The sequence below is a fragment of the Corylus avellana genome, chromosome 2 (assembly GCF_965113065.1).
Source record: "Corylus avellana chromosome 2, dhCorAvel1.hap1.2, whole genome shotgun sequence".
In the NCBI taxonomy this organism is placed as follows: Eukaryota; Viridiplantae; Streptophyta; class Magnoliopsida; order Fagales; family Betulaceae; genus Corylus; species Corylus avellana.
The window spans coordinates 18,061,097-18,165,206 of record NC_142491.1 but is presented as its reverse complement, the minus strand read 5'-3'; the positions used below and the strand labels follow the sequence as shown (position 1 = coordinate 18,165,206).

Below are 104,110 nucleotides of genomic sequence, written 5' to 3'. Positions count from 1 at the left end.
CATGTATGATAGCGAATGGGCTCTGCTTGATCGTAAAGCCCTAGCAGTTATCAGGTTATCACTGTCAAAATCAGTTGCACACAACTTTATAAAGTAGAAGACCACAGTAGGTCTAATGGCGGTTTTGTCAAGCATGTATGAGAAGCTGTCGGCTAACAAAAAGGTGCATCTGATGAAGAAATTGTTCAACCTAAAAATGACGGAAGGGGCTTCGGTGGCACATCATCTCAATGAGTTCAACACCATCACAAATCAATTGTCTTCGGTGGAACTTGATTTTGATGATGAGGTTCGCGCGTTGATCGTCTTGGCATCTTTACCAAATAGCTGGGAAGCAGTGAGGATGGCTGTGAGTAACTCTGTAGGAAAGAGTAAACTAAGCTATGAAGACATCAGAGATTTGATTCTCAGTGAAGAGGTTCGCAGAAGAGATGCAGGTGAAGCCTCTTGTTTTGGTGCTGCTTTAAACCTCGAAACTCGGGGTAGAGGACAAGACAGAAATTCCAGTCAAGGTAGATCAAATTCCAGAAAAGGGAGAAGCAAATCCAGATTTGGACAACAACCTGAGTGTTGGAATTGTGGCAAGACTGGCCACTACAAGAAGAATTGCAGGGAACTGCAAAAGGAGACTACGAATGATTATGCAACCGTAGTGACAGAAGAAATATATGATGCCCTACTTCTCTCTGTTGATAGTCCCCTTGATTCTTGGGTCTTAGACTCAGGAGTATCTTTTCATACGACAGCGATCCATAAAATTCTCGAGAACTATGTTGGTGGAGATTTTGGGAAAGTGTATTTGGCTGATGGATTGGCACTAGATATTGTGGGCATAGGCAATGTTCGCATTAGAGTTCACAGTGACTCAGTATGAAAGCTACAAAAGGTCAGGCATGTTCCGGAGCTGAAGAATAGTCTAATTTCAGTGGGACAGCTTGATGAGGAAGGGCATTCAATTCATTTCCACGATGGAAAGTGGAAGGTCAGCAAGGGAGCTAGGATTTTGGCTCGTGGTCATAAGACGGGTACTCTCTATATGACCATGAACAGCAAGGATACAATTGTTGTTGCACATACGGGTGCTGAATCAAAACTATGGCACCTAAGGCTTGGGCACATGAGCGAGAAAGAGATGAAGGTACTTATGTCAAAGGGGAAACTACCAGAGTTGAAGTCAGTTGAGTCTGATTTGTGTGAAGGTTGCATCCTAGGGAAGCAGAAGAAGGTGAGTTTCGCCGAAGTTGGCAAAGCACCTAAGCTTGGAAAGCTGGAGCTAGTACACACGGATTTGTGGGGTCCCGCACCAGTGGCATCTCTTGGAGGCTCGCAGTATTACATCACATTTATTGATGACTCAAGCAGGAAGGTATGGGTTTATTTCTTAAAAAGTAAATCTGATGTATTTGAGACTTTTAAGAAATGGAAGGCCATGGTTGAGACTGAAACTGGCTTGAAGCTCAAGCGTTTGAGATCAGACAATAGAGGAGAATACGAAGACAGTGGGTTTAAACAGTTTTGCGCAGTGAATGGGATTATGATAAGTGCTAAAATATTCATATTTTCAGCTCTTAACTTGCATGTTTTAATCCTTTGGTTTTGGTTAATTAGGCCATTTTACTTCCTTTTTGTATTTTCTTTGCTTTTGTAGGCTTTTGGAAGAAAATGAAGTAAATCTGGAAGATTTGGGCTCAAAGAGAGATTTTTGAAAAAATTGGAGTTTCTGGTAGTGTGATTGATCGCACTGTGATCGATCGCACCTGTGCGCTGGAGAATTCTAGAAGCTGCGGACAGACTCCCTTTCCTTCCATATTAGGGTTTTCCAACTCCCAATTGTAATAGGATTAAAATCCTACGAAATCCCTAGGGTTTACTACTTTTTCAAGGACTTCTAAAGTCTATAAATAGACCTCTTAGCCTCTAGGAATAGTGTGGAGAAAAGAGGCACAAGCTCTGGAAAGGAACTGAAGGCTGAATCAAGAGGAGTTTGGGTTTTTCTTCTCTTCCACCATTTTTATCTTTATTATGTAGTTTATACTTTATTTAGGGCTAGATTGAAGCCCTAGTTATGTTAAATTAATATCTCAATATTGGCGCCTTGTGATGATCATGTTGTGCTATTTAACTTGACTAATACCTGCTTGCATGAATTCCTCATATGTGTATGCCTGATCAACATGTGCATGTGGTATGGACTTGTTAGTTAGATCAATTTGGATGGCCGAGTCCTGGGTTTAACTTAAGTAACAAAAGAATCCACACCGCGATTCTTGGGTTAATCAACATAGGGAACTAGGAGTATGTATCCATGCCCTAGGCCTTGTGTGTTTGTCGATTTCTATAGAACATATGCTTTTCTAAAGAACAACTTAGTATAGACATGCTAAATCCTTTAGGAAAGAAAAGAATTTGAACATGGACCAAGTGGCCAATTCGTTGCTTAGGAAAATCAATAGCTTAAGGCATTAGAGTTTAACCCTTAGGTTGGCAAACATTAAATATGCATAACTTGATCAAAGTATTGGCATATTGATATACTAGTTTAACATAATTAGTGGTGGATATCATAGCCCTGCCTTTACCTTTACCTTTTCATTTATCTTTTTATTTCATTTTTCTCAATATCAAATCTGTGACAATTTGATATTTTTAATTAATTCTAAATAAAATCACAATCCTCGTGGGATCGATCTTGTACTTGCACCATATACTACTCTGTTGACCTTGTGCACTTGCAGGTAAAACGTACAATTATTTACCTATTAATTTATGTATATTTTTGCACAACAGATTAGAATGGAGAAAACTATCCCAAGAACACCGCAGCAGAATGGCGTGGCTGAGTGCATGAACAAGACTCTCAATGAGCGTGCCAGGAGTTTGAGATTGCATGCTGGGTTACCAAAGACTTTTTGGGCTGATACAGTGAGCACTGCTGCATACCTGATAAACAGGGGGCCTTCCGTTCTCCTGAGCCATATACTACCGGAAGAAGTCTGAAGTGGAAAAGAGGTAAATCTTTCACATCTGAAAGTTTTTGGTTGTACTTTGTATGTCCATGTTGAGTCTGATGCTATGAGTAAACTAGATGGTAAATTTAGTAAGTGTTTATTCATTGGATATGGAGATGAGGCCTTCGGTTATCGATTTTGGGATGATCAAAATTGGAAGAGTATTAGAAGTTAGAATGTGACTTTTAATGAGTGTGCTATGTACAAGGATAGGTCAAGGTGCAGAACCTGAAGTTATAGAGCATGAACCGAAGAAGTTTGAGTTTGTTAACTTAGAAAACCTTTCTGAAAGTACAGTGCAGAAAGAGAAACAATTCGTGGAGGTGGAGCTTGATAAAAAGTGTTCACTCACGGATGAATGTGATGACGGGAAATCTTCAAGAGACTCATAGCACCAGAAAGAATCTTATTCTTTAGCAAGAGGCAAAGAGAAACATGATCGAAAAGCAACAAAGAGGTATGGCTTTGAGGATGTGGTTTCTTTTGCTCTGACAGCTAGTAGTGGAGATCCATCATCTGTTCAGGATGGTATGCCGAAAGAGGTGGAGTCACTACGAAGAGATAAAGTTTGGGAATCGGCAGAATTACCCAAGGGAAAGAACGCTAAAGAGTGCAGATGGGTCTACAGGAAGAAAGAGTCATCAGAGAAAGCTGTATGGTCTATAGGATTGGTAGGAAAGCATGGTGTTATGTTTAAACCAGGTCCTATGCTTAAGTTCAAGAGGCGCTTGGACTTGAGAAACACTTGTGGAGTGTGATTGCCCTTAAGGGCTGAGGCGGAGACAACCGGAGAAGACACGTTTTGCGACTTGATGGGATTCAAGTCAAGGTGGAGATTGTTAGACATGTGACTTGAAATCAAGTTTGGAGTGGGCCCCATTGTCTATTATTCCTCTCAGGTGCTGGAGACTCCTTTTATGAGTGGTATTTGGAAATCCTTTTGGAAGTTGGACTCTTGTGTTGACCGACTTGGTTATTGAAGTCCCATGTGGACTTGGTTTCCGTGATATACTTTGAAGAGGAGAAAATCTACTTGTACTAGGATTTTTTAACCAAATTAGTGCTCTTATATAAAGGAGCAGCCTTTGAGTTTTTTGAAGTGTGCCAAAAATGTGAAGCACCAAAAGAGGGGAGAAAAATGTAAGTGCAATTGACACAACGTGGGAGAGAATTTGAGAGGAATCAAAGTGTGTGCAAGGGCAGCAAGGGTGTTTTTCTTCTTGGTGGTTTTTGGGGGAGCCAAAAACAAGTGATTAGAAGAAAAGGTGCTGCAAAGTGAGAGAAGAAAATAGAGATCAGTCGACATCTGTTCCAGCAAAAGAAGAGTTTGTACATCTATCTTTTATATTCTATTTTAGGAATAATCTCTCTTGTGTGATAGTGAGATTTGAGTGTTTTGGGGCATTGGAATCAAAGTGATTTTCTCTCTACTATTTTTGTACATCATTTTTTGATAGTGGATTTCCTCCAGGTCGTCTTCGCCAGTGGATGTAAGCTAGTTAAGCCGAACCACTTAAATCTTTGTGTCGTGTGTGATTGCTTATCTTTGTTATTCCGCATTCTTCTAATTTTTCGCATCTCAAGGGTCTTGGGAAATAGGATTAATTTCCTAACAGTTATAGCACTAACTTGTATGGATGGTGCCACGACAAGAATTTTTTTTTTTTTGTTTTTTATGTACTTGTTTCAAGATTCGGATTTCCTATCAATTTGTTGCTATTTGGATTGCTTAGAAAATCCTTATGGGGCTTACTTGTTCAAACAAGTGGGTGGACAACTCAAGATTTGTTTGGGTAGATGGGCACCATATTAGCTCTTTCACATTTGCTGGGGATGCCCATTTTTTAGCATGGTTTCATATGGGTATGAGAATAAGTAGAACTAATAATGCATGCTTAAAAGAAAAATCTCTGTGTCTCATTGCCACATTGCATTGCGAGGCGATATCACAGATTTAATGGTAGATTTTTTAAAAAAACAAATGGACAAGAGATGTGTAAGAGAATGACACCAAACAATAGGAAATGATAAATTTAATAATTTAATTAATACTTTAACATTGTTCAACATCGAACAACCTCAAGAACTTATTCCTTCTCTCTCTCTTCTTCAAAGCGACTGAAAACTCATCCAAACGCAGCAGCTGCCGGCTTAGGGGGATGAACAAGAAAAATATCAAGAAGTTGATCGACGGTTGTGTATTCGTAATCCGGATATAGCCTTGAAGCCTCCATGTCATCCTCCCTCAATTCAAATACCGTCTGGCCTTTGATAAATACACTGTGAAGGATAGACACCGGTATGTCGTTTGGAGGTGGTATGGCTGCAACAAAGTTCACAAATTAAGTAAGTTTTGATTGATGATCAATAAAGAAAAACAATAATAATTAAGTAAACAAATACAAAGAAAGACATTTTGAAATTGTGAATTTTTTCACGTTTTCAAGTTGTACGTAAGGGGTGCTTTCTAAAAAAGAAAAATACGATTTTAGACATTGAACCACGATTTTACCAAAAGCATTAAATCAAAACTTGATATCACTTTTTTTTTTTTTTCTTTTTTTCACAAACAGCGTGTTTTAAAATCGCTAAACCAAGCAAACACTTAGTAAAAATATATGTTGGATATGCACAATAAACTTCTTTGATAAGAAACTCTTCTAAGTGTAGATTCTTACTCTCAGAAAGCTTTACTATTTCTTCCTCCAAGACATGAATCCTATTGAAACATCGACCAGTCTTCCTCTCCCAAAGTGATATCAGCTCCAGTTGTGACAAGATGTTTTCTGGGGGCCGATAAATAACAATACGGTTGCATGTTCTAGGGTCAGTAGCCACTTTGATTGTGTACGTAGCAATATCCACTTCATAATTTAGCACCGCTAAATATAACAACAAACATTGCAAAAAATAAATAAATAAATTAGTGCATATAAATAAGAACAAAGTTTTCCTCCTAATTAATTGGAATAAATTTCTCCAATCTAGTCAATATTAACCTAACAATTATATTCTTAGAACATGGGATTATCACATGAAATTTTAATAGGATTAACAAATTACATGCATTTTCACAAGCATTTTAAAAATGCATGGCAGAATCACATGTTTAAAAACAAATATACATTTAATAAATTGCATTGAAACAAGTTTGAAAGAAAACTTTGTTCCACGTAACAATGGATTCATGTACATTTTAAAAATGTTTGGAGAAAGTGAAAGATAGCCATTGACATACCCTTTGCTTCACCACTTCCATATACGACAATGTTGTCGTCTGCTTTCTCATGTGGATGGAGCAAGTAATTAACAAAGTATGAAGCACAGCAATTTGCAGAAACAAATGTGTAAGGAATCCCAGCTGCTTCAACGACCCTCCTAATCTTTCTCTTTTTCTCTAGGAATGCTTCGAAAGGGGGTAAAGGGGTTATCCTGTCTTCTTCAGACCCAAATTCTGATGGAAGGAACCTCTTGGGAAGCCATTAAACAAAAATGTTCAAGATTGTGTGTTTATAGAATTAAATTAATTTCCATCTTAATTTAGTCGATTATTTAATATAAATGGTCAATGATAAATTGTGTTAAAAGCTAAGCTCTAAACATGAGAAAAGAAATGCTCGAATACCGTCGTTTTTTTTTTAGAAAAAATATTTAAAATTTTTGCAATGATTGAGGCATAGATATTTTTGCAAATACCGTTAAATTCACGGACAAACGCCTTAATATTTGCATTTTTTTTGTCCTAAAACAAATGTGGGTATTTTGGAAATTTTAACAACCCCTAGTTAAGAGTTAACAAAAATCCTAACGGAATGGTGACATTGAAATCAATTGAAATATGGATACACTTGTTGTAATATTTGTTACAAACATTCATTTTTTAGTCACTTGAAAATATTTTATCATTTGATATTATCTTCATGAGTTTTTATGATAAATAAAAATCATCTTAAACCATTTTGGTTTATAACCGTTTGTATTTATTACTTGGTTATGAGATATAACTTTTATGACCGTTTGTATTTATTACTTGGTTATGAGTTAAATAAAAATTAGTTTTAATTGATTTTTATAGTTTTGAATGTTAGTCTTTAACAACTTTTATTATAGTTTGACCATTTGATTATTAACAAATGTTTTACCGTTTTTTGGTGTTATTTCATTAACCCATTGATTTCCTTACGTTTTATAACCGTTTGGAGTTAATATGTTTTATTGCATTTTATAACAAGTTTTATGCTTGGGAGGTTTTTTAACGTTTTGACCGTTTGTTCATTAGATTTCCTTTATGACATACTTTCCAACACTTGTATATATAGATATACTAATACATTGAAGGTAAGAACATATATGAGAGATAGAAGAAAAAAAAAACACTTCTTTTCTATCTAAGGCTAAGGTCATATAGTGTGTTGCAAAACACTTGTTTTATGGCATAAAGCCATATGCTATATTATTGGTTTTTTTTTCTACAAATAATATTCTGAAGTCCATCACCAACTTTGATAATTGGGTTGTTCTATTACTCTTCGTTATTTGGAAGTGTGTCCTTAACGAAGGTAGACGCTATAGTCTAATCCTGGGAGGTTGCGTGTCAAAGGATCCGATCGCACCGAGTTATACACTCCGGGAAGCACGAATCAACATTTAAGGACAACGTTTTTGCGTGATTCTATAGCACATTGTGAGATCTTTCCATACTCTACTTTTCATCTCTTGTATTTTATTTATTTTATTGTTAATTTTTAGATTGCAATGATTTTATATCAATGAGAATTTGTGCACTATCCAAAATTATTTTCAACAACACTAAATTAAGAGAAACTAAATTTTAGAGGGAACATTGCAAAAGTGGAGATAATTTAGAAGGTTAAGTGCAGTTTTCCCTAAGTTTAATTGTTTAAAGTTAAATACAAAAACAAATAGTAGAATGAGAATTCACACTCATGATCATTACTATTATTTTGATGATAATGATAAATTGTCACTTATTTCAATTAAGCTTAAGTACAAAACTTAGCCTATCAAAACTAGGGTTAGAAGGAAAGTACTTGTGATCACATGTTCTCTCCTGAAACAACTCATCAAACGCTTAGAGAACTGAAATGTAAAGTGCTGAGCAGATAAACAGATATTGCACAATATACAAACATCAATAATCATTAAGAAGCAACCAATATTGGAATATGAAACATAATTCAAAACATAGATATGTTAAATAAAATTGTCTCAAAAATAGCCACAAAATACATCCATGTATAAGAAAAAATTATGTTTCGTAATTAGGGCCGTAAATGAACAAATCCGTTTGACAACCCGTTCATATAAGCTTGACTTGGTTCGTTTAATGAATGAGCCGACCTTAACCACAAAGGTAGGCTCGATTATTAGATAAGCTATATATACTCATATAAACTCAACTCAGTTCGTATAACTTCAGGAAAAAGACTGAAGGCATAATTTGTTGTCTTAAGTCAATTCGAGCTGCACTTGAAACGACAGAAAAAGAATAGAGACAAAATCGGCAGTCCCAAGTGGCAGTTCGAACTACACTTGAAATAGAGTCTTATTCTTACCAGTTTGTTGGTTACAACCAAATTATGTAAGGTGCATATTTTCTATTTCTACTAAATTTAGAAGTTTGTTGCCTTTAAATACATGTTATAGGTAACCTAAGAATGTAGCTTTGTTATATTTTATTAGTTTTTAATAAGGATTACTCAAAGTTTGAGTTTTTCTCCTATTTTCCTCAATTCCTGGATAGAATCCATTTTTTTTAGAAGAGTTGTACTTTGTGTTTTGCTTATCTTTGCAATCCCATCAAGGCCATTACCTTTGTTGATGCAGCTCGTTCGAACGAGCTGGGAACGAGCACTTAGAAGTTAGAACGAGTGTCTCGGTTCTTTAACAAAAATTATACGCTTAAAACTTGTCCAAGTACAATCAATTTCTGCGGTACACCAAATTGTTTTGAGCCACAAATTAGCCAACATAAAATTTAACACAACCAACAACCAACAACCAAAGACATTACAAAAAACAAAATAAACTAATAGATATCAGAGTGGTTACCTTTATATTACCAGCAACTTTGATGGCATCTATGATTTTGAGTTGGTCAAGAACTTGAGGGTATGCCAATGCAGAGATAACTATGTTCACTTCCCGAAGTGCTGATACAATCTTCTCATGCTCCTCTAGTTCTCCCTGCAGTCTCAAATGAACATACAACATATATCTATAGTTTCACTACAACATTTATATATATATATATATAGAGAGAGAGAGAGAGAGAGAGAACCAGGACAAAGGTAGCTCCCATGGACTGCAACTCCTTGTGAAGCTCAACTTTGGAAGAAGTGGTTCGTGGGGTGATGGGACGAGCATACACAAAAGTTGGATGGCCCAACAACAAGCTGGCCTTGGCCAAGTGGTTCCCAATGTAGCCAGTTCCCCCAAATATAATTATCTTGCTCTTCTCATTCTCCATTTCTTCTCCCCTCTTCTCTTCTTTAGATCTTTTTCTATTAATGCTTATTGCCACTCTCCTCTCCCTCTAGATTGTGCTGTATTTATACTATTAATACATGTATCACCACCTATACTCTTTTTTGTTTTTTGTTTTTTTTAATGATATCTTCAGTCATCACAATTATTTGGTTTGAGACTTGAGTGCTATTGGGGTATTATTATGCAACTGCCACGTGAAAAATGAAAAAAATGTTACTACTATTTTCGAAATAAAAGATTTGAAAATTATAATACATGCATTTATAATACATGCATCACCTACTTTTTTTTTTAAAATATCATCACAAACATTTGGTTTGAGTGCTGCTAGGGTACCTTATACTTTATGAGAAATATTTGGGATACCAAATTTTTTACCAATTAAGAGAAATGTAACTGATACTAATAAACGAATTACACATCAGTTTAGTAAGATTTTCTTGGTAAAAAAATTGGTACCCTTAATATTTCTCATAATTTCATTTACAAATTAACTAGCATAACGGTAATAGTCATGTAATAGTTATATTTCATAAAAGATCAATTATTACATAAATTTCTAAAAAATAAAAATAAATAATACTGTAAAAACTGTAATATTTAAGTTCCAATCGAGTAATTGGTTAGTTCAATCCGATTTCATTGACGAACGAATAAGAGTTGAATTGCGGTTCCTCCCGTCTAGGTCCCTTTTGTTCAGCTTCAAATGAGTAGGTGTTATTGTGGTCACGCCCAAATAAAACAGTCACAATTGATTTCCTTGGCCTACCATTTTTGCTCAAATAATAATAATAATAATAATAATAATAATAAGAAGAAGAAGAAGAAGAGTAGAATAGAAAATATCCGGTTCAAGGTTTAACCAATTGAACCGAACAGTTTGGTGCAAATTTCAAAACAATGAATATACGACCTCATAGTACGTTTGTCTTTTGGGACAAAGGATAACCATAGTTTTAACTTTTACCCTTTAGCCTCTTTAATAACTACTTTCAACATGGCCTCATTTTTACATTAATTATTGTACGGACCCTTTGAATTATTGTCCGGTAGGGATTTTTCTTTAACATATTTCTTGCAATTTTCTTTTTTTTTTTTTTAAGCTGGGAAAGGGTAGAAAATCTTTGACTGGCATTTTTTTTTTTTTTTTTATATGACATGGGAAAAAAAAATGAATTTGAACTAATGACCTTTATTTCATAAGGGCATTTTTTTTTTTTTTTTTTTTTTTTCAAATGAGGAAAAGGATTACAAATAAGGGTCTTTCTCATTTTTGATCGGAATGAAAGTAAGAATGAGAGACCAATTAAGAATGCTTCCAAACACGAGGTAGGAAGCAGCCCATCTAACTAAATAATGTGTACAAAAATTGACACACTTCGAAATTTTTACAGCTTTCTAAACAGGAAAAGGAAGCAAATTAAGTATAATATCAGCTACTACATAAGCAAAAATTTCAATCTCTAAACATACTTGGATTCTGGATAGCCAGATAGTGTTAATAGCCCTTTAAGGATAAGATTATCAACCCCCTATAAACTGGCTGCATGAGTTGCCAAAAGCCTCACCTACAACAGCATCATGTGTGAAAATCCTTTTTGTAGCAGCATGGATAATATCACCAGCATGATCACTAATCACCTTAATCTTTAGTTGTTCATCAACGTCCTCTTTAATTGAGATTCCATCCTATTCTCGCTACTCTTTGTTATTGGACAAGGCCACAAAGGGATGTGGTCCTTGCTGCCTTGTTTTTCTGCTTGGGCAGATGAGCTTCTCTCACATTTTTTTGTAATTTTCCGTTCTCTTTGAATATGAGAATGACAGGAAATTTCCATCCGTTTAATTTTGGTGCTTTCCATGTGGCCAAATAGAGGTCACGTGGAAGTTGCCAACACACACCATTAAGAAACCAACTAAATTATTCAACCGGCCTAAATAAGGATGGTCCAATTTGCATAAGGTCAAATTGGATCAAGTATATTCCGCCAAGTATATGTAGTATTGTAAGGAGGGAAGAGATTCTTCCCACTTCTTGATCCTTTGGTTGCTTCGGTTTAAATGAGAACTAGCTTAGAGCCCGTGCTACGCGCCGGGTTTTTTATTTATTTTGTAATTTACTCAAAAATTCTTTAAAAGATTATCAACAACAATTTTTATTTTCTTCTCTTAATTAACTAATTAGCTACTAAAAATGACAAATGTTCATAAGATCCTTTTAAACCATAGTTTTACTCAATACACATCTAATAAATTTAAAAATTCATAAATTTTAGTTCTTATAAACTGAAACATATTAAATATGTGTTCCCATATATGTAGTTTAAAATGAAATATAAAGGAAAAAAAATTCAAAATAAAAACATAGATTAATCAATTATACAAAATGATTGATTAATCATTATATTCCAACAATGAAACCACTTCTCCTCCACTACACAATCCATTATGGTAAACTTTTGTCTTTCAGGAGTTGACCTTTCTCCTCATAAACAATTTTTTTGAGAAACTTTTCTATTACACTAACAAAAATAAAGAAGTGTTCTAAAATATATGAGCATATTGATATTTGATTACAGTTATGTTTACTAATTTTGTAAACAAAAGAATGTTGGTGGTTTAATTTTTCTTTTTAAAAATGAAAGAGATAAAAAACATTGGCAGGAATATTGACATAATCTAATTATACATCGTACCAAAAATAATGATAGGAAATTTTTTCACTATCATTTCCCTTAATTCAACGTGAAATTTACAAAAGAAAACTAATCAATTTGAAAAAATAATATATCAATTAGTATAAAATTTAAGGGAAAAAAATGGAAGAACATAACCAATTTTTTTTTTTTTTAACAGCCATCCTTCACATATATAAAGTAAATGAAACTAATTTTAAGACATACAGGAAAACAAAGACGAAAAAATCTACACAATGAACATTGACATAATCTAAAAAAGCATCCTACACCGTACCAAAAATAATGATAAGAAACTCTTTCACTATCATTTCCTAATTCAATGTGAAATTTACAAAAGAAAAATATTCAATTTGAATAAATAATATATAAATTAGTAGAAAATTTAAGGGATAACAATGGAAGAACATAAATACATTAAATAAAGATAAAATAAAAAACTAAAAACAAAATTTTAATATAATTGAAAGAATTGTCTTTTTCTACTGTATACGTTTCTCGATTCCAATGAAACCTTAAAAACCAATGTCATCCATTAATTAAGCATGTAAACAGATAAAAAAAATTAAATCACTCAATGAACGACAACATATACAAACTAAAAAATTATCAACCAAAAATAACGATAAGAAACTCTCTCTCATTATTGTTTCTTGAGTTCAATGTAAAATTTACCAAAGAAAAGTAATTTTTTGAATAAAAATAATATATAAATTAGGAAAAAAAAATAAGGGACAAAGAAAAATGGAAGAACATAAACACCATAAATAAAGATAAAAAAAAAAAAAAAAAAAAAAAAAAAAAAAAAAAAAGAGGAAAAAAAATGAAAATACTAATTGAAAATAACTATTCTAGATAAAAAATTAAAAAATAAAATAAAATAAAATAAAAATAAAAACTGTTTTATAATTTTTCATTAAGAAACAACGATTGAAAAATTGAAAAGAACTGTTCTAGAAATATATATATATATATATAACCTGTAGTATAATTTTTCATTGAGAAACAACAATGCAAATCTCTCTCTCTCTCTTGTCTTTTTCTGAATTGATTGTGAAATTTACAAAGGAACATTGAGATATAAATTGAAAGTAAGAGAAGAAAAAAAATTAGAAAAAAATATAAGGGACAAAAACAAAACTGGAAGAACATAAGCACCGAAAATAAAGATAAAAAAAAAACGAATAAAATGAAAATACTAATATAATTGAAAATAACTATTCTACTATTCATTGAGAATAGTATAATTTTTCATTGAGAAACAACGATTGAAAAATTGAAAAGAACTATTCTTGCAATAAAATAAAATAAAGAAAAGAAATCATTGAGAAACAACGATTAGAAACTCTCTCTACCTCTCTCTTGTAGTCTTGTCTTTTTCCTGATTTGAGTGTAAAATTGACAGGGGAATATTGAAATATAAATAGAAAGCAAGAGAAGAGAAAAAGAAAAATAAACAGAGAGAGAAAGAGAGAATTTGGAAACCTTTTGTTTTCTTCATTAAGACAATTAAATATATTACAAATAAAACTCATACATTTTAATTGTCTCATATTGAGATATAAACATAAAGCAAGAGAAGATAAAAAGAAAATTAAATAAAGAGAGAAAAATAGAGAATTTGAAAACATTTTGTTTTCTTCATTAAGACAATTCAATGCATTACAAATAAAAAATCAAAAAATCGGTTCAAACATAAATTATGGGAGAGAGAAAGATTTAAGACATTTAAGTGGAGATAGAGGGAGAGAGAGAGACCTACAAATTTATGGGGGAGAGAGTTAAGAGAAAAAAATTAAAAAAAAAGTTCAGGACACGTGTCACAATTCTACGCTCTCTTTGAGCCAAAACTCGGCTTTTATATATGATGATGATGAATATATATAATAATATATCTCACATTGAGATATATAACATAAAGGAAGAGAAGATAAAAAGAAAATTAAATAAAGAGAGAGAAATAGAGAATTTGAAAACCTTTTGTTTTCTTCATTAAGACAATTCAATGCATTACAAATAAAAAATTAAAAAATCGGTTCAAACATAAATTATGGGAGAGGGAGAGAGAGAGAGAGATTTAAGACATTTAAATTGAGACAGAGGGAGAGAGAGAGAGAGAGAGAGAGAGAGAGACCTACGGATTTATGGGAGAGAGAGTTAGAACAAAAAAAAAATGAAGTTAGAAGGACACATGTTGCAATTCTAAGCACTCCCTACGTCAAAACTCGGCTTTTATGGGAGAGTGAGAGTTAGCACAATTAATTAAAAATAAATAAATTTAGATATAAAATTATGGGAGAAAGATTTAAGACATTTAAGTGGAAATAGAGGAAGAGAGAGAGAGAGACAAAATTATGGGAGAGAGAAATAGTTAAGACACTTAAACCATATAATTAGTTTAGAGAGAGAAAAGAAAAGGTTCAAACATAAAATTATATTTTAAAAAAAAACAGCTAAAACATAAATTATGGGAGAGTGAGAGTTAGCATAATTAATTAAAAAAAAAAAAAAGGAATTCAGATATAAAATTATGGGAGAGAGATTTAAGACAATTAAGTGGTGATAGAGGGAGAGAGAGAGAGAGAGAGAGAGAGAGAGAGAGAGAGACAAAAAAACGGTTGAAATACAAATTATGGGAGAGAGTTAGCACAATTAATTAAAAAAACGATTGAAACACAAATTATGGGAGAGTGAGAGTTGGCACAATTAATTGTCTTAAACCATAGAATTAGTTTAAGACATTTAAGTGGAGATAAAGGGAGAGAGAGAGAGACAAAAAACCGTTGAAACACAAATTATGGGAGAGTGAGAGTTAGCACAATTAATTAAATGTCTTAAACCATAGAATTAGTTTAAGACATTTAAGTTGAGATAGAGGGAGAGAGAGAGACGTGGGAGATGGAGTTAGGAGGACACGTGTCGCAATTCTAAGCATTCCCTACGTTAAAACTCGGCTTTTATATATATATATATATGATGACAACAATTCATGTAAGTGAGAAGTGAGATCAATGAAGAGGTCTTTGCTGCAGGGAATTGTGAGACCACCCAATGGATGATCAAATCCAAATTCTTCCTCAGCCTTGCCTGGCAACTGTTGGAATGAAGGATGGTTTAGAAGTGATACTGGAACTATGAATCACTTCATTTCGCTCTCTCCAACATATATAGCAAGGTGGCCTTTTGGAACATCTGTAAATGTGGAAGCTGCTCTCTTTGCAAATGAGTTTGATAGGCAGAGAATGTGCTTAGCATGTCTAATACCAGGCAAGCGAATAGCCATTGCTATCTGCCAAGAAAGATGATGAAGATCATAAATGAAAAGGGAGAAGAAAGTAAGGATTTGATAGCAGTGGATGTGAGGACTTGGTTTGGCAAAGGAATGATATGTGTATATATAGATGATTGATGTGTGAAAGTCTCTAAAATGTGCAAGTTATTAAGAGAGAGTGCAGAATAACTGCGCTCGATCGTAGATCGGTCGCAGTTCCAGGAAGTTATCTACATCCTAGTGCGCTCGAACGCCGATCGAGCGCACATCGAGCGCAGTTCCAGAAAAGAGCCTTTTATACACGTGAACAGTATTTCTTTGTTGTAAATGTGTTGGTGATTTGTTATAACCAGTTGGAGTTAGTTGTTAGTAGTTAGAAGACTTGTTAAACTTATAATCAAATGTATAAATACTGCTTCATGTATCTTGAAACAAATTGAGTTGAATATATCAGAGAATTGATTCACTCTCTGTTTTCCACTTGTTCTTGAGTTTTCTTCCTTTTTCTTGCATTCTTTTTGTTACGAATTGCAGAGTTTGACAAAACAAATTCCAAACCTCAGTAAAACTCCTATCAGTACACAAACTGGAACTCAACAGGCCAACAAAGACTTTCACTGCAGCAAAGCACCCAACAGAAAAGGCTCCTGTCAAACCCTCAACTAACAGTATCTCTGCACAATACACGCTTGTGCCACCCCATAGCTTTGCACTACAAAACAACATGAAAATTCTAAATACGACTCCAAACGACACCTATTTAAATGTCTAGGTGATTCACAAATATTAAGCGGAATAAGATCTGACCTAACAATCAATAATCAACCAAATACAGATATGTAATGAAAATCAAGAACACAGATACTTGGTTACGAAGAGGAAACCATTTAGAGAACTCTCTAAATGTAAAACCTCTCCGGGGCAGCCAAACCCAGGAAATCAATCCACTATAAGAAGAATAGGGAATACAAGAAGAATTACAAAACCTTTGCAATCTACTCTTCCTTGTACACGACAAGCGACCCACTTGACTTCTACCGCAGTAGCCCTTTCCAGAACATCTGGCACAATTCTTCTATAAGATTTCCTTTCCTCGGAACTCCAATTGGCTTCACGTATTTAATCCCTTCTCAAATAAGCTAGAACAATATCTCTCTCTAAGCTCTCTGATTTTGCTCTCCAAAAATACGTACGTATAAATGTAGCAAAATCGTGTTTAAATAGAAAATAACCCTAATAAGTCAGCCAGGTCCGGACCCTGCAAATCTGAGGTCCGGACAGGCCTCATAAAATGAACTTTCGGGAAATGGGGTCCGGACCCTGCTTCTGGTGGTCCGGACCCCTCCTTCAAAAGACAGTTTCTGGAAATGGGGTCCGGACCCTGCTTCTGGCGGTCCGAACCTCTTCATAAAATTGTTTCTGGAAATCAGGTCCGGACCTGGCTTCTGGCTGTCCGACCGGCCCTTCTAAAATCAATTTTTCTGGACACTTTGAGATGCTTCATTTTCACCAACTTTACATGCAAACTGAATGAGCCAAAACATAACCCAACAAACTCCCCCTTTTGGCCATTCGGGGACAAAAACAATTTTTACATGAAAATGACACATCAAATCAACTCCCCCTTTTTTGTCTCAGAAGGACAAAAGGTCTTCATATTTCCTGAAACACTTCACAAAATACATCAAGGCATATGTGGAACAGGAGTATAGAAATAAAACTCATGATAAAAAAAATGACGTAGAATGCAAGATCATGAACACACATCATTAAAAACTCCCCCTCAACATATGATTCAATAAGCAACAAGAAGCAAAAAAAAAACAAAAAAACAAAACATGTTTCTCCCCCTCAAAAGTCAAATGAACACACATGATACACACATCAATGACTCATGTGTTGCACAACGAATATCCCAAACATGCTCCAAATATGCAAAATATATATGAGACTAGAGATGGCAAGAAACTCATATTGCTTAACCCAAGCAAAGAAAAATGTTCCATTCAACCCATGCTTGTGTAGTGTGTGTGTGTGTGTAAGCTATCCAAAGAGAAAAATTTTCAACTTACAAAATGAGGAGAAAGTTTCACCACCATGAGGTTTTGACAAGTATATCGAATCAAAAGTCAAACCTTATCATACTAGGGCCTAGCCACTCTCATCATTTACATTTCTCTTTGTAATACATTTTGCACAAGTTCGACACAGTGAAATAAATTCCTTTTGGAATATGATCTTTTGATTTTATTTGTTTCACTATCTTGTTTATTTTTCTCTTTGAGAAAGTGTCCTTAAACTTTTGGTGCTTATCACAAAAGAGAAAGCAGGAATTTTTAAGCCCTAGGTTCAACTGGCATATGGTCAATTTGAAAAATATGACTAGTCAAAAACCTCATATGGTTACCTAACAGACCTCACAAATAAAGTGAAACAAAACCTCAATTTAAGCTTAAATGTGCACAAAAGATAAAGCATAGGCAAAATGTACCACATAAGCTCAAGCTTTAGGTAACCACAAACACAAGTCCATTAACACAAATTTTCATCTCATGCATATTAAGAACATTCCAAGGCGCAAGGAATTAAATCCATAAAAAGCAACATGAGAAATTAATGGACTATCTAGGTGCATAAGACAAAAGAAATAAAAGAAAAACAATCAAAGTAACATATTTTTGTTTTTTTGAAATTTTTCACAAAAGAAATGTACATGAACGAAAACAAATGCAAAACAAACAAAAATACAATGCATAAAGAAAAAAAAACAACATGCTTGAGTTGAGATTACAACAGGCAATACATGAATGTCCTTTAGCATTAAACTTTCATCACATCTTATAGGTCCTACTACAAAATAATGATTAAGTTTAATAACTACTTCTAGGTCTTCACAAGACATTACACATTCATGAACACTTGATTAGCAAGTAGACAAAAATCTTGGTGGTCCGCACACAACATCTTATCTATAAGCCTTTCAAAGATCATAACAAATGAATTTCTTGAAAAGTCCTTTATGAATATGCCTTATAACAAGAATCTCCACACAAACATGTATACACTCTTCACACAAAAAGTGTAACAAAAAAAAATTGCAATGCATAAACTAGAAAGCGAAAAACAAAAAAAAATGCAAAGTAAAGAAAAACAACATGCTCTAGGATTTTAAAAAATAAGCAAAACAACAATTCCTAGATATGTTATTTACTCACCTAAATTTAGGTGAGATCACTACCATTCCCCCTCAATGGGTGAATGGTATCGACCTTCCTAACCCAAACCTTCTTAACCCTAGGTACAGATTTGTGACTCTTGTTAAACTCATCTAACCTAGATAACACTCATTTCATCATTATGCATAGCCCCTCAAAACCTTTCCTAGAATATGAATTCTCACTCTTATGCTCACGAGGTCTCAACTTAAAACAGTTAGGTCGAATATGACCAACTTTGCCACTATGATGGCAGGTATGGACAAATTTCGGAGAAGCTTGTCTCATATGAGGAGGGATATACATATACTTAGATCTAGACAAACATGACTCTACACCACCTTTTTCTTTCTTAGGAGCAACCTTTTTATTCCAAGGTCTTTGCGATTTCAACTTAGAACAATTTGGTCTAATATGACCAATAATCCCACAATGGTGGCATGTAGGAATGAACCTTTGAGAAGGTTGGTTCCTTGCAAGGTAAACAAAGTTGGAGTTGCTTCTAGGTAAAAAGTGCTCAACACGAGAGTACTTACCTTTCTTACCCTTCTTACCTCTTGAGGTCGCAGTAGTTGTTTTCTTCTTTTTCTTTAAGACTTCTTTTCCTCTTCTTCTTGAAGAGTGAACAGCAACTAGCTTATCTTTATCCAATGGCTCTTCCAAGTTTTCTGTTTCAACAAAAGCTTTCTTGGAAGAAGAAGCAAGGTTAGAAGAATGAGCAATAATCTTGTCAAAATCAATCCCAGGTTTATCACAAGTAGATTTTTGGGTATGCAAAATTTTGTCAAGATTATCTTTAGAGAATTTTTCCAATAGAGTTTTGGACTCCTTTAATTCATTCTCTAATGACTCAACTTTATTAGCAAGATCATGATTTTCAGATTTCAATGTTTTACACAAATCAAGAGAATCACTCAATTCACCAATTAGCTCATCTTTATCATGTTCAGCCTCTCTGAGTTTCTTTAGATTCTTGGAATTAATAACTTGTAACTCAGAGAATTTCACAAACAACAAATTATAAGTCTCCTGAAGATCAATTTCATTATCAGAATCATAATCAGAATAATACTGTTTATCAGAAGACATAATAGTTTCAAAACAATCAAGAGTTTGGGACATCTAGAAAGTATATAGGATCACACTCAGGAATTTAATCCTTTGACAGAGTGAACCCGCTCTGATACCAATTGAAAATTCTAAATACAACTCCAAACGACACCTATTTAAATGTCTAGGTGATTCACAAATATTAAGCGGAATAAGATCTGACATAACAATCAATAATCAACCAAATACAGATATGTAATGAAAATCAAGAACACAGATATTTGGTTACGAAGAGGAAACCATTTAGAGAACTCTCTAAATGTAAAACCTCTCCGGGGCAGCCAAACCCAGGAAATCAATCCACTATATGAAGAATAGGGAATACAAGAAGAATTACAAAACCTTTGCAATCTACTCTTCCTTGTACACGACAAGCGACCCACTTGACTTCTACCGCAGTAGCCCTTTCCAGAACATCTGGCACAATTCTTCTATAAGATTTCCTTTCCTCGGAACTCCAATTGGCTTCACGTATTTAATCCCTTCTCAAATAAGCTAGAACAATATCTCTCTCTAAGCTCTCTGATTTTGCTCTCCAAAAATACGTACGTATAAATGTAGCAAAATCGTGTTTAAATAGAAAATAACCCTAATAAGTCAGCCAGGTCCGGACCCTGCAAATCTGAGGTCCGGACAGGCCTCATAAAATGAACTTTCGGGAAATGGAGTCCGGACCCTGCTTCTGGTGGTCCGGACCCCTCCTTCAAAAGACAGTTTCTGGAAATGGGGTCCGGACCCTGCTTCTGGTGGTCCGGACCCCTCCTTCAAAAGACAGTTTCTAGAAATGGGGTCCGGACCCTGCTTCTGGCGGTCCGAACCTCTTCATAAAATTGTTTCTGGAAATTTGGTCCGGACCTGGCTTCTGGCTGTCCGACCGGCCCTTCTAAAATCAATTTTTCTGGACACTTTGAGATGCTTCATTTTCACCAACTTTACATGCAAACCGAATGAGCCAAAACATAACCCAACACAACAGAACCAGCAATACTTCTTTATTCTGAAGCTCACAACCTTCATCTGCTGCAGAAACATAGCAGAGGAAGAGAAACCAAACCAGAAAAATTCCAACTACTCGAGAAAAGCAAAAAATTCATCTGCCTCCAAACAAACTATCCTACTGGCCCTAGCTGCAACATAATTCTTCATTTTCTCTGCTTCTCAGAAATCTACCATTAGACATGATCCGCATTCTAACATCCCAACTAATTTTCTGAATAAGTTTCTCCTCAGCTTGTATATGATTCCCATGCCTAATGTTATTTCTCTCCTTCCCTAAATTGTAAACAGAAGCACTCAAGCATTATCTGAACAAAACAGCTTTCAACCCTTCACCTTTCCATTCTTTGACTCCTCTCTCTATAATAACTTCCCATTCATTTGAAGGATCATCAATCAAACACTTCCTTCAATTTTCCAACCAAACTCTTTTGCAGAAACTACACTCAAAAAATAAATGACTTCTGTCTTCAATACACCTTCTGCAAGAGCACACTTGAAGAATAAGGAATTTCATTGAAAGGAAGGCTACCTCATTGTGCAACCCAAATAAATTTATTTTCACAACCCTATGCAAAATCTCTTGCACGTACATGTTTCTTGCTCATACCATAGATTCTGAATTAACATATTAACAGATGTTATAATTGGATGTGGTATCAAAGAGATTTAATCTTCATAACTTTAGACAGTACTGTTTTTCAATCAATTAATTAATAAATATTTTGAGATCTACAAGTACTGCGTACAAAAAACAAGGATCCAAAAGAAAATTTATGGAAAGATATAAGTGAACAAGTTAAAATTTTGAAAAGGTCTTAACTTTGTGTTTGGTTTTCCATTAAAAACTATACTTTTTCTAGTTGATTTCATTCAAATTTTCGAGAAGGTTGCTCATTCTTTTCAAGAAGACAAGATTGGAGCAGATAGTAGACAAACCACAAAAATCAATGGCTACATTAGATAGACTATCATCCATAGAAAAACATGTCAAATCAAACAAAATCAAAGGGGTTTGAAATATCACTGAATCTAAAGATCAACAATTTAAACCGAGGAGAATGTGAGAAGAGTGAAAGAGCAATCATTCGATTAGAAAAACTTAGGGTAGGTAGTCAATCCCCATCTCTTCTTCTGCTAAAAAAAATGAAGAATATACATGGATTTACAAAATTGTCACTGCTTGTTTATGTATTACAACAATTCGTGTAAGTGAGAAGTGAGATCAATGAAGAGGTCTTCACTGCAGGGAATTGTGAGACCACCCAATGGATGATCAAATCCAAATTCTTCCTCAGCCTTGCAACTGTTGGAATGAAGGATGGTTTAGAAGTGATACTGGAACTATGAATCGCTTCTTTTCGCTCTCTCCAACATATATAGCAAGGTGACCTTTTGGAACATCCATAAATGTGGAAGCTGCTCTCTTTGCAAATGAGTTTGATCGGCGGAGAATGTGCTTAGCATGTATAATACCGGGCAAGCGAATAGCCATTGCTATGTGCCAAGAGAGATGGTGAAGATCACAAATGAAATATATGGGAGAAAAAAAAAAAAAAAAAAGGATTTGATAGCAGAGGATGTGAGGACTTGGTCTGACTAAGGAAAGATATGTGTATATATAGATGATTGGTGTATGAAGCATAACGATGAGATTTTTTTTGAACGATATTAGCATTTGAAGGATCACATGGACCTGCCTTCCATCTCAACAACATGGTAGTCATAAAGGCTTTATATTTGTTGGAACAAGTTTGGACAAGCCTTTCTTGGAGAACAACCTACAAGGGCGCCAGCATATATGCACTTCTAGTGTAAGAGGTGAGCCAGTCGTACAGATTTTCTCCAATCCTCTTATCTTTGAGTTCAACTGGGGCCCTTTGTAGGTAGTTCTCCCAGAAAAGCATGCCCAAAATGGCTTCCAACTTTTAATGTCTGGATCACTAACAAGTCCTTGATGATGAGTTGGAAGACAGCTCCATGTGAACCTTCAAATGCTTATGTTTCACTGACCAAATAGGCTTCTATGATTGATCATTGTGGGTTAACTGGTACTGGTCCACCAATAGAAACTGCTGCACTGACCAAATAGAATGAAAAAACTTTCTTCAGCAGATACATAGCTCACTGAATTCTCTTCTTCGGTTAAGTTGCATGAGATGTTGGAGTCATCTACAGCATAAAAGGCTAGGGTGGTTAGGTTTTCCTATTCAGTCATCCTTTCAGATTTAGGGCCTACATATTTCCAGTCCAATTCTTCTGCTGTTTGTATTAAGCAACATCTTCACATGAAGTGATAAATTGTTTGTGTAATTTGAGATATACCTGATCTACATATATGTCCCTGCTAGTTTATATTTGCTCCAACATCTCTGTAGTTTGTTCTGTTATGTGACAGGCTGTGATTGATGAATACCAACATATAGATTAGAGCATGAAAATTAATGAAACTTAGAGAGAGGCAAAAGCATATGATCCATCTTGAAAAATGTCCTTTGATGGTACCCAATGTTAGATATATCTCTCTTTAAAACTTACTCCAATTGAGAATGCTGGCCACATAACATTAGAACTTCACAGGAGGATGCTCCTAGCCACATCTCTTAACTTCAAGTGGGGTCCCATGTTGGTTACCCTCCCAGACATAGTTGGACATAAGGTCTTCCTTGAAGTTCTATTCCAACCAGCACCAAGTTCTTGATGATGAGTTGGAAGACAAAAGCATGTGATCCTTCAAATGCCTGTCTTTCACCAATACCCCACAATACTCATACTCACATTTCAGAGATTTTCCCATCCCTCCTTTCATCTATATATAGACAAACATGTTATTCCAACAACCAAATCAAATCCACTTATCTCCACAAGTAAACATTTATCCACCTATTTCTCCAAATCCCTTTTTGAAGGTCAAGCTTTTACAGAAATGGCTATTCGAGTTCCTGCAACTATGCATGTTAAGCAGCTTCTCCGCTGGTCTTTTCTACGCGGCAAAGAAGCAGCTCTCTCAAATAAAATTGTTCCGAAAGGTTGCTTTGCAGTCTATGTTGGTGAGGACCAGAAGAAGCGATTCATTCTACCTATATCATACCTAAATGAGCCTTCATTTCAGAAATTGTTAAATGAGGCCACGGAAGAATTTGGGTTTGATCATCCAATGGGTGGTCTAACAATTCCTTGCATAGAAGACGTCCTTATTGATGTCATGTCTCGCTTAAACAGATTGTGATACATGGCACCGAGATCAATCTGCAAAACAGATTTGTAAACTCAAGCACTTCATCTCTTTCTGGAGAAGGATAGAGTGGGAAAATGTGCACTCGGTTCAGAAAGTTGCTATGCAGAAGGTAGAGCAGTATCTGAAGAACATATCCATTTGCCTTGGACTGTTCAAGCCAAGCAGATTTTCCAGCAGATGTGGAGGGCTCAAGAGGCCACATATGTAAAGGCAATGTGGAGAAGCTCAGCGGAGGTGCTTCATGGTTCCAAGAAAGATGATAGAAAAATTCTTCCTACGTGTGGTTCTCACAAAATTGCCTTTAAGCCTTCAGTGATCTACTTGTAATCTGGGTAGCTCAATAGAAAAAAGAAAGACATGATGATTAGTGTTGAGAACACCATTGACCCAAAAATCCATCTTTTCAATTTTGAATTAAGAGCATTGAGTTCTTTCACAAATCATTGTAAAATTATTTTTCTTTTATAACAAAATTTGGGAATCAAAGCTTTCCATGCAAGTATTTTGCATAGAAGTTCTTTTTTATGTATTGGTTAATCCCTTTGCTCCTTTGTCTCACATTGTGACCACGATAGTTGTTAGAATATTAATTAAATAATTAAATTAATTATTTTTATATTAACGTAAACGTTTGGAATAACTATAATTTAAAAATTAATATTAGGATTGAGAATGTAATTTCCAATATAAAACGCTAACAATTCGATCTAGGCTTACTTTTTTCAAAAACCACATGGTTATATATAATTGAATATAACAGCTTTGTGTCTATTAATGTGTTTTGATTGTGTCATTTGTTTTTTTTCTTTTTGAAAAAGTTTTATGACGCAACATAAAGGTGAAAATTGTTTTTTTTTTTTTATCAATACTTTGTGTTTCAGTTCTTCGTTAATATTTTTGTTTTGAGAAGAGAAAAAAAGATAGAAGTAAAATTTTTTAACAAATGGAGCCATTAATTCTTATCGTCGTCTTCTTCTTTTACTAATTGAATTCTAATTTTGCCTATTCACAAATACTAATTAACTAAGAGGAACCAACATTAATTTTCTAAAGTATTTGATCCCTTAATTAATGTGTTTTCACTTTCTAATGTTTCAATCTAGTTAAAAGAAGGATCACATGGAGCTGGCTTCCAACTCCATAACATAAGCATTTAATATGTTCGCTGGAAAAAGTTTTGGGCAAGCTTTTCTGGTGAGCAATCAACCTTCAAGGACCCCATTTGAATCAAAGATATGTGGATTTGTTAAAGCACAAGTCATATTGAAGTCAGACACCACATGTGATAATATTGAAGATCAAGATAAAGATGAAACTCTCGAGAGAAGATAAGAGTTAGAATCAAAGACTTAGTTATTGTGATAAGATTGTATTTATCTTGTAGATAACTCATCTGTAGAGAATAATTTAAATCTCTTTAATTCTGTACATGAGTTTGTATATAACTCAACTTCCTTTGATTCTATAAATATGAATGCAGATATCTCAACCAATTACGGTGAGAAAATAATCATCAGAGATATTCTTTAATCTTGTTAGGATTGCAGAGAACTCTCAACGACTGGCTGACCGCTTGCAATGGAGGACAGGTTTAGACATGTAGGCATATCAGCCTATTATTAATTTCTTGGTCAGAATTTACTACTGGGGTCCATATTATTCTACTACATGATAAACCTTTTGGATAAATCAATGATTATATTTATGGATGCTAGAATTAATTGGAACATCTTACCGTTTTGTGATCATTTTCCATTCACAGCAGGAATGAGAAATTTTAAGGAAGGAAAAGCCGTCTCATGTCCCTTGGAGTCGCCTCAACTTGTAGTTTGATGATAAGGTACAGCTCAAGTATTTGGGGTTTATCCGAACATTAGTGTAATATTTGGAATAAATAAAAGATAGAAGAAAATATAAATAATAGGCAAGAAAAATGAAAAATTGAGAAAACTTATTAAAAATTTAGGAAAATTTAGCATTCTCATTTGAAAGAGGAAGATCTCATGTGAACAAGGTGGAGTTCGTTCAAACGAGACAATATCTCATTCGAACGAGCTTGCCACATCAACAAAGTTGAGTGGCAGCACTACTACGTACATTAGCATACTACTTTGAGAAATGTTAAAATTCATTCTCCTAACTATCTATCCCCTATCTCTATATATTTTTTTAAAAAAATTTACTATTGAATATGTAGAACCCACATCTAGCATTTCTCTACTGCTATTAGTGTCATGTCACGCCATGTGTCAATCCAATTGCCACATCAACCACGTCAGTAGATAAAGTCAACATGCCACTTCATTTGTCATGCTAGCATCAAATGGTGTCCAACGCCACATGTCATATCAGAATGGGCCTGCCCAACGTAGGTGGCTCGTGCGGCCACCCCTCACCTCTAGAGTATAGCCCACAAGCAAACCCTAGCAATGATGGGTGGCTTACACCACTTTCACCCAAGGTTTTTTTTTTTTTTTTTTTAGTATTTAATAATATAGAGAATTATTATTTCAATATGATGCGGCCAAAAAATGCTGACGTGATTTAATATGCATCACTTACTTGGACGGAAAACACAGGGAAGGACCAATTTGAAATCCACAATGAATTTAAACAATCAAATTCAAATTTTTAAACACTCAGAGAGTGATCGCAAAATGTACGTTTACTCATTAATTTATTGTACATTTACCATTAAAATTTTGTTTTGAACCTCCCCCCAAAAAGTTTTTGTTTTAGTTTTGCCCCCGCTGATGTTTTGGTTCACCCTCTGAGAATAAGGATGAATGTAGGATCATACACACCTAGTACAACTTAGCTTAACTTCATAGGCTGAGATGTGTAATTAACAATGTATACTTACTTTAGATGCACTTAGCTTGTGTAAATTATGGTTTAATTTCATAATAAATATGACTTAAAGTCCAACTATTGTCTTGCATACTTAAAGAAAGTAAAAGGAATTTTCCAATTCTTCAAGATCATTCAATAAAGGCAACGGCAACCTAATGAAGATAGGTTCAATAGAAAACCACATATTTATCTTACTATTCTGACTTGACAATAGCATTCCACCTTTCGATCAAATCTTTGTTAGTGGTGAAATAGAAGTGTAGTTTCTAACATTTCCTTTTTCCACGTTGTGAACGCAAAGTGAGGTGGTCCCCTTTCTCACATTATGGGCGAAAAAATAAAAATAAACACCATCTCTTAATAGGTAACAATCCCCATCTCTTTAATGTTTTATATGAACATAATGCCTCTTAATGTTTTAAAGATAGAAACAAATTGTGAAACTACAATAAATCTGGTTGTAAAATTTTTAATGGGTCACAATTCCCATCTCTTCTGCCAAAAAGAAAGAGAGAATATACATGGATTTACAAAAATTGGCACTGCTTGTTTATGTATTACAACAACTCTTGTAGTCGAGAAGTGAGATCAGTGAAGATGTCTTCGCTGCAGGGGATTGTGAGGCCCCCCATTGGATGATCAAATCCAAATTTTTCCTCAGCCTTGCCTAGCAATTGTTGGAATGAAGAGTGGTTCAGAAATGATACTGGAACAACGAACCGCTTCTTTTGGCCCTCTCCAACATATATAGCAAGGTGGCCTTTTGGAACATCAATAAATGCTGAAGCTGCTTTCTTTGCAAATGAGTTTGATCGGCGGAGAATGTTCTTAGCATTTGTAATACCAGGCAAACGAATGGCCATTGCTATCTATGTATGTTGTTTCTGGGAAAGATAGTGAAGATAAGAAAATAAAAGGGAGGAGAGAAAGTAAGGATTTGAAGACTTGTGTTTGGGTATGGAATGATGTGTTATGTGCATGTATATATAGATATGACTAGCTTGTGAAAGTCTCTGCAATGCGGAGTAGGACATAAGCATTTGAGGATCACATGGACTTGTCTTCCATCTCAACAACATGGTAGTGATTGAGGCTTTATATTTCTTGCAGAACAACCTACAAGGGACCCAGTTGAAATCAAAGACATATGGATTGGATAAATCTCTGTACGATTGGCTGACAATACACTAGAAGATGATTACTGAAGATATATGTAGAAAGTGTTTTACAATCCCGATATGTCTTTCATTTCAACTGGGGCCCTTGTGGGTTGTTCACCCAGAAAAGATTGAGCAAAATGTGCTCCAACAGATATATCTCAACCACTGCCAAGTTCTTGGCAATGAGTTGGAGGACAGCTCCATGTGATCCTTCAAATATCCTGCCACCCGCATGCCTCAGCACCACTCACTCCACATTTTACAGACTTCAAATGCTTATCTCCACATGCCAGACGTTGAGAAGTTGCTCCAATCCACTTACATATATCTTTGATTTCAACTGGGGCCCTTTATTGGCTTTTCTCCTGGAAAAGAATACCTAAAATGTCATCCAGCAAGACAAGTCCATGTGATCCTTCAAATGCTTATACATATATATATATATACATACACATATCATTGCATAGCCAAACCAAGTCCTCTGCTCTCAAATCCTTTACTTTCTTCACCTTTTCATCTGTGATCTTCACCATCTTTCTGGGCAGATAGCAATGGCCATTCGCTTGCCTGGTGTTAAAGATGCTAAGAACATTCTCTGCCGATCAAACTCATTTGCAAAGAAAGCAGCTTCAGCTTTTATTGATGTTCCAAAAGGCCACGTTGCTATATATGTTGGAGAGAGCCAAAAGAAGCGGTTCGTAGTTCCAGTATCATTTCTGAACCACTCTTCATTTCAAGAACTACTAGGCAAAGCTGAGGAAGAATTTGGATTTGATCATCCAATGGGTGGTCTCACAATCCCCTGCAGTGAAAACATCTTCATTCATCTCACTTCTAGCTTACATGGGTTGTTGTAATATGCAGCACTAAAACAAACAAACGATCTAGCAGTGCCAATTTTTGTAAATTCATGTATATTCTTTCTTTCTTTTTGCCACAAGAGATGGGGATTGTTACCCATTAAAAATTTTACATCCAGATTTATTGCAGTTTCACCATTTGTTTCTATCTTTAAAACAACAAGAGCCATTATTTTCTTATATTGTCATTAGACAGATGGGGAATGTTACCCAGAGAGAGATGGGATTTATTTTTATTTTTTCACGGACAAATTTGCACCCACAATGTGGAAGAGGGGAAGGCTAGAAACCACACTTTTATTTTATGATTATTTTATTATGTTGACGTGACAGTGCCAGTTTGCCAAATTTTTTTTTCTTTTTTTTGGTAATAAGGATTGATAGAAAGGTGGAATGATACCGTTGAATCGGCATAGTAGGATAAATATGTGGTTTCTAACATAATTTGTGAAAAATGGGCACATGTGATAGGTTTAAAAATTTTGGGGAAACATGGGGGCTTGGGGGAAGCCCCCAAAAGCCCCCATGTAGTTCCACCCCTGTGCGTGATCTCTTTTGGGATGGATTCTCATCTCTTTTGTTCTTATGTGCAATCAATAACTTGAACTTCATCCAGTATCGATTATCCAAGCTTTTGCCATTATGCCCTAACTCCCTTCAAAGTAGGGTAGATCACCCACAAAATTGGGAAAATCCCTTACTTTCTTTTAGTATGCAAGACAATAGTTGGGCTTTAAGTCATATTTATTATGAAATTTAACCATAATTTACACAAGCTAAGTACATTTAAAGTGTACATAGTTAATTGTATATCTCAGCCTATGAAGTTAAGCAAAGTTGTACTAGGTGTGCATGATCCTACATTCATCCTTATTCTCAGAGGCTGAACCAGGGGCAAAACTAAGGCAACAACTAAAAAAAAACTTTTTGGGGGAGGTTCAAAACAAAATTTTAATGGTAAATGTAAAATAAATTCATGAGTAAACGTACTTTTGTGATTACTCCCTGAGTGTTTAAAAATTGAATTTAATTGTTTAAATTCGTTGTGGATTTCAAATGGGTCATTCCGTGTGTTATCCGTTCAATTAAGTGATGCATGCTAAATCACGTCAGCATTTTTTTGTCGCATCATATTGAAATAATAATTCTCTATATTATTAAATACTAAAAAAAAAAGAAAAAAACTAAAAAAAATACCTTGGGTGGGAGTGGGGTAAGCCACCCATCACTACTAGGGTTTGCTAGTGGGCCATCATCTAGAGGTGGGGGTGGCCACACGAGCCACCAACATTGGACAGGCCAATCCTGACATGACATGTGGCATCAGACACGCTTTGATGCTAGCATGACAAATGAAGTGATAGGTTGACTTTACGGCTTTCCCTATTGACGTGGTTGATATGGCAATTGGATTGACACATGGCATGACGTGACACTTAAAGCAGTATGCTAATGTGGTAGTGCTGCCACTCAATTTTGTTGATGTGGCAAGCTCGTTCAAACGGGATATTGTCTCGTTTGAACGAACTCCACCATGCTAAATTTTCCTAAATTTTTAATAAGTTTTCTCAAATTTTCATTTTTCTTGCCTATTATTTCTATTTTCTTCTATCTTTTATTTATTCCAAATATTACACTAATGTTCGGATAAACCCCAAATACATGAGCTGTGTCCCTTATCAAACTACAAGTTAAGGCAACTCCATGGGACATGAGACAGCTTTTCCTTCCTTAAATTTCCTCATTCCTGCTGTGAATGGAAAATGAACACAAGACGGTAAGATGTTCCAATTCTAGCATCCATAAATATAATCATTTATTTATCCAAAAGGTTTATCATGTAGTAGAATAATATGGACCCCAGTAATTAATTCTGACCAATAAATAATCGGCTGCTATTCCTACATGTCTAAACCTGTCCTCCATTGCAAGCGGTCAGCCAGTGGTTCAGAGTTCTCTGCAATCCACATATCTTTGATTCAAATGGGGCCCTTGTAGGTTGATTGCTCACCCAGAAAAGCTTGCCCAAAACTTTTTCCAGCTAACATATTAAATGCTTATGTTATGTCCTTGACAATGGAGTTGGAAGATAGCTTCATGTGATCCTTCAAATGCTTATGTTATGTCTCCAACATATGATCCCCACCCAAATGGCTCTCCACCACACACTCCTCATTTCAGAGACTTCAAATGCTTATATATATACATATACATATCATTGCATGGCCAAACAAAGTCGATCTTCACATCCTCTGCTCTCAAATCCTTTACTTTCTTCACCCTTTTTATCTGTGATCTTCACCATCTTTCTGGGCATATAGCAATGGCTATTCGCTTGCCTGGTGTTATAAATGCTAAGTACATTCTCCGCCGATCAAACTCATTTGCTAAGAGAGCAGCTTCAGCATTTATGGATGTTCCAAAAGGCCACCTTGCTATATATGTTGGAGAGAGCCAAAAGAAGAGATTTGTAGTTCCAGTATCATTTCTGAACCACTCTTCATTTCAAGAATTGTTAGGCAAAGCTGAGGAAGAATTTGGATTTGATCATCCAATGGGTGGTCTTACAATCCCCTGCAGTGAAGACATCTTCATTCATCTCACTTCTCGCTTACATGAGTTGTTGTAATACATAGACAATCAGTGCCAATTTTGTAAATCCATGTATCTTCTTCATTTTTTTAGCAGAAGAAGAGACCCTGAGTTTTTCTAATCCAATGATTGCAGTTTCTCTTACACTCTTCTCACATTCTCCTCAGTTTAATTTTAAGCAAAAAATTAAAATAAAAAAGAAATAAAAGAATAACAAAAAGGTAATGAACCTACTTTTACTTATTCACCGTTAGGGTCCCCATGGGCCATAACGGTGTTGGTCAGGGTCAAATGCCTGATGATGATCATGCCAACTATCACGAGAGTGAGCCACTAACTTTAAACAATAATCAGCTGTACGATCCGCATGATGACATCCAATATGTCCGACCCGACTTCGCACCAATCGAGGCGTATGTCATTCCATATATGAATTAAATATTTTACATTTATTGGTTTGTTGTTATTTATTAGTGCATTGATTGTTAATTTTTCGTCATATACATGGTGAATATTTCTTACACTATACACATAAATAATTGTTTGTGTGTTGTATTTCGCAGGTTGATATGAGTACTCGGGGGAAGTCAAAATGACGGTGGGGAGCTTCTTTTGGGTCGAGATCGCACCATGGCCTCACCGACAGTGAGTCGCAGGAAGCTGCTATGCTACTCCAGCAGCAATCAGGGAATTAGAGGGCACAATCTTCTGAGTCGAGATTGCGTCATGGCCTAATGGACAGTGAGTCGCAGGAAGCTGCTATGCTTCTCCAGTAGCAATTAGGGTATCAACCGATACTTCCGGAGCATGTGAAAGGGCAGATACCTGTGAGAGACGATTATGTCTTCGACATTCCCGGCACTTCGGCTGAGATAGCCCATATACTCGCGGAGCAATCCCGTCCAACAGGCCTTACCCAGTTTGGGTATCGATATGAGCCTAGTCCTCGCGACTATGAGGACTCCATGCGTTTGCCATCACTGCCACCCTCATTGACCCAGAGGGGTATATTGCCGCATGGCTTTTTTGATCAGCAGCCATACAGCGGGGCACCTGTGGATGATAGTGAGACACAGGCCACCGAAGACATAGATGATGGGACAGGTGACGCGCACAATGAGCAACACGATGACCCTGCTTGGCCAGTATTGTCTATTGACCAGGTTCACATGATAGGTATGTATATATGCTATTCCGAACTATAAATATGTACATATTTACGCATGATGGTACATGTAGTTAATTAGTACATAAATTCAAATAATATATGTTTAACTATTTGTGTGTTAATATATACTTCATCATTGCTGATAGAGCAAGTAACTTTGAAGTTTTGACCGTAAATGACTCGCAAAAGTTGTGGGACATTCCTGATGGAAAAAGGGTTGTCATGGAGTATAATAGCGCGTGGCAGCCCGTAGGACAAAGCAGCAAAAAATTTAGACGGATTATGAGCAAGACTTGCAAGATCGGGTCTTTTATCAGGTTATCCAACAACTGGAAGGATGTACCAGAATAAAGTAAGGAGGATTTATTTGAGTCATTGATGGTAAGTGTAGATCAGATGTTCGTAATTTATGATTTGTAGCAGTTGTATATTAAATTTTATAAAACAACAAGCGCTTTAATACCCTAGTTTTTAATTGATGCAGCATTACTTCTACATCATGCCTGGGACGGATATGACGGAAATTAAAAAAGACGCTTTTAGAGACATGGGCGAGAAGCAGAAGCTTTTGAGGCACAAGTTAAGGAAAAAGCTCATGATTCAGAGCGACGACACTCCTGCGACAGTGGTGGCAAGGGTGGGCCAGACCATTTCAAAGTACAACCCCGCAGATGTAGAAATATTGTTGGTGAAATGGTGTGATCCCGCTTATCAAGTAGGTCATGACTTCAAACTATTTATGTTTCGTTAATTGTAACTGTTCGATGGCTTAGCGATTAATAATGTCTACATGTTGTGTTCGTAGGCTTATTGTGCGCACATGAAAGACATACGAGCACAGAATCAAACACCACACTACACTGGCTCGAAGAGCTTTGCAAGGGTCGCACATGAGGACGTACTACTCTAACTTACCATAACTATATATATTTGTCATGTATTGTGCAGTATATATACGAACGTTTAATTGATGGTTTGAATTTATTGCAGGTAATTAGTTCGGGCAAGGCTCCTACGCGAGTGAAGGCATATATCAAGACCCATACAAAGAAAGATGGTAGCTGCCCAAAATCCGGTGGCTACAGCGAGAATTGTAAGTGGCAGACACCTTGTCATGAATTTTTATTTATGTATTAACTTATTGAGTCTTAACAATTATATATATAACAATGCTCATGTATAGGCACGGATGGAGAAGTTATTGGAAAATGACCCTGCGGAACAGGTAGAAGGGCCCTAGGGGACGATTAGGTGGACACCGAATGACACTTATGCTCTGGCGCATGACAATAAGCCTAAGTATGCGGGCCGTGTTCGAGGGGTCAGTAAGAATATTCTACCTGCAAGCGACACCATCTACTCATACTATACACTGTCCCAAGCACAGTCGCAGAACCGTAGTGGGACAATGGTCTCGCATGAAGAACTTGAAAGAGCCATTGAAGCTGAGAGGGAGAAGCACAAGGAGCAAATGGATGCGAGGCTGGCGCAGCAGAGTGAGGAGATTACTGCGGCGGTGACCGCGCGGGTGACTCAGCAGATGGTTGCTCAGATGGCGGCGTATGAGGCCCGGATTCGCAGCCTTGAGGGGTCGAGACGTATGGGGTCCGAGCCGGAGGTGACAACTATCAGGAATCTATAAGATGCAAAGTCCCCAGCCCGAGTGATTGTGAGATCCTCAGTTGATAGCCGATCAGGTAACAATATATTTTTTTATTGTTTCTATTTGATTAACATGGTTATCTTACAAGATGAATATCATTTTAAGGGCTAATAATTTTGTTTGGTAAATAAACTTTGTTTGTATCTAACACAATTGCAATGTAATATGTGTAGATGACGTAAGAGTAGAAGCTGAGAACGATGATCACAATGAAACCCAACACTAGACACCGGCTAGACAGAAGTTTCGTTTGTCAAGACATTATACTCGTCGTTCAGGCACCTCGTGCGTGTATATATATATATATATATATATATATATATATATATATATATATATATAAACTCAAGATAATCTACTTTGTTATTCCTAGTTGGTTTGGTTGTGATTTGAGCTTTGCATAGTTAATCTTACCATATTTGTTGAAGCCGTCTCATTGAATAAATGTATATGTAGATTATATGTGTTTGTATATAGGTCATGCAAATATGTATGTCGAGGTTGTATATGTGACAATTATTCGATTGTTACATCACTTACTTTGACATTGCTCATCTATTAGGAGTTTAAAATATTATATCACAAATGTCAATTAGTTGATTGATTGTTTGTTTTATATTTTGCAGTTAGTGCGGAGAAGTCGAGAAGACGTATGGGGTCACGATGATGCTCACTCAGCTTTGGTCGGAGTAGTGTTTGTTTAAGGCATATGTTTTTTGTATTTGTATATAACGTTAGTTGTATTGTATTTTACTATTTCCTACGTTGATGTGTATATATACACATTTAGAGTTGGATTATTTGTGGTAATTGGATTGTGGTTATATATAGTTGAATTGATAGATTATTGTTATTATATATCTATTTGATGTTGGATTAGATTATTAGATTGTCATTATATGTAACTCGTATATCAGGTGTTGAGCGAAGAAAATTTTAGTATAATGACCAGAGAAAATTTTTTTTTTTAAAAAAAAAAAAAAAAAAAAAAAAAAAAAAAAAAAAAAAAAAAATCTCTTTCAACTTTAGTAATGTGTCAGATTTTGACACATTACCATTTGGTAACGTGTCAGAATCTGACACGTTACAATTCCTTTGTAACGTGTGATATTCTGACACGTTACCATGTCAGAATCTAACACGTGACAAAAGTTGAAATAGTTATGTCCAATTTCACAACCCGTCAGACACGTTATCATAGATAAGTTGCTAAACTTTAGTAACGTGTTAACACCATTTACACGTTACTAATGGTCCATGACCAAAAAAAAATGATTCTTGTAGTGAGGTGGGGTTGGTGGGAGACATTAGCATTTGAAGGATCACATGGACCTGTTTTTCTACTCATCATGAAGAACTTGATAGTAATTGAGACTTTGGAAGACGCTGAGCACAAACATTTGCTGGGAGAACAACCTACAAGGGACCCAGTTTAAAGCAAAGACGTGGATTGGAGAACAATTTGAGCCTAATTCGTATCTTTACATCCAGTTTAACCTCAATAAAAACTGGATTCTGGAAAAAGAAAAGTAATCTGTATCAGCAAATACTCTGATTCTATGATATTCTCTTAATTCCCCTTGGTACATTGAGTTTCAGGACAAACCCCCGTGAAGAACACATGAAGTATGTCCTACAAGTACTCATAGCTGGAGCAACCCTACATATCTCAAACAAGTATTGCATTGTAAGTGAAGAAATTATTGCAAACTTTTGGTGCTGACTCCTGCCACAAAAGCTTCTTCTCTTTTTTCCCCATTTTCGTTCATTTTTGTTATGATCTCATAATCTGTTAGGATTGTTGAGAATTTGCTATTTAGTGAAAAGTAAGGAGAAAACTGAGAGAAAACACAGGGAATTCAATTATTAAAAGATGAAGACGGCGATAAGAATTAACGGCTCCATTTGTTAAAATGTTCTACCTCTATCTTTTATTTTCTCTTTTCAAAACAAAAATATTAACAAACAACCAAAATACAAAATACTCATAAGAACACCAAGAAAAAAAAAATCACCTTTATCTTGCATCATAACACTTTTTCAAATAAAAAACAACAGACACCACCAAAACATATCGACAAACAAAGCTGTTATACTCGATTGTTTATATCCGTGTTGTTTTTGAAAAAAGTAAGCCTTGATTGAATTGTTAGTGTTTCATAATGAAAATTACATTCACAATCCAAATGGTTATTGTTAAATCACCAATTATTCCAAAAATTTAAGCTAATAGAAAATAATTAATTTAATTATTTAGATAATATTCTAACAACCATGATAGTTCACGGTTACAATGTGAAACAAAGGAGCTAAGGCATTAACCAGTACATAAAAAAGAACTTCTATGCAAAATATTTGCATGGAAAGCATTGATTCCCAACTTTTGTTGTAAAAGAAAAAGAATTTTACAATGATTCGTGATAGAATACAATGCTCTTAATTCAAAATTGAAAACATTTACTTTTGGGTCAATGGTGTTCTTAACACTACTCATTATCATGTCTTTCATTTCTCTATTGAGCTACCCAGATTACAAGTAAATCACTGAAGGCTTCTCTGCTTGGGATTTTGTGAGATATTTCGGGTATAAAGTTGGAACCATGAAGCATCTCCTCTGAGTTTCTCCACATTGCTATCAAATCTGGGGCCTCTTTCGCTCTCCATATCTGCTGGAAAATCTTCTTGGCCTGAGTAGTCCAAGCAAGGCAAAGGGATATGTTCTTCAGATGCTGCAGTACCTTCTTCCTAGCAACTTTCTCCATCGAGTGTACATTTGCCACCTTATCCTTATCAAGAAAGAGGTAACGTGCATGAGTTTACTAGTCTGTTTTGCTGACACGTATCACAATCTCTTTAAGCGAGAAGTGAGATCAATAAGAACCTCTTCTCTGCAAGGAATTGTTAGACCACCCATTGGATGATCAAACCCAAATTCTTCCGTGGCCTCATTTAACAAGTTCTGAAATGAAGGCTCATTTAGGTATGATATAGGTAGAATGAATCGCTTCTTCTGGTCCTCACCAACATAGACTGCAAAGCAACCCTTTGGAACAATTTTATTTGAGAAAGCTGCTTCTTTGCCGCTTAGAAAAGACTAGCGCAGAAGCTGCTTAACATGCATAATTGCAGGAACTCGAATAGCCATTTCTGTAAAAGCTTGACCTTCAAAAAGGGCTTTGGAGAAATAGGTGGATAAATGTTTACTTGTGGAGATAAGTGGACTTGATTTGGGTGTTGGAATAACATGCATGTGTGTATACATATAGATGAAAGGAGGGATGGGAAAATCTCTGAAATGTGAGTATGAGTATTGTGGGGGCATTGGTGAAAGACAGGCATTGGAAGGATCACATGGCTCTGTCTTCCAACTCATCATAAAGAACTTGGTGCTGGTTGGAATAGTACTTCAAGGAAGACCTTATGTCTAACAAATTCTGGGGTGATAACCAACATGGGACCCCACTTGAAGTTAAGAGATGTGGCTAGGAGAAACCTCCTGTGGAGTTCTAATGTTATGTGGCCAGCATTCTCAATTGGAGTAACTCTTAAAGAGAGAGCTATCTAACATTGGGGACCATCAACGGACTTTTTTTAAGAGGGATCATATGGTTTTGCCTCTCTCTATGTGAAAGGATGATTGAATAGGAAAACCAAACCACTCTAGCATGTTATGTTGTACATGATTCTAACATCTCAATCCAACTTAACCGAATAACAAAATTCAGTGAATTATGTATCTGCAGAAGAAAGTTATGTCATTTTATTTGGTCAGTGCTGTAGTTTCTATTGGTGGACCACTACTAGATAACCCACAATGATCAATTATAGCAGCCTATTTGGTCAGTGAAACATAAGCATTTGAAGGATCACATGGAGATGTCTTCCAACTCATCTTCAAGGACATGTTAGTGATCATGACATTAAAAGTTGGAAGACATTTTGGGCATGCTTTTCTGGGAGAGCAACCTACAAAGGGCCCCAGTTGAAATCAAAGATGAATGGATTTGAGAAAATCTGTACGACTGGCTCACCTCTTACACTAGAAGTGCATATATGCTGGGGCCCTTGTAGGTTGTTCTCCAAGAAAGGATTTGCGCAAACTTGTTCCAAAAATACAAAGCCTCAATCACTACCATGTTGTTGAAATGGAAGACAGGTCCATCTGATCCTTCAAATGCTTATCTCTTGCAACAAAAATCTCACTATTATGCTTCTGCGCCACACTTCACATTTTAGAGACTTTCACATTTCAATCATCTATATATACACATATCATTCCTTAGTCAAATCAAGTCCTCACATCCTCTGCTATCAAATCCTTACTTTCTTCTCTCCTTTCATTTGTGATCTTCACCATCTTTCTTGGCAGATAGGAATGGCTATTCGCTTGCCTGGTATTATACATGCTAAGCACATTCTCTGCCAATCAAACTCATTTGCAAAGAGAGGAGCTTCCACATTTTCGGATGTTCCAAAAGGCCACCTTGCTATATATGTTGGGGAGAGCGAAATGAAGCGATTCATAGTTCCAGTATCACTTCTAAACCATCCTTCATTCCAACTGTTGCTAGGCAAGGCTGAGGAAGAATTTGGATTTGATCATCCATTGGGTGGTCACACAATTCCCTGCAGCGAAGACCTCTTCATTGATCTCACTTCTCACTTACATGAATTGTTGTAATACATAAACAAGCAGTGACAATTTTGTAAATCCATGTATATTCTTCATTTTTTTTAGCAGAAGAAGAGATGGGAATTGAATACCTACTCTTAAGTTTTTCTAAGCGAATGATTGCGGTCTCTCTTACACTCTCTCACATTCTCCTCAGCTTAAATTGATCTTTTTAGATTCTGTTATATTTCAACCCCCTTAGATTTTGTTTGATTTGACTTGTTTTTCTATGGATGATAGTCAATCTATTGTAGGCATTGGAGCTAATCTCAGAAATTGAGGTGCAATCTGTTCTGAAACACAAGTTCGATCTCCTTGAGTTATCAATGAACTCTATAGCATTTAACAGTTACTAATCATAGCTGAGTAATCCATAAGCCTATAGTTTAGCCTTTGGATAAGCCAATAAATAGAATTTGTAAACAACTTCCTAGCACAAAAATTGATAGACACTAATTTCAAATTTGTTATGATTTGGTGTGGTGCAAACCAAAACCTGGCTCAGCTTTGATGATTTCGCCATTTCGTCATAAGAAAGCTGCATAACTTATCCTCCATAGAAAAAAATGCAAAATTAATCTTCTCTGCTGCAATGGTGAAATCTGCTCAAGCAATCAAGGATGTTTTGGCTTATTTTGCTGATATTTTGGGTTTGAAGGCTAACCCAAGTAAGAGTTATGTTCTTTTCTGGTCTGTCTGCTACCGAGAAGGAACTTCTGCTTGATTGTCTTCAAATGAAGGAGGCAAATCTTCCTGTGCCCTACTTGGCGGGGTCCCTCTAATATCCAAAAAATTGTCAGCAGCGGATTGTGGTGTTTTCCTTGAGGAAGTTTCAGCAAACATCAACTCTTGGTTGTTCAAGAAATTAACTTTTGATGGCAGGTTATCTTGTGTACTGATCATCTATTTTTATCCTCCCTAAACAGATTATTAGACTTTTGGAGCAAAAGTTCAACAGATTCCTTTGGTCGGGGACTGATGATGTCAACTCTAGAGAAAGGAAGGTTGGAGCTTGATATGTGTACCTTAGGAGGGAGGTTTGGGAATTAAAAGATCGGAGGATTGGAACAAGGCTTCCACGTAGAGGCACTTTTGGAATCTTTTTGCAAGGGCTAGCTCTTTGTGGGTTGCATCGATGAAAGAGTACTTGCTAAAAGGTAAGAGCTTTTGGCAAGTGAAAATTCCTCAAGTGTGCTATTGGAGTTGGAGGAAACTCTTGAAGTTGCCTAACATTGCTAGACAATTCATTTTGTTTAAGGTTGGGAATGATAGGAGTTTTACTGAGATTTGGAATTTGTTTCCTTTCCTGTGTGGTGTAATGCGGTATAGAAAAGCTGAGAAACTCTGGTTGTCTTGCATACTTATGGAGGTAAGGAATTTTCTCAATTCCTCAAGATCATTCCATAAAGGCTACTGTAACATAACCAAGATAGGTTCAATAGAAAATCTTAAGGGTTTTATAGAAAATGTCGCCAATACAGAGGCTCAAAGGTATAAGAGACGGCAATAACAATGGTGGAGAGCATAATCCTTGTGCTGATGAACATACTCTGAACCACCAGGAATGCTTAGATACCGCTCGGATGTTGGCAACAGCTTTGCTCAATGTTGTGTGCCAAGCATAGAATATGGGAAATCAAAATGAAAAGAGTAGATGCTCATTCCAAGACTTTTGTGGGCATCACTACCCCACTTTGATTCAAGTTAGGGCCCCATAATGGTAGAAACTTGGAAAACCGATATTGGATGATTGTTCAGAGTTATTGGTTGCACAGAAGAACAAAAGAGACAAGGCCTCATGAGTAATGCTAGAAACCACTACTTTATCATACTATGTTATGCGGACTGGCACTGTCACGTTAACATAATAAAATAGTGGTGAAATAGAAGTGTAGTTTCTAACATTCCCTATTTCCACATTGTGAGCACAAAGTGAGGTGGTCTGCTTTCTCACATTATGGGCAAAAAAATAAAAATAAACATCATCTCTTCATAGATAACAATCCCCATCTCTTTGATGTTTTTTATGAACAGAATGGCTCTTAATGTTTTAAAGATAGAAACAAATTGTGAAACTGCAATAAATCTGGTTGTCACATTTATAATGGGTAACAATCCCCATCTCTTCTGCCAAAACGAAAGAGAGAATATACATGGATTTACAAAAATTGGCACTGCTTGTTTATGTACTACAACAACTCTTGTAAGCGAGAAGTGAGATCAGTGAAGATGTCTTCGCTGCAGGGGTTTGTGAGGCCCCCCATTGGATGATCAAATCCAAACTCTTCCTCAGCCTTGCCTAGCAATTGTTGGAATGAAGAGTGGTTCAGAAATGATACCGGAACAACGAACCGCTTCTTATGGCCCTCTCCAACATATATAGCAAGGTGGCCTTTTGGAACATCAATAAATGCTGAAGCTGCTTTCTTTGCAAATGAGTTTGATCGGCGGAGAATGTTCTTAGCATTTGTAATACCAGGCAAGCGAATAGCCATTGCTATCTGCTCAGAAAGATGGTGAAGATTACAGATGAAAGGGAGAAAAAAGTAAAGGATTTGAAAACAGAGGATGTGAGGACTTGGTTTGGCTATGCAATGATATGCGTATGTATATATAAGCATTTGAGGTCTCTGAACTGAGGAGTGAGTGGTGCAGAGGCATTCGGGTGGGGATCATTTGTTCGAAACATAAGCATTTGAAGGATCACATGGACTTGTCTTCAAACTCATCGTCAAGGACATTAAAAGTTGGAAGACATTTTAGGCATGCTTTTCTAGGTGAACAACCTACAAGGGCCCTAGTTGAAATCAAAGATATATAAGTGGATTGGAGCAACTTCTCAACGTCTGGCATGTGGAGATAAGCATTTGAAGTCTGTGAAATGTGGAGTGAGTGGTGCTGAGGCATGCGGGTGGCAGGATGTTTGAAGGATCACATGGAGCTGTCCTCCAACTCATTGCCAAGAACTTGGCAGTGGTTGAGCTATATCTGTTGGAGCACATTTTGCGCAATCTTTTCTAGGAGAACAACCCACAAGGGCCCCAGTTGAAATCATAGATATATTGGGATTGTAAAACACTTTCAACATATTTGTCAAGTATCCTCTTCTAGTGTATTGTCAGCCAGTCGTACAGAGATTTATCCAATCCATATGTCTTTAATTTCAACTGGGTCCCTTGTACGTTGTTCTGCAAGAAATATAAAACCTCAATCACTACCATGTTGTTGAGATGGAAGACAAGTCCATGTGATCCTTCAAATACTTATGTCCTACTCCACATTGCAGAGACAAGCTAGTCATATCTATATATAAATGCACATAACACATCATTGCATACCCAAACACAAGTCTTCAAATCCTCTGCCCCCTTTTAGTTTCTGATCTTCACTATCTTTCCCAGAAACAACATACATATAAAGCAATGGCTATTCGCTTGCCCGGTATTACAAATGCTAAGAACATTCTCCGCGGATCAAACTCATTTGCAAAGAAAGCAACTTCAGCATTTATGGATGTTCCAAAAGGCCACCTTGCTATATATGTTGGAGAGAGCCAAAAGAAGCGGTTTGTCGTTCCAGTATCATTTCTAAACCACTCTTCATTCCAAGAATTGCTAGGCAAGGCTGAGGAAGAATTTGGATTTGATCATCCAATGGGTGGCCTCACAATCCCCTGCAGTGAAGACATCTTCATTCATCTCACTTCTCGCTTACATGAGTTGTTGTAATACATAAACAAGCAGTGCCAATTTTGTAAATCCGTGTATATTCTTCATTTTTTTTAACAGAAGAAGAGATGGGGTTTGACTACCTACCCTGATTTTTTCTAATCGAATGATTGCACTTTCTCTTACACTCTCCTCACATTCTCAGTTTAATTGATTCTGTAATATTTCAAGCCCCTTTGGTTTTGTTTGATTTGGCATGTTTTTCCATGGATATTTGTAAATTCCAGTCAATTTAAATTGGTAAAATATTTTCAGTTAATTGATAAAAAAATTTATGGTCTTAGTGATTGAGAAAAAAATCGTGTCTACATCAGAAGAAACAAAGAATTATGGAAAAAAATGAATTTGTTAAAATTTTTGTTTTTTCTTCTCAAAACAAAAACATTATCAAATAACGCAGAACATGTTTGTGAGTATACCATGACAGCTTGATAAGTGGTATGCTCATTTCGTTTTTCTTGGTTTTTCTAGGATTCAGATATCATACTGATTTAGAGTCATTTCATCAATATTTGTCTTGTGACTTGAATCTTCCAAATTAGCAGTTATACAAAAAATTTAACTAGGTCAAAAGATTATCTGCATATCTTCTGTGTGGCTCTCGTTTATTTTTTCTTTGATACCACATTCAATTATAACATCTGTTCAGAATCAATTGTATGAACAAGAAACATGTGCAAGAGATTTGCATAGGAGGAGTGCAAATAATATTATGCTATGAACAATGACCAAAGTTAAACTTTGAATGATCCTACATGTAGGTAAATTTCTTTGGGTTGCAAAAATGTGGTAGCCTTCATTTGCCTTAAATTCCTTATACCTCATGTGAACAGGAATAAATCATAAATCTCTAGCATAACATAAAAACATTTTACCAATCACGGTAACTACAGACATCTTTAGAGTCTAATTCGGTCCAAGCAACATATTTCTTGTGACTAATCTCAGAAATTGAGTTATCAATTAACTTTATAGCATTTACTAATCAAAGTGGAGTAATCCATAAGCCTACCAACTCATGGGATGGTGACACATCATTTGGAAACCAACTTTTGGAACAATAATATGGGATGTTTATCATTTCTCATAGTTTAGAGCCTTTGAATAAGCCAATAAATAGAATTTTGAAACACCTTCCTAACAAAAAATTGATCGACATTAATTTCAAATTTGTTTATGATTGAGTGTGGTGCAGACACACCTTGCTCAGTTTGATGATTTCTTCATTTGGTTTTAATTGAACTCTGTGTACAATGGAAAAACTTTCTCAATACTTAAAAAAAATGTTCTGATATACCACTGTAGTTTGAAGATGACCTTGACATAAGAAAGCTGCATAGACTATCATCCATAGAAAAACGTGCAAAATTAAATTAAATAAAAGGGCCTAGAAATATCACAGAATCTTAAGAGGATCAATTCAATCTTAAAGGTAATCTCAGTATTACATTTGTTAGGAGAATGTGAAAGAAACTGCAAGAATTGTATTTGTAACATGTTTGGGTAATCAACCCCCCATCACTTCATCTGACTATAATAAATAAAGAATATGCATGGATTTACAAAACTGTCTCTGCTATTTTCTTTTAGTGTCGCGTATCAGAATTCATCTAAGCGAGAAGTGAGATCAATGAAGATGTCTTCACTGCAGGGAATTGTGAGGCCACTCATTGGATGATGGAATCCAAATTCTTCCTCAGCCTTGTTTAACAAATCTTGAAATGAAGGCTGGTTCAAGAATGATATGGGAACTACAAATCGCTTCTTTTCACTCTCTCCAACATATACTGCTAGGTAGCCTTTTGGAACATGTGCAAATGTTGAAGCTGCTTGCTTTGTAAATGAGTTTGATCGGCAGAAATGTGCTTAGCATGCATAATAGCAGGTAAACGAATTGCCATTGCTATCTATCTGTATTATTGCTCAGAAAGATGGTGAAGATCACAAATGAGAACTGAAAAGGGAGAAGAAAGTAAGGATTTGATATCAGAGGATCTGAAGACTTGATCTTGCTGTGAAAGGATTTCTTCAGACTTCATATATATAATTATAGATGAGTGGTGCAGAGGGATCCAGGTGGGGTTGGTGGGAGACATTAGCATTTGAAGGATCACATGGACCTGTTTTTCTACTCATCATGAAGAACTTGATAGTAATTGTGACTTTGGAAGACGCTGAGCACAAACATTTGCTGGGAGAACAACCTACAAGGGACCCAGTTTAAAGCAAAGACGTGGATTGGGGAACAATTTGAGCCTAATTCGTATCTTTACATCCAGTTTAACCTCAATAAAAACATGATACTGGGAAAAGAAAAGTAATCTGTATCAGCAAATACTCTGAGTCTATGATATTCTCTTAATTTGCCTTGGTACATTGAGTTTCAGGACAAACCCCCGTGAAGAGCACATGAAGTATGTCCTACAAGTACTCATAGCTGGAGCAACCCTACATATCTCAAACAAGTATTGCATTGGAAGTGAAGAAATTATTGCAAACTTTTGGTGCTGACTCCTACCACAAAAGCTTCTTCTCTTTTTCCCCCATTTTCGTTCACTTTTGTTATGATCTCATAATCTGTTAGGATTTTTGAGAATTTGCTATTTAGTGAAAAGTAAGGAGAAAATTGAGAGAAAACACAGGGAATTCAATTTAAAAGAAGAAGACGGTGATAAGAATTACCGGCTCCATTTGTTAAAATGTTCTACATCTATCTTTTACTTTCTCTTTTCAAAACAAAAATATTAACAAACAACCAAAACACAAAATACTCATAAGAACACCAAGAAGAAAAAAAATCACCTTTATCTTGCATCATAACACTTTTTCAAATAAAAAACAACAGACACCACCAAAACACATTGACAAACAAAGCTGTTATACTCAATTGTTTATAACCATGTCGTTTTTGAAAAAAGTAAGCCTTGATTGAATTGTTAGTGTTTCATAATGAAAATTACATTCACAATCCGAATGGTTATTGTTAAATCACAAATTATCCCAAAAATTTAAGCTAATAAAAAATGATTAATTTAATTATTTAGATAATATTCTAACAACCATGATAGTTCACGGTTACAATGTGAAACAAAGGAGCTAAGGCATTAACCAGTACATAAAAAAGAACTTCTATGCAAAATATTTGCATGGAAAGCTTTGATTCCCAACTTTTGATATAAAAGAAAAAGAATTTTACAATGATGTGTGATAGAAGCCAATGCTCTTAATTCAAAATTGAAAACATGGATTTTTGGGTCAATGTTGTTCTCAACACTACTCATTCTCATGTCTTTCATTTCTCTATTGAGCCACCCAGATTACAAGTAGATCACTGAAGGCTTCTCTACATGGGATTTTGTGAGATACTCCGGGTATAAAGTTGGAACCATGAAGCACCTCCTCTGGTTTCTACACATTGCCTTCAAATCTGGCGCCTCTTGCACTCTCCATATCAGCTGGAAAATCTGCTTGGCCTGAGTAGTCCAAGCAAGGCGAAGGGATATGTTCTTCAGATGCTGCAGGACCTTCTTCTTAACAACTTTCTCAATCGAGTGTACATTTGCCACCTTATCCTTCTCCAGAAAGAGATAAAGTGCATGAGTTTAGAAATCTGTTTTGCTGATTGATCTTGCTGCCATGCATCACAATCTGTTTAAGCGAGAAGTGAGATCAATAAGGACATCTTCTCTGCAAGGAATTGTTAGACCACCCATTGGATGATCAAACCCAAATTCTTCCGAGGCCTCGTTTAACAAGTTCTGAAATGAAGGCTCATTTAGCAATGATATAGGTAGAATGAATCGCTTCTTCTGGTCCTCACCAACATAGACTGAAAAGAACCCTTTCGGAACAATTTTATTTGAGAACGCTGCTTCTTTGCCACTTAGAAAAGACCAGCGGAGAAGCTGCTTAACATGCATAATTGCTGGAACTCGAATAGCCATTTCTTTAAAAGCTTGAACTTCAAAAAGGGCTTTGGAGAAAAAGGTGGATAAATGTTTACTTGTGGAGATAAGTGAACTTGATTTGGGTGTTAGAATAACATGTATGTGTGTATATATAGATGAAAGGAGGGATGGGAAAATCTGTGAAATGTGAGTATGAGTATTGTGGGGTATTGATGAAAGACATTGGCATTTGAAGCATCACATGCTTTTGTCTTCCAACTCATCATCAAGAACTTGGTGCTGGTTGAAATAGTCCAACAATTTATGGGAGGGTAGCCTACATGGGACCCCATTGAAGATAAGAGATGTGGCTAGGAGAAACCTCCTGTGGAGTTCTAATGTTATGTGGCCAGCATCTCAATTGGAGTAAGTCTTAAAGAGAGATTTATCTAACATTGGGGACCATCAAAGGACTTTCTTTAAGAGGGATCATATGGTTTTGCCTCTCTCTATGTGAAAGGATGATTGAATAGGAAAACCAAACCACCCTAGCATGTTATGTTGTAGATGATTCTAACATCTCAATCCAACTTAACCGAATAACAAAACTCAGTGAATTATGTATCTGCTGAAGAAAGTTATGTCATTTTATTTGGTCAGTGCTGTAGTTTCTATTGGTGGACCACCACTAGATAACCCACAATGATCAGTTATAGCAGCCTATTTGGTCAGTGAAACATAAGCATTTGAAGGATCACATGGAAATGTCTTCCAACTCATCGTCAAGGACATGTTAGTGATTGAGACATGAAAAGTTGGAAGACATTTTGGGCATGCTTTTCTGGGAGAGCAACCTACAAAGGGCCCCAGTTGAAATCAAAGATGAATGGATTTGAGAAAATCTGTACGACTGGCTCACCTCTTACACTAGAAGTGCATATATGCTGGGGCCCTTGTAGGTTGTTCTCAAAGAAAGGATTGTGCAAACTTGTTCCAAAAAATACAAAGCCTCAACCACTACCATGTTGTTGAGATGGAAGACGGGTCCATGTGATCCTTCAAATGCTTATCTCTTGCAACAAAAATCTCACTGTTATGCTTCTGCGCCACACTTCACATTTTAGAGACTTTCACATTTCAATCATCTATATATACACATATCATTCCTTAGTCAAATCAAGTCCTCACATCCTCTGCTATCAAATCGTTACTTTCTTCTCTCTTTTCATTTGTGATCTTCACCATCTTTCTTGGCAGATAGCAATGGCTATTCACTTGCCTGGTATTATACATGCTAAGCACATTCTCCGCTGATCAAACTCATTTGCAAAGAGAGCAGCTTCCACATTTTCGGATGTTCCAAAAGGCCACCTTGCTATATATGTTGGAGAGAGCGAAATGAAGCGATTCATAGTTCCAGTATCACTTCTAAACCATCCTTCATTCCAACAGTTGCTAGGCAAGGCTGAGGAAGAATTTGGTTTTGATCATCCATTGGGTGGTCTCACAATTCCCTGCAGCAAAGACCTCTTCATTGATCTCACTTCTCACTTACATGAATTGTTGTAATACATAAACAAGCAGTGACAATTTTGTAAATCCATGTATATTCTTCATTTTTTTTAGCAGAAGAAGAGATGGGGATTGAATACCTACTCTTAAGTTTTTCTAAACGAATGATTGCGGTCTCTCTTACACTCTCTCACATTCTCTCACATTCTCCTCAGCTTTAATTGATCTTTAGATTCTGTGATATTTCAAGCCCCTTTGATTTTGTTTGATTTGACTTGTTTTTCTTTGAATGATAGTCAATCTATTGTAGGCATTGGTTTTCGAGAGTCTAATTTGGTCCACAGTAACATAGTTCTTGTGAATAATTTCCTCACAAGAATATATAGCTAGGGTCCAAGCTAATCTCAGAAATTGAGGTGCATTCTGTTCTGAAATGCAAGTTCGATCTCCTTGAGTTATCAATGAACTATATAGCATTCAACAGTTACTAATCATAGTTGAGTAATGCATAAGCCTATAGTTTAGCCTTTGGATAAGCCATTAAATAGAACTTGGAAACAACTTCCTAGCACAAAAATTGATAGACACTAATTTCAAATTTGTTATGATTTGGTGTGGTGCAAACCAAAACCTGGCTCAGTTTTGATGATTTCGTCATTTCGTCATAAGAAAGCTGCATAACTTATACTCCATAGAAAAAAATTGCAAAATTAATCTTCTCTGCTGCAATGGTGAAATCTGCTCAAGCAATCAAGGATGTTTTGGCTTATTTTGCTGATATTTTGGGTTGGAAGGCTAACCCAAGTAAGAGTTGTGTTCTTTTCTGGCCTGTCTGCTACCGAGAAGGAACTTCTGCTTGATTGTCTTCAAATGAAGGAAGCAAATCTTCCTGTACGCTACTTGGGGGTCCCTCTAATATCCAAAAAATTGTCAGCAGCGGATTGTGGTGTTTTCCTTGAGGAGGTTTCAGCAAACATCAACTCTTGGTTGTCCAAGAAATTAACTTTTGATGGCAGGTTATCTTGTGTACTGATCATCTATTTTTATCCTCCCTAAACAGATTATTAGACTTTTGGGGCAAAAGTTCAACAGATTCCTTTGGTTAGGGACTGATGATGTCAACTCTAGAGAAAGGAAGGTTGGAGCTTGATATGTGTACCCAAGGAGGAGGGAGGTTTGGGAATTAAAAGATTGGAGGATTGGAACAAGGCTTCCATGTTGAGGCACTTTTGGAATCTTTTTGCAAGGGCTAGCTCTTTGTGGGTTGCATGGGTGAAACAGTACTTGCTAAAAGGTAAGAGCTTTTGGCAAGTGAAAATCCCTCAAGTGTGCTTTTGGAGTTGGAGGAAACTCTTGAAGTTGCCTAACAGTGCTAGACAATTCATTTTGTTTAAGGTTGGGAATGATAGGAGTTTTACTGAGATTTGGAATTTGTTTCCTTTCCTGTGTGGTGTAATGCAGTATAGAAAAGCTGAGAAACTCTGGTTGTCTTGCATACTTATGGAGGTAAGGGATTTTCTCAATTCCTCAAGATCATTCCATAAAGGCTACTGTAACAGAACCAAGATAGGTTCAATAGAAAATCTTAAGGGTTCAAGATGACTGCTTTTTATAGAAAATGTCGCCAATAGAGAGGCTCGAAGGTATAAGAGACGGCAATAACAATGGAGGAGAGAAATGTGCTGATGAACATACTCCAAACCACCAGGAATGCTTAGATACCGCTCGGATGTTGGCAACAGCTTTGCTCAATGTTGTGTGCCAAGCATAGAATATGGGAAATCAAAATGAAAAGAGTAGATGCTCATTCTGAGATTTTTGTGGAATTCACTATCCCACTTTGTTGGAAGTTAGGGCCCCATAATGGTAGAAACTTGGAAAACCAATATTGGATGATTGTTCAGAGTTATTGGTTGCACAATAGAACAAAAGAGACGATGCCTCAAAAAAGAGAGCACGAGTGCCCATTTTTTCATGAGTAATGCTAGAAATCGCTGCTTTATCATACTGTGTTATGCAGACTGGCATTGTCACGTCAACATAATAAAGTAGTGGTGAAATAGAAGTGTAGTTTCTAACATTCCCTATTTCCACATTGTGAGCGTAAAGTGAGGTGGTCCGCTTTCTCACATTATGGGCGAAAAAATAAAAATAAACACAATCTCGTAATAGGTAACAATCCCCATCTCTTTAATGTTTTATATGAACATAATGGCTCTTAATGTTTTAAAGATAGAAACAAATTGTGAAACTGCAATAAATCTGGTTGTCAAATTTATAATGGGTAACAATCCCCATCTATTCTGCCAAAACGAAAGAGACAATATACATGGATTTACAAAAATTTGCACTGCTTGTTTATGTACTACAACAACTCTTGTAAGCGAGAAGTGAGATCAGTGAAGATGTCTTCGCTGCAGGGGATTGTGAGGCCCCCCATTGGATGATCAAATCCAAATTCTTCCTCAGCCTTGCCTAGCAATTGTTGGAATGAAGAGTGGTTCAGAAATGATACCGGAACAACGAACCGCTTCTTTTGGCCCTCTCCAACATATATAGCAAGGTGGCCCTTTGGAACATCCATAAATGCTGAAGCTGCTTTCTTTGCAAATGAGTTTGATCGGCGGAGAATGTTCTTAGCATTTGTAATACCAGGCAAGCGAATAGCCATTGCTATCTGCTCAGAAAGATGGTGAAGATTACAGATGAAAAGGGAGAAAAAAGTAAAGGATTTGAAAGCAGAGGATGTGAGGACTTGGTTTGGCTATGCAATGATATGCGTATGTATTTATAAGCATTTGAGGTCTCTGAAATGAGGAGTGAATGGTGCAGAGGCATTCGGGTGGGGATCATTTGTTCGAAACATAAGCATTTGAAGGATCACATGGACTTGTCTTCAAACTCATCGTCTAGGACATTAAAAGTTGGGAGACATTTTAGGCATGCTTTTCTGGGTGAACAACCAACAAGGGCCCCAGTTGAAATCAAAGATATATAAGTGGATTGGAACAACTTCCCAACGTCTGGCATGTGGAGATAAGCATTTGAAGTCTGTGAAATGTGGAGTGAGTGGTGCTGAGGCATGCGGGTAGCAGGATGTTTGAAGGATCACATGGAGCTGTCCTCCAACTCATTGCAAAGAACTTGGCAGTGGTTGAGATATATCTGTTGGAGCACATTTTGCGCAATCTTTTCTGGGAGAACAACCCACAAGGGCCCCAGTTGAAATCAAAGACATATTGGGATTGTAAAACACTTTCAACATATATGTCAAGTATCCTCTTCTAGTGTATTGTCAACCAGTCGTACAGAGATTTATCCAATCCATATGTCTTTGATTTCAACTGGGTCCCTTGTAGGTTGTTCTGCAAGAAATATAAAGCCTCAATCACTACCATGTTGTTGAGATGGAAGACAAGTTCATGTGATCCTTCAAATGCTTATGTCCTATTCCACAATGCAGAGACTTTCACAAGCTAGTCATATCTATATATACATGCACATAACACATCATTCCCTACCCAAACACAAGTCTTCAAATCCTCTGCCCCCTTTTAGTTTCTGATCTTCACTATCTTTCCCAGAAACAACATACATATAAAGCAATGGCTATTCGCTTGCCCGGTATTACAAACGCTAAGAACATTCTCCGCCGGTCAAACTCATTTGCAAAGAAAGCAGCTTCAGCATTTATGGATGTTCCAAAGGGCCACCTTGCTATATATGTTGGAGAGAGCCAAAAGAAGCGGTTCGTCGTTCCAGTATCATTTCTGAACCACTCTTCATTCCAAGAATTGCTAGGCAAGGCTGAGGAAGAATTTGGATTTGATCATCCAATGGGTGGCCTCACAATCCCCTGCAGTGAAGACATCTTCATTCATCTCACTTCTCGCTTACATGAGTTGTTGTAATACATAAACAAGCAGTGCCTATTTTGTAAATCCATGTATATTCTTCATTTTTTTAACAGAAGAAGAGATGGGGTTTGACTACCTACCCTGAGTTTTTCTAATCGAATGATTGCACTTTCTCTTACACTCTCCTCATATTCTCAGTTTAATTGATTCTGTAATATTTCAAGCCCCTTTGGTTTCGTTTGATTTGGCATGTTTTTCCATGGATATTTGTAAATTCCAGTCAATTTAAATTGGTAAAATCTTTTCAGTTAATTGATAAAAAAAAATTTCAAAAATCGTGACTACATCAGAAGAAAGAAAGAATTATGGAAAAAGATGAATTTGTTAAAATTTTTGTTTTTTACTCTCAAAACAAAAACATTATCAAATAACGCAGAACATGTTTGTGAGTATACCATGACGGCTTGATTTGATATCACAAATGAAAACTGAAAAGGGAGAAGAAAGTAAGGATTTGATATCAGAGGATCTGAAGACTTGATCTTGCTGTGAAAGGATTTCTTCAGACTTCATATATATAATTATAGATGAGTGGTGTAGAGGGATCCAGGTGGGGTTGGTGGGAGACATTAGCATTTGAAGGATCACATGGACCTGTTTTTCTACTCATCATGAAGAACTTGATAGCAATTGAGACTTTGGAACACGCTGAGCACAAGCATTTGCCTGGAGAACAACCTACAAGGGACCCAGTTTAAAGGAAAGACATGTGGATTGGAGAAAAATTTGAACTAACTGGCTGACCTCTTGCTATGGAGGACAAGATTAGACATATATGTCGATCATGCAAACTTAACTCGTATCTTTACAACAAGTTTAACCTCAATGAAATCTAGATGCTAGAAACAGAAAAGTTATCTGTATCAGCAAAATACTCTGATTCTATGACATTCTCTTAATTTGCCTTAGTATCAGAAAAGTTATCTGTATCAGAAAAGTTACAATGAGTTTGAGGACAAACCCCCGTGGAGAGCACATGAAGTATGTCCTACAAGTAGTCATAGCTGGAGCAACCCTACATATCTCAAACAAGTACTGCATTGTAAGTGATGAAATTATTGGAAGCCACTGTAAGAATCATCAGTAGAAGCATCAAAATTTAGGTGCTGACTAATGGAACAACAAGTTTCTTTTCTTTTCTTCCCATTTTTGTTCACTTTTGTTATGATCTCATAATTTGTTAGGATTGTCGAGACTATGTGATTTAGTGAAAAAGTACAGATCAAAATGGAGAGAAAACAAGCAGGAATTCATGTGGTTCGACAAGAACGAGTTTCTAATTTCACTTCTCGACTCAGCCTATGTGGCCTTTACACTAAGAGTCTTGCTATTTGGCCGCTAAGAGTCAGACAAGTGTCTACCAAAGTCTGACATGACTTTATTAAAAAAAAAAAAAAAATTGTAAAAATCTCTCTCTCTTCCCCCATTTCGTTTTTTTTTTTTTTTTTGTTAGTTAAATTTTTATGAATTAATATTTAATTTCTAATGCCTCAAAACTTGTTTTTGAATTCAAAACTAAAACTTAGAGGCGAAAACTTAACCCCTTAAAGATGATATCACCCAAAAGGAATTCAATCATCCTAAATTTGGTACTAATGTCTCAAATTTGGTGCTAATATCTCAAATTTGAATTCCCCTTTAATGTTTATCTTCTTTAATTAAAAAAATAAAAATAAATAAAATTTGTAAATGTCTGAAGCTTGAGGCAGCCGTAAATCTCTACTCTTACACTAAAGCTCAGTGTTATTTTAGAATATTAGCCATCATTTCTAATATAATCAATGTAAGAGATAGTAACAACCTTGGCCTTATAAGATTAAGTTCCTCTAGTCATTTACAAGTAGGGCTTCCAAGGGTATTTAATGCGCATCTAAAATTAAACAAAAATATTAGCAAACAACCAAAACACCAAAAACTCATAAAAATACAAAAACAGTTTTCACCTTTAAATCAAAAACAAAAAACAATGCCGAAACACATTAACAAACAAAGCCATTATATTCAATGGTAAATAACCATGTGGTTTTTGAAAAAAGTAAGTTTTGATCGAATTGTTAGTTTCATAATGGCAATTACATTCACAATTCCAATGGTTATTGTCAAATCACAACTTATCTCAAACTTTTGAGCTTTTAATAAACTGGTTGATTTAATTAATTTTCTTACTGTTATCATAGTTGGTGGTTACAATGTGAAACAAAGGAGCTAAGGCATTACCCAATACATAAAGAAGGACTTATATGAAATAGATTTGCATGGAATGTTTTGATTCCCAAATTTTCATATAAAAGACAAAGAATTTTACAATGATTTGTGAAATAACCCAATGCTCTTAATTCAAAATTGAAAAGATGGATTTTTGGGTCAATGGTGTTCTCAACACTACTCATTATCATGTCTTTCATTTCTCTATTGAGCCACCCAGATTACAAGTAGATCACAGAAGGCTTCTCTGCGTGGAATTTTGTGAGATATTTCGGGTATAAAGTTGGAACCATGAAGCACCTCCTCTGAGTTTCTCCACATTGCCTTCAAATCTGTGGCCTCTTGAACTCCCCACATCTTCTGGAAAATCTGCTTGCCCTGAGCAGTCCAAGGCAAAGGGATATGTTCTTCAGATACTGCAGTACCTTCCGCTTAGCAACATTCACAACCTTATCCTTCTCCAGAAAGAGATAAAGTGCATGAGTTTACAAATCTGTTTTGCTGATTAATCTTGCTGCCATGTATCACAATCTGTTTAAGCGAGAAGTGAGATCAATAAGGACATCTTCTCTGCAAGGAATTGTTAGACCACCCATTGGATGATCAAACCCAAATTCTTCTGCAGCCTCATTTAACAAGTTCTGAAATGAAGGCTCATTTAGGTATGATATAGGTAGAATGAACCGCCTCTTCTGGCCCTCACCAACATAGACTGCAAAGTAACCTTTCGGAACAATTTTAGTTGTGAAAGCTGCTTCTTTGCCGCTTAGAAAAGACCCACGGAGAAACTGCTTAACATGCATAATTGCAGGAACTCGAATAGCCATTTCTGTAAAAGCTTGACCTTCAGAAACAACTTCGGAGAAAAAGGTGGATAAATGTTTACTTGTGGAGATAAGTGGACTTGGTTTGGCTGTTGGAATAGCATGTATGTGTATATATAGATGAAAGGAGGGATAGAAGAATTTCTGAAATGTGAGTATAAGTATTGTGGGGTATTGGTGAAAGACATAGGCATTTGAAGGATCACATGCTTTTGTCTTCCAACTCATCATCAATAACTTGGTGTTGGTTGAAACAGTACTTCAAGGAAGACCTTATGTCCAACAATTTCTGGGGTGGTAACGAACATGGGACCCCACTTGAAGTTAAGAGATGTGGCTAGGAGAAACCTCCTGTGGAGTTCTAATGTTATGTGGCCAGCATTCTCAATTGGAGTAGGTCTTAAAGAGAGATATATCTAACATTGGGGACCATCAAAGGACATTTTTCAAGAGGGATCATATGCTTTTGTCTCTCTGTATTTTCATTACTTTTAATGCTCTAATCTATATGTTATTCATCAATCATAGCCAGTCACATAACAGAGCAAACTACAGAGCCCACATTCTCTATTTACACTCCATACAAATTAAACGAACCGACCTGTTGGACCAAATATTAACTAGTAGGGACAAATATGTGGACCAGGTACATTACAAATTACACACAAACAAGTTATCACTTCATGTGAACATGTTGCTTAATACAAAATGCAGAAGAATTGGAGAGGAAATGAGTGGACCCTGAACCTGAAAGGTTGATCAAATAGGAAAACCAAACCACTCTAGAATCTAAAAGGATGAAGAAAGTTTTTAATTTTATTTGGTCAATGCAGGAGTCTCTATTGGTGGACCATAACCAGATAATCCACAATGATCAACTATAGCAGCCTTCACCTTCAAGATATATATTGCATGCCTGGGATGTATGATTTTAATGATTGGATTGAGTGCTAAGTGATGACCAATGGCTAGTTTATATGAAAAAGTTCCTAGACCATCACATATTGTCCATTGGCTAAGTGATGACCAATGGACATTATCAGTTGTGAGTCATTCATGTTTTTTCCTTCAAAACACAATGCTAATTGTAAACCGCTTGGTCCAACTAAGGGGGAAATTCAAAATTGCACAGGAAATTGGAAAGAAACTTAGAAAAGACTATGTAAAGGGGAAAAAGAAAGAAAGAAAGAAATATGCGGTAATCATGCACTAAATTTAGTCCAGAGCATCATTTCAATGTTTATAACTATCATGATTCCACCTTCCTATACTTGTTGACAATGAAGATGACCATCATTTTGTTCTGTATTTAACAACACATGAAAATGCGGATTGAGATATCAGCCTCTTTAAGGCCTCAGCACCAACTAGTTTCTGATAAATATCTTAAAGATCGATAAAAGTTTTTGGCTCATCATGTTTTTGACCACCTTAAATACAGATGAAAGGTATTCTGAATCCTCTAGCTTCATTCTTGTTCCAGTTATGTACTTCATGAACATGAACAGTTCTAAGCTCATTCTTCGAACACCATGCTACCAAATGAGTTGTAAGAGTCAAATGTCAGTGAATAGAGACTATTTATCCTTTCCCTTCCTTAGCAACTAATAACAACAGGCCATAGCATCACTTGTGCCTCAAAATTTGAAATTAAGGCCATCAGGGTTATCTTTAAATTGCATACAGAGTCATCTCTCTTAACTGTTTCCTTTTCACTGTTAATTTTCATCCAATTTAACTTGTGGTTTCCATCCAACTAAATAAAAAATATTTCTCTCACCCTCCTTTCTACAACTCGCTCAGCTGTCCAATCACATCCCACAAGCTAAGCCTAGCTTTTGAATTTGATAACATAATACATACACCAACATTCTTAGGATCCAGCTCAAGTGCTCCAAGCAGCCAATTTCTGCAACCCAAAATTCCCATAACCTGCCCATCTCCCTTTTATAGCGTCTCATTCATTAGCTTTCATGCCTTACCAATGTCCATTTTCTTCACATGCTGCTATATATAATAGAAAGACATCATTTTCGACTGATTGACAGATGATATAATAGAAAAACATATGATGTTCTGACTAGGCAAGCTTGGAGCTTTGTTTAATTGAAATCAAATTGTTAGGACCTCTGCTTTATACTATGTTTAATTACCACTTATCCCAAAGCTTAAACTAATAGGAAATTGTATTTTAATTATTTATGTAATACTTTAACAAAAAATAAAAAATAGACACTGATTATGTAAAAGAAAAAAAGCAATGATTCTATTTAACAGTTTCTTCAAATGGAGAGATCGTTTTTTTTCTGCCAAATAGCAGAAAACCAGAAAGAAAAAGAAAAAGAAAAAATTGATTTACAATGTATTGGCAAGATTTTAATTATGAACTACTCAAGCGAGAAGTGACATCAATGAAAGTATCTACTCTGCATGGAATTGTCAAACCACCAGTGGGATGATTAAACCCGAATTCATCTTCAGCCTTTCTTAGCAAATCTTGAAATGAAGGCTGGTTTAAGTAGGACACGGGAACCACAAATCTTTGCTTCTGCTTCTCTCCAACATAAACTGCAAAGAAGCCTCTTGGTACATCTGATGATGTTGAAGCTGCTCTAGATGCAGTCAAAGCAGACCTGCGTACAATTTGCTTAGCAAGAGCAACAACCGGCAAACGAACTCCCATGCTTTTGTTTTTATATGTATTTTCAGAAAAGAGTGAAGAAAGAGATCCAAGAGGATTTGTTCTTTCAAGAAAGCTATCAATAGAGAATGTGAAGGCTTGAGTTTGTTGAGACCATAGATATGTGTGTATTTATAGATGGAAATGGTATGTGAAAAATCCTGCAAGTGGTCAAGAGGAATTTCCTGGGATATATCTCATGAGGGTATCACATGGTTTGGTCTTCCAACTAATCAGCAAGGGTTGGCGTGCAAAATTTTTTGTGTTTATATGTTGATAAACACTATGCCCTACAACTTTCAAGATAAGCCAATGAAGGACCAGCAAGAGATTGGAAGAGAAGCAGGATACTTATGTTGATATGAGAGAAAAACTAAGCGACTGTTGGACAGAAGACAAGCTTAAGACAAGTGGTCATTTTTTAAGGAGAAATAAAGCTTTGAAGAGGAGTTTAAGGGGGGAAGTTCAAGAAAGCCATGGGTGTTGTTGAACCACCTATACCCATTTGTAAGCTTTCCCTCACAAGATTCACTTCACCCAATTTCAGATGATGATCTCTGTCCAAATGATCCGACTTCAACATCTCTTCCTGCTGCTTCTCATCCCACAAACCAAAGCTAGGATGTAAACTAAGAAAGAAGAATGCATTCTACTCAAGGCCTATTTCAGTCATATAAACCAGTGACAATGTCAGTTCACAATATCTCCTATCCTTGTTCAACCACAAAATTCTATGTTAGAATATTAGTTAAATGATAAAATTTATCATTTCTTATCCGCTTAAGCTGTTGGAATAAGTGGTAATCATATATATATATAAAAGCCGAGTTTTGACGTAGGGAATGCTTAGAATTGCGACACGTGTCCTCCTAACTCTATTTCCCACGTCTCTCTCTCTCTCTCTCCCTCTATCTCAACTTAAATGTCTTAAACTTTTTTGAGAAAAATGTCTTCAACTAATTCAATGGTTTAAGACATTTAATTAATTGTGCTAGCTCTCACTCTCCCATAATTTGTGTTTCAATCGTTTTTTATTTTTATTTTTAAATTAATTGTGCTAACTCTCTCCCATAATTTGTGTTTCAACCGTTTTCTCTCTCTCTCTCTCTCTCCCTCTATCTCCATTTAATTGTCTTAAATCTCTTTCCCATAATTTGTGTTTCAACCATATATATATATAAAAGCCGAGTTTTGACGTAGGGAATGCTTAGAATTGCGACACGTGTCCTCCTAACTCTATTTCCCACGTCTCTCTCTCTCTCTCTCCCTCTATCTCAACTTAAATGTCTTAAACTTTTTTGAGAAAAATGTCTTCAACTAATTCAATGGTTTAAGACATTTAATTAATTGTGCTAACTCTCACTCTCCCATAATTTGTGTTTCAATCGTTTTTTATTTTTATTTTTAAATTAATTGTGCTAACTCTCTCCCATAATTTGTATTTCAACCGTTTTCTCTCTCTCTCTCTCTCTCCCTCTATCTCCATTTAATTGTCTTAAATCTCTTTCCCATAATTTGTGTTTCAATCGTTTTTTTTTTAAAATTAATTCTGCTAACTCTCTCCCATAATTTGTGTTTCAACCATTTTTTGTCTCTCTCTCTTTCTCTCTCTCTCTCTCTCCCTCTATCTCCACTTAATTGTCTTAAATCTCTCTCTTTCTCCCTCTATCTCAATTTAAATGTCTTAAACTAATTCTATGGTTTAAGACAATTAATTGTGCTAACTTTCATTCTCCCATAATTTGTGTTTCAATCGTTTTTTTTTTAAAAAAAAAATTAATTGTGCTAACTCTCTCCCATAATTTGTGTTTCAACCGTTTTTTTTTTCTCTCTCTCTCTCTCCCTCTATCTCCACTTAATTGTCTTAAATCTCTCTCCCATAATTTGTGTTTCAATAGTTTTTTTTTTTTAATTAATTGTGCTAACTCTCTCCCATAATTTGTCTTTCAATCGTTTTTTGTCTCTCTCTCTCTATCCCCACTTAATTGTCTTAAATCTCTCTCCCATAATTTTATATCTGAATTCCTTTTTTTTTTTTTTAATTAATTGTGATAATTCTCACTCTCCCATAATCTCTCTCTCTCTCTCTCTCATAATTTATGTTTCAACCGTTTTTTTTTTAATATAATTTTATATTTGAACCTTTTCTTCTCTCTCTAAACTAATTATATGGTTTAAGTGTCTTAACTATTTCTCTCTCCCATAATTTTGTCTCTCTCTCTCTCCCATAATTTTCTCCACTTAAATGTCTTAAATCTCTCTCTCTCTCTCTCTCCCATAATTTATGTTTGAACCAATTTTTTGATTTTTTATTTGTAATGCATTGAGTTGTCTTAATAAAGAATACAAAAGGTTTTCAAATTCTCTATTTCTCTCTCTTTATTTAATTTTCTTTTTATCTTCTCTTGCTTTATGTTTATATCTTAATGTGAGATATATTATATATATATATATATATATATATATATATATATTCATCATCATCATAATGCATTAAATTGTCTTAATGAAGAAAACAAAAGGTTTGCAAATTCTCTATTTCTCTCTCTTTATTTAATTTTCTTTTTATCTTCTCTTCCTTTATGTTTATATTTCAATATGAGACAATTAAAATATATGAGTTTTATTTGTAATATATTTAATTGTCTTAATGAAGAAAACAAAAGGTTCCCAAATTCTTTCTTTCTCTCTCTGTTTATTTTTCTTTTTCTCTTCTCTTGCTTTCTATTTATATCTCAATGTTCCTCTGTCAATTTCACACTCAAATCAGGAAAAAGACAAGACTACAAGAGAGAGGTAGAGAGAGTTTCTAATCGTTGTTTCTCAATGATTTCTTTTCTTTATTTTATTTTTTTGCAAGAATAGTTCTTTTAAATTTTCCAATCGTTGTTTCTCAATGAAAAATTATACTATTCTCAATGAAGAGTAGAATAGTTATTTTCAATTATATTAGTATTTTCATTTTATTCATTTTTTTTTCTCTTTATTTTTGGTGCTTATATTCTTCCTTTTTTTTTTTTCTCCCGTATATTTTTTTCTAATTTTTTTTTTCTTCTCTTACTTTCTATTTATATCTCAATGTTCCTTTGTAAATTTTACAATCAATTTAGAAAAAGAAGAGAGAGAGAGAGAGAAAGAGATTTGCATTGCTGCTTCTCAATGAAAAATTATACTATAGTTATTTTTTTTATATATTTTTTTTTTCTAGAACAGTTCTTTTCAATTTTTCAATCGTTGTTTCTTAATGAAAAATTATACTACAGTTTTTTTTTTTTTTTTAATCTAGAATAGTTATTTTCAATTAGTTTTTTTTTTTCCTTTTTTTTATCTTTATTTCCGGTGCTTATGTTCTTCCTTTTTTTTTTTGTCCCTTATTTTTTTCTTCTAATTTATATATTATTTTTGATTCAAATGATTACTTTTCTTTGGTAAATTTTACATTGAACTCAAAAAATAATAATGAGAGAGAGTTTCTTATCGTTATTTTTTGTTGATAATTTTTTAGTTTGTACATGTTGTTGTTCATTGAGTGATTTAATTTTTTTTATCTGTTTACATGCTTAATTAATGGATGACATTGGTTTTTAAGGTTTTATTGGAATCGAGAAACGTATTCAGTAGAAAAAAACAATTCTTTCAATTATATTAAAATTTTATTTTTAGTTTTTTATTTTATCTTTATTTAATGTATTTATGTTCTTCCATTGTTATCCCTTAAATTTTCTACTAATTTATATATTATTTATTCAAATTGAATATTTTTCTTTTGTAAATTTCACATTGAATTAGGAAATGATAGTGAAAGAGTTTCCTATCATTATTTTTGGTACGGTGTAGGATGCTTTTTTAGATTATGTCAATGTTCATTATGTAGATTTTTTCGTCTTTGTTTTCCTGTATGTCTTAAAATTAGTTTCATTTACTTTATATATGTGAAGGATGGCTGTTAAAAAAAAAAAAAAAAATTAGTTGTGTTCTTCCTTTTTTTTCCCTTAAATTTTATACTAATTTATATATTATTTTTTCAAATTGATTAGTTTTCTTTTGTAAATTTCACGTTGAATTAAGGGAAATGATAGTGAAAAAATTTCCTATCATTATTTTTGGTACGATGTATAATTAGATTATGTCAGTATTCCTGCCAATGTTTTTTATCTCTTTCATTTTTAAAAAGAAAAATTAAACTACCAACATTCTTTTGTTTACAAAATTAGTAAACATAACTGTAATCAAATATCAATATGCTCATATATTTTAGAACACTTCTTTATTTTTGTTAGTGTAATAGAAAAATTTCTCAAAAAAATTGTTAATGAGGAGAAAGTTCAACTCCTGAAAGACAAAAGTTTACCATAATGGATTGTGTAGTAGAGGAGAAGTGGTGTCATTGTTGGAATATAATGATTAATCAATCATTTTGTGTAATTGATTAATCTATGTTTTTATTTTGAATTTTTTTTCCTTTATATTTCATTTTAAACTACATATATGGGAACAAATATTTAATATGTTTCAGTTTATAAGAACTAAAATTTATGAATTTTTAAATTTATTATATATGTATTGAGTAAAACTATGGTTTAAAAGGATCTTATGAACATTTGTCATTTTTAGTAGCTAATTAGTTAATTAAGAGAAGAAAATAAAAATTGTTGTTGATAATCTTTTAAAGAATTTTTGAGTAAATTACAAAATAAAAAAAAAAACCCGGCGCGTAGCACGGGCTCTAAGCTAGTATAATATAATATCAGAGTAAAGGTTCTAACTTAACACTCTAAGATGTGTAATCTTCCATTCTGAACCACACTCTTCGTCCAATGTCCAAATATTAATGCATTAGCTCCTCTGCATTATACAATTGAAGCCATTGTGAAAGGTTGTATGACATTTTTCGTTGAAGAGAACAAATTATATATAAGAAAGAAAGATATTCAATTTTATATATTTGCATGGTAAGTTTACTACTGAATTTCATTGCTGACAAATGCAAAATTTTACAATGCATAATGAAATAACTCAAATCTCTTCATTCAAAACTGAAGAGACAGCTTTGGGTCAATGGTGTCAAACAGTTCATGTTTAACAGACCAGCCATTTTCATGTCCATCTCGCTTGTGAGCCATTACCAGTAAGGTTAATCAATGTCTGAAAATAAAAGATGCTTATAAAATTGGAATTCCTCCTGGTGGGCTTCTCCAATGTGAACAGCATTGGCCTTATGATAGATCATGACCTTGTGTCATCTGCACTCATTGGAGATATGCTTAACTTGAATGATCCTCGGCGAATGGCTTCCCAAACAGTCATTTTCTTGAGAAACTTCAGTGATTTCTGTCATGTGGGTAGACATTTCCTGCTATGTCCCTTCTGCCACAGAGAAGAAATGCCCATGAATGTACAAATGTGTCAGTCTGATCAAGCTTAGTGCGCCCTTCACTAAAATGCATTTAAGCAAGAAGTGAGATTGATGAAGATGTCTTCTCTGCAAGGAATTGTGAGACCACCCATTGGATGATCAAACCCAAATTCTTCCTCAGCCTTGCTTAGCAGTTCTTGAAATGAAGGCTCATTCAGGTATGATATGGGTACCACAAATCGCTTCTTCTGGTCCTCTCCAACATATACTGCAAAATAACCTTTTGGAACACTTTTAGCAAGACCAGAAACAGACCTGCTGACAATCTTCTTAGCGTGCATTATATGAGGCAGAAGAGCCATTTGTGATTGTATTATGATTTTGGAAGAGGCTGTAGTTCACAAATGACTTGGGAGAAGGAAGAAAATATTTGCTACAAAAGATACTGAGGATATGATTTGGCTGTGAAATATGTCTAAATAATCGTGTCTATATTTATAGATGGAAGGTTGTCTAAGAAAATCTCTGAAATTTGTGTGAGTGGTGTGGAGGCAATCTGGTGGGAATTAGTCAGAGAAACAAGCACCCCAGGGATCACATGGTGATGTCCTCAAAATCATCATAGAGAATTGGTAGTGAATGAGACTGTATAGTTGGTGGAGGACATTATAACCAACCATCAATTTCTTTTAGAACAAATCACATCGGACCCACTCGAAATCAAAGAGATATCAGATATGAACCAAGGAAAATTCTTGTGGACACAATTGGATATGGAAGCCTTCGAAGGACATGCTTGAGACATGTAGGTCTTTTATTTCTTGACCGAAATATACTAGACTTTTTTGGTTGCTTTAGTACATTGACCGCACGGGATACCCATGTGAAGAGCATGCATGTGTTGCTTCTGTACTACGACACACCCCTGTGAAGAGCACAAGGAGTGTGTCCTACAGGTAGTCCTCATAGAAAACCAAACCATTCAAAATACACAACGAAATTTCCATTGAAGTGGGGAAATTATTGCAAACATGATAGGCAGACATCTCAAACTTTGAAGGCGGGAAATGCCATCAGCAAAGCCAAGGCCATTGACCCCTTTTCTTGCTTCTGATTTGAATTTATGTTAAGAAGCTGTCAATCAATCACTTATGGCTCAAACATTTGAGATTTAGACCAATTTTGATAGTTTTAAGTTTGTCTTAGAATATTGTCCCACAAGCTAAGCCTAGCTTTTGATTTTGATAACATAATATATATACCAACATTCTGAGAATCCAGCTCGAGTGCTCTAAGCAGTCAATTTCTCCAACCCAATATTTCCATAATCCATGCAAGCATTATCCAAATTAGCCTCCACATGGAGAGACTGCATCTGCCCATCTCCCTTACAGAGCTTCTCAATTCATTAGTTTCCATGCCTAAGAGCACTTCTAGTGAACTCACTAAAACAGTCTCTTATCCAAATTTCAGCTAGCCCCTTTAAAATGACCCCTACAGTGAACTCACATATGCTAGATCACCACCTAGAAGACCAATTGCAGCTTGTTGGAATACATAAATGTTGGTAATCATTTATCCAAAAGGCATATCATAGAAGAGCCCCACTTTCATATTCTTGCCAAGAAAATAATTGACATATATGCTCAACCTGTCATAAGAGGTGAGCCAGTCGTTGAGAAGTTGCTCCAATCCACTTATCTTTGATTTCAACTGGGACCCTTCTGTAGGCTGCTCTCCCAGAAAAGCATACCCAAAATGTCTTCCAACTTTTAATGTCTACATCACTAACATGTCCTTGACGATGAGTTGGAAGACATATCCATGTGATCCTTTAAATGCTTATGTTTCGAACAAATTATCCCCACCCAAATGCCTCTGCACCACTCACTCCTCATTTCAATTCAGAGATTTTCACACACTAACCAATCATCTATATATACACATACACATATCATTCCATAGCCAAACCAACTCCTCAAGTCCTCTGCTCTCAAATCCTTTACTTTCTCACCCTTTCATCTGTGATCTTAACCATCTTTCTGGGCAGATAGCAATGGCCATTCGCTTGCCTGGTATTACAAATGCTAAGAACATTCTCCGTCGATCAAACTCATTTGCAAAGAAAGCAGCTTCATCATTTGTAGATGTTCCAAAAGGCCACCTTGCTATATATGTTGGAGAGAGCCAAAAGAAGAGATTTGTAGTTCCAGTATCATTTCTGAACCACTCTTCATTTCAAGAATTGCTAGGCAAGGCTGAGGAAGAATTTGGATTTGATCATCCAATGGGTGGTCTCACAATCCCCTGCAGCGAAGACATCTTCATTCATCTCACTTCTCGCTTACATGAATTGTTGTAAACGTGCAGTGACAATTTTGTAACCATGTATATTCTTTGTCTCTTTTTGGTAGATGTACAAGTGGGGATTCTACCCACAAAAAGTTTTACTACAAGAAATCAATGCAGTTTCTCTCACATTCTCGTATTACCGTATGTAAAACAGATGATACCTCTCGGTTTAAATTTTTCTTCTTTGGATTGATTCTATGATAATTCATTATTTCTAGTCCCTTCTATTTCATTTACCTGTTATACTTGTAAAAAAAAATTCCAAAATTTGCTTCCAAAATGATGTGTATAGACTTACGAGCCTATCTAATTTATTATTTTAAGAAATGTGTCACCATCTTATGGGATTGTGACACATTATGTGGAAAGCAAATTCTGAAATTTCTTTTAAAAAAGTATAGCATTCCTCTTATATCACTTGTCAATATCAGGCAATATCAATACCAAACACCAAAAAACCCGAAATAAATCAGCCTATACATTAACATATCAACTGATATTTAATAAATTGTTTTAATTAGAAGAAACTTCACTTAACTCCACGAATTGTCACCACTTTTACGATGTCTTTCCTAAAGTTCAATTAATTTATCTCAATTTAGTGTATTCATCTTTTGCAATGTCCCCTTCCGTTAGAATTTTCTATTAAATCTTAAAAGAGGGGTTTGAGATATTGTTTTGCACAACTGTTTTTCATCTTTTTCTTTGCACTCTCTTAACCAACCTTGTGTTTTTATGTGGATTTGTTCACATCTACATTTTAATGGCTGTAATTTGACATTGTATGTTGAAATCCTTAGGTGGGTTGGCTGAAAATCTGAGTCTGCGGCTCAATAGGCTTGTGCAAGGAACAAGTGTATAAGTATAGCTCAGAGAGGCAATTGCTTATATATGTAGGGATTGATTCCGTCTTCTACTGGAACTTGAAGAAGAGGGAACTAACGGTAATACGAAGTATAGATATCATGGAGGTTTTGTTCAATTGCGCCAAATTGGTTATGAACATCTTTTGTACGCAGAGCTAGCAAAGAAAGAAGAGGACATTGAAGAGCTTGCTGAGACAACAACAAAAAAAAAAAAAAACCGAGTGAAAGAGAAGCCACATGCCTGTTAAAATAGGACAAAATTCAGTACCTTATCTCCAACCTAACATGTACAGAAATGCATCCAACTAGAGGAAAAACGAAAACCTTGAAATATTCAGTAAGAAACGATTTTTTTTTTTTTTTTTTTCCAACTAAAATTTAAAATTTGAAAATCCTATCAATTACACGTTCAATTTCTTAGAAAGGGTTCTTGTGTTTGAGCCTTTGAGTTATACTATAAGGAGGTGAAAAATGCTATATGCCGACTCCAAAAACTTGTTTATCACAATTTATGCGGAATTAATAATATGTAGCAATAAACAATTCAATCATCCAAAATATATAAAGCAATAAAGAGGCAGACACAGATATTTTGGTTACGAAGAGGAAACCTTTTAGAAACCGATCTAAAAGTAAAACCTCTCCGGGGCAGCCAAACCCAGGAAATCACTATCAAAAGATTATCTAGAGATTACAGACACTAGGAACACTTACAACCCTTTGCAAGACCTTGGCTCTGTAAGATCGACAAGCCTACAACTCGTCTCCTTGCTCACAATCTTCTTCAACGTGATTCTCCTTTACCGGACCCTTCCGATAGACTTCTCAACCGTAGATTTATCAAAGGAATAAACAAAAACTCTAAGAGATTCAATTAACGCTCACCACATATAATCTCTCTTAGCACAGCCTCCGACGAACTCTCTGGGGGCGAAAATTCGTACTTCTATCTTCTATAATGATGTATATATACCCCCGACAAAACCCTAGACTTAAACCACTTAAAATCACGTTTTTGGGCCTCAAACTTACGGGGTGTCCGGACATGTTAATGGGCTGTCCGGACACGGCTTTGCGGAGCAAAATTTGAGTTTCTGGAAATGAGGTCCGGACCCGGGGAAGGCATGTCCGGACATGGGTGAAACAGCATTCTGGAAATGCTGTCCAGTCTTGATCAACAGCCCCGATCGATGGGCGTTTGTGGTCCGATTGAGCTGAAATTTTGCAGGGACGTTCATAACACATGAATCTACATTATGAACGGTGGAGATTGGATTCTGAGCATTCTATATCAGTGTTTGAGCTCGTGAACAGTAGCCTCTGCATTTTGGAACTGAATTAAGCCAACATAAGAACTAACAGGAGGATTAGAGTCCTCCTAAATGTAACGTGACTTTTAAAATTACCAATAAATTCAAATGTGAAATCTCACATTCAGTGGTAATTTTAAAAGTTACATCACATTTGACATGACTCTAACCCGAGTAATGACTTCTAGCATTACTCATCTAGTTCTTCTTATAGCATTACTCCATTTTTGGGACGTGTGTTGCATGTAGCCCATTTTTTCATAAGATTTATGAAAAATTTTGATCCCGGGGTAAAGCGAAAGGGTTTAGTTTTTCTTGAAAAGAAAGGGGTTAGTGTTATTTGTTTGGAAAGATTTCATGAGAAAAGAGTGAGGGAAAGGGAAAGTTTAGTAGCTTGATATTATTTGGCTGCCTCTGAATATCTTTGATTCAAATGGGACCCTTGTAGGTTGTTCACCCACAAAAGCTTGCACCGAAACTTTTTCCAGCAAAAATATCAAGTTCTTGACAATGGGTTGGAGGACACCTCCATGTGATCCTTCAGCTGCTTATGTCTCCCTCCACACCACTCACTCCTCATTTCAGAGACTTCAAATGCTTATATATATACATACATACACATATCATTCCATAGCCAATCCAAGCCATCTGCTCTCAAATCCTTTATTTTCTTCACCCTTTTCATTTCTTTCTTAGCAGATTGCGATGGCTATTCGTTTGCCTGGTATTAGGAACATTCTCAGGCGATCAAACACATTTGCAAAGAAAGCATTTATTATGGATGTTCCAAAAGGCCACCTTGCTATATATGTTGGAGAGAGCCAAAAGAAGCGATTTGTAGTTCCAGTTTCGTTTCTGAACCAGCCTTCATTTCAAGAACTGCTAGGCAAGGCTGAGGAAGAATTTGGATTTGATCATCCAATGGGTGGCCTCACAATCCCCTGCAGTGAAGACATTTTCATTCATCTCACTTCTCGCTTACATCAATTGGTGTAATATGGGACAATAACAATGTTGTAAGTTGTAACCATGCATATATTATATTCTCTCTCTTGTCGGTAGATGTAGAAGTGGGGATTAGACCCACAAAAAGTTTTAACTTCAAGAATCAATGCAGTTTCTCTTGCATTTTCTTAATACACTTAGGATCACAATATACCATCACACTTTGTAACTGACGTCCACGACAGTCCATGACTCAAATATGTAATGTGGTGCTTGCTGCTGATATCAAATGATATAATCCTCAAATATAAACTCATTCTTGAAAATTGGCTTCCAAGGGAAAGTGTTCAAAAGTTTATATACACATGGTTAAGAATCTCAAAACGGTACTTAAGTCATGTAGGACACTTAATATCATAACTTACCACAACGTTTTTGAATCTAATGTCCACAATGGCCCACTCTATTTCATAAGTCACCTTCTTTTTTATTCAAATCCGAGGCGTGGTGCCTAACTTTGATACCAAATGATCCAAACTTTGAATAGAATTCATTATTAAAAATCGACTTATAAAAAATATATGCCTAAGAACTTATATACACGTGATTAAAATTATAGTCGTGTGAAATACTTCAAATTGGTTGCACATTTCATCAAACACTATAGCTTCGGGACGATGTAAAGTGAGGAGGAAATCAAAGAAACAGATCCTCTATGGGGAACAAAAATATCCTTCTTAGGGCTGGGTATCGATCGGTTCGGACCGGTTAATGGGCTTATCGGTCGGTTAACCGATAAGCTATCGGTTAACCAAATCATAACCGATTACCGACCGATAAGAAGTGTTAACTGAAAATTATCGGTCATATCGGTAACCTGTTAAGGTTAAATCGGTTTGGCCTTTTGTAGGCTTTTTATTTGGCTTTTACTGGTTGCTAATTGGGCCAAAAATTAATTATTTTTTAGGCTCAAATACATTTTGTTGGGCTAAAGCCTAAAATAGCTTATTAAAAATTAGTTATTTTAGAATATATTTTTGGCTAGTCAATAGACAAAAGTAAAACCAAAACGATGTTGTTTTAGTTTCAATCGTTTTGATTTCAATAATAAATATAAAATTCTAAAAAATTAAAAATTAAAATAGCTTATCGGTCATATCGGTTTTTCGATAAAAAAATTTTAACCGACCGATAACTATGGGTTACGGTTAATATCGGTTCGGTTAAAGTCGATAATCGGTAATCGGTTATCGGTTAATCTACCTACCCTTAATCCTTCTAATAGAATTAATTAAATATAATCCTGTTGAAATAAGCGGGAGCGAAAATAAATGGATAGTAATGACATGGATTTGGAGTTCACGTGGTTGAATTTTATCACAGACCTTTAACTACTTAAAGAAAACATTTGACTTTTATTCTGACCGTTGACGAGTTTCCTCTTTGGAAACAGCTGTGACTGTGAACTAAAGAGCTGTGCTATGCTGCAACAGATAGCCAAACTCTTTTAAGCATATTCTCCGAATCGACGGTCATGTTTCAGTAGTAGATCATGCCTGTCCATCAGGGAGTCCTGGAGATCACATTCATACACGTGGCTTGCGGGAACACTAAACACTACCGTGCTGCTGTATCAGACAGTCATTTGTTAAGCACTCGTGAAACAGACTAGTCCCCCCAAAATTCATTCTCCCGCCGTAGCCCTAATTTACACAACCACCATTCTCAGGCGACCCGCGGGCATTCTTGAGACTCGCCGATTCTCGGCCCCGATCCGCGCTAAGGCCTACACCGACGAACTCGTCCAAACCGCAGTGAGTCGTATCTTTTTCCTATCACCTATTCGTAGGCGTTTGGGTTTCAATCATTGCATTTCCGCCATCTGTTTCTGGTTTCCTGGGTTTAAATCGTTGCATTTTTTTGGCTGTTTCTTGTCTTGATGGCGAATGTGTTGAAAAAACGACAATCAACACACACATAAACCGACAACTCCCTTTAAGTCCTCTCTCTCGCACTGTCGCACACACACTAGTTTACTGTGATTTTGTTGGGTTTGTTTGATGAAAGCTCCCCTTCGAAAGTGTGATATGGTGTGCTAATTACTTGTCTGGTATTCAAGGTGTAATTTTTGTTTTGTGTCTGTGATAGGTTATTGTAGAGCAGAGTTTTCTGATGTTTATTTGTTGGGGTTTGGCTGGTGACTGCAGGAGGTATTTTAGTTTCTTTTTTCACTTTTTTTTTTAAGAAAAAAAAAATTCAAAAAACATAAACGTTTTCTGGAAAATGTAATATTCTAATAATTAGTAGGACTAGCAATTTTATGTTGCTAGTAATTTATGAAATTAGCATTAAGGCTACACAGATAATATCATAATACACTGTTAAAGCTGTTGTGTTACTTGTGTATACACTATATATTGTATGGTGAGGCACATTTGTTGGGCCATGCTTCTGCTTCTAAAATGCTGAAAATTTTATATGATAGTAACTGATGTCAGATATATGGTTAAATGATGCATAAGGTTCACAATTATTTGCAGAGCTTTGTTCTAGCTATTGTTTGTTTGTTTATAACCTTGTGGTGTTTTTCTATACAATTATTTAGAATCTTGAATATGATGGTTTCTTTTAGCTGACTGTATGGTTCATCCTCTAAACTTTTCATATGGATGACTAACACTCAGAAGGTAAGAACACTCAGGGTTGCTGTCTTATTCTTTTGATTTATGACAGGTGGAGGAAAAACAAAATGTTTCTCAAAGTAAAGTTGCCCTGGAATGTCACAATCCCTGCTGAAAACCTGGATGCAGAAGGATTGATGCTTCAAACATCAATCGTTATTCGCCTGTTGGGTGACTTTGCTGCCAGAAAGGCTTCTAAGGATCTTGGATATTATCTTGCTGTCACAACTCTGGAGAGCATAGGAGAGGGGAGAGTCAAACAGCTAACGGGAGATGTTATCTTCCCAGTTGTGTTTAGCGCCCTCACATTCAATCTGTACAGAGGAGAGATTGCAGAGGGGGTTGTCCACAGGGTACTCAAGCTCGGGGTCTTTTTGAGATGTGGGCCAATCGAAAAAATTTATCTTGCTCATTTGAAAATGCCAGGTTACTGCTTCGAGGGTGGGGAGAGTCCATTGTTCCGGGACAAGCAGTCGAAGATCGAAAATAATGTCGTCGTCCGTTTCATTGTGATTGGAACAATGTGGATGGAGGCAGAAAGGGAATTTCAAGCACTGGCCAGTTTGGAGGGTGATTATCTAGGACCAATTTCGTAGTGCTAGGATTATTCAGCAATCTTAAGGCATTAAGACTTACTGCTGAATACAATGAGAGCTCCTACGAAGTCCGCCCTCCCTCAAAGCCCAAGCTGATTCCAAGAAAGAAATATGCCTTCAAGAACAAAGCCTCCAAGAGAGAGAAAAGGTTGCACATCCATGACTGATATGGATGGTGATGCTTTTACTTGAGAATATCTAAAGTCGAGTGTTGTTGAATATCTAAGGGCACTCAAATTTTGTGATACATTTTATTGGGTATCATCTACTAAATGAACGGTACTTTAATTTCTTAAAATTAGTGCAGTTTCAGATTAATTTCTAGGAAGCTTTTATTTGTTCCCTAAGATGCATACTGATTTTATTTGAATGCATCTTCATTTGCTTCCTTGGAAGCCTTTCGTCCTTGCTTCTGGTTTTTCAACTTTAGTATGGATGATATTAATTGATTATTTGCCCCTTAATTCATTTACCCTTTCTCTCTTATCTACCAAGAACAAAGAAATAATAAATAAAAATAAAAAATAAAAAAAAACATTTAACTAAAAGTTAAATTAATAAAAAAAAAAAAAATGTAAAGAATTCGATGTATGGTTATTTTAAAAGTGGCTCTTTGACTAAAATTTGGGTAAAGTTGACTTTTAGTTGGTATAAACATTGGGAAAAAGTACACTTTTTCACGTTTGGAGCGATTTTTAATTCGACTTATAATATTTCAATTTTGACAATGTACCCTCCTAAACTTTCAAATTTTTGCAATTTGACCAATTGTATTTCAAACTTCACATATTGTCCCTAATTTTTAATTTTTTATTAAAAAAAAAAAAAAATCGAGGTGGCTACATCTAGCCATTTTTGCACCACCAAAATTATTTTTTTCTTTTTTTTTTTAATAAAAAAATTAAAATTAAAATTAAAAATTATGGGCAATATGAGAATTTTGGAATAACATTGGTCGAATTGCAAAAATTTAAAAGTTTGAGAAAGAACATTGTCAAAATTAAAATTTTGGAAGCCGAACTAAAAAACACCCTCAACTTCGGGGTAAAGTGTAATTTTTCATATAAACATCTAAACAAATCAAAAGAATCCGCTTCAAAGTTTTGACAGTAAATAACTGACATTTCAAAACAGCGCTAAAAACTGTACATTGTTACATCAAACGCCTAGACCTCGTAGCCTCCAGTTTCTATGACCGACCAATCCTACTTCCACAGCACCAGAAGCTTAGATTCTATCACTGGCTTCTTAAACCATTGTTCTCAAAGCAAGAATCTTGGAGCCATTAAGAAGCTGCACGCTCGCCTACTTAGAACAGGCTTGCTCTTTATCTCCCTCAATTTTCACACTAAACTCATCGTTTTATACACCACATGCCATCGCAAAAACAACCTTCAAACCTTGACCAATTTCTTCAGGTTCATGAACCCCAGAAACCCACTACATTTTAATGCAATTTTATCTGAGTTTAGTCGAAATGGGTTGGCACTTAATGCACTAAAAACCTTTTCTTTCATGCAAATTAATGGAGTACCTATAGACTCGTACACTTTGTGTAGCTCTTTAACAGCTTCGTCGTCTATCAGAAATGTTAGAGTTGGTAAGCAGGTACATGCCCTTGTGGCCAAATCAGGCTGGTCATCCAGTGTTTTTGTGGGAAGCGCTCTAGTTGATTTGTATGCGAAGTCGTTGGTTATCGATGATGCAGAAGTGATGTTTGATGAAATTCCTGTAAAAAACACGGTGTGTGCTAATGCACTCTTATCAGGTTATGGTGAGGCTAAGATGTGGCTTGAGGGACTTGACCTGGTTCGCAAGATGCCTGTGATGAATTTGGATTATGATCACTTCACAATGTCAGCAATATTACGTGCATGTGCTGGGCTATCTGCATTTGAATTTGGGATGCAGGTGCATGCTTATTTGATTCGGACAGTATATGATGTGGGAAAGGACGTGTTTCTGCAGAGTTCATTGATTGAAATGTATGGCAAGTGTGGCCTAGTGGGGAAGGCGTGGCAAGTCTTTAATTTGGCAGGAATTGGAAAAGGAGGAGGGTGTCAAAGGGATGTTGTTTTATGGACTTCAATGCTTGGAATTTATGGAAGAAATGGACACTCTAAAGAAGTTATTAGATTATACCAAGAGATGTTAAAGGAAGGGATTAAGCCAGATGAGGTCGCATTTGTGACAGTCCTTTCTGCTTGTGGTCACACTGGCCAAGTGAACCTTGGGGTCGAGTTTTTTGAATCCATGACTCGTGACTTCGCGTTGGACCCTGGCCCAGAGCACTACGGTTGTCTGATTGACTTGCTTTGCAGGGCTGGTCAGTTGGAAAGGGCATGGAAGCTGGTGAATGAGATGCTCTGTAAAGGAGATGGCAGCTGCAGTGTTTCCATGTGGGGGGCTTTACTTAGTGCCTGCAAGGATTGCGGAAATATAGAGTTGGGTAAGTTGGCTGCTCAAAAGGCACTTGACTTGGATCCTCAGAATGTTGGGGTTTATGTTATGTTATCAAATTTATATGCTAAGTTTGGTATGTGGGATAAGATTGAGCAGTTGAGGGAGTTGATGAAGGAGAGAGGGTTAAAGAAAGACGTTGGATGTAGTTGGATTGAGGTCACATAATTCTGAAAGAGAAACAAATAGGGCATCTGAGGTTTTGAATTATGAGGAGATGACTCAATGCGAAATTTAAAGATAGGCCTCTAAACTTAAATTCTGATATTGCAAGTGGTCAAATGGTAGCATCTAATAGAAAGTTGAAACAGGAAGTGACAAGGAGAAAAGAGGTAAGCAGCCCTGGGTTTTGTGGCACCTCTGAGGCCGAGGTCTGAAATTGACAAGTTCATGGAGTGTCAACCCAGAACAAAAGTGAAGCTAGAACCTTCATGAGAGACTTTTCTGTTCTCATAGATGAATGACAACCTCTCTGGCCCAAAAAAAAAAAAAAAAAACTTCATTCAGCGCTGGTGTCTTTAGTAGGCTGATTTTGCTGAATGCAGCTGCTGCAGGTTGGCACATACAGGCAGTAGATATGTGTTTTAGGATGCTCTCAACCAACAACGCTCTGCACAAGACTCAGACTGGTAACCTGAAAACAAATGCATCAATCAAGTTTCCTCTGGGATTTTTGTTTATCTTTCTGCAAGAAATGGTTGGGTGATTCACCACTTGGCTTTTCCTTTTCCAGTTTTGTTATGCAACTCAAATAAAGATTTTCAGTAATTTTACTGCTTGGATTATTCGCAATTCGGACAGCAAATTACTGAAAATCCAGATCTAAGTGACTTGGCATTGGTGATCGTATAGTTTTTTGTGCGCATATATATAGGCATACCCTCCATCATTGTTCTAGTTACTTGGATGAAAGGGAAACACCTCAGTTTTGTGAATTGAAGTAATAAAATGACCAAGTTTCTATGATTTCCTTCTTCAATCACTTTCTCTAGCATTTACTTCAGAATTCCGAAACACCATTCTAGTTGTGGCAAATTGGGAAATTCTTGTCTTGGTGATACTTTAATTTCTCTCAGTTTTTAACCATTTTTCAATGATCAACTTTCTTCTAGAGGATGCCTAAAAACTTAATCTTGAACTGATTATACCAAAATGTATGCATAATGCATCCCCATCTCTATGATATGACTAATTCAAACCATGTAAACATCTCCGGGGCCCTCTTCTTTTTCATCACACCATCACTTTTTGAGCAGAGCAACTTTCCAATCTAACATCTTCAAGAGGATGCAGGGATGATGGTTCACAGTTGACATTGCTGAGTATTTAATCTCCAATTATAATTATCAAATGAAAGTACTTAAATATCAATATTTAACTTGAATTTTATTCATCAGGGTAGCAACTGAGAGACAAGACAATTCCATTTGTCATGCTGTTCATCTTACTTCTCAACTACTAAACCATGAGGCATTTTTGCTAAAATTTTAATTAAATGATTAAATTTATTATTTTTTACGGCTTAAGATTTTTAGATAACTAGTGATTTAAAATAGCATCAGAGCAAAAAATTTGAGTTCAAACTTTATTCTACAATTTATCCAATTTTAGTTAAATATTATGCGTATTGGGTCTCACTTGTTGAGTAAAAAGTGTTAGAATATTAATTGAATATTTAGATTCGGGTGAGAGTATAAAAGATAATCTTGTGGTTGAGCACGGGCATGAATATAAACAAAAAAAATAGTAATGTTTTATACTACATTTTTATCCTATAGTTATTTCACAATTCTGACGTGTCAATTTCAACTAATCTTTATTTATTTTATTTTTTTTAATAAAAATGATTGATTTAAAGATCGATAAAAGACTATCACGCCAGCATTTTAAGTCTGATAGTTGTAAAATAAAATAAATAAATAAATAAAGTGAACAATTGGGTGAAAAGCTAAGTGGTTTAGAAAGTTGGGTGAAAAGTCAAAACTCTCCAAAGCATAAGGGCATCACTGCAAAACAACGTACGGAGGTAGATTTAAGCCATACCCGACTACCCGTCATCTTAACGGTAAAAGAAATAGCAGAGGTTCACATTGGCGGGCTCACCTAGACAAGCAATTCAGAGTTGCGCCACAACACTAAAGTAAGGGTAATTGAGTCATTTACTACGAAATAGTTTCGGTGTTGATGTGGTGGCACATTTCGATTGGCTTTGTGTAACACACATACGAAACCTCGTTGCAGGCGATCATTCTAGAGGCCCTAGTGGCTTCGAGACCATACTCTGTAACTTTGCAGGGAAAAACCCTAATTTCTTGGTTTCGAACTTGGATTTCCAAGAAGGAGGAGCTGTTTCAAGATATGACAAGCAGTTCGTCTTCGAAAAAGCTCGTTCCAGATCAGCCAGAGATAAGTGGGTCCACAACCAAATCACTGCGCACCAAAATGATCAAATCCGAAGACAGTGAAAAGAGGGTAATGGTTCTTTGTTCGATTCAAATTTGGACGATTACCCATTTTCTGAATCACCAAAGCAATGCTACCCAGAAGCTCAGAAAATGTTTTTGAAAATATTTTGAATCTCAAAGCCAAGAACTTGTTTTCAGTTTTCTTTTGTTTAGTAAATTATTGATTTCATTGTAGTTTTTCTTCGTAAGCTTAGTGTTAAAACCAAATTTGAATCATTACCCATTGTTTTAACTTCCATGAGAATGTTTCCCACGAATCCAAAAATAGCTTTTGGGCACATTGAGACTGTTTTAGAACTTGCGTTATCTCTGTATATACAAAGATATTATAGTTAATGGGTTTTTTTTTTTTTTTTGGTAGATTTTGAATAAGAAACTCAAGGATGTTGAGATAAGCCTTCCCATTGTGTATGGTAACATCTCATTCTGGCTTGGTAAAAAGGCAAGCGAGTAAGTACTATTTAGGTGTTGTTTTGGTAGCTTTATAGCTTCTTCAATTAGTTGCTTTACATATTGAGTAAAATGCTTGTTCTTTACATTCTCTAGTTTTTAATAAGGTACCAGTCGCATAAGTGGACTGTGTATGTTCGCGGGGCATCGAATGAGGATCTGGGAGTGGTGGTAAAACGCGCTGTTTTTCAGCTACATTCCAGTTTCAATAATCCCACAAGGGTTTTGGAGTCGCCACCTTTCGAGGTATCGGAAGCTGGATGGGGTGAATTTGAGATTGCTATTACACTTTATTTCCATAGCGATGTTTGTGACAAGCCATTGAACTTGTAAGTTGCTTTGCGCGTGTTGTCTGGTTCTGATTTATCTGTTATTTGGCCTAAACTATAATTGAATACTAGGTGTATTTTCGAGTATAGAGCAAAGAGCCGAATGGTGATCAAATTAGAATAATAGTACTAAATCGAACAATAATACTACATTAAGTTTGATACAACTCTTACTTGGTTTTAAATTCCACAATAAGATCGTGGTGGCAAACCTGCCATGGGCAACTACCTGTATCCTCTAGCTACAAATCCTGCTGCATTAATGCTCTATTGCCATAGATATCAGACCAAAAATCACCTTCTGATGGGTTAGTGGTTGAACCCTGTTTAACAAAGATGATTTCAATTACATAAGTTTTTTAACCATGTATTTTCATATTTTTCAATTACATAAGTTTTTTAACCATGTATTTTCATATGTTTCATCTCCAAAGATTTTGAATGGAATCAAACAGCTGAAGAGACCAAAGTAGGTGGGCTGACTTTTACCATGTATTGTGTGCCAAGTGCTACCCATCAAATATTTGTCCGATACTTTTTGTGTTTAAGCAAAAGGATCTCATCAAATAATCGTCCTGATCCTTTGTGTGTTTAAATGAAATATATGAGATACAGGCAATAATGTGCAGGCCCAATATGTAAAGAACATATGAACTCTTAGGCTTTCGGTGTATTGAATATAATTATATTCACAGATATCATCATTTGAAGTTGTACCCAGAAGATGAATCTGGTCCCATGTCCACTAAGAAGCCCGTTGTTGTGGAATCCTATGATGAGGTTGTGTTCCCTGAGCCTTCAGAGGGCTTTTTAGCTCGTGTGCAGAATCATCCAGCTGTAACCTTGCCCAGATTACCTGCTGGCTTTACTTTGCCTCCTCCTGGTTTGTTTCCTAACTGATTGTCTGTAATTTTGCTCTTGGCCATGCTTTCTACGAATAAATATGCCTTTTAATTTCATGTAGTACCAGTTGAGGATGCAATTAGAAAGAAGCGAGGTGACACTAAAGATCACCCCCTAAGTCAATGGTTCATGAATTTCTCAGAAGCAGATGAGTTATTACAACTTGCTGCAGCTCGTCAACAGGTCAGCACAAATTCTTCTAATCTTTAGTGAGAGTTGTTGCTATTATGCATGGCATTACCACCCAACTAAGTACATCCTTGCTTCCTTGAAAGCATGTATGCTGCCTGTGTTGTAACCATTCTTGTTGAAGAATATTATCATCCAAGTCATCAACATTATAAATGTAAAAAAACTATATCTACATCGAGCATGGCCCCCAATTCTAACTTCAAATTATTTATACCACCCCAGTGTGTATTTACTATAATTGATGGATTTTGGTGTTTGTTAGATCAAATTTAACGTTTCTTATCTACATCTTTTTTTTTCTTTGTTACGCATTGTATGAAACTCATACAATGAAAGCTCAAACTCACCAATGATGATTAAGAAAAATGCATCGCCATAGCCATGTTTGTTGAAGTTAGTTTTGTTCATGATATTCCTCTGCTTGTGGTGAAGGGTTTTGCATGAAATGGAGAAGAGCTTTCTAATGCATGACAATAACCTCAACAGTCACAGGGCTTGTCTTTGGGTTCCTTTTTATTTAAATAGTACTGCTTAATTGTGACCTGCAACAAAAGGTTAGGCTAACTTGAACTAGGAGGTGTCTTTTTCTGGTCATCCTCCCCACAACAATACCAATGTAGGAGCCTCAAGAAGAATGACAAAGTCGAATCCTAACATCGAGATGTGGTTAGGATCATTTACAAAGATCTATTCAGGCCTTCGGAATGGATGGAAGAACAGAATTAGTGCTCAAACCAAATAGTTGGGGCTAAATGATTTTCCCGATGATGCCTCTTCCGTATAATGTACCAAACCAACCTCCTTGACTTTTCTCTGTATCAGTTAGTATAGCATCAGTCAAACCGTGCTTTATTTCTCTTCCCAATTCATTTGCTTTAATGGCTAGTTGCTCATGCTGAGTTATTGACATATCATGTTGGACATCATTATCTAAGACCCACCCAACATGTCATGGATTTCAGTTTCACAAACTGGCTAGGCTGCATAGACCTGATTGACCAGTTCAGGGGACTTACTAGGATCGGGACTTTCTCTGAATATGTTTTGAATCCCATATTTCGGAGTTAACAGTGGGATGGATTTCATGTCAGTAGAGATTATGGAAGAAATTGAACCTCTGTATACTTTTAACTTGAGTAATGCATTACGTAGTTGCACTTAAGCTTGTTGTTGACATATCTTAATCTAGATATTTTGTTTGAATTTCATTCAGAAGAAGTGTACAAGCCAAGTATTTTGACAGTTTGATTTTGCTCTAATTGTATTAGGTTCAAGCTCATATTGCTAAACTCAGGCGACAAATTAGTGTGGTTGATGGGCCGCATCAACAACAGTTGAAATCTCTCTCTGACCAGTGAATATACATCTGATCCTGCAGATTTTGATACTCTACTTCAAATTGGTTTCTCAGCATATACAGTTATTGACATAATCTGATGCTCTGATATTCTCAGCTGTGGAGTATTTTTTTTTTTTGTCGGTTTTGGTTCTTGCCTTTTTCCTTTCTTTTATTTTTTTTGTCATTTGAGTATGTATCAAGGGAAGGAGGAAAAAAGATATGTATCATCAGATAAATAAAAGGTTAAAAGTTAAATTTATTTGTTATTGTGTATCATTGAGCAAAATAGCTAGTCTTTTATTTCCGCACCGAAAAAAATATATTCCTCTTTTTATTTCTTTTTTCTCTTTACAAACTTGTTCTGTTGATTTGACTGAAAGCCATTTTTTTTTTTTTTTAGAGAGGGGAGGGGAGAATAAGGAGGGAATACAGCTCGAGAAAACTCATGCCGCGGTCCTATATGCCACATGATGGGCATAGAAATTTGCACTTCTATTAACTTTTATGGCTTCCCAAATAGAAGAGGCTGGAAAAAGTGATAAAGTTTCAAAAATTACATGTTCAATATGCCAATCCAAAACATTAGATGGATTCTATAAAGATAAAATAACAATAGAGGAGTCCCCTTCTAGAATGAATTTATCAAGGTGCAAGGAAGCTGCCAGGACACCAGCCAAGAGGGCTGCTTGAGCTTCTCCACACGAGGGACTACAAGTAGGCCTAACTTGGGAGAGGATTTTGATGATCTGGCCTTTGGAGTCTCGAAAGACAGCTGCTTGAATAGATAAGTTATATGTGGCCTGAATTGTTTTAGTACTTATGTAAATTCCGATTGATGAATACTTTTCTTAAATCCTTTATTTCACTCCAATAGTAACATGTATAATAAATCAATGCAAAGGAAACGAATGCATTTCCATACGATTAAGGGGAAGTCAATGAAACACAAGTCTGGATTATGCTTATATCACAAAACAGGATCTTCTAGAATTCCACAACTCTCAACAATTGATTTTAAATTAAATGGTTAAGATTTTGTCATATCAGTATTAGTTAAATTTAAATATGGTAAATGCTAGTGTGATAAATATTGAATTGGTACAGGTGATAAATAGAGATAAAATCTATACAATTTAATCTGAACAGAATTTTACTAGATCTTATGGAACGCGGTTGTTGCAACAAAGACACAAGTTGTTCCAAAAGGTGTTTCCTTTCATAGTTTATTGGGTTTAAGGTGGCTTGCAAGGGATATACCCTTTAATATTTATTTGTTAAGAAACCCGATGGAACTAGTTAACCTGTTTGAATGAAAGACTTATGAAGTTATGAGAGGCCAGGAGGTCACATGATGATGCTATTAGCAAAAGAGGAATTGTTATGCACACTTTCACTCCAACACTCTCAAATGCACATTTTCTGACGTAGCACTAAAATTGCCATTGGATCTAAGATAGATCACTGTTGAATTTTGGATTCAATAGTGATTTTTTATGTCATATTAGAACATGTGCACTTAGGAGTGTGAGAGTGAGAGTGTGTATAGCATTTCTCTTATAACAATATTGGGTTTAGTTATTCTATGTTTGGATGATACACTGCATTGAAGTATTGTGAAATTGCTGCCTGAGAGTCTCAACAGTTTTGCTGCTATCTCTTTGCAAAATGTGTGTTATGGATTATGTTGTCATCTGAATTTAAGTTTTAGTACTGCTATGTATTTTTCAGTAACTTAGCTTATAGTCAGCCTTCTCTTTATTTGCACCTAAATTAAGCTTGCTTAGTTGAATTTTCCTTCCATAGTTTTCTGGTTTCTGCAGAGCACATGATCCAGCATCAAAATTCACATGATGAATTTAATATGCAGTATACATCAATTCAGCTGAGGGCCCTCCCCTCTAGTACTTCTGTTGGTCCTTCAAATGCTTATAGACGGTTAATGGGAATCGGACCATCCACACTAGCTTTCAGATGGGTCCTGCATGTGCTGCCCTCGTTAGTACACTTTACACGTTTGAGCCTATCCTTAGATCTCAGAAATCCTATTAATTTTGAAGTAGGTTCAAGTGAACAATGATCTCCGAGTAACGCTATTCTTTACACCTATTTATCACACTCATTTCATATAGGTCAACGTTGCGTGTTTTATGTAGCTTTTCTTTGTGTGATAGATGAGTATGAAGCTTATCATTATTCATTATTGGAGCCTTTTCTTTTGACCATTTCCCTTAATGCCCAGTACTCTCCATTACTAATTTGCTTGTTTACATTTCTATGGCATCACCATGGTTATGTGATCATGTTGCTCTGTCTCTACTCAAAGTATTTAGTAGATATGATTGGCGCCATGTTTTGAAGGTATACTCAACTAATCTTGTTTCTACATAATTTTAAGCATCTAATGAGTTGTTTGTTAATGGTTTTGAGGGGTGTGTTTTGTTTTTGGTTTGAAAAGGTGTTATAATATGGCCAAAACTTTTTTTATGTTTTTATGAGTATTGTATGTTTAGATTTGTTTGTTAATGTATTTATCTTGATAACATAAAACAAACAAATGGCTATGATCCCTAACCCAATCCCCACAATGTTAAGCAGAGAAACAAGTTTTATGTCTGAAAATGTTGTTTGTTAATGCATTTATCAAAAATAAAAGAGGCGGCGAAAACTTTTTTTATGTTTTTATGAGTATTGTATGTTTAGATTTGTTTGTTAGTATTTGTCCCCACAATGTTAAGCAGAGAAACAAGTATCAAAAATAAAAGAGACGGAGCCAGGGAGGGGCGTGAGATTTTTACTTTTTAATTTATGAATTTGAAATAACAAACTCTCAAGCACCTCTAGTTCCGCCATATATTTTATCCTTTGCCTGTAGTTTATAAAGCTTTAGACCTGCTTTTGAGTGAGCGATGTGGGACTAATTCCTTAATTTGTTTGAACCAAGTAGAGAGAAACAAAAACTTGCTTAGAAAGAAGTACTAGAGAAACAAATTTTGAGAGAAGTTGTCAAGATTTAAGAAGAAGAGAGAACTGATTTTCAAAAGTTAGCCAAAAAGCTCTCTACTGCACAACTGCCTCTGTATTCTGACAACATCATATTTGAGTTCCATCATGGATGTCTCATGTCTACACTTTGATTCAAGCATTCCCTTACAAACCCACATGGGTGTGAATGGTGTTTGTTTATCTACCCTGATGAATATATCATCTGCATAATAAAAGGTTAATTAATGCCATCACAAATCTGCAGTCATTTTTGAATTACCATATGACATAAATCGTACCTCAGATCGAACTCACCAACTTTTCAACAAGAACCAGTAAAGGAAGAAGGTGATTGATTAATTCAAGAAAAGGGTTTTCACAAAACCAGATGATTCATAAATAAATAAATAAATGAAAAAAGATTCCAACTTCCAAGCAGGCAGTTACAGTCTGTTTGAGTGATTTCTCGTATAAAAAAAAACAGGGTAAGAAAAGATAGCGGTTTGAAGCAGTTGGAATGATCTCATATTCCGACCTTACTATGTTGTCTTTACTGCAGGGTCTGGGGGCAAGAGTAACATGGCCATCATGTGCTAAACCTAAAGGTGTAGAGTCACCATCAACCTTAAAAGAAAATCCTTATAATAATTAAGGGTCTATTTGCTCTGCGGGGCACCGCATTTCCGTGAGAATGGTGGGCCTTTCTAGTCCCCCTCTCCTGTTTTTCCTCCGGACCAATCTCATTCACAGAACATGGGGGGAGCTGCTTCCATAGACGCCGACGTACACGTACAATTATTATTTACTTTTCTTTTCTGCTTCTTCAATTCCACTTTTACCCTCTACGGACAAGATTTACTTCGGTAACTTTTTCTATAAGTAAGAGAGAAAAAAATTCTTTTTTTTTTTATTTTTTCAAAATTTCCTACTTAATGATATGCCACAATCACATATTCACGTACATGATATGATGATGCTACATTTTCTAAAATAATATATTACATATAGGAGCGTGATACATCATTTGAGAAGCAAATTTTGAAATTAAAAAAAAAAAAAAAAAAAATGAGATGTGTAGCAGTTCTTAAAACACAAAGCAAAGCTAGTCGGGAGGATCTTTCCTACTGTTGATCTGATGGAGAGGACTCTATCAAACACAGGATTTGAAGGGTAAAAGTGTGCATACCCTTTTTATTCAAAGAATGTTGCCTTAAATAAGGCTCAATCATGCATAAAAGATTATGAATTCCTACCCAATAACAATTACCTGCATAAGAGCAGTCTTAGCAGTCTCATCAAATTTTACTCACAAAAATAATCAAAAGTACTTCTTTTCTTTTCTTTTTTTAATTTTAACAAGTCACTTTTTTAGAGCATTCCAAACAGCCTCACTATTTTAACAATCCACTTTCACTATTCCATTTAAATATTCTTTTTCAAAGATTTATTTATTATTATTATTAATTATTAGAGTAGAAGAGAGAAACATAAGAGAAAGGGGGAGAGAAAAACTATTCTTATTCAATTTGTGAGTGAATAGTACTCACTATTAATAGTGAGTATTGTTCACTCGCCATTTTATTTTGGTTAAAATGGTGAGTCTGAAAAGTAAAGATTTAAACTAATTTTGCTAAATTGTCTCACCAAAATAACCCAAAAAAATAGCTTAGATGAGGCTGGTAGAAGTGCTCTAAGAGATATAACAACTAAAACAATGTATGATAACAAAGACCGAAGATAGACTCATTAATTATTCTTTCATAACTAACGCTAATATAGACTCCTTATTTAAGGGATCATTCGATGTACTGAAAGATAAGATAAAGAAGAGATGCTTCTTGAAATATCCTCCTACTTCACCTCGTCGTGTGTGCCCCGTGACACCAAGTCTAGAGGCGGTGCATTTTGGACATTAATGGTAGCATAATTCTTTGTCTACAGTCTAGCTACAAGTTGATGAGCTCTTTTTTAGGAGTTGGAGGGACCTAGCTAGCTAGTTATGCATTTGTATAAATGGGTTTAGAAGTAGCTAAGATATTGTGTTTCAGAAGTTAGGCTTTGGTACGTACCAATTAAGGACAACTTTATGAAGGATTTGTAGGGCTTCATGTTTGTGGGGGGATCTGTACTGCTAAGGACTCTTTGAGGTTTGAGAAAAACAAAAAGGGAAGACAGAAATGGACATTGCAGCATCACAGGCACTAAATATATGTTTTGAATATCACTTTCCTGAGCCTTGGAACATGGGGAGAAAACTTTGCTGAATGTAGCCAAGCTAGGGAAGATATCAGTGGTGTACATTTAGAGCAGATTTATGTCTGATCACAACATCCTATTTCGTGGTTGTGGTTTCAGCAGGACCACATGGGAGGCCCTTCGTTTTGGGGACACTTCTTTCTAGCTAGCTAGCTAGCTTCAAATGCTGCACTTATGGATAATCTGATCATTTGTTTTTGGGGCTTCAACAACAAGTACAATTCCTTTCATTGTAAATTTTGTTACAAGGAATCTGCTTTTCTTTCTCCTTTTCCTTAAGTTGTGTGGAAACAACAGCTGATCATTTGAATTACATCCACTTAGAACAGGCCCATTGACAACTGGCAAACATCAAATCTTATGAACATACTTAGCATTATTCAAATATTAGGTGAAAGATCTTTCTACTCCACTACTCCATTCTTTGGATTTTGGAGATCTCATACATGGGTACCCATCAAATAATTGTTTTTGCTCTCTCAAATTTACCCCGCCATTACATGTAACAACCGAGAAAACTGTTAATCATATTTGTACATTATTTCAAAATGACTAATCAAATTATAATCGTAGTTTCTTTAAATCACTTGTGAGATTAACTTTTTGGGGAAACTTCACTAAGGACCCCCAAACTTCCACCCGTTTTAAAATACCCCATGAACTTCAAAATCTCTCAATTTAGTCCCCTAAACTTTCAATTGCTTTCAATTTGGACCCCTCCGTCAGATTTTAAACGTCACATAACGTTTATACCCCTGACTTTTGTATAAAATTTCAACTTCTAAAACGTTTTTTTATTTAAAAAAAAAAAAACAAAAATCATGGATATTTTGGTCTTTTTTTTAATTTTTAACGGCTAAAATTAACGGAATTGTCCAAATTGAGAGCAATTGAAAGTTCAGGGAACTAAATTGAGGGATTTTGAAGTTCAGAAGGAATATTTCAAAACGGGTGGAAGTTTTGGAATCCTTAGTAAAGTTTCCCCTAACTTTTTTGTGTCACATTACAACATAGGCACGTGCGTGCACACGAGGAAACAAAGTTAAGATACTAGTGAATATGCAAATATGTAGTCCTTGAACTTGAGAGTGTAAAATTAGAGTTTCTCGTTTATCACATAAATTTCACACCGGTTGACGTGATCCGTCGGCCAATATAAATGCAGATAATAAATAAACCTGAAAAGTATAAATTTAAGTTAAAAATATTGGAGCCATGCAAGTAAGAAAAGTTTTCAGCCACTGGCATTAATGTGGTTATATATCACTCCCAGGGGCTATGACCATTTGAGGATAAAGGTATTGTGGTCAAAAGGTGCAGAGAGAGCAGTAAGTTACACACATGGGTTTCTGCATAATTTGTTTGTGGACTTTGAGAAACTGTTGTTTTATGTCACTGAGTCCACAGAATCACGAACCCAACAATTAGAAAAGGCCAAACCATCAACAGGATTTGTACTGGAGAGTACACATTACTGTCCGTGATTTCAGGTAGGTGAGAAACACAAGTCTCTTCAAGTAATTATTTATTTAATCACCACATTTTGAAATATGGGAAAGATTTACTTTCTGTTAAAAGAGTGGAAACTTTGGGTTGCCACCCACTTGCCCCATTTCAGAAAATTCTCTAACAAATCAATCACCTGATGTTAAGGGTAAAGGGATTATGGACTTCTTATTTGAAATATGATAACATTCTCTTTCAGTTCTTCCCTTATTCTCTCAAATTTTAAAATTATCTTTGGATCTATGAGGCTTATGTAAATTCTGCACATGAGTTTACAGATCTAATAATAATTTTAAAAATGGAGAAACATATAAAATTTGCTGATCAAGACTGTAATACTGCCCTGCAATTACTTTTGATGTAGTAGGGGATGTAAATGTAGAAGGAAATTTTTTTCATGCATGAAAAAAAAAAAAATGTTCTTTAACACCAAAGAAGAAGGTACAGGATTGGATCCCCTTTTATTAGGAATTTCACTTAAATTTGAATAGTTTAAGAGATGGGTTTTGCATAACTCGCCTGTCTCGAGCAAGTGAGTTTCGCATTTTAAGTTACTCAGAATAAATAGGTGCCATAACCTTTCTCTGAAACTGCTCAAATTTTTATAAAATTTGACGAGCGTACTAATAACGTATTCAGATTTTACTGATCAGCGAGCGAACCGCTCGAAATTTACTTGGACTATTCTGAAATTCTTACAAATTTACTGCTCAAATTGCTAGTCATTTGAACGACAGAATTACTGGAAATCTCTGTTCACTCCTACAAGAAAATTCTGACCCGAAAGTACAACTTGAGGCAGCAGCCAAGAACACCTGAACTTGCAAGTATAAAACAGAGTGGCGGTGAAATTGAAGTGTAGCCACTGGGCAGGTCAATTAAGCATTAAGAGTGGTGTCCTTCAAACCTGGACCAAAATGACCCACAGAATATATATTTAAAGGAGAGCACAAGAAATTAAAATATTAGTCAATTCTAAACATTAATTTGTACTGAAAGTGGAAAAGAACCTTGAGAATTATAGCAACCTACTTTTCAAAGAGAGAGAGAGAGAGAGGGGTCCATGGTGTCAATAAGAGGACTAACACACAAGAAAAACCCCAATGGGCATGGCTCCCACCATGTCCTTTTTTTTTTTTTTAATAAATAAGTAATAACAAATACAATAAACAAAAAATTACACAATTCAAATATAAAAGATTGAAAAGAAAAAGGTAAAAATGTAAAATTGGTCCTTGTAATTTACTTGATTTATAATTAGATCTATATGGTATTAAAATGAACTCAAATGTCCTTGAGATACGCCAAAAAAATAATTTAGTCCCTATAATCAAATTCCGTCAACTAATCTAACATATTCTGTTAGTGTGATACTGAATTAAATAAGACAAGTATCACAATTTTATTAGATCTAAAATTTCACGCTATTAGAATCTGTTAAGTTAGTGAACAAAATTTAATTGTAAAGACTAAATTATTTTTTTGGCATACTTAAAATCTTTGAGTTTATTTTGATACCACAATGAATTAATTAATTACAAATTATATAAATGACGTGAACTGATTTTACATTTTTTCCAAAATAAAAATTCAATCTTGACATCAATCTGATCGTAATTTGATTCGGGAATCCTCGACCATAAAAACAAGCAATCGTAAAAAGAGTTATCAACAAAAAAAAGTTGGTTGTAACGACTCATGATGAACGGTGACCGGTATCAATTTGTAGAGGCTCCCACCATGTCCTTGCACACATACACATACCCCAAAACACCCGTGGTCTGTCCTTTGCTCCCACACGCCACATGACCCCTCAAGGCGCTCTCTCTCTCTCTCTCCTCAACCTTCATCATAAATACCCCCCTCACCACCACCTACACTTCACAGTTCACACTCTTATTATCCCTCCTTCCTCCCATAACCTCCATATCTCCTCTGCTGCAACTAGTTCCAAAAATGGCCATCAGAAAATCAAACAAACTCCCTCAAACCGCAGTTCTCAAGCAAATCCTCAAAAGATGCTCGAGCTTGGGAAAGAAGCACGACTACGACGAGGATGGGCTTCCCCTGGACGTCCCAAAGGGTCATTTTGCAGTCTATGTCGGTGAAAAGAGAAGTAGGTACATCGTCCCGATTTCCTTCTTGACTCACCCCGAGTTCCAATGCCTCCTCCGCCAAGCCGAGGAAGAATTTGGGTTCGATCACGACATGGGTCTCACCATTCCCTGTGAAGAAGTCGTCTTCCAGTCCCTAACCTCCATGCTCAGATGAAAAAGAAGGTCAAGAAATTGATGGGTTCTCTTGGAGAAGATGGCTAAGATGAAGCAGCACATTTGCTTCTCTTTTTTTCACATCTTTCTTCATTTGTCATTCTTGATCCTTTCTTTCTTTTTCTTTTCTTTTTTGGCTTTTTTTGTTGGAGGCCCATTTTGGGTTTTTTTATGTTTAATGACTCTAACTTGAAAGTTGAAACCCAAAGACATATTGTGGGTTAAAAATGTATAAAGCTTGAGATTTTCCTCATAGAGGTGTTTGTTTACACCCTTTGAGAGAAGTTTATGTTTAACTCATTCAAATCTCTCTCATCACTTCTTTGGAACAAGTCCGCAAATTCAACATGAAATTAAACTTAACTTAATTTATTCGACATGATCCGAACCCGATTTTATCTTAATTACGCCTTGTTTTTGCACATACTTTGGCAAAACGAGATCATGGGTCAACCCAAATCAAAGTGCATTTAAAAAATTATAATAAAAAGGTGTATCCAAAAGGAGAGCACTCGAGCAGCATAGCTTGTCTGTCAGAGAATGTGGGGGTACTTAGGAGTGTACGGATCATCAGATTATTATTAGTTTTTTCTCTTCTTTTTTTTTTGGCTGAATAAAAGAGTTAAAAATAGATATAAATCATTTATTTAAAACGCCTTTGCATGATAATATGATAAGGTTAAGAGATAAAAAGGATTATCGTGGTCCTCAATAGGTAGCTCAATAGGCTGAGATCACGTCTAATGAAGCAGAAATCGCTAGCTCGAATTCTCCTCTCTAATGAGAAATATATGACATACAATTTATAAAGTTGCATTTTTTAAAATTATTTAAACCTTGATTTTCCATTTTCTTTGAACTTATAATGCATGCAGCTGGTTTGTACATTTAAATGTACTTTGTTCATTGTACTAATTGTGTACCTAAAAGAGTTTACAAGAGTACGATAGTTTTTATCGTAAGTCCATTAAAATTAACGTAACAATCTGTGCAACACTTATTACATTAACCGTGGAAATATGTGCATATCATAAACTTTTGATTATAAAACTTGTTTGAGGTAATGGACACTGTTAAATCATCATTTATTCTAAAAATTTAAGTTGATAAGAAGAGATAAATTTAATCAATACTTTAACCGACAAGAACAAAACTAAGTGTTGATCAGCCATGGCCCTATGTGGTTTTCAAATTTTTTCTTAATTTTTTTATTATATATATATGTTTAAAAAAATAGGTTTGACCCATCATTTATATTTTAATCCCTTACACGAAAATTTTTGGTTCCGCCCCGGTTAAAAGTAAGGAGAGCCACGTACATTTGAGTGAGGGTACGTACGTAATTGCCTTAATTGAATTTATTAAAAAAAAAAAAATTAAGGGCTATATAGTTCAAAATTTTAGGGAAGAACAAAAAAAAATGGATAGTTATCTAATTGCACCCACTTAAATAATATATCAATTTAAGATATACTTAAAATAAAAGATAATGTTGTAATTAAATCAAGAGCCCTCTAGCATACTTTATTTTCAATATTTTTGTCAATTAATCAAGCCACATGACATGATCACCAGTTACTTCATTGACTACAAGTCCTCTCTCTCTCTCTCTCTCTCTCTCTCTCTCTCTATATATATATATATATATATATATATATATATATATATATGTGGCTTAATTTTCTTTGGTGCTTTCTTTTTGGGACAAATGGAAAAGGAAAGGCATGCATGATGCATGGATTACAAGTTGCATGATACCCCTATGAGCTCTCTCTATCCAAGCTAACTGACAATTTGGAAACAAAGGCTCCAAAGCATCATCAAGCCATTGATTTTCTTTTGATTTGGTGTAGCTTTTATTATAGTAACTGCTTTTTTCATGCAGTAGGACCAGCAGGGGAAGCAAAGGCTGCATCTGGCTAGCTGGTCCCTTCCCTTCATTATTAATGATGTTTTGTTTTCTTTTCCTTTCACCCACTAATTAACTCTTCTGCCACCCACACCTCTCCAATATAACTGCTTCTCCAACTCCCATAGCCCCCCCTAAATAAATATCTTCCTCTGTTGTTGTCCTAAAACGACCCATTTTTCAGAAAAATATTATTGTCGGCCCATTATTGAATATTTAATTAAAATGTAAAATAAATAAAAGAGACAACATTCAAATTCAGAACCTCGATCTGTTTTGATAAGCTTATAAAAAGAACGGACTTGAAATGAGTTAGATAAGCGATATGCTATGACCATGAGTAAAATTTCACAACTTCGGGTACTTAATTTTCACTTGAAAGCTCATACTATAGCTAATCATGGGTCCTAGTCGGCATGCTCTGATCCTAATACATGAACATCTCACTTGAAACACGCGGGTGTATGCAAGTGTCGGAGTTGTCTGTATTGCATGTATGAGAGAGCATTCAGGCTCATTTGATTTGGACAGGTGATCAAAAAGTCTGAGAAGATATTATTCAAAAGCTTTATCCGAACGGGTAAAATGCAACTGCTCTTTCGCATGAATCTACTCATTGCACCATATATATCAATATGATCTTCAAGTGTCCTTACCGTTATAATGGTAGCTAGTTAATTATTATTCCTTGACTATTCAGATTATTAAGCATGCTGAGAAAACGATACCTTATTGGAACTTTTTTTTTTTTTTTCTTTCCCTTTTCTCTAGCATTGTTCATGATTTAATGCCCTAATCATAACAAGTGGACCCATTTGATGAAAACGGGGACAAAATTCACATGTAGAAAGAAAGAGGATGACTGATGAAGAAGTGATTGTCTTTCACTTCAATCTGAAAGAAGGAGCTGGGGAGATTTTACATGATCTACACGTACCACTTCACAGTTGGCCTCATGTTCTTTTTCTGCATTTTGGTCCCAAATGTCCCACGTACCCACGTTCTTCGTAATTTCTTCGAAGGAGCCTTGTCTCTCAACCATTACTTCTTCGTCTCCAAATCAAACAATAAATATGTTATTATATCTATATATATTCACTGTAAATGTATAATGCATATATATATATATATATATATATATATATATATATAGGGTTCGGAAAATAATTTTTATTGATGTACAATTGAGAACGTTTCAAAACATTGGAAGGCAAAGAATTTTGAGATGTCTTGTCGGTGTCTGCAACCACGATATTGTAATCTTTATAAGACTATTTGCATCTGCTTTTTAAAATTTATATCTGAAAATAGTTTATTCATAATTTCATACGGGTATTATTATTATTATTATTTTTTTTTTTTATTAGAAGTCCCACATTGTTTAGGTATTAATTAGGAGATGGGTCATTTATAAGGGTGATGGAAAACCTTAACTCTTGAGCTAGCTTTTGAGTTGACTTATGCCTAAGACTCATTTCTAACATGCATCCAGGTTATGGTCCTTGTTACAGGGTAAGTAATGTAGGCCCCTATTCATCTTATGGTAAAACCTGATACAATGACAAACATGCAATTAACAAGATGCATATTAGAAATGGGTCTTGGGCCTAAGTCCACTTAAAAGCTAGCTCAAGAGTTGAGGTTTCTCATCACCCTTATAAATGGTCTATCCCCTTAATACTCAACAATGTGAGATTGGACTAGGCTTTGATATCATGAAGAAATTCACGGGTCTAACTCATCTCATAAAACCAGTTCAATAAGAGAGTGTTGCCCACCCAATATTCCTTATAAAGATGCTCAAGATCTTGTCCACAAATAATGTAGGACTATTTCTCAACATTTTTTTTTAATTAATTAATTCTTTAAAAGTGTAATATATTTTTTAACATCATATACTTTTTACGTGCTCAAAAACCACACAACACTTTTTTAAAAATTGAACTAATCAAAATTCTTTGACCCAATTTAAAGAAAATTTATAGCCAATTATCTCATAAATCGCCATCCACAATTAAAGGAAAAGAAACAAACATGTCGATTGTTTTGTCCCGCAGAACTTGGACGATCACGTGGTTTAATGATTTTAATATGTCCTGCTTAATTATATTCAGGAACCCACACGCTAAATTAGGGGATTAATTGAGTTGACCAAGCCGGCAGAGATAAAGTGCAATGTCTAATAATGATCACTCTTTGAGGATAAGCTAGCTAGCTAGCCATGGTCTTCTTTAAACATGATTTGATATGACAGAGCAAGCACACCTTCCTTTCTTGACTAATAATCTCTTATTTTCCATGGACTTTTGCAAGCCAATATCAACATAATTAAAATAAAAACAATATAGATTACTCATCTACAGAAATTCCCAGCAAAGAACATGGCAAATGGATACTTCCCTATGGCTAGTGGGAACAAATAGCTTATATTTTTTTAGTCACAGAGAATAATATTGAAATACTAGTATAGTTGGCTGAGTAGTTGGAACGGAGTGGAGACTATTTTGGTAGAGTACAGGGTATTTTGAAATTTTTCGAAATACATCCGTACAATTAGGATTTTTCTATAAATATGTTATATTGTAACCCTAAATTATTAATAGTGAAATACAGTTACACTCTCCTGTAAATGTAGGTACATTGTCGAACTAAGTAAATATGTGTCTCGCTTTTCTCTTGCTCTCTCTTTCTTCGATTCTGTATTATTTATCATTGTTGTACACGGTAATAACATATATAAATTTAGTAGTAAATCAGGCTGAAATGGATAGAGGAATGAATTAATGAATAACCAATAGTACTACCTCATATTATCTATTTCATGATCTGAATTTAAAGTTAGTGTATGTAAAAGTGTATATAAAGTCAAAACTAACACGTCTTTTTAAAAATTTAAATAATATAAAATAATGTACATCAACTATTAGATCTTTATCTCTATTTATCAGCTTTCATATGCCCTTTCACCTTCTCATACTAATAACCGACATGAAAGCTATCACCATGCATGAATATTGTAGGGTGCAAGGATGTCCATTGTTGTTATGGTGTGATGATCACTCTTTTACACTATCAATATCACACGTTTTACTTAATATATGTCGGGGATTGAAGATCTTGATTGAATATCAACGTACGTACATTTAAGTTCTTTGAAAAAAGAAGTATATTAGCTTGTATGGGATTCATAGAATTAATGGAAAATTACATATCTACTCTCACAAATTACCATTATTAATTAAAGAACCTCATCTGGAGTTGTCTCCTCTCAGATCCCACTCCATGGCCAACAATGTAATTTTGGATAATAAACTCCAAACATGGACGACGATATAACATGTAGTTATGGATAAGATATATACTATCATATATATATTATATTAATACGAGCACCGAATTCTTTTATGTTCTTTCGCTGTTAATGCATGTGTTGGTGTTTTTGTTGTTGTTAATGTTGTCATGCATCTCTAATTAATTAATTAATTGTATTCATCTTTTATGGTTTTTATTATTATTTTTTTGTTCTCTCAAGTAGTTGTGTTTTAAACTGTTTATTTGAATTGGTAGAAGGACAGGGGAAAGCAACTTGTGAGGACGAGGTGGAGACTGGGGAAGACATGCTGGGGATCCCCGGGGCTCCATCTATATCTACAGCTAGCGTGTGTTGTCGGATAATTTCTTCATGTCTTTTCAACATTTTGCATGCATTTCTCCTCTCCACAAATAGTACTCTCACCCAATTGAACCAACATTTTCTTTACAAAAAAATAAAAAACCTCTCTATCGGATACTTCCTTCATGTTTCCTCTCTACCATATATAGTGTCTTTCAACTATATATGTCAGAGTAGGGTCTCCAAGGAACGTCGGTTGTCAAATAATGTCATGGATGATATATGATATATCCACCAAATTCAAGTTTAATTCTTCCTATAAGCTTCAACATTGTATGTCTCTTCCTGCAGCTAGCAAGTCCTTAATTATACATTAATATGATCATTATCTACCTTTGACCTATTAATTTTGATTTAGTTGCTCTTCGTACAATCAGATTCAGTCAATAAACACCTGCAAAACGAGCAGATAAGACTATCGGAAACTTGCCAAGGGTTATTTGTGAAGAAATTCTTTGATGCTTAAGTTAGCAACGAAATTTATTATCGCTCTTTTGCCCTCTACCTCGACCCCTTCAATAGTGAAGGTCTCTTTTGAGCCACTCAGTGACGGAGCCTGGCCCCTCCCCCCCTCCCCTCCCAAAATTACAAGAAAAAATATTTTAAAGGTAAAAAAAAATTAAATTATGGATACATTTTTTATTTTTTTTATTTTGGTAATGGGCCCTTACTAGCTAAATTTTTTAGCCATGGGCCCCTGCCCATTTTCAGAGCTGGCTCCGTCCCTGGAGCCACTGGCCTTCAAAGAATCCATGTAGCATTCCTAAGTCATTATTTGATCTCCTTTCACTTCTCTCACTTTATACTCGATTGGAAACTTCATATTTAGGTGATAAGTGGAAGGAGATTACCTTCATCTTATTCAACATTGATTGGCCTATATGATCGCATGGTAGGCTAATAGGAAGTCTATCACCAAGAAGCTCACCATTGCTGTGATTTGCCTGGGACTAGTTCATGTTGTGAAAAGGAAGTGATCGAGCCTACGTACACGGTGCCTTGTCACCTATAAATCCGACTAGGGGCAAGTTGACTAGTTGCAACCTTTCCTGCTTTAGAGTATGTTGGCCAAGCTCCCATTGTCTACCAGGATCCTTCATCCTTATGATTTGGTAATTGGTGACCAACATCGTGGTGATAAACTAATAGTGGCAGTGAAAATGGAGCTCCAATGGTCACAGTGAAAATAGGGGTCGACTGCTAGAAAGAGAGAAAAAAGTCCTTTGATGACATGGATTTGGTCTTTTATTCGAAATGAACGATCTGATCAATTAAAGTTATTGTATATATATAGAAATTCATTCTCAAAAAACTTATCCTAATTATTAATAAACAATCCAAATTAAAGCTAATGCACTTTATTATTTCAAAGCTATTCAATTGCTATTTCCTTTTCCCTTATTCCGTTTTTAACTAAAGTCATTTATTTTCTTAATGAAATAATCATTCTCAGCCGATCCAAAATGACTTTGTCTAGAGCCCATTTACCAAGTTGCCCTTCAAACTTTATTTTCAAAATAGGAATATTCTTTTCCCCTTTTGCCATAGATGTCCCAAACCATTTTTATGTGGCTAGGACTGCTTTAAGAGCCAGACTGAACCAGGGATATATGTCTTACTACAATAGTACGAATCTGTACTGGAATGGTGCCTATCCTTCTTCAGCAACCTTTTTTTTTTTTTTTTTGGGGGTCAGGGAATGATAATATCACCTGCTTTCCCATCGATTAAAAAAAAAAAAAAAACGAAAGCGACGGACGAGAATATTGTTGTAAATCTACTGGACCGCAGATTTCTAGTGTGGGTCCCGATTGCATGCATGAGTGTTACTGGGGATGGGCAGCACGTGAGTTGTGCTCCACACGGGCCCACACTCTATCAAAAACATAAGCAGAACGTATTATCTGTAACCACGTCAGCCTTGTCGGGACCCTGTGTGATGTGGATATATGGAAAATATCAAATATGGTTACATGTATATGTTCTAAAGCAGTGGCAAAGGTCATAAATTATTTTCAAATGAGACCAAGACATACATTGATACGAGAATGTTGGCATTTTAGCCTATTTTTGATGGATCAAAGTGTTTTCTTTAAATTGGGTCAAAGAAAATCTCTCTAACTCAATTTATTAAATTAACATATATTTTTAAAGTATGTGATTTTTATATGGATTTAAAAAATAAAATAAAATAATACTAGAAATCACGCCACTATCCTACAACTATCTCTCAACCGAATGATGTTTCAGATTCTAATAGCCAATGGATAAGCGTTTGTTAAAAAAAAAAAATTCTAAAAGTTACTAGACTTTATCACGTTTGTATAGTGAAATAGTTGTTGGATAGTAGTGTAATTTTTAACATTTTTCTTTAAAAAATACAAGTGAAAATCACATGTTCTACGAATAGATGTTAGTTTAATAAACCAAATTGGGAAAAGTTTGAATGAAAATTTTGTCAATTTTAATGTTCCATGGTAAAAATAAGTTGAGAAACATCAGAAGCTGATATAATCCGATATACTTATTGCATAGGTATGAGATTAATGGATATTATGCATAAATGTACATGATATACTTATAAGTTAATATAACATAAAATTGTAATATTATAAGAATAATCCCCAATTCCCTCCACCATTGTTTTAAGGGTTCAATGGGTAAAAAAATTCAACAAAAAATTCATGCATGAATGCCAAGTAAAATTTATCAGATTTGGATCGGGTGCAATAACCAGATCGTTCATGTAACATAGCCGAATGAAGTTTCTTCGGGACTATAAATAAAGAAGGGTTAATTCTCGGAGAAACCAACTAAAGATTTTACCGTCCAGCCAATGAAAACTAACACCTACCTAATGCCGAAAAGTTTGAACCGAAAAATCCCATGTGCTCGAGTGGGTGTTTGGACAATTTGAGCCGCGAAAAGGCACACTCTCCCATGAAATGCAAATCTTTATACAAACCAGACCCATCAATATCCACATATATATGCATTTATGCAAAAGATGATTTACTTTTATGTTATTAAAGCTTTTTGGGATAAAAAAGAACACCTGTCTGACTAGACTTAAAAGGGCCGTACAGATGGTCTTTAAGAAAAGCTGGCCCCCAACCATGTGGAGGGCCTAATATAATATGTATTTAGTACCTACATCAAAAGTCAATAAAGAACATACTCTGCTTTCCAGCCTAGTCTTCGGCCCAATTAACGTTTGTCCCAGCTGACTGCTGATTTCCGGAAGGTGATTATTTGAAAAATAAAAAATAAAAAAAAAATTGGCAATTAGAAAAATTAGTTCCATCAAACTTAAAAGTTCATCCCTTGCTAAATTGGGTTTCAGTTTTCACGGCCTACTTGTTTTTTTATTTTTTATTTTTTAGTTTTTATAAATAGATGAAAGATGACCACTTATTAAAGTTGCAATTTTTGACACGACTCGGGAACTCAACATGAAATTAAAGGATTAAGATTGATGAGTATAACTTGTATAATCTTATATTCATATTTCTATTATAACAAATAAGAGTCTAAATAGAAAAAGAAAATAGATGAAACACAAAGATTTTAAGTGGTTGGGCCTATGACTTACGTCCACAAATTAAAGCCTTTTTCTTGGTTACAACTTTTCTTTGACTTAATCATTTGATTGTATATGAATATTACATATCTCTTTTACTTCTACATTAATAACTATAATTGAAACTCTTGTCACTTGATTTTCTGTAACTATGGTCTCTTAAACACTGGTAAATATTGTCTTTTGAGTTCTTGTAACAATTGTCTTAATAGTTTCGACACGACCCGAACTCGACACGGGATGGGAGGCAATTTTTGACATGACTTACGAACCTACAAAATTAGAGAGTAAGGATTAAGAGATTTGACCCGTTTAATTAAATTGGTCAAGTTAAGGTAAACATATATAATCTTATATAAATGTCTCAACACAACTCGAACCCGACACTCAAATACGAATTACCACCCCTACCACCTATGAAACTAGGGATAGAGATTCTCAACAATTATTTTTGTCTAGATTACTAATAATTCAAACAGCAAATAAAAAAATTAAAAAAAAAATTCATAAAACTTACTTGTCCAAACAAGTTTCGGACAGTCTGACCACTTATTTAAGTGGTGAGTCCCATTAAAATTATTTCATATTCGTTGCCCAAATAAATTGCTAGTAGTTCAAGCTATTGAATGTTCGAGTCCTCAAAGCTAGTGCTCCTGGCCTACTTGGTTACTATTTGCTGAACAATGCCATGTACTCTGGGTGGAACTCGTGGCTCCTCAAAAAGCTTCTCTATAATAAAGTCGATGACAAAGATGCCTACATCTAAATCACTCTTTTCCAAGCTTATCTCGTAATTAATAATGTCACAATCTCTTTAACAACTTGTATAATCTTCTTTTCAGCATTTATATTTTCAGTGCTCTCGTTAATCCAAAAGTGCATAAAGTTTGGTTTTGGGTTCCACCATGATGTTCCTATGTCTGAGATTGGAAAATGATGTCGGAATGATCAAATTAAGTGAACCATTGAACCACCAAGACACGTGAACAATTCAACCATTGAATTAACAAATGAAAACTTTGTTATAAATTATACATATTCTTTATTTAAATCGGAACTAATAAAGATGGCAAGTACAACAAACATCCATCTCCTTCGTATTTTGGATGCCGGTATAACGATTGAAGCCAGTTCGTCAATTTCGATTATACTCATAACGACAAACATCCATCCCCGCTCATTCGCTTACACTCTGTTCATATGGTCTTTATACTAGAAACCATTATGAGCCACCATGTATAACACACTTGGAAGTATTAGGTTGAATTCATCTTCTGCACATATATTGACTAGTTTAGTTCAACTAGAACGTAAGTGACTTTATGATAGTTAAAGAGCCTGTTGAAATTGTGTTAAAAAATAAAATTTTTAAAACCAGAAAGAGCTATTTAGATTAAGTTTTATAAAGTGCGTTTTTGGTTTTTTTAATAGCAAAAGTGTCGAAAAAGTATTTTACTTTTCGATTTTTTTACCAAATGAACCGGCTTTTTTTGAAGTCTCGCTTTTTATTTTTAAAACTCCTTAACGCAATTTCAAACTAACTCTAAATTTCAATCCATGTTAAAAGGAAGAAAGCCTACCCTTCTATTAGGATGGAAAGTATATGAATCTGCCTTTCTTTAGAGTAAATAATTACCCATATGAAATGCTAAGGCTTGAGCTCGGGTACCTTACCATAACTTGGGCTCCTCTTGCATGGCATTAAATGGGCACTTTTGAGCTCTATTCATCCACAAAGCCCAAGTAGCTAGGGAAAATCGACATGATATCAATAAAAGAAACAATCCCAACTTAAGTTAACAAATGTAGTAGTCTTTTCTTGGAAATATGTAAATTTCTTTTAAACTACATCGGTGTTTTTTTAACATGTGAGAAGCACATGCTAGGATCAAGCTTTAGCCCCTCCAAATTTTTTAAGAAATTCCTTAAAACATATATATTTTATGAGTTGGACATTTCAAAATTAATTTTTTACCCTCTCCAAAAAATTTTTCTTTTAACTTTTAAGTTTTGTCCCTACTTAAAATTCTAATCTCGCTCCTCTGAATAATGTAAATGCTTTCGCTTTGGTTAGCAGATACAACCCATCTAGCAAGATTACACGCAAACCAATCAAAAATGACCACTTGCGAGTTGCAGAATTTTCATGATATATCCATTGCTCTTGTTTCTTATGCCATGCTTTCCTCCAAAAAAAAAAAAAAAAAAAAATGACTAAGACATCAAAGTGTGCCTTCATCTAAGTTGGAAGATTAGAGAAGCAAAGGAGGATAATGACTTCTTCTATCCCACTAATGTCAGCTAGCTCTTGTTTCTTATGCCTCTTTTCCACAGATATCAATTATCCTCCAGAATATGACAAAGACATCAAATTCTGCCTTCATCAAGTTGGAAGATGAGAGCTAGATGGAAACTTCTCAATCTCACCAATCTCACAGAACCAAAGAAAAAAGAAAACTATGGGTTGCCTTTATGATTTTTCAGAGCAACTTTGGCTGTGATTGGGTCTTCTAGCTAGAATTTTAGATTACGGCAGAAATCTCATCACCAACATTGAAATGAAATGAAATATATCAAGAAAGATATATTTTTGCTGATTGGTGGGTTGTTTGACTGAAAACAAAACAAAGAACCATGCATGCATCATGCATGTTACATCCATCAATTATATCAAAGTTACGTTCAACATGCACTTACTCTGTAAATGACCAGCTTTTGTCTCTTACGGCAGGCGCTCGTGAGGGTTTACACTGAGACCACTCAATTTAAAAGCTTTAAATTTGTACTTTTAAGCCTAACGATATTATAGTAATTACCCAATGTAACGCCACAATTACTTATTTATTAGCAAAACTAAATGGTGAGATCTGAAACTTCAATGGATTATAAAGGAATTAACATGATACAAATATTATAATAATAATAATAATAATAATAAAAGCTTCGTACTGCAATTTTAGGTAGGTTGTACTCCTTTATATTTTTCTCTTGTTAGATAGGATTTGGGTGGGCATAATAAAATTCTACTCTGTAGAGATCTAGTGGGCTCACATTCTTGACTCTAGACTTGAGTAGATCAACCACCCGTTTTTGTTAATTAATAGATTTTCCATGGATCAACTGTTTTGGGGTTTTTTTGGGTAAGACGATGTGGGATAACATGGTCTTACCCATTAAGAGTAAGTTAATTTGTCTCTACGCAATATGGAATACCCTAATTGTGGGACATTCTGATAGTACGGAATCCCCTACGAGAATGCATAGATGTAGGGCACGGATATGGGTAGTGGCCAATAGATATTCCCTTTTGCAGGCAAGTTTTAAATTTGTCTCTACATAGTAGGCCGTTAGAGCATTCCCAGCAACTACCCGGTCGTATTCCCTAAGTTTAAAGATTCAAATTACTTTTTGCTTCCCTATGTCAATTTGCACCCTAATAGCTTCCTTAAATGCTTCCCTATATGATTAAAATATTTTTATTTTTATTTTACTTTTTTATATTTTATTCTTTTAATTTAACCTTTCTTTCTCTCTCTCCCATCTCATCACCGTCTTCCTTCTTTCCCCTCCAGATGCACCTCTCTCCCTCTCTGCCTCACTCATCTCCATCTCACTCTCTGCCTAATCTCTCGATCTCCCTAAATGGTGAAGTCTGGTGAGCATATATGAGAACCGTGAGGTCTGGTTTGATCGGTCTAAGTTTCTGGGTTTCTGTTGGGTCTTGATTGGTCTGGGTTTTTGCTGCATCGTTTTATCTTCGAACTGCATCATCTCATCTTCTCCGAGTTCTCTGTTTGGGTCCAGAGAAACGGAGGAAAATGAAGATGCGAATATTTTTCCTGTTATTTTTTTCCGAGTTTCCATCTAACCCAGTTCTTTTTTTCTTTAAGGTTTCTCTGTTTGGCAAAGGGAGAAGAAATTAAGATGCGAATATTTTGCATTCTCTGTTTGGGAATATTTTGCATTCTCTATTTGGGAAGATGCGATTCAGCTTCTTCTCGGACAGAGAAGAAGGAGAAGACCGATTCAGCTTTATGAATGGGTCCTCTCCTTCTTCTCCGTCCGATTCAGCTTCTTCTCGGACGGAGAAGAAGGAGAAGACCGATTCAGCTTTATAAATGGGTGTTCTCCGTCCGATTCAGCTTCTTCTCCTTCTCCTCGAATGGGTCTTCTCCTCCTTCGTAAACCCATCAGAGGCAGAAAATAATTTTATGAATATAATAATGATTTTATGAATATAATAATCACAAGGATTGCTACAGTTGAACCCAAAACATTGGGTTCAACTGTAGCAACTGATGGTTTAAGGAAGCATATAGGGAGTCTGCTGTGGGTTGGTTTTTGCCATTTTTTTGACATTTTCCCTAAACTTAGGGAACAGACTCCCTTATAGGGAGTCTGCTGGGAATGCTCTTATGGTGCCGTGACAAGCACATGGATTCCTTGCTACGCAGTTACTACCAAACGTTTGAAGAGTCGTTGGACTCTGAGTTGACTTGGAACACGTCAAACAGCCTACGGACCCAGTCACAAGGCAAGCCCAATGTGACCCGAGGGCTTAAGGGTGATCCACCAATCGGTTGTGGGCCTTCTCTTCGGGCAGGCCCAGCTCGATATGAAGGTTAAATAGGGCTTCAATAAACTAGTCCACCAACTTCTCTCTAATATGAAATTAACTTAATAAATTAACTTAATTCTTTCTCGAAGATTCATGTACATTTCAACAATCTTATTCATCTATGAGTTTATTACCACATATATTAAATTTCCACTCAAGTGGAAATCTTAATTTACGAAGTGTCACACGGCATCTCTAAGAGTTCAATGTTCATACACTACGCATGTAAAGAATTTCAAACCTAGGATTGTTGAATTGTGCAAGTCAAGGCTTCTCTACTCCATCTTACCCTAACCTAAGGAAGAAAAGTTCAAAAACCTCATACGGTCAACCCTACTATAAGTTAGGAAGGTTCTAAAATCCCTTGAAAGTCCAATATACAAATCATGTATTTTACAGTCGTCCTACTAAATCATTTGTTTTGATATTATTGTTAAAATTCGAAGAAAAATGCACCAAAAAATATCACACAAAAAAAAAAAATCAAAACACTAGAATTTAACATCCACGGATAACATCAATGTTTCTTCTTTATTAATATTAGGGTCATGTGGTTCCTACCGTCTAGGCCTCTTCTGTATGGCTCCCACCGGGTAGGTGCTATTATGGTCACGCTCAAGTAGGATAGTCACAATTGGTCTCCCCGACCCTACCCTTTTAATTAGAAAATAATAATAATAATAATAATAATTTAGGAAAAATAGTACAATAGTCTTCAACATCTCTTTTTCTCTCTCTCTCCCAAATCTTAAATTAATTTGAGATATAATACAAAAGCATATGAACATTGGTTTTATTTATAGGGGTAAATATATTCCTATAAAAACTATGATACACAAATAGAAAAATAAATATGACTCACAATCCCGGAAGGATTTACAATTCTATGAAGAAATGACTTGGATTAATCCATTTCTAAAATAACTTGGATTCTACTGTTCTCTCACTTAAAGACTAGTTTAAAAAAAATAACACAAACTAGCCTCCGCATTAGGGTTGGAAGAACTAAGAGTCCCTCCAAAACTCAAAATGTTCTCCAGTTTTTTTATAAAATATTCGTATTAATCCTTATTTCCGCTCTCTCAATTTGTATCACGTAACAAAAAATCCCGAGAGAAGCTCTAACCATACTAACGCTTTTTTTTAACTATAAGTTTCATTGTCCCTACGAGGTACTTTAATGGGCTGGAGACCACGTTTTATAAAGCAAATGTCACTAGTTTGAATCATCATCCCCCTTTCTCTCCCCTTTACGAACGTGTCAAAAAAAAAAACTGTAAATTTCATCAAAATATCTACAATCTTCA

General features: G+C 35.5%; 16 protein-coding genes and 9 pseudogenes across 19 annotated transcripts; 13 read left to right on the top strand and 12 right to left on the bottom strand.

Annotated features, from left to right (window-relative positions):
• Positions 1 to 5,134: 5,134 nt before the first annotated feature.
• Positions 5,135 to 9,498, bottom strand: LOC132181906 (isoeugenol synthase 1-like). The gene is made up of 5 exons (XM_059595135.2): positions 9,310 to 9,498; positions 9,081 to 9,215; positions 6,247 to 6,478; positions 5,687 to 5,890; positions 5,135 to 5,331 (listed from the first exon to the last, which is right to left on the bottom strand). Exons 1-5 carry the CDS (start codon positions 9,496 to 9,498, stop codon positions 5,135 to 5,137), a joined length of 957 nt encoding a protein of 318 aa, XP_059451118.2.
• Positions 9,499 to 15,152: 5,654 nt separating this feature from the next.
• LOC148587438 (auxin-responsive protein SAUR23-like) lies at positions 15,153 to 15,497 on the bottom strand (annotated as a pseudogene).
• Positions 15,498 to 22,000: 6,503 nt separating this feature from the next.
• LOC148587437 (auxin-responsive protein SAUR23-like) lies at positions 22,001 to 22,301 on the bottom strand (annotated as a pseudogene).
• A 462-nt stretch (positions 22,302 to 22,763) lies between these two features.
• LOC132182007 (auxin-responsive protein SAUR26-like) lies at positions 22,764 to 24,035 on the top strand. The gene is made up of 2 exons (XM_059595224.2): positions 22,764 to 22,813; positions 23,555 to 24,035. Exons 1-2 carry the CDS (start codon positions 22,764 to 22,766, stop codon positions 24,033 to 24,035), a joined length of 531 nt encoding a protein of 176 aa, XP_059451207.2.
• A 3,390-nt stretch (positions 24,036 to 27,425) lies between these two features.
• LOC132167913 (auxin-responsive protein SAUR21-like) lies at positions 27,426 to 27,825 on the bottom strand. The gene has a single exon (XM_059578958.2). It carries the CDS (start codon positions 27,758 to 27,760, stop codon positions 27,455 to 27,457), a length of 306 nt encoding a protein of 101 aa, XP_059434941.2. The 5' UTR covers positions 27,761 to 27,825; the 3' UTR covers positions 27,426 to 27,454.
• Positions 27,826 to 28,289: 464 nt separating this feature from the next.
• On the top strand, positions 28,290 to 28,914 carry LOC132167916 (auxin-responsive protein SAUR23-like). Its single transcript, XM_059578961.2, has 2 exons — positions 28,290 to 28,333; positions 28,485 to 28,914. The coding sequence occupies exon 2, from the start codon at positions 28,609 to 28,611 to the stop codon at positions 28,912 to 28,914; it is 306 nt and encodes a 101-aa protein (XP_059434944.2). The 5' UTR covers positions 28,290 to 28,333; positions 28,485 to 28,608.
• A 2,268-nt stretch (positions 28,915 to 31,182) lies between these two features.
• On the top strand, positions 31,183 to 31,546 carry LOC132167914 (auxin-responsive protein SAUR23-like). The gene has a single exon (XM_059578959.2). It carries the CDS (start codon positions 31,241 to 31,243, stop codon positions 31,544 to 31,546), a length of 306 nt encoding a protein of 101 aa, XP_059434942.1. The 5' UTR covers positions 31,183 to 31,240.
• A 5,636-nt stretch (positions 31,547 to 37,182) lies between these two features.
• Positions 37,183 to 37,716, bottom strand: LOC132167919 (auxin-induced protein X10A-like; annotated as a pseudogene).
• A 999-nt stretch (positions 37,717 to 38,715) lies between these two features.
• Positions 38,716 to 39,021, top strand: LOC132170201 (auxin-responsive protein SAUR23-like). The gene has a single exon (XM_059581092.2). It carries the CDS (start codon positions 38,716 to 38,718, stop codon positions 39,019 to 39,021), a length of 306 nt encoding a protein of 101 aa, XP_059437075.2.
• A 2,100-nt stretch (positions 39,022 to 41,121) lies between these two features.
• LOC132167912 (auxin-responsive protein SAUR21-like) lies at positions 41,122 to 41,527 on the bottom strand. The gene has a single exon (XM_059578957.2). The coding sequence runs from the start codon at positions 41,505 to 41,507 to the stop codon at positions 41,202 to 41,204; it is 306 nt and encodes a 101-aa protein (XP_059434940.2). The 5' UTR covers positions 41,508 to 41,527; the 3' UTR covers positions 41,122 to 41,201.
• An 842-nt stretch (positions 41,528 to 42,369) lies between these two features.
• On the top strand, positions 42,370 to 42,802 carry LOC132167910 (auxin-responsive protein SAUR24-like). Its single transcript, XM_059578955.2, has one exon. It carries the CDS (start codon positions 42,435 to 42,437, stop codon positions 42,738 to 42,740), a length of 306 nt encoding a protein of 101 aa, XP_059434938.1. The 5' UTR covers positions 42,370 to 42,434; the 3' UTR covers positions 42,741 to 42,802.
• Positions 42,803 to 44,325: 1,523 nt separating this feature from the next.
• Positions 44,326 to 44,641, bottom strand: LOC148587436 (auxin-responsive protein SAUR21-like; annotated as a pseudogene).
• A 1,483-nt stretch (positions 44,642 to 46,124) lies between these two features.
• Positions 46,125 to 46,699, bottom strand: LOC132167918 (auxin-responsive protein SAUR24 pseudogene; annotated as a pseudogene).
• A 1,153-nt stretch (positions 46,700 to 47,852) lies between these two features.
• On the top strand, positions 47,853 to 48,224 carry LOC148587435 (auxin-responsive protein SAUR23-like; annotated as a pseudogene).
• A 2,274-nt stretch (positions 48,225 to 50,498) lies between these two features.
• On the bottom strand, positions 50,499 to 50,882 carry LOC132167911 (auxin-responsive protein SAUR21-like). The gene has a single exon (XM_059578956.2). The coding sequence runs from the start codon at positions 50,808 to 50,810 to the stop codon at positions 50,505 to 50,507; it is 306 nt and encodes a 101-aa protein (XP_059434939.1). The 5' UTR covers positions 50,811 to 50,882; the 3' UTR covers positions 50,499 to 50,504.
• A 799-nt stretch (positions 50,883 to 51,681) lies between these two features.
• Positions 51,682 to 52,122, top strand: LOC132167909 (auxin-responsive protein SAUR23 pseudogene; annotated as a pseudogene).
• A 2,302-nt stretch (positions 52,123 to 54,424) lies between these two features.
• On the bottom strand, positions 54,425 to 55,316 carry LOC132167917 (auxin-induced protein X10A-like). The gene has a single exon (XM_059578962.2). The coding sequence runs from the start codon at positions 55,314 to 55,316 to the stop codon at positions 54,786 to 54,788; it is 531 nt and encodes a 176-aa protein (XP_059434945.2). The 3' UTR covers positions 54,425 to 54,785.
• A 2,149-nt stretch (positions 55,317 to 57,465) lies between these two features.
• Positions 57,466 to 57,768, bottom strand: LOC148587434 (auxin-responsive protein SAUR22 pseudogene; annotated as a pseudogene).
• A 5,266-nt stretch (positions 57,769 to 63,034) lies between these two features.
• On the bottom strand, positions 63,035 to 63,565 carry LOC132167920 (auxin-responsive protein SAUR21 pseudogene; annotated as a pseudogene).
• Positions 63,566 to 65,132: 1,567 nt separating this feature from the next.
• On the top strand, positions 65,133 to 65,558 carry LOC132167915 (auxin-responsive protein SAUR23-like). Its single transcript, XM_059578960.2, has one exon. It carries the CDS (start codon positions 65,178 to 65,180, stop codon positions 65,481 to 65,483), a length of 306 nt encoding a protein of 101 aa, XP_059434943.1. The 5' UTR covers positions 65,133 to 65,177; the 3' UTR covers positions 65,484 to 65,558.
• Positions 65,559 to 68,209: 2,651 nt separating this feature from the next.
• On the top strand, positions 68,210 to 68,645 carry LOC148587433 (auxin-responsive protein SAUR20-like). The gene has a single exon (XM_088513511.1). It carries the CDS (start codon positions 68,355 to 68,357, stop codon positions 68,643 to 68,645), a length of 291 nt encoding a protein of 96 aa, XP_088369637.1. The 5' UTR covers positions 68,210 to 68,354.
• A 1,595-nt stretch (positions 68,646 to 70,240) lies between these two features.
• LOC132167906 (DNA-directed RNA polymerase V subunit 7) lies at positions 70,241 to 72,193 on the top strand. 2 transcript variants are annotated; one of them, XM_059578951.2, is made up of 2 exons: positions 70,241 to 70,408; positions 71,328 to 72,193. In XM_059578951.2, exon 2 carries the CDS (start codon positions 71,344 to 71,346, stop codon positions 71,869 to 71,871), a length of 528 nt encoding a protein of 175 aa, XP_059434934.1. In that variant the 5' UTR covers positions 70,241 to 70,408; positions 71,328 to 71,343; the 3' UTR covers positions 71,872 to 72,193. The 2 variants fall into 2 exon arrangements, with proteins under 2 accessions (XP_059434934.1, XP_059434933.1); XM_059578950.2 differs by having other exon boundaries at positions 70,241 to 70,412.
• Positions 72,194 to 73,037: 844 nt separating this feature from the next.
• LOC132167904 (pentatricopeptide repeat-containing protein At2g13600-like) lies at positions 73,038 to 75,264 on the top strand. Its single transcript, XM_059578946.2, has one exon. The coding sequence runs from the start codon at positions 73,063 to 73,065 to the stop codon at positions 74,497 to 74,499; it is 1,437 nt and encodes a 478-aa protein (XP_059434929.2). The 5' UTR covers positions 73,038 to 73,062; the 3' UTR covers positions 74,500 to 75,264.
• Positions 75,265 to 76,584: 1,320 nt separating this feature from the next.
• LOC132167905 (transcription initiation factor TFIID subunit 14b) lies at positions 76,585 to 80,268 on the top strand. Of its 3 annotated transcripts, XM_059578947.2 has the most exons (6): positions 76,585 to 76,803; positions 77,158 to 77,246; positions 77,354 to 77,575; positions 78,271 to 78,458; positions 78,540 to 78,661; positions 79,939 to 80,268. In XM_059578947.2, the coding sequence occupies exons 1-6, from the start codon at positions 76,690 to 76,692 to the stop codon at positions 80,026 to 80,028; spliced, it is 825 nt and encodes a 274-aa protein (XP_059434930.1). In that variant the 5' UTR covers positions 76,585 to 76,689; the 3' UTR covers positions 80,029 to 80,268. The 3 variants fall into 3 exon arrangements, with proteins under 3 accessions (XP_059434930.1, XP_059434932.1, XP_088369463.1); XM_059578949.2 differs by lacking the exon at positions 77,158 to 77,246 and having other exon boundaries at positions 77,361 to 77,575; XM_088513337.1 differs by lacking the exon at positions 77,158 to 77,246 and having other exon boundaries at positions 77,343 to 77,575.
• An 8,370-nt stretch (positions 80,269 to 88,638) lies between these two features.
• Positions 88,639 to 89,338, top strand: LOC132167908 (protein SMALL AUXIN UP-REGULATED RNA 12-like). Its single transcript, XM_059578953.2, has one exon. The coding sequence runs from the start codon at positions 88,710 to 88,712 to the stop codon at positions 89,022 to 89,024; it is 315 nt and encodes a 104-aa protein (XP_059434936.1). The 5' UTR covers positions 88,639 to 88,709; the 3' UTR covers positions 89,025 to 89,338.
• Positions 89,339 to 104,110: the final 14,772 nt, after the last annotated feature.

What these genes read in the sequence shown, in the direction of transcription:
- LOC132181906 (XM_059595135.2), bottom strand. Translation starts at nt 9,498, where the DNA reads ATGGAGAATGAGAAGAGCAAGATAATTATATTTGGGGGAACTGGCTAC. An exon ending in TGGAAGTGGTGAAGCAAAGG is followed by an intron (nt 5,891 to 6,246) that starts GTATGTCAATGG and finishes TGTTATATTTAG; the next exon opens with CGGTGCTAAATTATGAAGTG. An exon ending in AATAGTAAAGCTTTCTGAGA is followed by an intron (nt 5,332 to 5,686) that starts GTAAGAATCTAC and finishes ACTTTGTTGCAG; the next exon opens with CCATACCACCTCCAAACGAC.
- LOC132182007 (XM_059595224.2), top strand. Translation starts at nt 22,764, where the DNA reads ATGATGAGTTGGAAGACAGCTCCATGTGAACCTTCAAATGCTTATGTT. An exon ending in CCTTCAAATGCTTATGTTTC is followed by an intron (nt 22,814 to 23,554) that starts ACTGACCAAATA and finishes AATGCCTGTCTT; the next exon opens with TCACCAATACCCCACAATAC.
- LOC132167913 (XM_059578958.2), bottom strand. Translation starts at nt 27,760, where the DNA reads ATGGCCATTCGTTTGCCTGGTATTACAAATGCTAAGAACATTCTCCGC.
- LOC132167916 (XM_059578961.2), top strand. Translation starts at nt 28,609, where the DNA reads ATGGCCATTCGCTTGCCTGGTGTTAAAGATGCTAAGAACATTCTCTGC.
- LOC132167914 (XM_059578959.2), top strand. Translation starts at nt 31,241, where the DNA reads ATGGCTATTCGCTTGCCTGGTGTTATAAATGCTAAGTACATTCTCCGC.
- LOC132170201 (XM_059581092.2), top strand. Translation starts at nt 38,716, where the DNA reads ATGGCTATTCGCTTGCCTGGTATTATACATGCTAAGCACATTCTCTGC.
- LOC132167912 (XM_059578957.2), bottom strand. Translation starts at nt 41,507, where the DNA reads ATGGCTATTCGCTTGCCTGGTATTACAAATGCTAAGAACATTCTCCGC.
- LOC132167910 (XM_059578955.2), top strand. Translation starts at nt 42,435, where the DNA reads ATGGCTATTCGCTTGCCCGGTATTACAAATGCTAAGAACATTCTCCGC.
- LOC132167911 (XM_059578956.2), bottom strand. Translation starts at nt 50,810, where the DNA reads ATGGCTATTCGCTTGCCTGGTATTACAAATGCTAAGAACATTCTCCGC.
- LOC132167917 (XM_059578962.2), bottom strand. Translation starts at nt 55,316, where the DNA reads ATGATGAGTTGGAAGACAAAAGCATGTGATCCTTCAAATGCCTATGTC.
- LOC132167915 (XM_059578960.2), top strand. Translation starts at nt 65,178, where the DNA reads ATGGCCATTCGCTTGCCTGGTATTACAAATGCTAAGAACATTCTCCGT.
- LOC148587433 (XM_088513511.1), top strand. Translation starts at nt 68,355, where the DNA reads ATGGCTATTCGTTTGCCTGGTATTAGGAACATTCTCAGGCGATCAAAC.
- LOC132167906 (XM_059578951.2), top strand. Translation starts at nt 71,344, where the DNA reads ATGTTTCTCAAAGTAAAGTTGCCCTGGAATGTCACAATCCCTGCTGAA.
- LOC132167904 (XM_059578946.2), top strand. Translation starts at nt 73,063, where the DNA reads ATGACCGACCAATCCTACTTCCACAGCACCAGAAGCTTAGATTCTATC.
- LOC132167905 (XM_059578947.2), top strand. Translation starts at nt 76,690, where the DNA reads ATGACAAGCAGTTCGTCTTCGAAAAAGCTCGTTCCAGATCAGCCAGAG. An exon ending in CTTGGTAAAAAGGCAAGCGA is followed by an intron (nt 77,247 to 77,353) that starts GTAAGTACTATT and finishes GTTTTTAATAAG; the next exon opens with GTACCAGTCGCATAAGTGGA. An exon ending in TTGCTGCAGCTCGTCAACAG is followed by an intron (nt 78,662 to 79,938) that starts GTCAGCACAAAT and finishes TAATTGTATTAG; the next exon opens with GTTCAAGCTCATATTGCTAA.
- LOC132167908 (XM_059578953.2), top strand. Translation starts at nt 88,710, where the DNA reads ATGGCCATCAGAAAATCAAACAAACTCCCTCAAACCGCAGTTCTCAAG.